At 39.7% G+C, this 144,179-nt stretch overlaps 4 protein-coding genes and 1 long non-coding RNA gene across 5 annotated transcripts; 2 read left to right on the forward strand and 3 right to left on the reverse strand.

Moving 5' to 3' along the window:
- Positions 1–5,012: 5,012 nt before the first annotated feature.
- LOC307269628 (uncharacterized protein) lies at positions 5,013–103,886 on the forward strand (the record flags this gene model as incomplete). Its single annotated transcript, XM_080052625.1, has 6 exons — positions 5,013–5,299; positions 7,871–8,386; positions 88,589–89,107; positions 96,066–96,578; positions 97,176–97,414; positions 103,200–103,886. Exons 1-6 carry the CDS (start codon positions 5,107–5,109, stop codon positions 103,884–103,886), a joined length of 2,667 nt encoding a protein of 888 aa, XP_079908751.1. The 5' UTR covers positions 5,013–5,106.
- LOC307270091 (histone H2B type 2-E-like) lies at positions 20,770–21,147 on the forward strand (the record flags this gene model as incomplete). Its single annotated transcript, XM_080053234.1, has 1 exon — positions 20,770–21,147. One exon carries the CDS (start codon positions 20,770–20,772, stop codon positions 21,145–21,147), a length of 378 nt encoding a protein of 125 aa, XP_079909360.1.
- Positions 48,289–60,972, reverse strand: LOC307270089 (uncharacterized protein). Its single transcript, XM_080053232.1, has 4 exons — positions 60,708–60,972; positions 56,428–56,943; positions 55,539–55,777; positions 48,289–48,969 (listed from the first exon to the last, which is right to left on the reverse strand). The coding sequence occupies exons 1-4, from the start codon at positions 60,898–60,900 to the stop codon at positions 48,451–48,453; spliced, it is 1,467 nt and encodes a 488-aa protein (XP_079909358.1). The 5' UTR covers positions 60,901–60,972; the 3' UTR covers positions 48,289–48,450.
- LOC307270090 (uncharacterized protein) lies at positions 71,726–82,558 on the reverse strand. Its single transcript, XM_080053233.1, has 2 exons — positions 82,514–82,558; positions 71,726–72,608 (listed from the first exon to the last, which is right to left on the reverse strand). The coding sequence occupies exon 2, from the start codon at positions 72,580–72,582 to the stop codon at positions 71,863–71,865; it is 720 nt and encodes a 239-aa protein (XP_079909359.1). The 5' UTR covers positions 72,583–72,608; positions 82,514–82,558; the 3' UTR covers positions 71,726–71,862.
- Positions 103,887–112,937: 9,051 nt separating the features above from the next.
- LOC307270092 lies at positions 112,938–114,301 on the reverse strand. Its single transcript, XR_013845531.1, has 2 exons — positions 114,049–114,301; positions 112,938–113,368 (listed from the first exon to the last, which is right to left on the reverse strand). It is a non-coding gene; the product is annotated as an uncharacterized lncRNA (long non-coding RNA).
- Between the last annotated feature and the right edge of the window lie 29,878 nt (positions 114,302–144,179).

Consider the following 144,179-nt stretch of genomic DNA (forward strand, 5'->3'; position numbering starts at 1 on the left):
CCTGCTACCTGAAACTGAAAACCCAGAGTTTCCACCAACTCAGAGCGAACAAACTCTGGGTTGCCTCAAAACCAGCTACCTGAAACAGGCCCCAGGTATGTTCATTGTGTTCAAGTTTTGCTGACTGTGGGTGGCATTTTGCATCACATGAGCTTCACAATGCATATTGGAGCAGAGATATATGCAAAATGTGTTTTAGCAAGGCAAAATGTGTTTACAGTTTTGAGAAAAAGGGGATGGGTTTTGTGAACAGTGTCTACAGGTGAATTGTGTTTGTGGTTGTGGCAAATGGGGGGTAGTTTTACTAAATGTGTTTAGGCAACTGGTCATTTGGTTTAGAGTACTGGGTTTTGTGTTTTAGCAATAGAGAAAAACTGTAATCAACTGGCAGCAGGGTTGCCTTTATATTACTGTTAAATTAACATTATTTTACTGTCACTACAATTGACAGGATTATACTGTTAATGAAAAAAAGGGATGAACCTGGACTAAATGTGTGTTATGTTGCTGTTTGCACCATGAGCGAAGGGGATGTTATATTTCATTGGGCAGATTACGTTTACTGTGTCCCCTATTATTTTAAATGCTAAACATAGAGAGCAGCTTTTGTTTGTTACTTCAAGACACTTGTTACAATATATGAAGTTCAATGGAATGATTAATTTCTATTGTAAATTGTCTCCTGAGTTGAACTAGGGATCTGGCTTAAGATGTCCACAAAGCGTTTTGTTATAACCAAAAAAATAACAGTTAGTTCACACAGAAATGTTTTATTTAAACAAAATGCATAGTGAGGTAATGGAATGAAACATCCCCTTTACTGAGGGTGCAAATAGCAACATACCAAACGTTTAGTCCACTGCAAGTCATTGTGGGAAAGCGGGGGCCTATCCGAAAAGTCCAATCTCCTAACCTATAAGCCTCCTTTCCTATGCCTTAACCCCTAAACGTCATCGGGGTTAAGGAGAGATGAAACGTGCTTCCTATCGAACATAGGAAAGGACAGCGCTGTTTCAAATGAATTCGACTCCACTTTTCCTAACCGACGTCATTGCGCGACGGCGAGTATTGCTGACGTGAGTCTAGCGTGAAACTACACTATTCTCCGAAAATGGACTACAACAAGCACTCGTTTGATCCATGCGTTCCTTTCATATTGATTTTAATCAGGTTGTCGCCAACAGAGTGAGAATCACTTAAATCGGACTTGGCCAAGGGGAATATATCCCAATTCACATGTGGAATAAAAAGAGGCTACACTTAGCCTATGTTGATGTTGAAATGAACTGCCCCCAGTAACTTCATTAAATGTGAAGTTGGTATTTTATTTTCTTATGGTGTAAATTATGTAATACGAAAATAACTAAATTATGATGTTGGTCTTTTATGAGTTCTTTATTATCTTAATGGGGGAGGGAGAGGGGGGTATTTTGTTTTAGCTGAGTTAAATCTTCCTCTCTTCTCTTCTCCTCTCCTCTCTTCTGTTTTACCTCCCGTTCGTATTCGTGTAGAGTCGGTAAACTCCGGCGGTGGCTTGTTGCTTTACAGTTTTTCACAATTGTTTAAACACATTTTTTGGAACATCAGACACAAGGTGCACAATCTGTAACTAATTTACCAACTGCTTAACCAATTCTGCTGAACTCCAAACACATTTCCTGCCTTAGACTCATATTATCATTTGAAAACACACATTTTTCACAACACTACACACAATTCTCTATACCTTGCACACTCTTCCTGAATTCTCTCTCTTGGTATTCACACAGAACACACTGCCAATCAAATTTCTAAACTCAAAAGGCTTTTGTGCAGTGAGCTATAGAAGGGTCAGAGATGAGCTCCTGTTTGCTGTGATTTACAGTAGACTGCACATTTTGGTGCAAATACAGATTTTGCCGAATACTGTAAACACTAAAAGTGACCGCTATGACCACAACCTCTAACTTTTGTAACTATGCCCTAAACCAAAGCACCAACCCTACAAACACAATATATGCTTTGCACTGTGTTTGAAATTCTCCAACACATTTCTTGAAAAAAAATTAAACTAATTGAATACCAATCAGTCTAAACCTTAGCACTACAAATAGACCCCAGGTGAGCTCAGCTCCTTTCTGAAACAGTAAGAGTCAGGGGAAGAGGAGGAGAGAGAGCGACAGGAGTACGAGGTCAAAGAAGGCAACAGACAGAGACACACACAACAGGAACACTATAGTGGACTATGTTATAGATCATGGCCTATCAATGAGGGAGCCTGGACAGAGAGTGCAGCCCAACCTGAGTCGCTCCATAATTAGGAGATTTAGTCTGGATATCAGGTGATCATTTCCCTGTTGCTTCTCAAAAGATGACATTGAGTGTGATGTTGATGAGGCGATGTGGCCAGACGCAACCAGGAGGCGGTATCCATAAAAGGATTCATAATCCAACCACCCAGCGCTGTTTTTTTTTTTACCATTGTTCCCTAATTTTACTGTATTTTTTTCTTAGTTTATACTGACACACTGAATTGCTTGAACTGCAGTCCTACCTATTCATTGTGTTTGTTTGAAATGGCAAAATAAACTATTCTGCTACATGTGTGTTAGCATTTGGCAAAAAACGTAAAGTATTTGTTGTTACTGTAGGTGAAAGTATATGAACATGCAAAGGCATAATTCTACTGACAAAGCATTCATATAGTGGTTTGCATTTATACTATAGTGTTTTCCATTCTGCACACCAGTGTTCAATGAGTGCTAGAAATGTCTAGTCATATGATGTATGTGTTTGTCATTTGAAAAGAAAACACCATTTAGTGAAGAGTTAACATTGTTTTGAGGGTAAAGTGTGCTTTTGCAAGAGAAGTGAAGGATTTTGCATTTTGTGTTTGAGTTTTGAAATTTGTGTTTAGGGTTTTGAAAAAGTGAGGTAGTCTATCAGGAAATGTGTTTAAGCAATTGTGAAAAACTGTAAATATTGCCGCCGTAAAGGATTATGGGATACCACTATCTCCTTTCCTTTCGCATAAGTTGGTCAGGAGTAACCTATGCTAAAGGAGGGTTAAAGGATGAATCGAGGCTCCTTTCCTATGCCTTTCCTAAGCATTTTGGGAATTCGGATCACCTATCTGCCGAGTACTTCCGGTTCATCTCGATAGGAAAGGAAATTTCCTATGCAAAAAAAAGTTTTCGGATAGGCCCCGGGTGTCTCTACAATACACTTTGTTGTGCTTACTTGATTTATCTAAGGCAATCCGTTTCCTTCATTCTACTGAGTAAACATAACTTCAGTTAAGGAAGACTAACTTGGTTTAATTATGTTAACTGCACTTTCTATTTCCAAGTATATATAACTCAACTTTAAGTAAACATAACCAGAGGATATAAAGTAAACAACACTTATTAGTTAAGATGTGGATGGATGAGGATTAATGAAGAAAATTGTATAAGCTTCACATGTGCAGGGAGCTCATGTCAAGTTGTCCCTTCCAAGTTTGATGGTAAATTAACAGCAAAGTTCAGTATTTTTGAAAAACATTACCGTTCCGTAACATAACAGCAAAGGACTGTAATTTAACAGACTGCCTTTTATTTTAACAGTTAAATGCTGTTTTTATAAATAACAGGTTAATGCTGTTGAAATCTTGCTGTAAATTTACAGCAATTGTTTACAGTGCAGCCAAGCACCAATGAATATCTCCTCACAATCTGACCTGTCTGTAATGTGTGTGCGCGCTGAACAAAACAAAAGTGTGAATACACAGTTTAGGCTCTGTTAACTGGTAGGTAAACAAAGGGAATGTGTGCTCACAGTACGAACAGGTAGCAGATTTTGTGGAGATATTCACTGATTTTGCCAAAAAGTGATTTGTCAAAAAACATTCTCCAGAATGTCCTATGTTTTTAATGGCCACTTCAAATCAAATGGAGCATTGTGGCCACCTACTGTATCCTTATTTTACTTATATTTCTGAGATGTTTCCAGTGTTTTTTAGAAAGAAGATCATGATGTATCTTAACACTATCTTTCCAGAGTTATTTGCAAACACTGTTTTAATGTCCAAGACAGTGTTCTATTCCTTCACGTTCCAGTCCATTCCTCTATGGTCCCTTCTCACCTTAGTCTGTGCTTATCTGTAACACATCAGGTGCTGGTGTGAAGCATACAATTGATTTGGTTCCTATACCTAATGTCAAGACAATATGAATATACTTTTTTTTTTTTTTTTTTTAACCTTTATTTATCCAGGTATATCCCATTGAGTCCGAAGACTCTTTTGCAAGGGAGACCTGTTCCCATTTACACTACTTATAACTTATTGGGATGCGTCACCCCAGGGGGGCTCCGCAGTAAGCTAGTTGTACAAATCAGTTACATTTTGCAGTTAGAAGGGTTTATTAGTATTTTCAAGTTTCAATTTATTTTAATGTCAGTAAACATGTTCATGTGTTGTATGTAATGTCATTGTATGGTTTGTCTAAATGGTTTGAAAAAATATAATAAAATATTCTAAAAATAGGCCTATATGTATCTAAAATAAATATCTAATATTTTATAATTTATTTTAAAATAAATTAAGCAAAGAAAAAATAGTTGGTTCCTTCTGTACATTTACTCTGTTTTATTCCCCGCTAAACGCTCAGTTATGCTCCCATTGAGTGCGTAAATAGAGACATATGATTTCAACGTTTTATTTTGTCACTGCCCTCATACTTCCATGCGTCCTTTATGTTGGAATGGACATTAAGCAAATTAACCACTAGTCGGCAGCAGCGCCGCTCAGAGTCAATAGTTACTCAAAGAGGAAGACAAGAGTCAAAGAGTAAATGAACTGGAAGAAACCTTTTATAATAGGTCCATGGAAGAAACAGCTTTAGCATAAGTCATAAGATGACTGGAAATGAAAAGGAAATGGTGCTTCATTGTGGACATCCTCGACTTTCTTTTTGAAGGTTATTCGCCCTGTTGCCCCGGAACCGGATGTCCCCCTCTTTGTATTCGGTTCGTAAGCAAAACCAAAACAGCACAGTCCAGTTGTTTTGTTGAGAGAGGAGATTTGATACTGATAAAGAGTTTGTGACGGAGTTTGTGGAGACAGAGTCGTCGTGACTGTGGCGAAACATGTCTAAAGCGGATATGGTGAGAGCGTTGGTGAAGCAGCGACTGAATGCGGCCGCTGAAGAGATATTTGGGCTGTTTGAAAGAACCATAGCAGAGCACGAGGAGGAACGTTGTCGTTTAAAGGAGGAGAACAAGCGACAACAAAAACTACTGGACGCTGTTTGGAAGCCTGAAGTCCGGTTATACTTAGCAGGTATGTTCCACATTACAAGTTAATCAGGGAAATCACTGGCTCAAAAACATGAACCACAGTGAGCGTGAAGTGAAAAGGCTAACAGATGCTAAACTATGCTAACTGATGCTAAACATGTAGCCCTCCTATATTCTATTGGTAAATGGAAAACGGGCCACCGTCGTTTTAGCTACTAGATTTTATTTGATATTATTGGATACTTTTTTGAACTTTAATACTTGAGATAGATTGAAGGGCGAACCTCATTTGCAATGACGTCAAGTCAATCAAATGCAAAGCAAAAACAACAATACACACAAACAATGCAACTGCATCAAATACACAACAACTGATAAAGAGACAAAACAATTTAGACAGTGATGTAGAATGACTGCAATTAAAATGAAATGAGTGAAAGTACAATATAGCCTCATTAAAACAGTTACAGGTAGAGTTAGGCAGATTTAAGATAATATGTCTATATGTGTTAAAGGATATGAAGGTATTTCTTTTCATTTGTTGCTGTAAGTTGTTCCAGGAGTCGGGGGCACTAAAGCGAAAAGCTGACTTTCCAAGCTCAGACCGGGCTTGTTGTGAGACAAGAGCATGTCAGTGGAGCGGATCTGATAAAGCCCATCTGAAAATTGCAGCATTACAGTCAAACAAAGTGGTAGCTTCCAGGTCAGGGCTTTATACTGTATATAAAATATGCCAATGTGCGTCACGTCTCTCTTTAAAAGAGGACCACCCACCCTTTCCATATAAAACCCAATGGTGTGTGTCATATTAAGCATCTCCTGTGATGAATACACTCACTGACTGACTGCAGTTGTCCTCTTCACTTACCCCGGAATTCCACTGGCTGCGGGTGCAGTGTCCAACGGTTTTGCTCCGTGCGCTCACGTCCGGCAATACCCACCGGCTCCGTTTTCAAAGCAGGCACGGCCAGCTCCGCTGAACAGCTGGAGTCGCGAGACCGAGGAGTTCCCGTGGTAATAAAAGTGACGGGCGATCGCTCTTGATAATATGATTCTCCTATATGGTATTTACACAACAACGAACGCACGGAAGGTTATTGTTCCCATCCGAACGAGTAAAAGAACAGTGGACATGCTTGTATGTGTCTCTGTTTTGAGAATGTCACCTGCAGTGAACACCGAGTGTCTTATTTTGAAAATTAACCGGAGGTTTTATTGTTTTGTCGGCGCTTGTGTTCCTGTCTATCTCGATGTGTTCGGTGCTAAATTGATGTGGTGAGCTCAGGCATGCGGCAGGAATAGAAGCAGTGTGTATTTCACCGGACAGCTGGAGCAGCAGCGGAGCAGAGAGACGGTGCAGCGGCCGTGGTGGAAACTCACCCACTGACTGCTCTTAATTGTATTACTGTTTCTGCCGTGCTGGAGCGGAGAAGGACCGGAGACGCAGCCGGTGGAATTCGGCCTGTAACTCAGTGACTTTATGACAACCAAACTTCACTTCACATACATAGCATTGCATGCAAGCTTAAAGAGATCCTACATGTTTTAAACAATGAAAGGTTTAAGATTGCTCTGCATTATTCATCAAATCAAATTTTGTACTTAAAGCTTTGTAATGGTATTTTCAAATATGTAATCTGACTAGGGATAAACACTTTTTGGATGAAATTACAGAATATGGCCGCCTTTTCTTTTTTTTCTTTTGCTTTAGCCAGACAATAATCAAACTACATGTTAAAGGGCACTAGAATACAGGAAATCACATCTAGGCTGGATTCAAACGTGCAGACTTCAGTGGACCTGCGGATTACACAGCTTTTGCGACCGTATCAGGGAAAGTCCACAATTCCTCAGGGTTTGTGTCCAAAACAAGCGTTAATCTAGTTCACTTCGGACTTCCACTTAGTCCACTGTCTTCATCATTTATTTAATCACAATGTATTGCAGTTAAGACGAGATGTATTATCAAATAAACTAAAGCAAAGAAATGACTAAAGTAGGGTATGAGTATTATATTCTAATGTAAAGGAAAATATTAGGCTATATCATTATTGAATAACATAACTATGTAGATCTTAATGCATACTTGTAGTCTAATAAACTTCCAAGATTTAGTATTGTATTTGTTAGATTTCAGATCAAACAAATACAATTTGAAATCTGATCAATGAATTTGAGTATTAGATTATATCAACATAAATTAATACGTTTATTATAACCATATCACACCAACATTAAAGGAACACTACAAATTCTCAATCAGTTTTTTATTTGGGACCTTTTGAATTTCCCGAAGGACCCACTCAAATCACCAACCATCCATCCACCCACCAACCCTAGCTCCCTATCTATTCATTTTCCTCTATCTGCTTTTGTCCTCCTCCAAACTACCGTCATTATATCAGCCTTTAAAAGTCAACTATGGCCCACCTCTAATCTCGCACGTCTTGTCTACAGCAAATGTTATGGAAATATGAATCTTTTCATTTACCAGCAGACAGATGACGGCACTTTGGATTTGTAGCTGCTGTTTCTTGCATCAGAGTCTCAATGTTAAGTTTGTCTTCAACATAAACTCATGTGGATTTCCTTGTGTTTCACCTTTTCCCTGCAGACGTCCAGCAGCTGGTGGTGGTTAAAGAAGAGGTTCCCCCTGAGCAGCAGGAGTGGAGCCCCAGTCTGGACCAGGAGGAGCCACCACCAGAGCCCCCACACATTAAAGAGGAACAGGAGGAAGTGTGGAGCAGTCAGGAGGGAGAGCAGCTTCAAGATATCATCAAGTTCCCTTTCACTCCTGTAACTGTGAAGAGTGAAGATTGTGAAGAGACTGAAGACGGTGGAGAAAAGCCCTTGAAATACCACCGGATTTCTGGATGTCAGCTCAACAAAACACTTGAGGTTGTTGGTCCTTGGTCCTCACAGCTTCATCAAAGGCTAACTGAACAGATGGAAACAGCAGCTGATGGAGAGGACAGTGGAGGACCAGAACCAGCCAGGAACTCCCATCCAGATCCACATTCACAACCTGAGACTGAAGACCAGCCTGAAGACTCCTCTAAGTCTGAAGACAGGGGTGATGAGTCTGAGGAGACCAGAGAGCTTCAGTTGGGTTTAAAGAGTGATATAAAAGGTAATACTGGAGAGAAAGTACACAGCTGCTCTGAGTGTGAGAAACAGTTAAATATGAAAGAGACACTTGCCAGAACACATAGTCATCCGCACTGGAAAAAAAACTCAAAAGCTGCGATGTTTGTGAGCAAAGATTCACTTGGTAAGATCAACTCAGAAGACACAAGACACAGTGTGTTGGCCTTCAGTGCTCTCAGCTTCATAATAACCGAACTGAACATATGGAAACAGCAGCTGATGGAGCGTAGGAAAATATTTAGTGTTAATGTGAATCTGAATAGACCAATTCAAATTCACACAGATAAAACATTCAGCTGCTGAATTTGTGGTATAAGTTTTAAAGAGAGGGTAGAGTTGCTAATGTTTTGGTGGGAGGGAGTTCCAGAGCCTAGGAGCTGCCCTGGAGAAGGCTCTATCCCCAAAGCTGTGGAGGTTTGATTTATGTGTAGAGAGGAGACCGGCTGATGCAGATCTGAGGGGTCTTAGGGGTTGGTAGGGTGAGAGGAGGTCAGTGAGATATGGCGGGGCCAGATGGTGGAGGGATTTTGAAGTTGAGGACCAGGGGCCTCATTTATAACGGTGTGCGTAGAAACCATCCTAAAACATTGCGTCCGCAGAAAGCCAAAAATGTGCTGCGCAAAAAAAAATTCAGATTTATAAAACTGTGCGGCGCACAGTTTCACGCAAACTTCCCTTTATAAATACCCACCTGCGGTGAATTGTGCGCAGACGATCTCCACCCCGTGTCCTCCCACTTCACCTCCCAATTTCATCCCACATTCTACCATACATGGCGAATGCTAAATAGCTCCTGAATATGATGACGCACTTAATAAGCACGGAATTTTGACTGACATGAGGAAAAAGGGGAGGCAATCGGCCGCAAAGAAAGCGACTGTGAAGGAAGAAAGCCCGTGACGTGCATGTGCTGCAGAAACTGACACACACACACACACACGCACACACCCGCGCGCTTATCACATATCATGATTGGCACAGTCGTTGTAGTCTTTGTAAAGCAGTTTCGCCCAACTTTGTACTGTATGCAATATCACGTATTAGCGTAGGCCTACCTGTAGTACTATATATAGTTTAATCTTCCGGAGGGGGAATTGTTATGGGAAAGAGATGCGTGTAATGATTTGCTAAATTCATAACATGATTTTATCTAACGAAATATACAATTTAATTAATATCTGTTGGCTTAACTTTGTACAAAACTACTTTTTACTCACCTCTTAAAATTTGCTCTCCCGCTGGGCACTCACAGAAACACCTCCCGACGTATAGGATATTATTATAGAGTAGCGCTAAAAGATTCAATTTATAAAATAACCAAAACATGTAGACCTAGGCTACTTGATAAGTAATTCAACCTACATCACAACTGCATGCCATAGACTACAGTAGCCATATATTCGCAACTATAGGTAAGCTTATACATTTTATTGACTAAATATATTGGGTGCCAAGCATCATTTGTCCGTGTTTTTCTGATGACTGAGCTTTATTTCGTGGTGTTGCCATTGAGTGTCGCTGATTCCCCGAGTCAGGAAAACCTTGCGGTAGCTCTACGCATGGTCGAAAGTTGGCGTAGGAATACGCACACTTCTCCGCAAATAATGTTTTTATAAATGGGTCAATGACGTGACGCCCATTTTTTTGTGTCCTTAAAGCTACTACGAGTAAGTCGGCACGTTGGCGACACCTTTGAACAAAAGCGGTAGTATTATTACGACGCCAGCTGTCGTGAAGCTGTTTTGTAGCTCGTGCAGGCGTGCAAGATTCAAATAATCAGGAAGCAATATGGTGCGTGTCCGTGTGTTGAAAGTGTGAGGGCACCGGACTCTTTTCGGCTCCGTGAGTCTATGGGTGACACAGCATCAACTAATGCCAGTAAGTGCTAAACACACCTGATTGCAATGAGTTGATGCATTGTCACCTCTCACAGAGCTGAACGAGTCCCCGTGTCCTCACACAAAGCGAATGAACGAGAGGTGGCAGTTAGTATGGATCACGATGAGGTAATGTGTTTATGTTGTAAATAATGACTATTTCCGATGAATAATGGTCATCTCATGATGCTGGTGAGGCAAAGTAAACTTTGTTTTAGTAGGCTACCGCTCATTCATTTAGGAGTAAACACTGCAGTCTAGTTTCGCTGCGTGAAATTGTGTATACGTTGCTTGGCAACGCCCTCCCGCCCGACTATCACTCTCCCTTTTAGCTTTTCTTCATTGCATTTTCTTTTTTTTCTTTGATGGTTCAGCCCCGTTATCAGTCATTATGATGACAAATAACTGTCTCAAACAAGGCTCCCACTGCCCTTCCCTCACCTGGAGGGGTAGGCTTCTCAAATCGCGTTGCTGCTCCACACTGAAATCTGCGACCAATACGGATATCTGACCATAGAGCATGCACGAGCGAACCGGAAATCGGACTGGGTGTGCGACCAGACCAAAAGCAGTAATACAAACTATATAAAAACGTCTTTCTTTGCACTGATGGTCTCGTTTGCTGTTAAAGGTAATTTATGATTATCAGAGGAAACATGAGGCTGTTTAAAAGATATTTAAATGTTACTCGTAGCCGCTTTAAGCTGCAAACACACCGCACTGGCCACCTGTGGCGGTTGGCCGCGTGAACGCAAGTTGCTCGCCGCTTGATCATATTGGGCCATATATTCCTGACGCCGACGCCGTTTCTGAGATCAGACCCGTCACACTTACGGTGCAACAACAACAACAACATGGTCCAGCTGTGCCAAAAAATACAGATGTAGGTTCACTGTATAACCAGTGGCAGTCATGTCACAAATAGCATTAAAACAGCATGAAGACGCACCCCGATCACAAAAACACACACATTAACAGCAATTCAGCAACATACTAAACACATTAACAACAGTGTGTGCTCAGCGGCAAAAATAAAGGCAGACATCAGCCTATCAGCCACATGCCGTGGAAACGGCCGTCTCTGGACGCCGATTCTTAGGTGGACGAGCGGCCACGGGCTAGTGCATTGACTTTGTATGTAATCTCGCCGCGCGGCCAGTGTGGTGTGTTCGCAGCTTTATATTTACAGTCAAAGCTAAACGGCTGGGTAATGTAGCAGTATTAATATAAAGTAATATGCTCCTACCGATGCAAATTAAATGGCCCAATTTCCGAAAGAAAACAATACATTAACGAGGCAGGGTCTTTACACACAGCAATGCAATACGACAGATTGAGGGGAAACGGGAGGTACAGACATTTAAGAGGGTACAGACAAGGCAATGTGCAGGTAATTTCCACTGGAAACCTGAATAAGAATGACAATGAATACAAAAATAACTAAGATAGAACTTACGAATACAAAGTTTAAATGAAAGTGCATTTAAAACTCTGCTACACATATGCTTTGAACACAGCTTTTAATGTGTGTGTCTGTTGTTTCTTTGACAGGAGAGCTGCTTGCTGTGGACTCCCTCCTGAGTCAGACTGGAGCCCTGATGATGGACCCTGACACTGAGGAGACAGAGGACATGATGGAGGAAGAAGCTTGTTCCACTCTAGCAGGTCTCCTCCATGACCCACATTCCTCTGCCTCCTCCCAGCCTGCTGCGTCCTCCTCTCACCCTCCTGCCTCCATACCACCACCAGATGTCTCCTCACCACCACAGACACCTGCTGATGACTCTGGGGTACGTAGAAAATGTGTAATAATGCATAAATACAGTAATACAATAAGTGTCTGTGCTGTCCCCACTTCACTGCTCTTACATGTTGCTGCTCATCTGGGCTGAGCGGAAAACTCGCCGAAATGTTTTCATTATTATTATTATTATTATTATTATTATTATTATTATTATTATTATTATTATTATTATTATTATTATTAGTGCATTAAGAGCGAGGGAGAGAGAAGAGAAGGGACAGTCCGCGAGTGAACAGTTACACAATCAACTGCGCGGATCACGTGACCTACTTTCATCGCAGTGTCCAGCTGTCGTTAAGTCTTTAACATGTTGCCAACTGCCGAGTTTTTCCGCTATATTTGCCGACTTTCCGCCGTAGCGCTAAGGCTGTTAAAGTCCAGAGAGACACATCTTGGAACTTTAAAAAAAAAACGTGGTCACCAGAGCAGAGTAGTAGCTGCTGTCTACCCTTCATCATCGCTGACAGCACTCACTCACACGGCCAGTCTGATAGCTTCCCCCGCCACCTGCAGCAGCCAGCAGACAGACAGCACCGTGTCCGCTCTGTGCACGTTTTTAAACATGTACATTGTTTTATAGGTCCACATTCAATAGGCCACTGCAGATCTATAAAAAAGCTAATCTTGTTGTTATATGGCAACAAATAAACTTTGTAAAATTAATTTGTAAATAGGCCTATTTAATTTGTAATTTCAGAATAGCATATTGTGCAAATTAGCTGATTATGTCATCTAGCTACTACTAGTTACTTTTGGGCCAATAACAATTTTCCTTACAGAGGAGTCAGCAGAGATAGAGGAGGAACAATAAGAGGGTTCAGATGTAGAAGAGGTTGTGGTGAAAATGGCCTTTTCCTAAAGGAATGTCTGAAGGATTTCACATGGTGATGCCAAATCAAAAACACAGTGAACTGTATCATCTGTTGTCAGTGTGGTCCAAAACATGCTGGAAATACAATATCAGTAGGCCAATATCATATAGTTCAAATTGGGAAAAATGTGAATAGATGCGTTCCAGCTCCATTTAATGTGTCCCCCTAAATGTTCTGCTTGCGCCCCTAAAATGTCGTCTGGAGCCCTGGACTTAATTAACTGATAAATTAAACTTTTGCCGTGGTCGGTCGGCTATGAACCTGGTGCACTTTGAGAGGAAAATTAAGAATTTAAATCTGAGGAATTTTGTGTGAACAACTGTTTCCTGTGTAGTAGGCCTACTCATTTTTGGAATAATTTGGCAACACTGGGTCGGATGAATTAGAAGCTATTGAAGAAAGACATGGATTTTCCATAAAAATATTAATATAAAATAGAATATTATGAAAATAAACATCCACAAAGTTGTGATCTTTCTATCTTATAAATGTAAAGTAATTTATTCTAAATGTTTTTAAATACACTCAATGGCCCTCATTTATCAAACTTGCGTGGAAACTGGTGCAGATTCTGGCGCAAATACCTCCCTACGCCAGGTATCGCGTGGGATTTATCAAACAGTCGTATCTCGCCAATCTCAGCGTACGCCAGGCCATTATTGATAAATGCGGCGGCTGAAAACGATCGTATCACGCCCCTATATTTTCTCAGTTTAGAGGCCTCGCCCAGAGGTTTTACGACATGGATATGCGCATTACGGCACAGAAGAGGAACTTCTCTGAAGTAGAAATTGACAGAATAACAGCGAAAGTAGAAAAAAAAAAGAGTTTCATTTCGGAGCATTACAAGCGGCATCAAAGAACGACAGAAGGCAGCAGTTAGGAAGGAAATAACTGCTGCGGTCAACAGCGTTGGTGTTGACAACAAACGATCTCCAGCTGAGGATTTTGCATTTTAGGTTTACATCAGTAGGCTACTATCGCTCAAATGCTATAAAACAGCATATACAATTATATGTCGCCATTTCTTTACATAGATGAAGAAAAAGTGGTCTGACTCAAAAATCGCCACTAAAAAAAGCATGTTGCTGTTCTGAAATGCAACCAACTGAGGGTGCGGGCATAATATAAGTGGTAGAGGAGAAACCGACGCACCAACTGTCCGGTAATGGTCCCCATAAAATAAATACAGGTCTGCAGAGATTTGAATGATTAGAATGTATTGGCCCTTTTAGATAGCACTACTCAAAAGGGTTGTAAAAACTAAAAATAACACATTTTGCGTTTTACTGTATGACAGCACGAGTGGTCAGCCCGGCGGTCAGCTGCACAAGCCGACCCGGCAACGATCAGCTGTGAGAGCGCCCACTGTCCTGCTCCACCAGCAGATCGGAAAAACGTGCCGGTTAACGGTGGAAATACATTTGACACAATGACACATTAAAAGAGGAACTAACATCTAAAAAGTGCGTCAAATAAATAAAATGTTAAGCTGAATGTTATGCCGTGTATTTTTTAAAGAGATCATAAAGAGCAGTGTTGGCCTACTACATATTTAATACTGTGGCTAACATTTTGAATGAATGCAGCCCCTGTGCCTCAGTGTCCCCCCAGCTGCTCCAGACGGAGACAACTGCCCTTACGCAGTCTCATGCAGCGCTCCTAAGTGGCCGGTGTGCGCACTATTGAATCAGTGCTCCTACTCAGTTGCACACCATAAGCTGCACATTTTTAAGTGATTAATATCTTTATTTCGGTCTGAGCAAACACTGCATTTGTATTATCTTCTAATAATTGTCCAACAAAGTAATCGGCTACCCGGCACAGCCTGCACTGCGAGTCCATGCTGTTTACAAACTTGCGTACACGAGCTGAGAGCTGGCGTGGGATTTGAGCGTATCCTACGCTCACGTCCATATTGATAAATGCCGAGGTTTGCGTGGAAATGTGCGTACACCCACATTTCTGGTCTACGCAAGGTTGATAAATGAGGGCCACTGTCTCAATAGATTAAATCATAGTCTATTTCTGTCATCAGAATACTGAGGAAAGTTTAAAAGAATGAAAAACATGGTTCAGTATTCCTCCTCTCCTCTGTCTGTATCCTGCTATAGGGAGGAGGGGCTGCTAACACTAGTCTCAGTTAGCAGCGCTATACAAGTATGCATTATTTTATGATTGATGGCAAAGACAGACAGCTTGATTTATTTAGCTAGTTAACTGCTGAGCTAGCGTGCTGTTCTTCTCTGGGCCGACATAAGAGATTAAAATATTGCGTGTTCACGTTTAATGCAGGTTGAACAGGTGTAGCCTACTGATTTGACAATATTGGGCTTACAACTTGTGTTTTATTTCACTTACTTGCAGTTACAACAAGCGTATTTCATGTCAACTCTGGCCCTCCCATTATTAGTGTATTTCACCGAAACGCTCGTCCACCGTGAGTGATTCACCGCTGTGTTTGTGCACCGCTGAGACACACACACACACACACACACACACACACACACACACACACACACTCACACCACAGCGTGGAGCAGGCAGATTATTCAGAGACGCGAGGGTGGGGGTCTTCTTAGATCTTGAACTCCCTCAGTTAAACTGACTTTATTGAACAGTATAAGATGAGAATTCAGTTTAACATTTATGCGACAGAGGCAAATGGAAAGAGAAAGAGTAATGTTTGTTTTTCTTGTGGAGTAGAGGTGCAAGAGTAGCCGGCTGGAAATGCCTTCACGCACGGCCGGCGCTAACGGAAAACACTGTGCATCTACTCAGCCTCAGTTCTTCATGTCAGCTCTAGAATATAATCTTTCATCTTGGGAATCAGGAATTTGATCGAGTTTGAAGAAAGTAATTGTATTCTGAATCATTTGGAGCTGTATTCTTGCCCAGCTTGCTCAGTTTGTTCTTCATATATAATCTTCCAGTTAGGGCCTTTTTTCGGGGCGAGAGAGAAAACGCTGTGAGCAGCGGAGGAAAAAGCTGTTTGTCATCTTGTCCTCTGGCACTGTCAGGCAACACTGGTTTCACTGTTTAGGCAAAATAAGTTTCTCTTCCGTCTTCTGGGTTGCCAAGGAGTCCCGATGATCTACTCTCTGATTGGCCCATTGATAAAAACGCAGATGACATCCCGACTCTTTTCTGAAAAGTTGAGCCTTTTTCAACTCTAAACGCTTGAATCGGCAGCACTAAAAGGGTGAAACGCTCGGGAAGAGGACGCTGGGCACTGCAGCTTTTTTCCGAGACGCTCGCCTCTCATTGGGAATCAATGACGCTTGTGTGCGAAAAAGGCGGTAGGTGGACCCCGGCCCTTAAAGTATAAGTTGTGGACATTACATTTATATCTTTATAAAGGCAGTAAACTACTAGGTAAAGTGTGTTTAACATCTTTAAAGGTTCACCTAGACTCAACTAACAAATTAACTGACTCCTGGGGTCTACTCTACAGGCCACTAAATGATATGTGTAACCGGTTAGTAAATCCTAACTCTATAGGAAAAATCAAAAAACGTTTTTCATCTTTTAGGTTTTGAAAATGACTTCAATGTGTTCTGGAAATTGTTGTCTTTTATTATCATGTAATAATTTCTTATGGAGAGATGAATCAAAATATTGTTTGAGAGGTAATGAAGGAGGGTTAGCTCAATAAGGGTTAAACAGCATCTAAGAATAGTATGTCGATTAGAATACGGGGAATGAGGAATGAGTCACCAGTTTCTAGAACAACAGTCAAATAAAAACACTATAAGGCTCAGGCCTCACATAATTCTATGAATCTTGATTCTTGAATAAAGAAATAACCAGAGGCTAGATAACACTGTACACTTGGGTTACTTAATAAATAACTCAAACTGAGCTATGCATTCATAATATACAGAAACAAATATCCTAGAGTCACATACAGAATATTCCACTCAGACAAAATAAACAAACTCCTGGTGACTGTGTATAAGAGCAGATCACACATAAAGGCAAAGCGCAATTGGGCCGCCTGCAGGTCAGAACGGCTACACTGCATGTGAAGGACATTCCCCTTTCACATGGAAAGCTATCTATTAACTACCATAGCAACCTAAACAGCGCTGCTTTAACTTAGATTAGAACCAAGGAAATTCAACATCAAATTGGCACATACAAATGTGTGACAAAACTCACAATAAAGAAAACAAAGCAGAAGGCACTTTATCAAACTTAATACCCGGAGTATTATACACAGTAAACAGACGGATAAAGATGAGCCGCCTGCTGGTGCACACTGACATGAAGCTCTCACTCAGACACACACAGCAGAAACTAAACTTAACTCACATGCTCTATGAAACATCAGGAACGGCTCTTAAAGCGACAGGCACCCATAAAAAGTCAAAGCCTGTTATACAACATTGATACTACTCTGTTATTGATATAAATCTATATAAATAGGCAACATTGTCTCTTCCTTTCAAGTGTCCCTTCTGTGTGATTACTGGCCCCACCCTAATGTGTGTGACCTGTGTCTCCAATGTATTTGAGTATTAAAGTCCTTGTCTTCTTTTCATTTGTTGTAAAATCCTAACGATTCCCATCCCTACTGCCGACCCTGACTGCACATCTCTGCCTCACTCATACTCTGTCTTTGTATTTCTGTCTGTTTGTCACTACAGAAACAAAAAGGAACAAAGAAACCTAAACCTCACCGCTGTCAACAGTGTAAGAAGGAGTTCGCGTCGAGGTCGGTCTTAATGATCCATCAGAGAATCCACACCGGAGAGAAGCCGTTCAGCTGTGACCAATGTGGCAAAACATTCACTACATCAGGACACCTTAAAGTTCACCAACGTATTCACACTGGTGAGAAGCCGTACAGTTGTGACCAATGTGGGGGAACATTCACTCGCTCAGGAAACCTCAAAAGCCACCAACGTATTCACACTGGAGAGAAGCCGTTCAGCTGTGAGGACTGTGGCCAGAGTTTCAACCACCTAGGTAATTACAATAATCACAGAAACATCCACACAAAGGAAAAAATCTTCCCTTGTCAGCATTGTGGGAAAGTCTTCAGTTCCTCCAGCTCACAGTTGCATCATGAGCTAATCCACACTGGAGTCAAACCACACCAATGTCAACACTGTGACAAACGGTTCTACTCACTGTTTAACCTCTCAGTGCATGAGCGACTCCACACAGGACACAAACCGTACTGTTGCGTCAAATGTATGAAAAGCTTCACCCACAACTCCACCCTGAAGAAACACAAGTGTGTTTAACCCATTGATGACTATGGCAATCTAGGATGCATGTCCTTAATGCCTGAGGGTTTTCTGAAAAAATAGTACGAATTGTCAAGTCTACCAAAACCTTAATATCTAAGCCTGTGTAGCACATAGAAACATGAAATAAAATACATTTAAAAGTTAAGGTTCACTGGTTTTATTTAAACATGCTCCCTTAGCGCTTACACACCAACAAATTTTTCTAAAAATCGTCAAAATTAGATGGGGGAGAAAAAAAAGAATAAATAATATAAAATATTTAGTGTGATTTTCGTCAGTAGCCTATAGTGGACCTTGATTCTGCGCACCAAACGCCACTAACTGTTCTGTAATACACTATCGCTGACACAGCCGGCTTATTTTTTTTTATTATTTATTTTTATTTTTATTTTTTTTGATTGATTTGATTTTCGGCAAACCACACAACTTTTGGGTGGTCACGTGGTCTTAAAAAAATCAACAAAACCCACCTCATGTGTATTTGAACCAATGACAGTGCATTCTATGCTGCGCATGCCATGAAAATTAGATAAAGTAACAATGCTGCACGATGCAGCATCAGGCAGGAGAGGCAATGTGGCATCACGCAGCAGCCGTCATCAATGGGTTAAACCTGGACCGATCAGACCATGATGTGTGAACTCCTCTGTGCATTTAATTTGATTTAAGAACTCACTGAAGGAACACAGGATCACATCTGATTCATGAATTTCCGCCATTTTGCGAATTTTAACTGTATATTGTTCAGAATCATGGCAGTCCAAAATCACGGCCTACATTTAAGGGTTATACACTAATATAAACATACCTGTGAATATTATATTATATTCCATTTCTATCAAGTATGTCCTGAAAATGACAATACATTCTACACACTGCTCCTTGAAAAGGCAAAATAAAAGATTGGAAAAGATCCCCATTTGAAAAAAGAACCAAACCAATTGAAATATTCCAAATGCAATGAACAATATTTGTATTTGTTTCCATAAATGTCTGATGCATTGAATGTAACACATGAAAACAGCTAAGATATGTATGCTGTAAACTTTTTGTTTAAATATGAATCATTTTCTGCATTTTATTTCTTGTGTCAGGCTTTAAAGGGTTAAATCTACTTAACAGATTCAAAATGACTTGCAGCAGCACCAATTGAAAACTCAAATTAAACTGTAGCAACAATTTCTTTCAATAATTTACAAATATCACTCATTGTAAGGTCACAGAGATCAGCATGGTTTGATATGATTTATGTGACACTATTATTTTTTTGTCTTCATAGTTGTTTATTTTTAATCAGCTGAAATAAAATAATTACAACAAAAGACATTTGAAGTAGATGTTTAAGCTTGTTTTCATGGACCCAAAGTAACTGATGTTTTTATCTAGTTTGGTTTTTGAAAAATGATTCTTTAATCACATTTAGAATGAAACTGAAGCAAACTCTGTATTCTTATATAATCATCTTTCTCTACTTATTTTTTTGACTTTTTAATGTTTGCCTTTTAATATATCGTGAAAGTTGTGTATCTTTCCAATGTTAACATATCTCTTCTTGCATTAATCACTTTTATAATGTTCAAAACAATTTTTTTCATTATTTTGAATCAATGTAAAGTTTTGATGTTGTATTTAATAATCGGTTTGTTCATTCTCATTAGAAACTGGTTTATTTAGATATTTTTATAATCACTCTCACTCTCTTGTTAATGAACAGATTACACATTGCTCCTTCACCGCTGAAAGTTTTGAGCTGTTTTGGCATTTTATTAAAGATTTTACTGAATAAATAAAGTACATTTCAGCTAAAGGACAGACACGTCCGTATTTCATATGCATTTTATTATCAGAGTTAAACATCAGCAAAAAATAATGTACTTTTTCTGTTTGTCATGTAATAAAAACATATAGGGGATAGAACAGCCCTAACCCTTGCAATGTATAGGGATAAAACATCTAAGAATTATATGGAGAGTAACCCCATTTTTAAGAGTTAATCTGATCCCATCAGATAACTATGGAGAAACTGGGGCAATGGGATGGTTAGGAGTTTGAAAACAAAATGTGTTTCTTATTGAGTTGGTTTTTGCACTGTTCATTCTTTATTTGACAAATAGAGACAGAGATGATATGGGGTGGAGAAGGGTTCACATGCAGAGAACCACCCGGGCTAACCCTTTGATTCTGTATAGTTTCCTGTTAAGCCTTCATTTGTGACGAAGGCTGTGTTCCAAACGGCCTAATAAAGTTCTCCCTCCTACATACTCAACATGTATATACTACATACTGTCTACTTAACGATCGATTGTGTATGCAAGGTTCATTGGACCGTTTACCCTTTACACACAACCAATTCAAATATATAAATTAATTATTAATCTTTAACATGTGCTCATAGGGACACGTACATTGTGTCTGTGCATGCTCAGTCTAGAGCACCAAAACAGCCAATCCTGTGCGAGGGATGACACATTCTAATTTACATCAGGCAGGATACAAAACCAGCCTCGCAACTACACTTCAACATTCTATTCAGTTGACCCTTCACTGATACGAACATGCCTGGAGCAGAGACCGTCAAAGCGCCCAAGAAGGGCTCCAAGAAAGCTGTGTCTAAAGCCGTCTCCAAGACCGGGAAGAAAAGGAGCAAGTCCAGGAAAGAGAGCTACGCCATCTACGTGTACAAAGTCCTGAAGCAGGTCCACCCTGACACCGGCATCTCCTCCAAGGCCATGGGCATTATGAACTCCTTTGTGAGCGACATCTTTGAGCGCCTCGCCGGTGAGGCTTCCCGCCTCGCTCACTACAACAAGCGCCGCACCATCACCTCCAGGGAGATCCAGACCGCCGTCCGCCTCCTGCTGCCCGGTGAGCTGGCCAAGCACGCCGTGTCTGAGGGAACCAAGGCTGTCACCAAGTACACCAGCTCCAAGTAAAACACCCCGACGCTATCCAGCGACACAAAGGCTCTTTTAAGAGCCACCCACATCATCAAAGAGTTGAAAATAAATTAGGAATTGGAAAAATTAGGAATTGGAAAATGAAAGAAATAGTCTTGTTAGAAGGCTATGACAGTTTTTCACTAGTTTAACAAAGTCATTTTCAGGACCATCCATATGTATATTTTTTTCATAATAGATTGATTCAATATACTGAACTTTGACCCCAGCACTTAACAACCCTTCCATTTTCTTATACAGTAAAATGCACAACATGTAAAGCAATCATGATTTCAACAATAGTAAAGTGAGACTGAACATGGAGTTGCTAAACTTGATGGGATGCATTGTGGTGGATGAGAGCTTAATATTTGTGTAGGGCAGAAAAAAGAGGATTATGTTTACAGGTAAGATTTATAAATAAATAAAAAATTACCCTTTTTATATCCAGTGTGGTTCTTTATAGAGCAGTTTTGAAGTGTTCTCATTGATAAGCTGCCCTTAATTAAAATATAATTCACACATTCATCATGTGATACAAGTATATGGTCATTAATGTAACTTAACATAGGCTACTGCCCACACTGTCACATATCTCTATTTCATAACATAAGTTTGATCTTGATGCACATCATCACTCTGTACAACTGTACAGCTCCCCCACAGTAAATGGACAATTGCATTTATTTTTATAATGTATTTATGTTATATGTATAATCTTTAAGATGCCTTTTCTCCATATTAACTTTTATGACATAGGCCTACTGTATGTGACACACAACCACTGCACTATTCTGGTAAACTATTTTTCTATATTATTACACTTTTCCTACAACAAGTATTTGAATGGATTCCATAGAATAGAAAACATGACTTGAATAGAGTTTTATTATCCGGTAAAAATGCTGTTACATTTGTTAAAGACAGGAAACCTACAGATACACTGAAGCTGATTACAGTGATATATTAATTATCACCGTGTGTAGCAGAAAACCAACATTTATTGTTATCTACTATTATAGCAGAAAATAGCTGGGACAGATGTGTTGAAGAGACATGTTCTCTGCAGTTGCTCTGTGCATTACTTAGTATTTAGAATTTATCTAATGTAAATATTGTTTAGGTTATGTTTATCTTATTCTACTCTATATTTTTTATTTTTTTTTAATTGTTCCTATTGCACCCTGGGCCAGTGATAAACGCCATTTGGATTCTGATGTCTTGCATATATCAGAACTGACAATAAAATACTTTGACTTTGACTTGACTTGACAGGCTATATGGGCACCATTTTGCATATTTGAAAAAGTCATGCAATCTTCAAACTGCCTATATGAATCAGCGACCAAGTCTCCAAAATATCATCTTTAATCCCCAACATATTCAAGAGACTAGACTAGAAATGGTAAAAGTTAAACTAGGCTAAATAGGCATATCAGCCATTATGTAAGCTATATATTAGAAACTATTTGTCTATACACCTATTAACTTATTTTATTCTGCGGTTTACTTTGCAGCACTGTTCCTTTTGTTGCCTTAGCAACCTACAATTTCAAAATGTGGGACGAACAAAGAAATATCTGATCAATTAACAAGGAGCCAATCACCTACACTCATTGCAACAGGGGGCGGGGTTTAGCGAAGTGGCCCCGAGACTTACTTCGAGATCTCGCAGATCATTGTGACCGTCTCGTGCTTGAGAGCAGCAGCCACAGAGGAGAGCTGCTGGATCTCTGAGAGCAGCAATGGAGGACAACCAGGACCCGGACCACCGGAGCAAAAACGTCCCCACGAGACAAACAGCAGGCTCGAGCGACGCTCAGGTCAGTGCTCATTACGTCACACTACAGACACGAGGGACACTGGGTTAGCAACGGACCGCATGTGGACTTTGGTAGCGTGGAGTTAGCGGTTAGCAGTTAGCTGTAGCTACCAGACACACAACTATCGATCGGGTTTTACATTACACTCTTATGTAACCCAAATGTCCCGCTGCCTCTCTATAAACCGCTGGGACTCTGCGTTGTGTTTAATTGATGTGATGGGTAGAGAAGGACCACAGGACAAAGAAGTTCTTGATTGTGGAAGCGACTGGCAATTTATTCCCCAACAGTGGCAATCTTCATAAGCTTGTATTCAGGACACAGTAAACAATGAAAACAGTTAAAATTAGTGGTGGGCCGTTATCGGCGTTAACGTGCTGCGTTAACGCAAAACTCTTATCGGCGATAAAAAAAAATATCGCCGTTAATCTCTTATTCCACCTCCTGTTCGGCTCAGGGGAGATGGTTCCCTCCAGGGCCGATGGCTGTTCGCCGTCAGGGTGAACCCCCTTCCGTGTGTTCTCTGGTCGGGTAATAATAGCCGGGGGCCGTTGTTGACACTTGAGGAGCCTTTATTGCAGGAGCGAAGCTTCTCTCAGACACCCGCCGCTCTCTCTCTCCATCACTTGCCCACGACACACACCACCTGGCTGCAGGATCGCTAATGTAACACTCAGCGCCAAACCCCCTTCACAAATCTGTCTATTCAATGTTTACTTATGAATGTATCCATGTACGTAACTCTGACATGTACATAACTTAATTTATTGTTAATAATATGGTCTGTTTATAAATTCGGCATATGATTAAAGCATCTAAACACCCGTAATCATGTTAAACGTTTACTGTTTTTAAGTTATTAAAAACTCGCTCCCGCAGATACACAGCAGAGGGAGGTCTTATATTCAGCCATTGCTAAAGGGAGTGCTGTATTATGGAACGGCCGCTGTGGTACGAAATTCCAGTCTCAACAATGTTTCCTACACGAAATTATAACTCTAGCGTCTACAGCCCGTTGTTTTCATGTAGTGTAACTTGTGTAATGTGTTACATTATTCAGCTGTTGCCGTGATGTCGGCTAACGCTGATGATAATGATAACTAGCTCTCCGTCGCACAATAGACTGTAGGTTGGTGTTGCAGCCAGCTGTTAGGTGAAGCGCTGTCCCACAGGTAAAAGCCATGGACCTATAAAGCCTGTCCAATATTCACTCTAGTCCAGCTTCTTGAAAAGTTTATAAGGACTTTATTATTTATGTAAAAATTATATTTAATGTTTCACTTGAAGCACAAAAGTAATGGCTTTATTTTCTGTTATAGCCTATAGCCTACCCAACAAATTAGTTTTTTCGTTTTTTTTAAGCACAAAAAACAGTGCAATGTTGTGATTTTTAGCCTTATATCCGATTAAATTGTTAGAATATTATTTGTTCGCAATAATTAGACACTCGTTCTGATGACGAAATGAAAGCCACCTGGCTTGAGAAACACGTTCTCAAAGACTTACTTTGAGTCATTATTTAGGAGCACACACATATTATGAATGAATTCAAATGAGCCATTTTAATCTAGATTAATTCCAAAATTAATCTAGATTAATCTAGATTAAAAAAATTAATCTATGCCCACCTCTAGTTAAAATATACTCTTTTCAACTGCTCAAATAAACTGACAAATAAAATACTCTTGCTACAGTAAAAATAAACCATAATCTATATAATTAAATAAATATCCTCTTTAGTAAAAAATATATTCTTGTGCAAATAAAATAAAAGTATGAAAATACTAAATTAAGCAGTACACATCCTTACAGCACTGTTTTACAGTGTAAGTCAATGATCGCCATGCTAGCCAACATTATTTATCGAAATTCTCATATAAAACTAGCCTGGTGCTACCAGACCATCGTACTTAATTTCATTTGTACAGAAGGTCTGGCAGTGCTGTAATTGGCAAACGTTCACTCACTTGGAGGCGGGTGTCTGTTAAAGTTTAAAACTATTGGATCTGCCCAGTGCCACTCTGGATTAGCCAACCAATCGCATAACGTTTGGTCGTCACGTGTGTCATGAGCCGGCTTCTGGCAACTGAAACTGGAGCGCGATTTCGACGTCATCGTTCTCAGCCACTCGCTCGCTCTCTTCGCTGATTGGACACACAGAAATTTGTTCGAGCAGAATCCCACTAATACGCCCCGTCACTAGACTGACTACTGAAGGGAAAATGAAATTTGGCCGGAAGTAGGTAGGCGGGCGCAGCCAGGCTAATATAAAAGTAAAACGCCAACTCACACATCCCAGATAACACTCAACAGGTTAAATAAACATTTTATGTATCATGAACTAAACAAACCGACCGGATGGGTAGTTTAAACATGGATATTAACAAGATTGTGCAAGACATGTGAACACCGCTCACCTTGTATTCAGGACACAGTAAACAATGAAACAAGATGGCGCCCGCGCACGCAACAAGCTTTAACTACGTTGGCTCATAAGGGGCATACCATACAAATTGCGGTAAGACAGCGCCACACAGTGGCCTTTCTAGGTAACAACCTTACACTTACATAAACTTCTATAAACAGAGAAATAGTTCAGTTGTGACGTGGAGATTAGGAAGACGAATTCACTCGTGCAACATGTTTATTAGTTGAGGTTTGTCTATTGGCCACATGGACAGACTGAGCATGAACACGAGTCCAGCCCAGATTGTGGGACAGACAAAGAGCACAGGACTCCTTCATATTCTCTGCTGGAAGTCTCCAACTTTACACAACATGTTGACCAGAAAAGTCAAGTCAAATCTCCTGGCGTCATGGCTCGCTCTTGTTCTCTGTGTTGTTTGTTTGGAGGGGGAGGGGTGTGGTTAACCTGCGACGTCTCTTTGTTCTCCTCCAGTGAATAAAAAGAGACCCCGCCATTTTGGGCAAGCGACAATTCACTAGTACACAATACAATGCATAGTGAATACTGTATGTGACTTTAATCTCAGAATAATAGACAATTTTATTTCAATTTAAATGTCTTACATTAATGTGAACCTTAAAAAAATACTCTTTGGGAAGTCACAGTTCACTAGTAAACAATACAAAAGCTATGGATTGATTAGTTTTTTCTCAACACAAAATATTGGGCTTCGTTAAAGGTGGAATGAGCAATTCTGGGGAATACTTCCCATTTTATGTCAAAATCATTGATTTTCCCTTCATAATTCACTCCTTGTCCGTACTGTGTGCATGGTAAAAGAAAAATCTACTGTGTATATATACAGCCTAAGCTATATCATTTAGTCTCACTCATGCGTGTGGGAACACAGTTTAGCTGGAATGAGTGAGGGCCGTGTAAGTTGCATTCCTTCCAAAGAAAATGGATTTCATTAAAGCTCCCATATTATACACTTTTCGGTTCTATTATGCACCATATTATATGGTCTTAGTGGTCCCTAATACGTTTTTCTTTAATTGTTTGCTACAATCTTTGAGCTCCCCCCGCCCCCTGTCCGGAAGCGAAGCCAGATACGCCTCGCCCTCTGTCTGTCAGGGCCATGGACCAATAAGAAATAGGGGTGTGGGCTGCACAGTGGAAGCTTCTGGCTTTCCAGTTTGTGAGGTCAGAAAAGGGGAGAATTCTGACTGGAGTATATTGGGTGGGGGAGGGGTGGTGGTTTCAGAAAGGGGGAGAGTGAGAAAAGGAGAGTGTTATTTTTTTAAATATTTTGGCAGTCTCTAGGCACACCGTGGACCCATGGATATGTTAGAACACATTTAAAAAGTGCATTTAGCATAATATGTGACCTTTAAAAGATGCTGTTTGAACATAAAATATGCTTTTGTATTCAAATAAAAAAGGACAGTCCTTGACGGGACAGGGTGTTGAGGTGAAGCAGGTTTTGGTCTGACCTTCCCATTGGGGGAAGGGAAGAAGAGCTGTATGCATCTTTAACAATCATGTAATGATTTCTTATTGAAAGGTGTATCAAAGTGAATACTAATACTTCTTTATTGTTGATATGTATCTATATTTATCTACAATTGTCACAACATTTCAAGCTCCCTGTTTTCTGGTGTCTTCTTTTCATGTTTCCCTGTTTCCTATTTTATTTTGGTAAACATTGTCTCTTCCTGTCAAGTGTCCCTTCTGTGTGATTACTGGCCCCACCCTAATGTGTGTGACCTGTGTCTCCAATGTCTTTGAGTATTAAAGTCCTTGTCTTCTTTTCATTTGTTGTAAAATCCTAACGATTCCCATCCCTGCTGCTGACCCTGACTGTACATCTCTGCCTCACTCATACTCTGTCTTTGTATTTCTGTCTGTCTGTCTGTCGCTACAGAAACAAAAAGGAACAAAGAAACCTAAACCTCACCGCTGTCAACAGTGTAAGAAAGATTTCAGGTCGAGGTCGGTCTTAATGATTCATCAGAGAATCCACACCGGAGAGAAGCCGTTCAGCTGTGACCAATGTGGCAAAACATTCACTACATCAGGTCACCTTAAAAGCCACCAACGTATTCACACTGGAGAGAATCCGTACAGCTGTGACCAATGTGGTAAAACATTCACTCACTCAGGACACCTCAAAAGCCACCAACGTATTCACACTGGAGAGAAGCCGTTCAGCTGTGAGGACTGTGGCCAGAGTTTCACCCACAGTAGTTCTTACAATAGACACAGAAACATCCACACAAAGGAAAAAATCTACCCTTGTCAGCATTGTGCGAAAGTCTTCAGTTCCTACGACTCATACTGGCAACATGAGCGTATCCACACTGGAGTCAAACCACACCAATGTCAACACTGTGACAAACGGTTCCCCTCATCGACTCACCTCTCAGTGCATGAGCGAATCCACACAGGACACAAACCGTACTGTTGCGTCAAATGTATGAAAGGCTTCACTGCAAACTCCACCCTGAAGAAACACAAGTGTGTTTAAACCTGGACCGATCAGACCATGATGTGTGAACTCCTCTGTGCATTTCATTTGATTTAAGAACTCACTGAAGGAACACAGGATCACATCTGATTCATGAATTTCTGACATTTTGTGAATTTTAACTGTATTTTTTTCAGAATCACGGCAGTCCAAAATCACGGCCTACATTTAGGGGTTATACACTAATATAAACATACCTGTGATTATACCATAGTCCAGTGCTTCTCAAATGGTGGGCAACTCACGGCGCCCCCCTGGGGGGGCGCCGTGAGTTGTCAGGGGGTACGCGGGCTGCATTGATTTCCAACTGACAAAAAAAATGTTTTTTTTTTTTTTTTTTTTTTTTTTTTTTTTTGTGTGCGCGCTAGCAAGCGCTATGTGTGCTTGTGTATGGTCATAGCCGCGCGAAAGGCCGCGATTTGCAGTAAATAAATGTCCACGTGTCTCTGTAGGTTATTTTTTTTTAAATCAAGCAAGTAGACTAATAATAACGTTAATGAATTATTGGTTATCGCATCACAGAAGGCCTATTGGCCTATAATAATAAAAAAACACCACCTTAACTATGTTTACAGTTTAAAAATGTTTTGAATGAAATGCAAACCTCAGTGAATCATTTGCTCTTGTTTCTCTGTCCTGAGATTCACACAGACTGAGCAGTCTTGTTTAAATGTTACAAATTTAGCTAATAAACTGAACTTTGAATGTTTTTGCTGCAGAAGTTATCTCAGCTAATTTTTGTTATCTAATTTGATAATAAGGTGATCGTATGCAGAATGCTTGAGCCAGAAACTCATACAGTGGTTTTGTACAGATAAATAAATAAATATTGGCAGGTTCTCAATAGTATTTCAATTTAGGGGGGGCGCGAAAAAATTTCTGTCCCCTAGGGGGGGCATGACAGAAAATAATTGAGAAGCACTGCCATAGTCTGTGTGAATACTCTATTCTGATTGGCTGGAGAACATTCCATAGGTGTGGATTAACCCCTGATTTATGGACACCTAGATGGAACTGTTTACATTCTGTCCACTTTAATGCGTCACCGGCTCGCCGCTGATTAAACTGTGTTGATAAGGGATTTATAAAGCCTAAAATATCCTGCCGTGCAATAGCCTCTGGACACCACAGGATGGCGCTCGTAACACGAGCTGTAATAACGATAGTAGTAAAATAAAGTGGCTATACTTAATGTCCTCTGGCTAAACGTCAATCGAGATCTTGTTAAAAAGTTGAGTAAGACCTGTTTAATTTGAAAAAAGTTTGTAACTGAGTTTACATGTAGCCACCAAAGCCCGGCTTCACTGTCTATCTGGACACAGGCTACTGCTGTCAGTCACTGCCTCACGTAACTTCAGGCTGTAGCCCATAATACACATGTTCGCCAGTCATATTCTCCGTGAAATGCCTTATTCTTTTGGGGTGGAAATGCTTTGTTAGCTCGGTGGAGCTGTTGTTAAACATGTTGGGTGATTACATTTACTTTTTGTACAGCGTGCGCAATGTTTTTTTACTTTGAATCTTCTTGCTAGCATAACAGTAGCTCTGTAGCTAACAGCTGCCGCAGTCTACCGTTGCTCGTATCCTTGGTCCGACTTCCCAGTACAATTTGAACGCACCGTTAAAGCCAAATTCTACTGCACTACTTTTTCATTACATAAGAACCTTATGGGTTTGAAATGGGTATTCCAGTTATTATACGAGGTCTCAGGTGTTGCTATGGAAACAAGTTGTTATTGGTTCGAAACAAATCTAGTTTGATTGCAAAAAGGCATGAAAATATAACTGATTGGTCTAATTCTTCTTTTTATTAGTAGGTGACTATGGTATAAGCGGGTTAATGCCCTTCGAGGTGTCCATGTATCATGGATTAATGGAGGCGAGAACTGTCCGACGCGCAGTCAAGTCGGGCATTAACCCTTACATATTATATTCCGTCCTGAAAATGACAATACATTATACACACTGCTCCTTGAAAAGGCGAAATAAAAGATTGGAAAATATCCCCATTTGAAAAAAATAACCAAACCAATTGAAATATTCCAAATGCAATGAACAATATATGTATTTGTTTCCATAAATGTCTGATGCATTTAATGTAAAAGCTAAGATATGTATGATGTAAACTTTTTGTTTTGTTTAAATATGAATAATTTTCTGCCTTTTATTACATGTGTTGTGGTTTAAAGGGTTAAATCTTGTGTTCACACAGAGGTGAGAACTTAACAGATTCAAAATGACTTGCAGCAACACTAATTGAAAACTCAAATTAAACTGTAGCATCAGTTCTTTCAATAATTTACAAATGACGCTCTTAGTAAGGTCACAGAGATCAGCATGGTTTGATATGATTTAAATTACACTTTTATTATTCTTGTCATAGTTGTTTATTTTGAATAATCTGAAATAAAATATTTACCAAAAAGAAGACTTTTGAAGTAGATGTTCTAGCTTTTTCTCATGGACCCAAAGTAACTGATGTTTTGGTTTTTGAAAAATTATTCTTTAATCACATTTAGAATGACCCTGAAGCAAACTCTGTATTCTTATATAGGGGAGAACGGGGTAAGTAGGCACACTTTTTACTCTAGTGAGAATTGCTCATCACCAAAACATCTGTCAATAGCCATTCCTACATTAAATTGAAGCTTAAGGTGTTGGCTAGAAATGTGTGTCTCTCTTTTTTTCCAACTTATTGTAAGGAAGAAGTAATTTACCATCAAAGACATTCTGACACATTGTGACAACCAACCCCATCAAGGGGTCGGTTGTCACACACCATGGGGTTGTTTGTCACAATGTAATCTTAATGGGAAAAATCTTAAAAAGAAGGCAAGGAGGCAGAACCAAATTTGAATGTTTAATTGCATTGTCAAGTTGACAAATAGGCCTACATAACGTTCTACAGCCTTGGCAGCTGGTCTAGTTTGGGATGCACTGGGTTGTTTTGATTTTGTTGCCCTTTTTTCTTTTGCTTGCTAGCTGCCTTTTCCTGCTCTATTCTTTCCTTCTCTGGGGTGTCAGTGAGGATACAGCTTGACAATTTCTTTCGTTATTGGGTTCCTTTTCTGGCTGCAGCCTTGAGATAACATGTGACAACCAACCCCCCAAAAAATTTGACGACCAACCCCAACTTGAATTTCTTGCTAGCATCAAGGCCAACAACCATCTGACAACTAATTAGCTTGCTAACCACAATCTAAACTATAGTTTACCCTTCACACTTTCTGAGGGTAACAAGTGTTTTGTTATAAACCCATTGTGTAAAAGCCTAGAAGAAAAATACTGAGAAGCAAAATATTTTGAATTTGACATGAAAAACACAAAACATCCTCTCACCTGAAATGCAGCAGTCTAACTCCAAGGAAGTCTATGTATGTGACCTCTGATCCCAATTCTGGACCTTTTTTATATCAACATTTCAGAGCTAGCGCGCTCTGGTGGCGAGATATAACGAATGTGACATCCAACCCATGTGACAAATTACCCCGTTCTCCCCTAATCATCTCCCTCTACTTATTTTTTTTTTTTACTTTTTAATGTTTGCCTTTTAATATATCGTAAAAGTTGTATCTAATGTTCAAAACCATTTATTTGATTTGTCATTATTTTTAATCAATTTGAAGTTTTGATGTTGTATTTAATAATGTGTTTGTTCATTCTCATTAGAAACTGGTTTATTTAGATATTTTTATAATCACTCTCACTCTCTTGTTAACCAACAGGTTACACATTGTTGCTTCATCTTTATCGGAGGGATGTTTTGAATGTTTGAATTTAACATTATTTCATCTTATTTCCAAATCCTCTCACTGCTGAAGGTTTTGATCTGTTTTGGCATTTTATTAAAGATTGGACTGAATACATAAAATACATTTCAGCTTTGTTTCTGTAGAACAGATAAAACACACAGACATGTGTATTTCACATGCATTTTATTAGTAAGGCATCAGCAAACAATAATGTACTTTTTCTGTTTGTCATGTAATAAAAAATGTAGGGGATAGAATAACCCTAACCCTTTCAATGTATTGGGATAAACCATCTGAGAAATATATGGAGAGTAACCCAATTTTAAGAGTTAATCTGATCCCATCAGATAACTATGGAGAAACTGGGGCGTTGGGATGGTTAGGAGTTTGAATACAAATCTAATCTCTAAGAGGATAAATACAGTAGATGGGCAGCAGACACAGGCATGTACAGTATGTATAAGTGTGCAAAATCTTGCCCATGGATAACAATGAGAGGGCTAAAGGCAAATGAGGGTAAACTGGAAGACTCTCATAGTATGTTTGTGGGTTTATTTTGTTTAATATATTTCTGTTTGTCTATTCATTTGCTCTACTTGCTTTCTATGTTGATGGAAACAGAAGAAATAAATAAAAAATATCAGTGACGTTTAGTTCATCTTTCAGAAAAATACATTCAACGTAGTTTGTTAGATTTTAAGCTGCCACCACTTTTATTAACCCGGTCTGGTCTGGTATCAGAGGCAAGAGAAATTCACAGCACAACTTGAGGTGAGGACACAATAATATAAACTTTATTGACACAATTAATTAATTAAAACTATGACTAGAAACCTTGGAATAAAAAGGTCAAGCTGAGTTAAACACGACAACACTACAACCCTCAGAACACAGCAAGTGAATAGGATCAAAATTAACAGACATTTTAAACACTGCAATCAAAGCAGAGCACAATCATGGAACACAGTGACTGTATAAACGTGTATCAATTAGTACCACCTCACACTGTAGGTGGGTCAAAACCACTTCAAACACTAGGGGGTGGCAGAGGGCTGCCCTAGCCACAGAGTCACTTTCTGACAATGAGGCGCAGCAAACCTGTGTAGCCCTGGTTAAAATGAATTAAGATATCAAGCTATTTAATAGTTAAGTAGTTAGAAATTAATTAAATATGAATCATATATATACAATACAAATATATAAATATGGTTAAAATATAAAAAGGAATGTATTAAATATTTAGAAATTAAAATTAATATAATTTACTGTTTAAAAGCTGGTAGGTTGGAGTTCATGTAAATGGATATGACTGATAGGCTGTGTTGCCCTACAGACTGCAGTACATGAGCCAGTACGAGTAGGCCCTAATAGACCTTGCTGGGAAAGTGGGAAATCAAAAATGGAATGTTTTGCTTGGACAGCAGGTAAAATGGCTGAAGAGATGGGATTAAATGTAAGGAAATACAGTGTGGCAGTACCCTTCCCAGTAACACCAGTATGGATGTTTCCCCCTTTGTCCTTAGATTTATACAGTATACTGAAAAGTGTTGCTGTTACAAATGCAAAGTGACTTCTGAATCTCTCCTGTTACTATATAATATGTACAATGCAAAAAATAAAGACTTTGAAAATGAGTCATGCTCAAAAAGGTTTGTAAGAGATATTCAAAACTAAGGGGAACACATTGATCTCTGACGGTTATTACAGAAGGATTTGTTCAGATGTTAATTGTCTGATTTATTTCTATATGTATCTTTATGTTCTTCTTAAACACATGATACAATGCATTTTAAAGACGTGTAGGTTACATAGTATTTTATGACTAGGGGGGGGGGGGGATCCTTTTACATACCATCTATGGGGAAAACATGAGGGTTGGATTATAATTCAGAGAAAGACAGACATTTGTAGTTTTTATGTCATTGAAAAAGGTGATGACAAATAAACATGTTTAATTTACACTGGATATTTTGAACCCACAGTTTACAATTTGGGTCATGGTATTTTATTGAAGAAGTTCAAAGCGCATGTACGGCTTTAAATCCTCCCTGATAAAGTCTGATAAAATAAAGAATAATTTAAACAGGTAAGATTTATAAATAAATAAAACATTGACCCTTTTTATAACCAGTGTGGTTCTTTATAGAGCAGTGTTGAAGTGTTCTCATTGATAAGCTGCCCTTAATTAAAATATAATTCACACATTCATCATGTGATACAAGTATATGGTCATTAATGTAACTTAACATGGCTACTGCCCACACTGTCACATATCTCTATTTCATAACATATGTTTGATCTTGATGCACATGATCACTCTGTACAAATCTACAGCTCCCCTAGCCTGGTCCAACCAGACCATCGTACTTCATTTTATTTTTTACAGAAGGTCTGGAACTGCTGTAATTGGCAAACGTTCACTCACTTGGAGGCTTGTGTCTGTTGAAGTTTAAAACTATTGGATCTGCCCAGTGCCACTCTGGATTAGCCAACAAGCATAACGTTTGGTCGTCACGTGTGTCATGAGCCGGCTTCTGACGGTGCATTCCAGTTGGACAGGGAACTCGGAAATTTCCGACTTCACTACATATTGTAGTCTATGGATCTACCGGTACCTGGCAACGGTAACTTGTTAGAGCCTAACGTTTAGTTATTTGGACGAGAAAGGTTGTCGGCGTCCATACTTTCGCGAGCAGATGTACTGGAACACAGACAGGTCGGAACTCGGAACTACCAAGTCGGAAATCTCGTTCTTCCGAGTATAAAGGAACGCAGCATTCAATTGGAACTGGAGCGCGACTTTGACGTCATCGTTCTCAGCCACTCGCTCTGTTCGCTGATTGGACGGCTGTAGATTAGCCGGAGAAAACTGAGAAATGCACTGCACACCCAGACTGACTACTGAGGGGAAAATGAAATTTGACCGGAAGTAGGTAGGCGGGCGGAGCCAGGCTACAGCTCCCCCACAGTAAATGGACAATTGCATTTATTTTTATAATTTATTTACGTTATATGTATAATCTTTAAGATGCTCTTTCTCCATATTAACTTAGACATAGGCCTGCTGTATGTGACACACAACCACTGCACTATTCTGGTAAACAAATTTTCTATATTATTACACTTTTCCTATAACAAGTATTGGAATGGATTCCATAGGATAGAAAACGAATGAAGCCAGCTGGGACATATGTGTTGAAGAGACATGTTCTCCACAGTTGCTCTGTGCAATTAGAATGTATCTAATATAAATATTGTTTAGGTTGTGTTTATCTTATTCTACTCAATATTTTTTATTTTTTTACCGTTCCTTTTGCACCCTGGGCCAGTGATGAACACCATTTTGCATATTTGAAAAAGTCATGCAATCTTCAAACTGCCTATATGATGCAGCGACCAAGTCTCCAAAATGTCATCTTTAATCCCCAACATATTCAAGAGACTAGGTTATTAGAAATGTAAAAGTTAAACTAGGCTAAATAGGCATATCAGCCATTATATAAGCTAAAAACTATTTGTCTATACACCTATTAACTTATTTTATTCTGCGGTTTACTTTGCAGCACTGTTCCTTTTGTTGCCATAGCAACCTACATTTTCAAAATGTGGGACGAACCAAGAAATATCTTATCTATTAACAAGGAGCCAATCACCTACACTCATTGCAACAGGGGGCGGGGTTTAGCGAAGTGGCCGCGAGACTTACTTCGAGATCTCGCAGCTCATTGTGACCGTCTTGTGCTTGAGAGCAGCAGCCACAGAGGAGAGCTGCTGGATCTCAGAGAGCAGCAATGGAGGGCAACCAGGACCCGGAGCACCGACGTCCCCACGAGACAGACAGCAGGCTCGCGCGACGCTCAGGTTAGTGCTCATGACGTCACACTACAGACACGAGGGACACTGGGTCAGCACCGGACCGCATGTGGACTTTGGTAGCGTGGAGATAGCGGTTAGCAGTTAGCTGTAGCTACCAGACACACAACTATCGATCGGGTTTTACATTACACTCTTACATAAACTTCTATATACAGAGAAAGAGTTCAGTTGTGACGTGGAGATTAGGAAGACGAATTCACTCGTGCAACATTTAGTTGAGGTCTGTTTATTGGCCACGTGGACAGAATGAGCATGGACATTAGTCCAGCTCAGCTTGTGGGACAGACAGAGAGCACAGGACTCCTTCATACTCTCTGCTGGAAGTCTCTAACTTTACACAACATGTTGACCAGAAAAGTCAAGTCAAATCTCCTGGTGTCATGGCTCACTATGTTGTGTTGTTTGTTTGGAGGGGGAGGGGTGTGGTTAACCTGCGACGTCTCTTTGTTCTCCTCCTGTGAATAAAAAGAGGCCCCGCCATCTTCGGCAAGCGACAATTCAGACGTACACAATACAATGCATAGTGATTACTGTATGTGACTTAAATCTCAGAGATGATAATATCCAATTTTTTTCATTGACATTTCTGACATTAATGTTAACCTAAAGTGAACAATCTTGGGGAAGTCACAGTTCACTAGTTAACAATACAAACCCTTTGGATAGATTTGTTTTTTCTCAACACAATATTTGGGTTCACTTAAAGGTTGAATGAGCGTTTCAGTAGAGTGCTGTCACTTTGTCAAAATCAGTGATTTTTCTCCTTATTATTCGCTCCTTGTCCGTACTTACTGCACGCTAAAAGAAAAATCCAGTGTGTGCAAAGCCTAAGCTATATAGTTTGGACTCACTCATGCACAAAGGAACACAGTTTAGCTGGAATGGGTGGGGGCTGCGTAAGTTGCAGTTCTTCCAAACAAAGTGCTACATTTGCAGTGGGAACATAAAATATGCCCCTTTATCAGAATAACAAAGGGCAGTCCTTGCCAGGACAGGGTGTTGAGGTGAAGCAGGTTTTGGTCTGACCTTCCTAGAGGGAGAAGGGAAGAAAAGCTGTATGCATCCTTAACATTACAGTGTTTTCTGCTAGTGTCTCCAATGTCCAGCTGGGTGAAAATAGTAGTCGTCGGGATCAGTTTTAGTTTGTTTTATTTTGGTAAACTGTCTTTTAATATCATGTCATAATTTATTATGGATTAAAGAATCAAAATGACTATTGATACTGTTATTGATATATCTCTATATCTATTGTACATTTTTAAGACTTGTCAAGCTCCCTGTCTTTTCATGTTTCCCTGTTTCCTGTTTTATTTTGGTAAACATTGTCTCTTCCTGTCAAGTGTCCCTTCTGTGTGATTACTGGTCCCACCCTAATGTGTGTGACTTGTGTCTCCAATGCATTTGAGTATTAAAGTCCTTGTCTTCTTTTCTTTTGTTGTAAAATCCTAACGATTCCCATCTCTACTGCTGACCCTGACTGCACATCTCTGCCTCACTCATACTCTGTCTTTGTATTTATGTCTGTCTGTCGCTACAGAAACAAAAAGGAACAAAGAAACCTAAACCTCACCGCTGTCAACAGTGTAAGAAAGAGTTAATGTCAAGGAGGAACCTAACGATTCATCAGAGAATCCACACCGGAGAGAAGCCATACAGCTGTGACCAGTGTGGGAAGTATTTCACTCAATCATCTATCCTGCGAAAACACAGCCTTATTCACTCCGGAGTGAAGCCATACAGCTGTGACCAATGTGGCGAAACATTCACTCAAGCAGGAAACCTCAAACGCCACCAACATATTCACACTGGAGATAAGCCGTTCATCTGTGACCAATGTGGCGAAACATTCACCACATCAGGAAACCTCAAAGTCCACCAACGTATTCACACTGGAGAGAAGCCGTACAGCTGTGAGGACTGTGGCCAGAGATTCACCCAACTAGGTTCTTACAATGATCACAGAAACATCCACACAAAGGAAAAAATCTACCCTTGTCAGCATTGTGTGAAAGTCTTCAGTTCCTCTAGGTCACAGGGGCGACATGAGCGTATCCACACTGGAGTCAAACCACACCAATGTCAACACTGTGACAAACGGTTCTGCTCATCTTCTAACCTCTCACAGCATGAGCGAATCCACACAGGACACAAACCGTACTGTTGCATCAAATGTATGAAAAGCTTCACCCAAAACTCCACCCTGAAGAAACACAAGTGTGTTTAAACCTGGACCGATCAGACCATGATGTGTGAACTCCTCTGTGCATTTCATTTGATTTAAGAACTCTCTGAAGAAAAACAGTGTCACACCTGATTTATGAATTTCCGCCATTTCGTGAATTTTAACTGTATTTTGTTCAGAATCATGACAAAATGGAGGCCTCCATGTAGGGGTGTCCCGCTCATATAGAGATATAAAAGGCTCATTCTCAGTAAATAAAATAAAAAAACTACTTATATTTCCAAGCGGTTATACACTAATTAAAACATATGTGTGAATGTTGTATTCTACCAAGTCTGTCCTGAAATATGACAATACATTTTACACAGTGCTCCTTTGAAAAGGCGATATAACAGTTGGGAAAAAGGTTCCCATTTGAAAAAAAGAACCAAACCAATTGACATGTTACAAATGCAATGCACAATATTTGTATTTGTTTCCATATATGTCATTGAACAAATACATGAACAAATCTAAGATGTATTTGATGGAAACTTTTAGTTTTGTTCAAAATATGAATCATTTTCTGCCTTTGATTTCATGTGTCAGGTTTTAAAGGGTTAAATCTTGTGTTAGCACAGAGGTGAGAACTCGACTTAAAGGGGTAGTTCAGGATTTTGGACATAGGGCCTGATTCCCAAGTTAGCCTTGGTGTTCTTTATCAGTGGAGACAGTTTTCAACACATTTCATTCAGTCCTTCTAGTTGCAGAGTTTGCTCATGCTAGGCTAGCGCACGGCATTGGGCAAATGAGTGGACATTTTAATATACAAAAAATTGGGCACATAGCATGTCATTTTGAATGTAAAAATTTATGAAATTCAGTCGTTATTTGTTCATGCTACACCACTACACCACGGATCACCCAAATTCATGAGTTTTTAGCAAATATGTAATACAAACTTTGGATTTTTCCTGAATGTCTTTGACCCAGTTTCTCAATTATATTCCAAAAATTAGTATGAGACAGAGACACATTTCTCCACATTTGATCAATTGTCTATATTAACTACTCTGTGTGAAATGAATTGTACTGGTGTATTGAGAGTAAACATGACACAAAGATCATAACTCTGGTTTCAGTCTCTTTCTCTCTTTCACATGATTTAACAGTGACAGGAAGCAGCCAGCAGGTGGCAGCACATCACCAGAGCAGAAAGATACAGAAGGCATTGGGTATGACTAGACTAGAGTAAAGAGGGTCCGGCCAGTAAGCATGAGGTCTGTGGTTTGATCCCCAATACCAGATAGAAGGGTGTAAGTAGTAAAACTAGAGGTGGCTGGTATCTATGGTGTACTTGATTCAGATTGATTTTATTTGTCATTACGTTACAGAACAACGAAATGTTATTTCAGTTCACACCAAGCCAGGAAACATGGAAAGACAGTGACAATAACATGGGTGGACAGGAGAGAGTGTAACTGTAGAGTCGTCTAGCGTGGGCCGCGCCCCTATTTATCATAGAAGGAAAAGGAGAACAACATGCATGTCAAATACATGTATGTTTTATCTGTTCTACAGAAACAAAGCTGAAATGTGTTTGATTTATTCAGTCCAATCTTTAATACAATGCAAAAACAGCTCAACTTTCAGCAGTGACAGGATATGGAAATAAGATGAAATAATGTTGAATTCAAACATTCAAAAAAATCACTCCAATAAAGATGAAGCAACAATGTGTAACCTGTTGGTTAACAAGAGAGTGAGAGTGATTATAAAATATCTAAATAAACCACTTTCTAATGAGAATGAACAAACAAATTATTACAACATCAAAACTTTAAAATTATTCAAAATAATGAAAAATCAAATAAATGGTTTTGAACATTAAAAAAGTGATTATTGTAAGAAGAGATTTGTTAATATTGGAAAGATACACAACCTGTACAATATATTGAAAGGCAAACATTAAAAAGTCAAAATAAGTAGAGAAAGATGATTATATAAGAATACAGTGTTGGCTTCAGGGTCATTCTAAATGTGATTAAAGAATAACTTTCCAAAAACCAAACAAGAAAAAAACATCATTTACTTTGGGTCCATGAGAAAAGGTAGAACATCTAATTCAAAAGTATTTTTTTGTAATTATTTTATTTCAGCTGATTCAAAATAAACAACTATGACAAGAATAATAATAACAATAGTGCCACTTAAATCATATCAAACCATGCTGATCTCTGTAACCTTACTAAGAGAGATATTTGTAAATTATTGAAAGAATTGATGCTACAGTTTAATTTGAGTTTTCAGTTGGTGTTGCTGCAAGTCATTTTGAATCTGTTAAGTCGAGTTCTCACCTCTGTGTTAACACAATATTTAACCCTTTAAACCACAACACATGAAATCAAAGGCAGAAAATGATTCATATTTTGAACAAAACTAAAAGTTTCCATCAAATACATCTTAGATTTGTTCATGTATTCGTTCAATGCATCAGACATATATGGAAACAAATACAAATATTGTGCATTGTATTTGTAACATTTCAATTGGTTTGGTTCTTTTTTTCAAATGGGAACCTTTTTCACAACTGTTATATCGCCTTTTCAAAGGCGTAGAATGTATTGTCATATTTCAGGACAGACTTGGTAGAATATAACATTCACACATGTTTTAATTAGTGTATAACCGCTTGGAAATATAAGTAGTTTTTTTATTTTATTTACTGAGAATGAGCCTTTTATATCTCTATATGAGCGGGACACCCCTACATGGAGGCCTCCATTTTGTCATGATTCTGAACAAAATACAGTTAAAATTCACGAAATGGTGGAAATTCATAAATCAGGTGTGACACTGTTTTTCTTCAGAGAGTTCTTAAATCAAATGAAATGCACAGAGGAGTTCACACATCATGGTCTGATTGGTTCAGGTTTAAACACACTTGTGTTTCTTCAGGGAGGAGTTATGGGTGAAGCTTTTCATACATTTGATGCAACAGTACGGTTTGCGTCCTGTGTGGATTCGCTCATGCACTGAGAGATGAGTCGATGAGGGGAACCGTTTGTCACAGTGTTGACATTGGTGTGGTTTGACTCCAGTGTGGATTCGCTCATGTCGCCAGTATGAGCCGTAGGAACTGAAGACTTTCCCACAATGCTGACAAGGGTAGATTTTTTCCTTTGTGTGGATGTTTCTGTGTTTATTGTAAGTACTACTGTGGGTGAAACTCTGGCCACAGTCCTCACAGCTGAACGGCTTCTCTCCAGTGTGAATACGTTGGTGGTCTTTGAGGGATTCTGCTCGAGTGAATGTTTCGCCACACTGGTCACAGCTGTACGACTTCTCTCCAGTGTGAATACGTTGGTGGCGTTTGAGGGTTCCTGCTTGAGTGAACATTTCACCACATTGGTCACAGCTGTAAGGCTTCTCTCCGGTGTGAATACGTTGGTGGCTTTTAAGGTGACCTGATGTAGTGAATGTTTTGTCACATAGGTCACAGCTGAACGGCTTCTCTCCGGTGTGGATTCTCTGATGAATCGTTAGGTATGACCTCAACCTGAACTCTTTCTTACACTGTTGACAGCGGTGAGGCTTAGGTTTCTTTGTTCCTTTTTGTTTCTGTAGCGACAGACAGACAGAAATACAAAGACAGAGTATGAGTGAGGCAGAGATGTGCAGTCAGGGTCGGCAGTAGAGATGGGAATCGTTAGGATTTTACAACAAATGAAAAGAAGACAAGGACTTTAATACTCAAAGACATTGGAGACACAGGTCACACACACATTAGGGTGGGGCCAGTAATCACACAGAAGGGACACTTGACAGGAAGAGACAATGTTTACCAAAATAAAATAGGAAACAGGGAAACATGAAAAGAAGACACCAGAAAACAGGGAGCTTGAAATGTTGTGACAATTGTAGATATATATAGATATATATCAACAATAAAGAAGTATTAGTATTCACTTTGATACACCTTTCAATAAGAAATCATGACATGATTGTTAAAGATGCATACAGCTCTTCTTCCCTCCCCCCTATGGGAAGGTCAGACCAAAACCTGCTTCACCTCAACACCCTGTCCCGGCAAGGACTGTTCTTTTTTCATTCAGGGCTGTACGCTTATTTTTTATGTGGTAGCACTGGTTCTAGCAAGCAAAAAAATCAGTAGCACAAAAATAAATTCAGTAGCACACAAAGTATGATCGAAAACTTGCATAACCTTAACCCATGCATTTCGCTCTAATTACCTTTTAGCCTGTCATCTTGGTCCCATTTGAAATTCTCAATTAATATCATATCCTAGTGTTTGCAGTAATAATTGTAGAAAAATTAATATGGGTGCACTGATTGCAATTTAGACAAAAAAATCTAACTGATTCAGAATTATTTCTCCCCATAAAATTAATATCTATATATTTTCTGTATATATACATATCATTATTATATTCATAATAATATTTTTTTTTGTTAAATGTCCTTCTGTTAATTAAAACCAAACTTTAAAACATTAAACATAGCCTATTAAATAAATAAGTAGGCCTATACATATTGGTAAAATTTGGAATAAGTTAAATAGGCTGTTGTGAATGTGTTGGGAGTAATTCTTCAATGGCTTATCAGGTATTTCAAACTTTGTTTACATAGACTACTGTTGACTGCTCTCTGCAGCTGATGCAGTTGGTTTTCAAGCTAGCGCACTGCAGGTCTGTGAAGCGCTAACTTCTTGTTCTTACCGGCTTCAAAATAAAAGTCAACTCACGTTTGGCTAGTAACAGGCTTTTAATGTGAAGGCGGCGGCGCACAGGAAATGTTCTATTTGCACACGCGCTATCTTAACTGAGTGTTGTTTCCTTCCGGTTATTACCGTTGGTGAAGTGTATTAATCGCCGCACAAGCACAGGTCCCGAGCACACATCTTTCACCAGCCAAAGTGGAGGGTGGACTCAATAACTTACTTGGCTAAGACTACATTTACCCGAATTTGGAGAGTGTTAATGTAGAGCACTCTAAGCAGTAGGGCTGGGTATCGTCATGGACTTCGCGATACGATACGTATCACGATACACTGGTCACGATACGATATATCACGATATATTGCGTATCTTGATATATCACGATATATTGCGATATTCCATAAACAAGTTGCCTTGTCAAACATAACAGCACAATATATTGATAATTGCACAGACAAATGAAGTCAATACTATTTCATTCACAACTTCCTTTACTATTTTCTTCCTTTTTTTTGGTTTTGGCATATGATCAAACACTGCTGCAGCTGCCATAACATCAAAATAACAAATCCAATTCACTCTTGTACTAACTGTACAGGACACACTGAAAATTAAAACACATCAGTGTGCTTTTGTGGCACAGTGAATCTTAAGTGTTCTTATAAACAAAACTGATTTAACTTCAATAGTCAGTATCCTATAGACTCAGGCCTGACAGCAGACATGGGTTTGAATCTGACCCGTGGTTGTTCTCTGCATTTCATTCCCTCTCTGCCCCATTTCATATCTGTATCTCTGCACTGTCAATAAAGCCTTGAAAAGCAAAAGCAAAAAAAAAATAATAATAATAAAAAATAATAATAAAACAATATCGATTTTTGGTTATAAAAATCGATACCGATATCGCGAAACTAAGTATCGCGATATATCGATATTTCGACACAGCCCTACTAAGCAGTGTTGTGCAGCACTCCTCTGTGTCTCAGACGGACAGCATCTGCTCATTAGCAAGCTGTCGCACTCGTGCGAGTGGAATTGTATTCATCATCGCACGTGATCAATTTCAGTAGCAAATGCGATCAAAACTGTCGCACTGTACAGCCCTGTTATTTGAATAATAAAAAAAGCAGATTTTATGTTCAAACAGCATCTTTTAATGAAATCCATTTTCTTTGGAAGGAACGCAACTTACACAGCCCTCACTCATTCCAGCTAAACTGTGTTCCCACACGCATGAGTGAGACCAAATGATATAGCTTAGGCTGTATATATACAGTGAATTTTTCTTTTACCATGCCCACAGTACGGACAAGGAGGGAATTATGAAGGGAAAATCAATGATTTTGACAAAATGGGAAGCATTCCTCAGAATTGCTCATTCCACCTGTAACGAAGCCCAATATTTTGTGTTGAGAAAAAACTAATCAATCCATAGCTTTTGTATTGTTTACTAGTGAACTGTGACTTCCCAAAGAGTATTTTTTTAAGGTTCACATTAATGTAAGAAATTGAAATTGAAATAAAATTGTCTATTATTCTGAGATTAAAGTCACATACAGTATTCACTATGCATTGTATTGTGTACTAGTGAATTGTCGCTTGCCCAAAATGGCGGGGTCTCTTTTTATTCACTGGAGGAGAACAAAGAGACGTTGCGGGTTAACCACACCCCTCCCCCTCCAAACAAACAACACGGAGAACAAGAGCGAGCCATGACGCCAGGAGATTTGACTTTTCTGGTCAACATATTTTGTAAAGTTAGAGACTTCCAGCAGAGAGTATGAAGGAGTCCTGTGCTCTATGTCTGTCCCACAATCTGAGCTGGACTCATGTTCATGCTCATTCTGTCCACGTGGCCAATAAACAAACCTCAACTAAGAATCAACGTGTTGCACGAGGGAATTTAATAGTGTGATGTTATGAGCACATACCTGAGCGTCGCTCGAGCCTGCTGTTTGTCTCGTGGGGACGTCGGTGCTCCGGTGGTCCGGGTCCTGGTTGTCCTCCATTGCTGCTCTCTGAGATCCAGCAGCTCTCCTCTGTGGCTGCTGCTCTCAAGCACGAGACGGTCACAATGAGCTGCGAGATCTCGATGTAAGTCTCGCGGGCACTTCGCTAAACCCCGCCCCCTGTTGCTATGAGTGTAGGTGATTGGCTCCTTGTTAATAGATCAGATATTTCTTTGTTAAGTAGTTCAGGCAACAAAAGCAACAGTGACGCTAAGTAAACAGTAGAATAAAACAAGGTAATACTCATATAGTAAAATACTTTTTTTTTTAAAGTAAACAACTGTATAAAAATAAATCAGGTAAAAAAGATAAGTGAAAAAAGTGAAGCAGTGGTTGGTCTGATATAATAGATCATATTAAAACAATAAGCACAGTGATATTGTACAATAAGTTTAACAGTAATAACAGAGTGGCTGAGAGTTGGAGAAAGGTGTGAGGGAAGGGGGTGGGTGCAGGTGATGACAGGGCCGTATCCAGAGAGTGAAGACAATGGGGACTGGACAGGGGGAAGGGTGGAAGAATGATCAAATCTATTGAAGAAACATTTCAGGTCGTTGACCCACTTTAGGACCCCCATGGGCTGGGAGTCAGGCTTCATGTAGCTGTATTTCCTGACCCAAAGGCCCTCTGTTTGTCCTAAAGAAGAGCCTTCATGTCAGCAGTAGTCCAGGGTTTGCAGCAATGAACATATCATCCTTACAGTATCATTTAAACCAAAGGGTATGTTTAGAACAAAAGACTTGGAAGAATGAGAGCATAATATGGCCAAAAACGTATTGGATTTCCATGAAGTTTCATCTAATTTGCACTTAAAGTAGCCAATAATATGGTGAAAATATCAACCTATATAACCTCACTATTGTCAAGTTATTATTAAATTAATATCACCATGGATAATTTTTAACTCCAAATATTGAACTGATATGAACAGTTTATTGTTGGCATGTTACCAAAGTATTACTGTACTATGAGCAAATGTGTTATACTCGTCTCAGTCAGAAGAGATGAATGCAACATGGAGAGGCTCCAACAAACTCAATGTGTTCAACATATTTGAAACAACAGCCCCTACTCATTCACCACTTCTATTGTCTTCCCCCAATCACCAGCTACTCCACTGCCCCCCATCCTCCTGTGATGACCCTACTCAACCCTCCTCTGGTTCCCAGTCTAACTTCCCTCTCCACCCCTCCCCCTCTGCTAAACCTCTGCACTGTTCTTCACAGCTGACCAAGGAATAACACTGATTATTTCATAGTCTTGTTGTTTCCAGTGCTTACATCGTTGCACATTGTGGAATCATTTTTATATCAATTTACTTCTTATTCTTATATAACTATTGTTCAATTTTCATTGTTAGGCTACACCATTGTGGCATAAAGCAATGTTATTTTACACTTACACACTTTATTAGTATTTCTATTCTTATTTGGAGCAACTGTCAATGTACCCATTTCAGTGAGCACTATATACCATTAAAGGTAACTGAGTAGAGAGGCTGCTACGTTGTTAAAATGTGACACAAACAATAGAAGTTGCTAAAGGCCATAACACAGCACAGCAGCCCCGGCAAAACCCTGACAGCCTTAAAGCCTTACAGACTGAAGCTGGCTTCATCTGTAGTGTTTGAGTGAGAGAGGCTGTTATGGTTGAATACATAAATATAAATAAAATACCTTTCTTTCACACTTCAAGCATGAACAAATAACCCACATACTATTTACATACTTGAAGCGCATCGAAGCATTTTTGACTATATCAGTCCATTTTGGTCAAATAGTTCAAGTGAGTGTCCATGTCTCAACAAATGTAATGTTAGATTTAATTGTATAGTATCAATAACCATCATTCATTTAGTTAACAAAACATAGAATTATTTACATGTTCACTTATTTCACAGAAATATTTCCCAGGCTTTTATCAAATCAAATGAATCTAAATTTATCCTGAATAACCTTCATTGGACTCACAGTAAATCTGGTGTTAGTAGCAGGAGGTTAAAAGACTGATCACAGGAAGTGACATCACACTGACAAGTGAAACACAAAGAGCTAAAACAACAGGGACACTCACTAAGAAACTTTTATTGATTCATTGATTGATTTACAGTCAAACTGAAGTCTTTACAGTCTGTGAAGCAAATACATGAAATCAATATAAACAGTGAAATTGTATTCTTTATGACTTTGAAACACATGGAACCATGTGGTGAGAGAGGCTGCCTTGGTTAAACTAATTAAATCAAAATAAAATACCTTTCTTTCACACATTAAGCATGGACATATAACATATGGGATAGGCTAGCCAATAGTGAGTGTGTTTTAGCAGGTGTTTAGGCATGAAAGGCAGTTGCTAAATTTATCATGGAGGATCACAGCACTTTGTTCAATTGAGAGCACTGTAATAATAAATGGTGCCAAAAAGAAGTAAAAACATGTTTCTGCTCCTGAGTTTAATGCATTAAATGTACGTTGTATTGTCACCACTTCCTATAACTATACACATCATTATCAATAAGGAATGAGCTTTATTATTGTTTGTTTTTGTCAGTCAGACGCAAGTTTAAAAATGTCTAAAGCCTGAAAAGCTTCCTCTCTTGATAGATTATTAAAAACAACGGATCATAACAGCGGTGTGACACACAAAAAGATCCATTCATATTTCAATGAACAAATCTTTTTGTCTATGAACTGAAAGTGAGCAGGAGGACACACAATCACGTCAGGAATAACGGATTATATTGTATAGTTTACAAGCTTCAGTATGTAGAAATGAACATTCAATGCACGAGCAACAGATCTGGTTGACATTCCTGCTGTCAGCATGCCAATTGCACGCTCCCTCAATGCTTGTGGCATCTGTGGCATTTTGCTGTGAGACAAAACTGCACATTTCAGAGTGGCCTTTTATTGTGGAGTCTAAGGCACACCTGTGCACTAATCATGATTTCAGATCAGCATCTTGATGTGGCACACCTGTGAGGTGGGATGGATTATCTCAGCAAAGCAGAAGTGCTCACTATCACACATTTAGACAGATTTGTGAACAATGTTTGAGAGAAATGGTAATATTGTGTATCTGGAATGAATTTTAGATCTTTAAGTCCATCTCATGAAAAATGGGAGCAAAAACGAAAGTGTTGCGTTTATATTTTTGTTTAGTGTATTACAATATAGTGTTGGCTTCAGGGTCATTCTAAATGTGAGTTAAGAATAATTGTTTTCAAAAATCAAACTAGAAAAAAATGTCCGTTACTTTGGGTCCATGAGAAAAGAACATATAATTTCAAAAGTATTTTTTTGTAATTATTTTATTTCGGCTGATTCAAAATAAACAACTATGAAGACAAGAATAATAATATTGTCACTTAAATCAAACCACGCTGATCTCTGTGACCTTACGAAGAGCGGTATTTGTAAATTATTTAAAGAAATTGACACAAGATTTAACCCTTTAAAGCCTGACACATGAAATCAAAGGCAGAAAATGATTCATATTTAGAAAAAAAATCATACACGTCTTAGATTTTTTCATGTATTACATTCAATGCATCAGACATTTAAGAAAACAGAAAACAAAAAACAAATAGTGTTCATTGCATTTGGAACATTTCAAATGATTTTTTCTTGTTCAAATGGGAACAGGAACTTTTTCCACCCTTTTGTTTCGCCTTTTAAAAGGGGCGGTGTGTAGAAATAATTTTTCAGAACACACTTATAAATGGAATATAATATTCATACGTACGTTTTAAATAGTTTGAAAATAGAAGGTGTTTTTTTCTTTTATTTCCTTAGAATGAGCCTTTTATATCTACATAGGAGCAGGTCACCACTTCACAGAGGCCGCCAATTGTGTGCTACCATGATTCTGAACAAAATACAGTTCAAATTCACAAAATAGGTCAGAAAGTCATACATCAAATGTGACACTGTGTTTCTTCAGTGAGTTCTTAAATCAAATGAAATGCACAGAGGAGTTCACACATCATGGTCTGATCGGTCCAGGTTTAAACACACTTGTGTTTCTTCAGGGTGGAGTTTGTAGTGAAGCTTTTCATACATTTGACGCAACCGTACGGTTTGTGTCCTGTGTGGATTTGCTCATGCCGTGAGAGGTTTCCCGAGTCAGTGAATGTTTTGTCACATTGGTCACAGCTGAATGGCTTCTCTCCGGTGTGAATACGTTGGTGGGTTTTAAGGGTTCCTGAGTGAGTGAATGTTTTGTCACATTGGTCACAGCTGAATGGCTTCTCTCCGGTGTGAATACGTTGGTGGCGTTTAAGGTGTCCTGCTTGAGTGAACGTTTCACCACATTGGTCACAGCTGAACGGCTTCTCTCCAGTGTGAATACGTTGGTGGACTTTGAGGTCTCCTGAGTGAGTGAATGTTTTACCACACTGGTCACAGCTGTACGGCTTCTCTCCAGTGTGGATTCTCTGATGAATCGTTAGGGTTGACCTCCACCTGAACTCCTTCTTACACTGTTGACAGCGGTGAGGTTTAGGTTTCTTTGTTCCTTTTTGTTTCTGTAGTGACAAACAGACAGAAATACAAAGACAGAATGAGTGAGGCAGAGATGTGCAGTCAGGGTCAGCAGTAGGGATGGGAATCGTTAGGATTTTACAACAAATGAAAAGAAGACAAGGACTTTAATACTCAAATGCATTGGAGACACAAGTCACAAACATTAGGATGGGGCCAGTAATCACACAGAAGGGACACTTGAAAGGAAGAGACAATGTTGCCTATATATAGATTTATATCAATAACAGAGTAGTATCAATGTTGTATAACAGGCTTTTACTTTTTATGGGTGCCTGTCGCTTTAAGAGCCGTTGCTGATGTTTCATAGAGCATGTGAGTTAAGTTTAGTTTCTGCTGTGTGTGTCTGAGTGAGAGCTTCATGTCAGTGTGCACCAGCAGGCGGCTCATCTTTATCTGTCGGTTTACTGTGTATAATACTCCGGGTATTAAGTTCTTGATAAAGTGCCTGCTGCTTTGTTTTCTTTACTGTGAGTTTTGTCACGCATTTGTATGTGCCAATTTGATGTTGAATTTCCTTGGTTCTAATCTAAGTTCAAGCAGCGCTGTTTAGGTTGCTATGGTAGTTACAGTCATATGAAAAAGTTTGGGAACCCCTCTCAGCCGGCATTATAATTGACTCTGCTTTCACAAAAAAAAATATAAAAGTGGTATGTCTTTAATTTACCAGGAACAGCTAAGTACTGGGATGTTTTCCAAACAAAGATTTTTTGAAAAGCAGTATTTGGTTGTATGAAATAAAATAAAATGTGAAAAACTGGCTGTGCAAAAATATGGGTACCCTTGTGGTTTTGTTGATTTTAATGCCTGTAACAGCATGTAAAACTGATGAATTTAAACACAAAGTTGGTTGCATTATGTTGTTAAGCCTTGAACCTCATAGAAATGTCTGTTTAATCATGAGAAAATGTATTTTAGGTGCCTAAATGCAAGTTGCACTTCTCTTTGACTCTCTGCTGAAGTGAGACAGAATGGGATCATCAAAACAGCTCAAAAAAATCTGAAAAACAAAGATTGTTCATTGTCATGGTTTAGGGGAAGGCTACAAGAAGCTTTCCCAAAGGTTTCAATTGTCAATTTCGACTGTAGGGAACGTTGTCAGGAAATGGAAGGACACAGGCACAGTGGCAGTTAAACCCAGGCATGGCAGACCAAGAAAAAAACAGGAGCGGCATAGGTGGAGGATTGTGAGAATGGTTGCACACAACCCACAGATCACATCCAAAGACCTGCAAGAACATCTGGCTGCAGATTGTGTATCTGTACATCGTTCAACAATTCAGCGCAATTTGCACCAAAACATCTGCTTTTTATAAAGACCAAATAACTTAATTTTTGTCTCATCAGTCCAAAGCATTTTCTTCCAATATGAATCTGGCTTGTCTAAATGAGCTTTTGCATACTCCATGCAACTGTATCTGTGGCGTGGGCGCAGAAAGGGCTTCCTTCTCATCACCTGGCCATACAGATGTTTTGGTGCAAATTGCACTGATTTGTTGAACCATGTACAGATACACAATCTGCAGCCAGATGTTCTTGCAGGTCTTTGGAGGTGATCTTTGGGTTGTGTGCAACCATTCTCACAATCCGCCGCATATGCCGCTCTTGTACTTTTCTTGGTCTGCTAGACCTGGGTTTAACTGCAACTGTGCCTGTGTCCTTCCATTCCCTGACAACGTTCCTTACAGTAGAAATTGACAATTGAAACCTTTTGGAAAGCTTCTTGTAGCCTTCCCCTAAACCATGATAATGAATAATCTTTGTTTTTAAGATCTTTTGGGAGCAGTTTTGATGATCCCATTCTGTCTCACTTCAGCAGAGAGTCAAAGAGAAGTGCAACTTGCATTTAGGCACCTAAAATACATTTTCTCATGATTAAACAGACATTTCTATGAGGTTCAAGGCTTAACAACATAATGCAACCAACTTTGTGTTTAAATTCATCAGTTTTACATGCTGTTACAGGCATTAAAATCAACAAAACCACAAGGGTACCCATATTTTTGCACAGCCAGTTTTTCACATTTTATTTTATTTCATACAACCAAATACTGCTTTTCAAAAAATCTATGTTTGGAAAATATCCCAGTACTTAGCTGTTCCTGGTAAATTAAAGACATACCACTTTTATATTTTTTTTTGTGAAAGCAGAGTCAATTATAATGCCGGCTGAGAGGGGTTCCCAAACTTTTTCATATGATTGTAATTGATAGCTTTCCATGTGAAAGGGGAATGTCCTTCACATGCAGTGTAGCCGTTCTAACCTGCAGGCGGCCCAATTGCGCTTTGCCTTTATGTGTGATCTGCTCTTATACACAGTCACCAGGAGTTTGTTTATTTTGTCTGAGTGGAATATTCTGTATGTGACTCTAGGATATTTGTTTCTGTATATTATGAATGCATAGCTCAGTTTGAGTTATTTATTAAGTGACGCAAGTGTACAGTGTTATCTAGCCTCTAGTTATTTCTTTATTCAAGATTCATAGAATTATGTGAGGCCTGAGCCTTATAGTGTTTTTATTTGACTGTTGTTCTATAAACTGGTGACTCATTCCTCATTCCCCGTATTCTAATCGACATACCATTCTTAGATGCTGTTTAACCCTTATTGAGCTAACCCTCCTTCATTACCTCTCAAACAATATTTTGATTCCTCTCTCCATAAGAAATGATTACATGATAATAAAAGACAACAATTTCCAGAACACATTGAAGTCATTTTCAAAACCTAAAAGATGAAAAACGTTTTTTGATTTTTCCTATAGAGTTAGGATTTACTAACCGGTTACACATATCATTTAGTGGCCTGTAGAGTAGACCCCAGGATTCAGTTAATTTGTTAGTTGAGTCTAGGTGAACCTTTAAAGATGTTAAACACACTTTACCTAGTAGTTTACTGCCTTTATAAAGTAAATGTAATGTCCACAACTTATACTTTAAGGGCCAGGGTCCACCTAACGCCTTTTTCGCACACAAGCGTCATTGATTCCCAATGAGAGGCGAGCGTCTCGGAAAAAAGCTGCAGTGCCCAGCGTCCTTTTCCCGAGCGTTTCACCCTTTTTGTGATGCAGCTTCAAGCGTTTCGAGTTGAAAAAGGCTCAACTTTTCAGAAAAGAGTCGGGGATGTCATCTGCGTTTTTATCAACGGGCCAATCAGAGAGTAGATCATCGGGACTCCTTGGCAACCCAGAAGATGGAAGAGAAACTTATTTTGCCTAAACAGTGAAACCAGTGTTTCCTACAGTGCCAGAGGACAAGATGACAAACAGCTTTCTCCTCCGCTGCTCACAGCGTTTTCTCTCTCGCCCCGAAAAAAGGCCCTAACTGAAAGATTATATATGAAGAACAAACTGAGCAAGCTGGGCAAGAATACAGCTCCAAATGATTCAGAATACAATTACTTTCTTCAAACTCGATCAAATTCCTGAGATTCCCAAGATGAAAGATTATATTCTAGAGCTGACATGAAGAACTGAGGCTGAGTAGTAGGGCTGGCACGAATTATTCAAATACTCGTTGGGAAAATTAGTATTCAGAGCTTAAATTAGTATTCGGAGCTTCTTTTTTTTTTTTCAATTTTTTTTTTGCAAGAGCTAGTACTGCAATATAATGTCATCAAATTATTTTATATTTGGATATAAAAGTTAGTAATATTGTAGTAGTATTGCTCATTTAGGAGGATATTACATCACTAAGTGTCATAGCGCATCCATTACTTCACCTCCGAGCGCGTAAATCTTCAACAAAATATGCAGATACTGTCAAAATCGGTTCCAGGGAGTATATAGGGATTATTAACGTTTTTTTTTTTTTTTTTTTTTTTTTTAATTAAAAAAAATAAAAAATAAATTTAATGTTGTTTTCGATGGTGTGTTTTTCTGGAACGAATATTCGAATATTCGCTCGGTAAAACCAACGAATATTCGAAGCCTGAAAAATGGCATTCGGCCAGCCCTACTGAGTAGGTGCACAGTGTTTTCCGTTAGCGCCGGCCGTGCGTGAAAGCATTTCCAGCCGGCTACTCTTGCACCTCTACTCCACAAGATAAACAAACATTACTCTTTCTCTTTCCATTTGCCTCTGTCGCATGAATGTTAAACTGAATTCTCATCTTATACTGTTCAATAAAGTCAGTTTAACTGAGGGAGTTCAAGATCTAAGAAGACCCCCACCCTCGCGTCTCTGAATAATCTGCCTGCTCCACACTGTGGTGTGAGTGTGAGTGTGTATGTGTGTGTGTGTGTGTGTGTGTGTCAGCGGTGCACAAACACAAGCATGCACTCGCGGTGCATCACTCACGGTGGACGAGCGTTTTGGTGAAATACGCTAATAATGTGAGGGCCAGAGTTGACGTGAATTACGCTCGTTGTAACTGCAAGTAAGTGAAATAAAACATAAGTTGTAAGCCCAATATCGTCAAATCAGTAGGTTACACCTGTTCAACCTGCATTAAACGTGAACACGCAATATTTTAATCTCTTATGTCGGCCCAGAGATGAACAGCACGCTAGCTCAGCAGTTAACTAGCTAAACAACTGCTGACTGAGACCAGTGTTAGCAGCTCCTCCTCCCTATAGCAGGATACAGACAGAGGAGAGGAGGAATACTGAACCATGTTTTTCATTCTTTTCAACTTTCCTCAGTATTCTGATGACAGGTATAGACTATGATTTAATCTATTGAGATATTGAGTGTATTTAAAAACGTTTAGAAAAAAATATTTTACATTCATAATAAAGAAAGATCACAACTTTGTGGATGTTTATTTGCATAATATTCTATTTTATATTAATATTTTTATGGAAAATCCATGTCTTTCTTCAATAGCTTCTATTTCACCCGACCCAGTGTCTCCAAATTATTCCAAAAATTAGTAGGCCTACTACACAGGAAAAAGTTGTTCACACAAAATTCTTCAGATTTAAACTCTTAATTTTCCTCTCAAAGTGCACCAGGTTCATAGCCGAACGACCACGGCAAAAGTTTGATATACCAGTTGATTAACAGGGCTCCAGACTAACCTTTTTTACTAGGAGCATGGGCGCCCCCAACTCAAAAATGTTAGGGGTGCAAGCAGAACATTTAGGGGAACACATTAAATGGAGCTGGAACGCATCTATTCTAATTTTTCCCAATTTGAACTATATGAGGCCTACTGATATTGTATTTCCAGCATGTTTTGGACCACACTGACAACAGATGATACAGTTAAAAAATTATAAATCCTTCAGACATTCCTTTAGTAAAAGGCCATTTTCACCATAACCTCTTCTACATCTGAGCCCTCTTATTGTTCCTCCTCTATCTCTGCTGACTCCTCTGCAGGGAAAATTGTTATTGGCCCAAAAGTAACTAGTAGTAGCTAGATGACATAATCAGCTAATTTGCATAATATGCTATTCTGAAAGAGGCAAATTGAACAGAAAATGCTGACCAGGTAGTTTACAAATTAACTAGGCATATTTACATATTTACAAATTCACTTTACAAACTTTCTTTGTTGCCATATAACAACAAGATTAGCTTTGTTATAGATATGCAGTGGCCTATTGAATGTGGACCTATAAAACAATGTACATGTTTAAAAACGTGCACAGAGCGGACACGGTGCTGTCTGTCTGCTGGCTGCTGCAGGTGGCGGGGGAAGCTATCAGACTGGCCGTGTGAGTGAGTGCTGTCAGCGATGATGAAGGGTAGACAGCAGCTACTACTCTGCTCTGGTGACCACGTTTTTTTTAAGTTGCAAGATCTGTCTCTGGACTTTAACAGCCTTAGCGCTACGGCGGAAAGTCGGAAAATAAAGCGGAAAACCTCGGCAGTTGGCAACATGTTAAAGACTTAACGACAGCTGGACACTGCGATGAAAGTAGGTCACGTGATCCGCGCAGTTGATTGTGTAACTGTTCACTCGCGGACTGTCCCTTCTCTTCTCTCTCCCTCGCTCTTAATGCACTAATAATAATGATAATGAGAACATTTCGGCGAGTTTACCGCTCAGCCCACAGCATTAAGACAACAGAGATGAGCAGCAACATGTAAGAGCAGTTAAAGGCCTACTTCACCGGTTTGAATATGAAGGTGTATTGAATTCTGAGATCCTATGTAGTATAAATGTGCAAAACAAATTTAAATTGGTTCATCCTAGCCTGAGAAAAGGCAGAAAGAGTGTTTTTTTAACCCTATATTAATCTTACTGTGACATCACAGTAAGATAAATATAGGGTTAAAAAAGAACCTTACTTTGTAAATATTACTGTGATTTCTCCTACTGTGACATCACAGTAATATTTACAAAGTAATTTATTTTTAACTCTATATTTATCTTACTGTGATGTCACAGTAAGATTAATATAGGGTTAAAAAAAACACTCTTTCTGCCTTTTCTCAGGCTAGGATGAACCGATTTTTTTTTTTTTGCACATTTATACTACATAGGATCTCAGAATTCAATACACCTTCATATTCCCACCGGTGAAGTAGGCCTTTAAGTAGGGACAGAACAGACATTTATTGTATTACTGTATTCATGCATTATTACACATTTTATACGTACCCCAGAGTCATCAGCAGGTGTCTGTGGTGGTGAGGAGACATCTGGTGGTGGTATGGAGGCAGCAGGCTGGGAGGAGGACGCAGCAGGCTGGGAGGAGGCAGAGGAATGTGGCTCATGGAGGAGACCTGCTAGAGTGGAACCAGCTTCTTCCTCCATCATGTCCTCTGTCTCCTCAGTGTCAGGGTCCATCATCAGGGCTCCAGTCTGACTCAGGAGGAAGTCCACAGCAAGCAGCTCTCCTGTCAAAGAAACAACAGACACACACATTAATAGCTGTGTTCAAAGCATATGTGTAGCAGAGTTAAAAATGCACTTTAATATAAATTTTGTATTCGTAAGTTATATCTTAGTTATTTTTGTATTCATTGTCATTCTTATTCAGGTTTCCAGTGGAAATGACCTGCACATCGCCTTGTCTGTACCCTCTTAAATGTATGTACCTCCCGTTTCCCCTCAATCTGTCGTATTGCATTGCTGTGTGTAAAGACCCTTCCTCATTAATGTATTGTTTTCTTTAGGAAATTGGGCCATTTATGTTGCATCTTTAGGTGCATATTACTTTATATTAATACCGCTACATTACCCAGCTGTTTTGTTTTGACTGTAAAAATAAGTTTTGTAGACTGTACACTAAATCTTTTCCTACACTCCATCAGCTGCTGTTTCCATATGTTCAGTTTGGTTATTATGAAGCTGAGAGCACTGAAGGCCAACACACTGTGTCTTGTGTCTTCTGAGTTGATCTTACCAAGTGAATCCTTGCTCACAAACATTGCAGCTTTTGAGTTTTTTTTCCAGTGTGGATGACTATGGGTTCTGTCAAATGTCCCTTTCATATTTAATTGTTTCTCACACTCAGAGCAGCTGTGTACTTTCTCTCCAGTATTACCTTTTATATCACTCTTTAAACCCAACTGAAGCTCTCTGGTTTCCTCAGACTCATCACCCCTGTCTTCAGACTTAGAGGAGTCTTCAGGCTGGTCTTCAGTCTCAGGTTGTGAATGTGGATCTGGATGGGAGTTCCTGGCTGGTTCTGGTCCTCCACTGTCCTCTCCATCAGCTGCTGTTTCCATCTGTTCAGTTAGTCTTTGATGAAGCTGTGAGGACCAAGAACCAACAACCTCATGTGTTTTGATGAGCTGACATCCAGAAATCCAGTGGTATTTCAAGGGCTTTTCTCCACCGTCTTCAGTCTCTTCACAATCTTCACTCTTCACAGTTACAGGAGTGAAGGGGAACTTGATGATATCTTGAAGCTGCTCTCCCTCCTGACTGCTCCACACTTCCTCCTGTTCCTCTTTAATGTGCGGAGGCTCTGGTGGTGGCTCCTCCTGGTCCAGACTGGGACTCCACTCCTGCTGCTCAGGGGGAACCTCTTCTTTAACCACCACCAGCTGCTGGACGTCTGCAGGGAAAGGTGAAACACAAGGAAAACCACATGAGTTTATGTTGAAGACAAATTTAACATGGAGACTCTGATGCAAGAAACAGCAGCTAAAAATCCAAAGTGCCGTCATCTGTCTGCTGGTAAATGAAAAGATTCATATTTCCATAACATTTGCTGTAGACAAGACGTGCGAGATTAGAGGTGGGCCATAGTTGACTTTTAAAGGCTGATATAATGACGGTAGTTTGGAGGAGGACAAAAGCAGATAGAGGAAAATGGAATGATAGGGAGCTAGGGTTGGTGGGTGGATGGATGGTTGGTGATTTGAGTGGGTCCTTCGGGAAATTCAAAAGGTCCCAAATAAAAAACTGATTGAGAATTTGTAGTGTTCCTTTAAAGCTCCCATATTATACACTTTTCGGTTCTATTATACACCATATTATATTAGTGGTCCCTAATACGTTTTTCTTTAATTGTTTGCTGAAAAAAACTTTCAGATAATTTACTGTACTATGCTGATGTTCAGCTAATCTCACAATGGCCTATTTTTTAAAAAGAGCTGCAGCTCCCCTCGTAAATATACAATCTTTGAGCTCCCCCCGCCCCCTGTCCGGAAGCGAAGCCAGATACGCCTCGCCCTCTGTCTGTCAGGGCCGTGGACCAATAAGAAATAGGGGTGTGGGCTGCACAGTGGAAGCTTCTGGCTTTCCAGTTTGTGAGGTCAGAAACGAGGAGAATTCTGACTGGAGTATATTGGGGGGAGGGGTGGGGGTTTCAGAAAGGGGGAGAGTGAGAAAAGGAGAGATTGTTATTTTTCTTAATATTTTGGCAGTCTCTAGGCACACCGTGGACCCATGGATATGTTAGAACACATTTAAAAAGTGCATTTAGCATAATATGTGACCTTTAATGTTGGTGTGATATGGTTATAATAAACATATTAATTTATGTTGATATAATCTAATACTCAAATTCATTTATCAGATTTCAAATTGTATTTGTTTGATCTGAAATCTAACAAATACAATTCTAAATCTTGGAAGTTTATTAGACTACAAGTATGCATTAACATCTACATAGTTATGTTATTCAATGTACATTTATAATGATGTAGCCTATAGCTTTGTTTGTATTTTCCTTTACATTAGAATATTATACTCATACCCTACTTTTAGTCATTTCTTTGCTTTAGTTTATTTGATAATACATCTCGTCCTAACTGCAATACATTGTGATTAAATAAATGATGAAGACAGTGGACTAAGTGGAAGTCCGCAGTGAACTAGATTAACGCTTGTTTTGGACGCAAACCCTGAAGAATTGTGGACTTTCCCTGATACGGTCGCAAAAGCTGTGTAATCCGCAGGTCCATTGAAGTCTGCACGTTTGAATCCAGCCTGGATGTGATTTCCTGTATTCTAGTGCCCTTTAACATGTAGTTTGATTATTGTCTGGCTAAAGCAAAATTAAAAATTAAAAGGACGGCCATATTCTGTAATTTCATCCAAAAAGTGTTTATCCCCAGTCAGATCACATATTTGAAAACACTATTACAAAGCTTTAACTACAGAAATTGATTTGATGAATAATTCAGAGCAATCTTTAACCTTTCATTGTTAAAAAATCTCTTTAAATGTTCAGTAAGCAGAATGGTCAGTTTAGCTAACTTCCTGTCACTGACTGCAGTTAGCAGTCCCCTCCCTCGTCCCCACGTCACCACATTAATGCACTGCGGTCTTCCAGCAGCGAGTTATCTAGCATCATCTCATATAAGTAAGTGTGATAAAACATGATAAAAACCATCAAAACAGACATTGGGAAGGATTTTTACCTGCTCTGCCATTGTAGGCGCATACACATTCACCGATCTGTAGCTCTGCGCGTACGTTTTTTCTTGTTATACCGTGTCACGGTATTGAGGCGAGCGTGCATGGTAAATGCGCTCCGTCATTGTGGAGAGTCTGTTAAGCAACGTTGTCATAAACGTAGCACTCAATCTAACACTGTATGGGTCACACCAACATTGGAAACCAAACAATAACACATTGACACAACATCGTATCACTGAAACATGACTTCTAACTTTAAACTGAACAGTCACGTCTCACGTGGGCCGTTGTTTACACTACACAGACCAGCACGTGCAGCTTCACAACATTGAGTCACGCAGCAGCAAAGAAGAAGAGAGAGAAAGAGAAAAGAGAGAGATAGAGAAAAAGATCGGCATAGTAGACTGAAGAGAAAGTTGCTCGCGGGTGAGTTATATCATTATGAATCCAGGCGAACGTGAGGAAATGAGATACAAAAAAAAAAAATCCACCGTTAAATCCCAGTTAAAGTCGACAAACTTCGGTGAAAGGCATATGAAGGAAATAAGTCCAAAGATCCTTTATATGTTCATCACAGCTTCACGTGAACTAGCATAGGAACTCAGCTATACGAGCTATACCGGTGTTGCGCCGAAAGCTGTGACCTGCCAGAATGTGTGATATTCTGGCAGGTCACAGCTTTCGGCGCAACACCGGTATAGCTCGTATAGCTGAGTTCCACCGGCATGTTGCGCAATACTATGGAATCCCTACTATGTCAAACTTAGGTGACACTACTGTCAAGCATAGGTGACGTTGCGAAAGTGTGAGGAAGGGAGGAGGGAGAGGAGTGCACTGCAAAAACATTGATTTTGAGACTGCAGTTTTAATTAATAACAAAAAAAAAAATCATAATTTAATATTTTACTGAGTTCATTGTGCCTGTCATAATGTAGGCCTATTAAGGTTAAAGCATGGCTTGCAAAAATAGTGTTGAATAAAATAGAGTTGATAAGCAAATAAGACATGGGAAAATTATCACACTATTGTTAAATTATTTTATTTTATGCATACTTTTACAGTTACAGACAAGTGCCTAAAGTTTAGATTTAAAATTCCTATTTAATTTAAAAAATATAGGTGTAGGCCTAATGCTTCTTTAAAAAAATAGTAGAGAAGCAGTGTCTTTGTTTTGGTGATAAGTTGTTTAAATCTCTCAGAAATCTCTTCATAATAAGATATAAACATTTTAATTATTCGTTTGTATTTTATTTAAATCAGCGGTACAACATTTCATTTGAGGGGGTAGAAATGAATTCCGTGCTTAATATCGTATCGTGATATCAATCGCAATATCGTATCGTACTCAAAATTTCATATCGTTACATCCCTACTCACAACAAGCCCGGTCTGAGCTTGGAAAGTCAGCTTTTCGCTTTAGTGCCCCTGACTCCTGGAACAACTTACAGCAACAATTTAAGATAAATACCTTCATATCCTTTAACACATATAGACATATTATCTTAAATCTGCCAAACTCTACCTGTAACTGTTTTAATGAGGCTATGTTGTACTTTCACTCATTTCATTTTAATTGCAGCCATTCTACATCACTGTCTAAATTGTTTTGTCTCTTTATCAGTTGTGTATTTGATGTATTTGCATTGTTTGTGTATGTATTGTTGTTTTTGCTTTGCATTTGATTGACTTGACGTCATTGCAAATGAGGGTCATCCCTCAATCTATCTCAAGTATATATTAAAGTTAAAAAAAAGTATCCAATAATATCAAATAAAATCTAGTAGCTAAAACGACGGTGGCCCGTTTTCCATTTACCAATAGACTACAGGAGGGCTACATGTTTAGCATTAGTTAGCATAGTTTAGCATCAGTTAGCCTTTTCACTTCACGCTCACTGTAGCTCATATGTGTTAGCCAGTGTTTTCCCTGATTAACTTGTAATGTGGAACATACCTGCTAAGTATAACTGGACTTCAGGCTTCCAAACAGCGTCCAGTAGCTTTTGTTGTTGCTCGTTCTCCTTCTTTAAACGACAAAGTTCCTCCTCGTGCTCTGCTATGGTTCTTTCAAACAGCCCAAATATCTCTTCAGCGACCGCATTCAGTCGCTGCTTCACCAACGCTCTCACCATATCCGCTTTAGACATGTTTCGCCACAGTCACGACGACTCTGTCTCCACAAACTCCGTCTCAAACTCTTTATCAGTATCAAATCTCCTCTCTCAACAAAACAACCGGACTGTGCTGTTTTGGTTTTGCTTACGACCCGAATACAAAGAGGGGGACATCCGGTTCCGGGGCAACAGAGCGAATAACCTTCAAAAAGAAAGTCGAGGATGTCCACAATGAAGCACAATTTCCTTTTCATGTCCAGTCATCTTATGACTTATGCTAAAGCTGTTTCTTCCATGGACCTATTATAAAAGGTTTCTTCCAGTTCATTCACTCTTTGACTCTTGTCTTCCTCTTTGAGTAACTATTGACTCTGAGCGGCGCTGCTGCCCACTAGTGGTTCATTTGCTTAATGTCCATTCCAACATAGAGGACGCATGGAAGTATGAGGGCAGTGACAAAATAAAACGTTGAAATCATATGTCTCTATTTACGCACTCAATGGGAGCATAACTGAGCGTTTAGCGGGGAATAAAACAGAGTAAATGTACAGAAGGAACCAATTATTTTTTTCTTTGCTTAATTTATTTTAAAATAAATTATAAAATATTAGATATTTATTTTAGATACATATAGGCCTATTTTTAGAATATTTTATTATATTTTTTCAAACCATTTAGACAAACCATACAATGGCATTACATACAACACAAGAACAATTAATTAATTTTCCTCTCATAGTGCACCAGATTGATGAATTTACCTTTTGAAAGGTAAAAAAAAAATATTCCAGGGGGGTATTATATGAACACACCCATTTTGATTGATAATATGTCATTCATAAATTTGTTTTAACACATATTTGAATAAAAAGTAGGATAATAATTTATTCTTCAATAGCTTTGATGTTATGTGACCCAGTGTCTCCAAATTATTCCAGATAATAGTACACAGTCACACAACTCTTAATTTTCCTCCAAAAGTGCACCAGATTGATGCATTCTGGGTTAAAAGGTACCAAATTTTCAATTACATATTAATAAGCAGGCATGCTTATGTATGACTGGATTTATAGCTTTTGATACTTTGCGGCAAAAATGGCTCTCCTGCTGACTTTGTCCTGTCAGTGCGGCTCTCCTGAAAAAAATAGTGAATACCACTGCTATAGACTATACACAGTGCATGGGCAACTGAGGGCAGCCCCATTTTCAAATATTTTTAAATAAACTCAATACACACTGTGCATGCCATGGACTTGAACGTGACGTGATCAGTTAATCTCGGATTACCTCCCAGATGAACTGATTCAATTATTAAGCTATTAACTATCTACCATTGTTATAAATCCTTAACAAACTGCTAACAAACACTTAACAAATCATTAATAATCATTAAATAAGAGTTTACTAATGATTTATTAACAAGTTACAACGGATAGTTATTATAAAGTGTTACCGTAGGATATTCATATTGTCTTGACATTAGGTATAGGAACCAAATCAATTGTATGCTTCACACCAGCACCTGATGTGTTACAGATAAGCACAGACTAAGGTGAGAAGGGACCATAGAGGAATGGACTGGAACGTGAAGGAATAGAACACTGTCTTGGACATTAAAACAGTGTTTGCAAATAACTCTGGAAAGATAGTGTTAAGATACATCATGATCTTATTTCTACAAAACACTGGAAACATCTCACAAATATAAGTAAAATAAGGATACAGTAGGTGGCCACAATGCTCCATTTGATTTGAAGTGGCCATTAAAAACATAGGACATTCTGGAGAATCTTTTTTGACAAATCACTTGGGGTGCAGATAGGAACGTGATGTTAATGATTTATAAAGGTATGATGAGAGCAGTATTCAATATGGGTGTCTTGCATAAGGAGGAGCAGCTAAATCCACGCTTTGTAAGTTAGATGCTGTTCAGGCTACGGCTTTGAGGGTATGTCCCGGGGCATTCTGCTGGTGAAAAACAGTGATGGAAAGAGTCAACTCAGGGGATATACGCAGGGGATAGGAGACTGCTGTTTGTGGGGCTGGGCAAGCTGGGAATTGAAATAGTTTTCTCCAAAAACTCTTATGGGTGACGGGCCTTATCCTAAAGAGAGAGCAGTGGAAATAATCCTTGTACCTATAGTAGGAGAATATAGGTACAGGTGGAGCATTATAGTGTAGCTGACCAAAAAGGAAAGAGTGAGGATAGAATTCTCCTGACAGTGATATGGACAACCCATAGATAAAAAAAATAAGTGATGAGGGGTTTAAAGTGCTAATCAAGCTGAAGGGAGGGGCTGGGCTATCTGCTGCTAGTCCCAGGGCTGGACTGGGACAAAAAATCGTCCCTGGCATTTTTGGCCATGGCAGCCCATCATGATTATTTATACGATATGCGGAGGCAGGAGCGTTGCACCAAATTCTGGGCCCCTATACAGGAAGTCCTGATGGGCCCTCTGAGAGGCGGTCTTACAACACAAACATGTAAAAGCTATGTTTGTCTATAGTCCAAAACGTATGAGTGACTAGTCCCTCTCTGAGCCAGATAACAACACAATGTTTCTATTGATGAATGACCAAATCATTACGCGTACTTGAACACAACCCCTGGTCTAATGACTCTTAGTAAACATGCACACGCACAGTGTTTCTCACAGGAATTTGGGAGACTGTGTCGTGGACCCTGGACCTTCTAGGGAGGTCCGGGGGAATGCTCCCCCGGAAGATTTTTTTTTAAATGTTAAAGTAAAATTCATCAATCTGGTGCACTTTGAGGAGAAAACTAAGGCTAAATCAACTATTTCCTATGTAAGCTATTTAGTACTATTTTCTGGAATAATTTATAGACACAGAATGACCAAAAAGCAGAAAGAAGAAATGTACATGTTTAAAAAATCCAGTCAGCTTCGGGATTTTTTTTACCTTCGTTTGTATTTTTTAATGGCCCAATATAGGCCCCTGATCTTCGTAGCCCTGAACAATGTTAATTAAAAAATAACAAATTTACTGACGAATGAAAGGCCCCTGATATCTGTTTTTTTTTCTCCCCTAAATAACATTTGTCGGGCCTTCAAAGATCAGGGGCCTATATTGAGCCAGTAAAAAAAAAAAAATTATTAAAAAATAACGTTTTTACTTTTTGAGTGCAGCCCCTCTGCCTTGGGCCCCCCAAGCCTATCCGCCGTCCGACGGCCCTGAACGTAACTGACCATCGTCAGATGCTCATAATTACCGAGTAGAAGTTGAATTCGTGATAATACAATTCAATGCAGCCTCTGAATGGGCGGCCCTCTGCTGTGTGTGTGTTTGGGCCAGGCCCAGCCTAGAACCACTCATAATGAGTAATGGCCTGGGACAAAGTTTTATTTAACTTTTAGGTGAAGTTGACAGCCTGCACGCACATTTATATGTCCACGGCACTCCCGAGAGGGAAGGTACCTCGGCCCTCGGCTGTGTGACTTGGCCGGGCCGGGCCGAGTCACACAGCCGAGGGTCCATAAAAAAAAAAAAAAAAAAAAAAAAAAAAAAGATTTTTAATTTTTTTTTTTTTTTTGGACCCGGTCTGGCCCAAAATGCCTGCCGGCCCACCGGGACGATGCCCAGTATGCCAGATGGCCAGTCCACCCCTGGCTAGTCCCCTTAAATTGACCAATTAAAAAGAGTGATTTGATGATGTAATGCATGCCTCTGGTTTGCAAAATGGAGTGACATCTGTAATATGCAAGTCAGCAATACAAAAATCCAAGGTGCTCAAGATAAAAATAAAAAAAAACAATGTGCTGGGTAAGGAAGTGGGGGTGTTCAAACAATGCAAATTAATATGTTTACTTGCTGTTTACTTTTTACTCTTAGACTTGTTATGTTTGTTTTATGTGTTCCAACACTTCCGATATTAAGTATTGTTTTATTACAGGTTTACTGATGCTTTATTAGATGGAATTATTTGAAATAAAAAACATTTTGCCCAATTGTCATTTTATAAGATTATATTGGCTAAGATTATACTCATTCTGATTCTGATTTCTGATTCTGATTCTGATTCTGATTATACATGATTAGCCAGCTTCAAAACAAATGGGTGTTTCAATTGCAGGCCATGGTAGCCTTCTGTCTCGAATGTATCCTACATGGGTACAGTTCAAACAAAACTAATCCTTACATTTATGAGCTTATTTTTGGAAAATATAAACTAGGCTACTTATGGATATACATATACTTGATTGATAATTGGGCAGCAGCAGGCTAATAGCAAAGGAAATATGACGTGGAAAAAAAGCACTTCTTTTCAGTTAGTTGTTTTTGTGTAGTAGCCTAATCGCCAGCAAAACGCCAAAGTCTAGTCTAGTCTACCTAATAAAAGAAGAGTCTTTTATTTTGAAACAGTATCCCAAGTGCTCTTGTTGTATTTCCTCTGAAAATACGAGCAGCGCATGGACATATGGGAGAACCAGAGAGCAGTACAATTTAGAATGGATCAATTAAACGTAGTTCCTACAGTACCGATGCACTGTAAACAATTGCAAATTACAGTCCTTTGCTGTTATGTTACGGAACAGTAATGTTTTTCAAAAATACTGAACTTTGCTGTTAATTTACCATCAAACTTGGAAGGGACAACTTGACATGAGCTGTCTGCACATGTGAATCTTAAACAATTTTCTTCATTAATCCTCATCCATCCACATCTTAACTAATAAGTGTTGTTTACTTTATATCCTCTGGTTAAATTTACTTAAAGTTGAGTTATATTTACTTGGAAATGGAAAGTGCAGTTAACATAATTAAACCAAGTTAGTCTGAAGTTATGTTTACTCAGTAGAATGAAGGAAACGGATTGCCTTAGATAAATCAAGTAAGCACAACAAAGTGTATTGTAGAGATGCCCCCTTTCCCACAATGACTTGCACTGGACTAAACGTTTGGTATGTTGCTATTTGTACCCTCAGTAAAGGGGGTGTTTCATTCCATTACCTCACTATGCATTTTGTTTAAATAAAACATTTCTGTGTGAACTAACCGTTATTTTTTTGGTTATAACAAAACGCTTTGTGGACATTAAGCCAGATCCCTAGTTCAACTCAGGAGACAATTTACAATAGAGGTGAATCATTCCATTGAACTTGATATATTGTAACAAGTGTCTTGAAGTAACAAACAAAAGCTGCTCTCTATGTTTAGCATTTAAAAAAATAGGGGACACAGTAAACGTAATCTGCCCAATGAAATATAACATCCCCTTCGCTCACGGTGCAAACAGCAACATAACAAACATTTAGTCCAGGTTCATCCCTTTTTTTCATTAACAGTATAATCCTGTCAATTTTAGTGACAGTAAAATATTGTTAATTTAACATTATTATAAAGGCAACCCTGCTGCCAGTTGATTAATGTTTTTTTACAGGGACATTTCTAACAGTGTACCTACACTGTCCCCTATTTATTAAAATGCTAAACATAGAAACTTCTGTTTGTGACTTCAAGTAACAAACATAAGCTGCTGTTTGTTACTTGAGAAATGAATCATTCCTTATGGAATGATTCATTTCTCTTGTAATTTGTCTCCTGAGTTGAACTAGGGATCTGGTTTAAGATGTCCACAAAGCGTTTTGTTATAATAAAAAAAAAAACAGTTTGTTCACACAGAAATGTTTTATTTAAACAAAATGCATAGTGAGGTAATGGAATGAAACATCCCCTTCACTGAGGTTGCAAATAGCAACATAAAAAACGTTTAGTCCAGTGCAAGTCATTGTGGGAAAGGGGGCATCTCTAGAATACACTTTGTTGTGCTTACTTGATTAAAGCTGCGAACACACCGCATTGGCCGCGCGGCGAGATTACATACAAAGTCAATGTACTAGCGCGTGGCCGCGCGTCCACCCAATAATCGGCGTCCAGCGGCCGGCGCTTGCGCGGCCGCGCCTCATGAGCTGTGCCATCGAAGGAGCGTGAATCGAAGGCTTATGCGGCAAACACGGCGCCGCGCCTCCACAGCCAATCAGCGTTGAGATTGCCCGGTGGTCTGCAAGACGAGGTGGGCGTGTGGAGTGAGGACATTGGGCTTCCAATACATTCTACAAATATGTGTATTTTGCATCTGTTTAGCTGTTGGTTGTACTTTAGCCAAGGTAGCGCCGGTTAGCATAGTGACGGCAGTGTCCGTGTGGAATTCCATATCGTAGGCTACAGCGAAGCACCGGTGTTGTCCTCCGTCAGCCGGCACACTTTCACTTTCAGGTAGGCTGATGTCTGCCTTTATTTGTGCTGCTGATCACACTGCTGTTGTTAATGTGTTTAGTATGTTGCTGAATTGCTGTTAATGTGTGTGTATTTGCGATCAGGGTGCGTGTTCAGGCTGTTTTAATGATATTTGTGACAAGACTGCCGCTTACACAGTGAACCTACATCTGTATTTTTTGGCACAGCTGGACCATGTTATTGTTGTTGTTGCACCGTAAGTGTGACGGGTCTGATCTCGGCGTCGGCGTCAGGAATATATGGCCCAATATGATCAAGCGGCGAGCCTCCTGCGGTCACGCGGCCAACCGCCGCCTACGATGAGGCGGCGGTTGGCCGCGGCTGCGGTTAATATGGCCCAATATGACCAAGCAGCGAGCCTCCTGCGTTCACGCGGCCAACCGCCGCAGGGGGCCAGTGCGGTGTGTTCCCGGCTTTATCGAAGGCAATCCGTTTCCTTAATTCTACTGAGTAACACAACTCTTCAGTTAAGTAAGACTAACTTGGTTTAATTATGTTAACTGCACTTTCCATTTCCATGTATATATAACTCAAGTAAACTTAACCAGAGGATATAAAGTAAACAACACTTATTAGTTAAGATGTGGATGGATGAGGATTAATGAAGAAAATTGTATAAGCTTCACATGTGCAGGCAGCTCATGTCAAGTTGTCCCTTCAAAGTTTGATGGTAAGTTAACAGGAAATTTCAGTATTTTTGAAAAACATTACTGTTCCGTAAAATAACAGCAAAGGACTGTAATTTAACAGACTGCCTTTTATATTAACAGTTAAATGCTGTTTTTATAAATAACAGGTTAATGCTGTTGAAATCCTGCTGTAAATGTACAGCAATTGTTTACAGTGAAGCTGTGTACAAATATACAAAAATATATATAAATATGTAGCAAATACAGTCATATGAAAAAGTTTGGGAACCCCTCTCAGCCGGCATTATAATTGACTCTGCTTTCACAAAAAAAATTAAAAAGTGGTATGTCTTTAATTTACCAGGAACAGTTAAGTACTGGGATGTTTTCCAAACAAAGATTTTTTGAAAAGCAGTATTTGGTTGTATGAAATAAAATAAAATGTGAAAAACTGGCTGTGCAAAAATATGGGTACCCTTGTGGTTTTGTTGATTTTAATGCCTGTAACAGCATGTAAAACTGATGACTTTAAACACAAAGTTGGTTGGATTATGTTGTTAAGCCTTGAACCTCATAGAAATGTCTGTTTAATCATGAGAAAATGTATTTTAGGTGCCTAAATGCAAGTTGCACTTCTCGTTGACTCTCTGCTGAAGTGAGACAGAATGGGATCATCAAAACAGCTCCCAAAAGATCTGAAAAACAAAGATTGTTCATTGTCATGGTTTAGGGGAAGGCTACAAGAAGCTTTCCCAAAGGTTTCAATTGTCAATTTCGACTGTAGGGAACGTTGTCAGGAAATGGAAGGACACAGGCATAGTGGCAGTTAAACCCAGGCATGGCAAACCAAGAAAAAAACAGGAGCGGCATAGGTGGAGGATTGTGAGAATGGTTGCACACAACCCACAGAACATCTCCAAAGACCTGCAAGAACATCTGGCTGCAGATTGTGTATCTGTACATCGTTCAACAATTCAGCGCAATTTGCACCAAAACATCTGCTTTTTATAAAGACCAAATAACTTAATTTTTGTCTCATCAGTCCAAAGCATTTTATTCCAATATGAAGCTGGCTTGTCTAAATGAGCTTTTGCATATTCCATGCAACTGTATCTGTGGCGTGGGCGCAGAAAGGGCTTCCTTCTCATCACCCGGCCATACAGATGTTTTGGTGCAAATTGCACTGAATTGTAGAACCATGTACAGATACACAATCTGCAGCCAGATGTTCTTGCAGGTCTTTGGAGGTGATCTTTGGGTTGTGTGCAACCATTCTCACAATCCGCCGCATATGCCGCTCTTGTACTTTTCTTGGTCTGCTAGACCTGGGTTTAACTGCAACTGTGCCTGTGTCCTTCCATTCCCTGACAACGTTCCTTACAGTAGAAATTGACAATTGAAACCTTTGGGAAAGCTTCTTGTAGCCTTCCCCTAAACCATGACAATGAATAATCTTTGTTTTTAAGATCTTTTGGGAGCTGTTTTGATGATCGCATTCTGTCTCACTTCTGCAGAGAGCCAAAGAGAAGTGGAACTTGCATTTAGGCACCTAAAATACCTTTTATCATGATTAAACATACCTTTATATGAGGTTCAAGGCTTTACAACATAATCCAACCAATTTTGTGTTTAAAGTCCTCAGTTTTACATGCTGTTACATGCATTACAATCAGCAAGACCACAAGGGTTCCCATATTTTTGCACAGCCAGTTTTTCACATTTTATTTTATTTCATAAAACTAAATACTGCTTTTCAAAAAATCTTTGTTTGGAAAACATCCCAGTACTTAGCTGTTCCTGGTAAATGAAAGACATACCACTTTTATCTTTTTTGTGTGAAAGCAGAGTCAATTATAATGCCGGCTGAGAGGGGTTCCCAAACTTTTTCATATGATTGTATGTAGCCTACAGTGTATGTTTATAAATGGAGAACTGACTCTTAAAAGGTGTAAGTGTATATATATATTCAAGCTATATATACTGTATACAGTGGTGGCCAAAATTAAAAGAGCACCGAGGGGTGTTGTTTTTGTTGAATTGGCCATAAAAATACCCATAAAATATCTACAAAGTCATCATTATGCTCTATAACCCATGGAATATAGCCATCATAATGACATTTAGGTCATTTTCCTTACAAATGAAAAAGCTAGGCATATTACACTCATGCAGTGTAAAGTAGGCCTACACTTTAGACCCCCATGATGCCACCAATTCACGCCTGAACTGAAAGGGGAGATGTAGAAGAAATATACTTTCAGACACACAGGTGAAGTGACTTATGGTGCAACAGTGTCTTCAGGAACTGCATTGGAAGAAGAAGGACTTGTAGAATAGCAGCAAAGAAACCATTACTGAAAGAGAAAGAGTGTTATGCCTGCTATTTGCAAAAGAACACAACACATGTACAAAGGAAGATTGCTATAAAGTGTTGTGGACTGATGAGTCATAGTTTGAGAAGTTTGGCAACAGACGAAGAGTGTATGTTAGACAGAGGGAGAGGGAGAGATATAAAAATGAGTGTCTCTTGCCAACAGTCAAACAGGGAGGGGGTAGTATTATGGTGTGGGGTAGCATTTCAGCCTCAGTCGTGACTAAGTGAACATTGATAGCATCATGGATTAGAAAGTATACCACAACATTCTGGTGAGGCACAGAGTATCATCTGGGAGTAGTCATATTGAGCCAGGATTTATTTTTTCAAGGGGACAATGACCCTTAACATCTTTCCAACTATTGTCGGAAATACCTGAGACAGAAGGAATCTGCTGGAACATAGAAAATGATGGACTGACCCCCTCAAAGTCCGGACCTCGACCCCATGGAGATCATTTGGAGCGAGTTGGAAAAATAAAACTGATCTATTATACATTTAAAGGAAAGCCTTTGGCTTGACTTGCAGAAGGCATGGGATAACTTTAGTGTTGAAGCTATATGAAGGAAATATGCCAGAGAGATGTGCTGCTGTGATTGCTGCTAAAGGTGGACATACCAAATATTAAAGTGGATAAAAAAAATAGTAGGACTCACTTCATCTGATATTTGTTGTAGTTAGAGCAACCATCTGCATATTTCATGAACATTATGAAATTAAATCATGTTTTGGAGGCAAAAAAAAAGGTAAATATGGGGCGCCCTTAGCTCAGTTGGTAGGGCGTCCCCCCCATGGGCCTCGGCCAGCAGCGGACCCGGGTTCGATTCCAGCCCGCGGTCGTTCTCTGCATGGCACTCCCCTCTCTGCCCCATTTCAACTCTGTCCCTACACTGTCAATAAAGCATAAAAATGCCAAAAAAAATATCTTAAAAAAAAAAGAAAGGTAAATATTTTTTTAATCTGTCGGGTGTTCTAATTATTTTGGCCACCACTGTATACACAATATATACTCAAATGAGATTGAAACTATTGAAAGGATGCTCTTGATAAACTAAACTATACATTATAGCAATTAGTCTTTTAATTCATACATTATTGATTCACTATATAATGTAATGGAATTATTACACTATAAGCTCCATAATGGTAGAAGTTGTTCAATTAAAAAGCTATAACTTTATTGGCTCAGCATTTGGTTATATTATTGACCTGTTATTACTTTTTGGGATTTATTATTACAAACGATTATACACTCCTTATTAAACTCCAACTATTTTTTAGGTTTATGCTCGAAAATGACATACCCAAAATAAATAGAGTATATCTCTGCATCTACAAGGTCTATTTGAATCATTTTAAAAAGGGAACACTTGTTAAATGTGTTCAGATGTGTAATTATCAGTATTTATGTCACTGGCTCAGAGTAGGCGGACTCTCCAAAATGGTGATTTTGGCACCCTCTGTGCAATTTGAAGTTTTTGATGTACTGAACTATATATTTCACTTTTATGTCATTATTGGTGATGATCACATATATTTTCAGCAGTTTTATTTTTTTGTATTTTTTTAATTTTTGGAAAAATCAACCAAACCTGTATACATTTTTCAAAGAAAACCATAAAAAGCCACTGAAGTTTGAATCAAAATGAATCAACAATAAGAAAAACAAACTGTAAAATGTAAAAAAAAAAAAAATCACACACAACTATTGACACTGACTGTAAAGTTCCTCTCCTACTGGTCATCGTGCCAGAGCAGGAAACAGTTCTTTTTTGCAGTGAGACACAGTGGGACCTGACATTTCCTGCAATACACGGCAGTCTTCACCCTCGGGATCCCAGCGTTGAGGCACCTCCTGCAATGTTTGCGAATCCGCGAGTCATCACTTCCATAGTAAATGGGCATGCATGTGGTGGTGGTGGTGGTAAAGGCAGGCGGTGGAGTAGCAGCCGAGCCTTCAGCAAACCCCAACATCTCTTTGGGCAGCTGCCCTCTCAATGTCTTTTGGCTGTGGGGCTTTGTCTGGGTGGGGTTCCGCAGAGCTTTGGATTTATCTCCGGTATTACGTCCCTTATCCCTTTTAGAAACTCTATTTCTCAGAGACATTAAACATGACACATGAGGTTCTCTGGTCTCTTTAGAATCATCATCAGCAGCACTGTCTTCTGTCTCAGAGGAGTCTTCAGGCTGCTCTTCAGTCTCCGGAGGTAAATGTGGAACTGGATGGGAGACGTTCCTATCTGGTTCCATGTGTTCAGTTTGTCTTTGATGAAGCTGTGAGGACTGAGGTTTCTCTTCATCCGTGTCACTCTTCACAGGGACAGGAGTGATATGTTGAAGCTGCTCTCCCTCCTGACTGCTCCACACTTCCTCCTGTTCCTCTTTAATGTGTGGGGGCTCTGGTGGTGGCTCCAGACTGGGGCTCCACTCCTGCTGCTCTTCTTTACCAACCATCACTTTCCGGACGTCTGAAGGTAAAACTGAAACAGACAAAACAGCCAATGAGTGGAGTTTTCATCATTTGAACATTGATGGAGCTTAGCAAGCTTAGCTACACGCTAGCTAATAATAAAACGGCTAACATTAATGTGGGAGCTAGGCAGCAAACATTATCAGTCCTGCCCGCATGTAACAGTAATAGACTAGTGTTCATTTATCAGGACAGCCATAGACTGTACTTAAAGAGGATGACAATTATTTTAGTATGAAAAGAGTTATGTTTCTTATTCTATGATTTTATTAGCACATTGCAAATAACTTAAAGTTACATACCGCCACCTACTAAACAACAGTGTGAAGCGCATAAAATGAACAGGGCTGTAGATGAATCTTGTATGCAGTCTATGCTGAACACACATGCTTGGAAATTGCAAAGAAAATTCAGGGCAGTGAAGCCACCTAAATAGTCATACACCTTTGTGTAGCTGAACACAGACAATCCTTCACTGATCAAACAAATTGGTCTTAGTAGTTCACGCTTGACTACAATCAGTGTTTCCCCTACCATTGTACAGGCCTGGCGGGGCCACCAGGCCAACGGGACCCCCCCCCCCCCAGGCCAACAGCAGCCTAACTTAAAAAAATAAAATATAAAATATTGTCAATTTTTCATTTATTCCGTAATAATCATTTGCGAGTCTGCGCGGCACTGTCGGCCTACCCCTCGTGTGCGCCTGTCTTTACAACCTCTCGTTTGATCGTCCCATCAGCTGATCTGTGTGTCTGCGTGTGTATGTGTGTCTGCGCGCGGCGCGATGCGCGTGTGTATTCGGTGCGGGTGCGCACTTGTTAAAACACGGAAGCCAATGAGCAGAAGCATGACTAGCAAGCAAACGTTGAACTAGTGGCGAAAATAAAACCAGCGCCTGCTCTATGCAGATATTAAGGACTCAGTAACAGGGACGTTGAACAGGAAAAAGTGCTGCGCAAAGTTTAGAAAGTTAAAATCGCTACGTCGCCGTGGCAACACAACCAATCTGTATCAACATTAGAGACAGCGCAGAAAAAAACGGCATGCACTCGTTTCAGTAAGTTTACAGAAGTGCCACACTGCTACTGCCTTTGGCATTCTCAGAAGAGCATTCATTTATTTTCAAGGGACATATTAATTTATTTATTGTTTTAACTGTTAAGTTATCTTGAAAACAGCAGGCTATTGTAGGCCTACAAGCTTTATATTTTTGTATTTTCAATGCTACTTTATTTGTATGTTTTAAATTGAGGAATAGGCTAGATGAAATATAATGGTCGGAATAGGGAATTTGCCTTATGTATCACACATGTTGATAGGCTAATCATGATGTGTAGCCTATGTTAATTCATTTATTTTCAACAAGGCTATTTGCATTAAAAAAATAATAAAGACATTTTTTTCAATAGGGTAGCTTCAAGGTGAGGTGATTCAGATTATTCCAGAAATGAGTCTAAACAGGACCTGTCTATATTAGATCTTAGTGTTTAGTGTTTTTTTATTGAAATCCACATGTTTTTCTTCAATAGTTTACATTTGTGTCTCCAAATTATTAGGCAAGGCAAGGCAAGTTTATTTATATAGCACAATTCAGACACAAGGCCACTCAAAGTGCTTTACAGGGGCACGATTATAATACATAAAACACATTATAAAACATTTAAACGCGAATAAAAGAAGCAAATAAAATAAAAATTGCAGGTTAAAATGGAGACACATTATAAAACATTTAAAAGCTAATAAAAGAAGCAAATAAAATAAAAATTGCAGGTTAAAATGGAAACAAAAAAGTCTTCAGACTCGATTTAAAAGAACTGAGAGTTGCAGCAGACCTCAAGTTTTCTGGGAGTTTGTTCCAGATTTTTGGTGCATAATAACTAAAAGCTGCTTCTCCTCGTTTAGTCCTAACTCTAGGGACTGTAAGTAGACCTGTCCCAGACGACCTAAGGGCTCTGGACGGTTCGTAACGTATCAGCATATCAGTAATGTATTTTGGCCCTAAACCATTTAGTGCTTTATAAACCAACATCAGTATTTTGAAATAAATTCTTTGAGTGACAGGAAGCCAGTGTAAAGACCTCAGAGCTGGGGTAATGTGATCCACTTTTTTGGTCCTAGTGAGGACTATTACAGAAAATAGTTATAGGCAGGGCATATGTTGTTTACAGAGCACAGAATTGATCAGATTTCGCCTCTCAAAGTGCACCAGATTGATGCATTTAACTTTAAAAGGATAAGGTTTCTTCTGCAGGGGGATGCCCCCAGACCCCCCTAGAAGGTCCATTCTCACCCAGCAGGATCTAAAAATCCTGTGAGAAACACCACATGTACAAACGTACTGAATGTGAAAGCATAACCCTATGCCAGGGGTCGGCAACCCGCGGCTCTGGAGCCGCATGCGGCTCTTTGGCGCTGCCCTGGTGGCTCCCTGGAGCTTTTTCAAAAATGTTTGAAAATGGAAAAAGATGGGAGAGGGAAATATAATTTTTGTTTTAATATGGTTTCTGTAGGAGGACAAACATGACAAACATTCTTAACGTTTTCCAATGCTGTAAAAATGTGTAGAATAAATATTAAATATCAACATTTCTGTCACCCTAGATTTGCGTCATAGCCTGCGACACACGTTTCTATCAGCAGGGCGGGATACCAGGCAGGTGGCTGTCGTAAACAAATCGGCGGCTGTGTGATGGGCCATGGATCCCAAAGGGAAAAAGAGAAGAATAACAGAGGAGAACAGAGGTTTCAACGTTTCTTGGACCGAATCATTTGCATTCATTGGTAATGCGGAAGGATTGCCTGAATGTTTGCTCTGTAGCGAGAAGTTGTCAAATAACAAAAAGAGTAATGTGGAAAGACATTTCCAGGGAAGGCATGCTACATTTGCAGCCGAGTACCCAGTTGGGAGTGAGAGAAAAAGTGCGATTGCATTACTTCTGGAGAAATTAGAGGAGCGCAAAAATAGATTTAAGAAGTGGATTGCATCTCCAAACTCCACTACTGCTGCAAGTTTTGTTGCAACCCGGGAGATAATAAAGCGTGGAAAACCGTTCACAGATGGTGACTACATGAAGGAGTCGTTCATCAACATATCAGAACACCTATTTGCAGATTTCAAAAACAAAACCGAGATAATACAGAAAATCAAAGACATGCCTCTCTCCGATAAGACAGTGAAGGAAAGGGCCATTAAAATGGCAGGCAACATCAACGATCAGCAAATCAAGGACATTAATTCAGCGCCAGCATACTCAATTGCCTGTGATGAGTCCTGTGATGTGATCGATATTGAACAGACTGCGCTTTTATGCAGGTATGTGAACTCCGATGGGCCGCAAGAAGAAATGATCCAATTAATACCACTGAAAGGCCAAACACGGGGGGGAGGACATATGTGAGGCTGTGCTGAAGTGTTTAAATGACAATGGAATAAACAGCAACCACCTGATTTCAGTGGCTACAGATGGGGCTCCCAGCATGAGAGGATCAAAAAGGGGGTTTGTGACTTTGCTACAGAAAGCATTGGATCGAAATCTGCTTGCATTCCACTGCATCTTGCATCAAGAGGCACTGTGTGCACAAACATTCCCATCGGAGTGTATGGCGGTGATGAACCTTGTCATCGAGATGGTGAACAAGATAATTGCAAACGCACTGAACCACCGTCAGTTCCGTGCATTGCTTGATGAAGTTGACAGCGAATATTCCGATCTCCTGCTACACAACAAAGTCCGATGGCTGTCCAGGGGTGAGGTTTTGCGTCGCTTTGTTGCTTGTTTAGAACACGTGAAAACATTCCTGAAAAGCAAAGACCTGAACTACCCGCAACTGGAAGATACCGAGTGGCTCGAAAAACTGCACTTTATGGTGGATATGACAAGCCACCTAAACAAGCTGAATAAAAGTATCCAGGGGCGGGGAAACACTGCACTGCAAATGCTGGAAGCTGTTCTGTCATTCGAGCGCAAGCTGACTGTCTTTGCCAGGGATGTACAGCGAGGCACGCTCTCCCACTTCCCCTCCCTGAGAGAATTCAAAGAAGCCCATCACGATCACACACTCAACGGTGATTATTTACAAGGTGCGATCGTTGATATGCAGACTGCATTTGGGAGCAGATTTTGCGAGTTCCGAAAGGAAAAAATGACACTGTCTTTCCCTGTCACACCCCTGGAGATTGACCCATCCTTGTTGAGCACATTCCCAGGAGTAAATCAGGCTGACCTTGAAATGGAAATGGCTGATATAGCCGACAAAGATTTATGGGTGTCCAAATTCAAACATCTGACAGCCGAGCTTGAAGACGTCACTCGCCAGAAAGCCCAGCTTGCCCAAAGCCACAAATGGAGCGAAATGGAAAGCCTCCCAACACCCGAGAAACTTGTCTATGACACATGGAATGCTCTTCCTGACAGTTACAGGAACATGAAGTTATATGCATTTGGAGTATTATCCATCTTTGGATCAACATACCTGTGCGAGCAGATCTTCTCAAACATGAACTACATCAAATCAAAATATCGCACCCGCCTCACAGATGACAGCTTGCAGTCCTGCGTCAAGATTAAAGTTACATCTTACATGCCCGATGTTGAGAAGCTGACGGGTGATGTCCGAAAACAGAAGTCACATTAAACGGGTAAGAACACAATCCTGTCATAGGCACATATTTAGTAACAAAGTGGCTTTTTTTTATAAAGTGATTTCTGATTTTTGTCAGTGTATATTTGGAATGACACTTAGGGACATTATTGTGTTTTGTTGCTCAGGTCCGAGGATATAGCTGCGTTGGTTGCGTGTCAAAAGTGAAGAGGATGCTGCTGCGTTTTACCCTTGCACTGACTTGCTTGGCATTTGCACAGAAATCAAACTAAACTGTCTTAATTTGATTTTATATACTTTACCTTTTCAAAAGGCTGCTGTTTTATTTTTATAAATGCAGGCTGCGTTTTATTACACTCCGTTTGTTGCCCAGATAAGGGGAACGTTATGCACGTTCCATTTTGTTGTTGTTGTTTTCGAATCCTCAAAATAAAAACGACATAAAAAATCTGATTTCTTTATTGCATTTCTTTAATTTCATCAAAGCAATGAAACATAATTCATTAATATTGTAATGAAGTTAAACTTGAGGCGGCATCGTACAACAGAGTAGTCACGTGGTGCGTCATTCTCTAGGATGCGCTGCGGGGAAAAAAACATTTAATTGTGAAGGCTCATAATGTATTTGTAGCCAACTTAGTCATTTTGATAGTAGGCTAATATAGCTAATATAGATACATACAGCATGTGTTGCCTTCATTATAAGGCTTATGTAAGGCTTTTAATTTTTTGCGGCTCCAGACATATTTGTTTTTTGGGTCCAATATGGCTCTTTCAACATTTTGGGTTGCCGACCCCTGCCCTATGCCCTCATTTTTAACGGGCTATCAAAAGAGGCTTTTGGTCAATTTCTTCTAGAAATGTGGTACGCACATACTCTTTATCAGCTCTTACCACCGGGCCTAAAAAAAATTCTAGGGGAAACACTGACAATAATATGATAGATAGATTAACCAAAACATTTTTAAACAGTGAATCTTAGTCCAGCATATGTCTGCTAGTTAATCTTCATAATTTAGCTCACACTGTCGGTTATGGTTTACTGACACTGAAGCCTGTTTTAATATCCCCATGTCCACCGCAGGAACAGTGATGCAAACAGACGTTAACCCTCCTATTGTACTGGGGTCAATTTGACCCCACAAGACATTTCTTTTTCCGTGAAAATATGTTTTTCATTCAACAAATGGTCTAAAAATTATAGGGGTTGTTCCATACTATGCTTTTGATGATTAATATTTTGAAGTGTTTTGATCAAATTATGGGTGTTTTATTTAATTTAATAACACCTGTTGTCCAGCACACAATGGTGTAATGGGGCAAAATGTCACACTATACTGCTTCTAACAGTGGAAATACCCCCCCCCCCCTTCTTCTAACGGTACCCACACACACACACATACAAACACACGCACACACACACTTCACCAGCACCCACACACACCCACCCACAAACATGCACATACATGAGCACACACCCACGAGCGCGCACACACACACAGACACAAACCTGTGCCTTTGATGTGTGGGGTCAAGCAATGGTTAAGAAAACAAAACACATGAACAGATCGTTTCTCGCAGACTCTGCACCATTTCAAACCTTAGTCTGAGACAGGCAGCATGATCAGTAGGCAGCAGGCTTTACCTTAGAGGCTTGTGAGCTCATTTTGAACCAAGTTCAACAAAATGCAATGAAGTGAATCTGCAAAGATCACTCCATAACTACCGGCCTCGCATGCAACTGAGGGACAAATCGAGGGTGACTCACGTCAAAAAATTTCATTTTTGAAAAGTTGTACGTGTTGTAATGTTGTGTTGTAACGATTATTATGTCAGGTAATGAGTTAGCATAAAGTTGAGTAAAAAAATGAGGTTAGTGATTGTTTATGCTTTTTGGCTTAGAAACAGTCAAACCAGGCGAGAACTGACCCTGCCTGGTTTGACTGTCTAAATCAGGGGTGTCAAACTGTTACTCATTTTCGCAAAGGGCCGAATTGCGACATGATAATCACACTAAGGGCCAGACATGTCGCTTACTGACATGCCTTCTTTTTAATCCAAAAATCAAACAACATATCTAGGTATATAACCAGCGTACATACAGGGGCATAGGCTAGGTTTTGTTTACATATTTTGGGGGACAAATTATAGGTGGGGTATATGGGGGTGCTCCCCCAGAAATGTTTGTGTGTCTAACACTTAATTTCCTGTATTCTGATGGATTTTTCTGTTTCGGTTTTCTGCGTCAATTTATTGTGGAAATGTCTTTATTTTTGTAAAGGAAAAGACAACATTCAGGTTCCTGTTGAAACAATTATAAGGAATATAATGCAGTAAGAATCTCAGGCATTCTGGATTGAGCCACAATATTTATTCTCCTGGATTTTTCAAAACTTTCTGCACATTCAAAACATATCACGTTTTTTTTTTTTTTTTCATAGGAATCATGACGCAGCACCAGTGTTAACTATTTATGACACTTTAGATTGGTAATGAAATGCAAAGCCACCATTGGAAACGAAAGGGATGGGCTATCAGCGGCTATCTAACATTAGCTAGTGAGGCTAACTTGAGGCAAAAGTTAGAAACCAGATAATGTTAGCATTCATCCTTAGAAACTTGACACAATCAATCATCAATATTAGCATGCTATTTATTCATGGCTTAAAATCCTGAGCTGTGGAACTTTCAGCAGACATTCCTAGTGGTAAGCTATGCGAGTGTCCTAACGGTTGGGAGCGTGTGCGACGTGCGGATATGGCACAGGCTCCCCATGAGAAGAGACAAAATTAGATTAGAAATAAGATTAAATATTGAAACGGGCCAGATTTGGCCCGCGGGCCAGAGTTTGACACCCCTGGTCTAAATAAAAAAAATGCATACTTTTATATAAACAAGGTCTGTTGGCCCTAAATTCAAAAACTAAGGGCAGGGTTCGACATAACGTATAGCCCGATGGCCTGGGGCCTTTCATTAAAATATATTTTTTAATGAAAGGCCAGTGGACAACCGATGCGTGGGCGTTTTGACAGGCGGAGCAACAAGCGGGTGCACTCTCGCTCCGTTGGCAGAGCTGCCTACCGTCCGCCTGTGAGTCGACAAATCAATCGACTTGACACAGCAGAGGTTGAGGTGCAGAAAATGATAACTGCGCTTTTCCTTTATCTGCCGCCGTAATGTTACAGTATTTGCATCCAAGCCCCAATGGTAACACAAATGAGAGGCGTTATTTAAACGCTGTGAATGCGTCTCCGGTGATTGTGTCGGTTGTAGACAGAAACGAACGGAGGGACTCCGCTCACTGTACAGTTCCTATAGTCGCGCAGTTTGGCACTGTGTTTTCAGGCTCGAGACCATGCTCGAGACATTCAATCAAATCGCGGAAGTCTTTCCCATTGAAATCGCTAACGGGGAGAATATCCCCGGTTATTATTTTAGCCACAAACCACAGTTCATCTGCGCGGCGGCTCACTCGCTGGCGAGATCACACGGTGAAACGCTGCTGTGATCGGACGAAGGCATTGTGTGTTTCTAAGGTGATTTAACGGCATAGTCTTAGACGAGCGTTTAACTTATGCTGCATATTTTGCACTGCATTGTTTTTTATCAATAGTTTGAAAAAATGGTCCCACACCGGACTCTTATGTGAAGCTGACACTTCATGGAGAAGTGACACTCCTGCAGCGCGCCCACGACCAGATGAATGAAATCTCCCATTAAAAAAACGGCATAACCCCCTGATTTTCGGATTTCTATTCTATTTTTAAAGTCAACTTGAGCGCAAGTGGAAAACCGGTCATTCAGTCGACACATTCACATCCCTAATGCATATAGAGAAAGTAATAAAAACAGCCTACCACACCACAAAGACTGATCAGACCTTCATCTCTTATTTTTTTTTATGTTTGAACATGACTTCTGCAGGTGAACTATTCATTAAACTGCCCAAATTCAAGAATAAAAACAACCATCAAACTACTGGACTTTAAAATACTGGCCCACTCTTTCAACATGCTTTCAGTTGTAGGCTTCTAATTCAATATGTTTGCCTGGTTTTATATTATGTGTATGAGCAATATCAACATTTCATGTAATTAACTAAAAGAAAAATAACCAAATCTAAAGGGAATATCTATACTGTTACAGTATAGATATTCCCTTTAGATCTGGTTATTTTTCTTTATTTTTCTAATACAGGTATTATAATTATTGACACTAAATTATGAATTACTGACACCAGCGGGCCAGTAGGAAAAAAAAGTTATGTTGAACCCTGAAGGGAAATATTTGTGGTAATGGGTTGGACTCAAGTCAGACTAAAGGTGTAACACAAAATTAATTGATTATTTATACTTTATAGGCTTTAAAAAACAGCCGAACCATTTTGACCCCAGAGGATCAAGGGTGTTTGTATTTGCTCCTATTAAAAAAAATTAAGTGATTCAAAAACTGTTTATTCACCAAACTTTGACATAAGCCAATATATTATAAGTCATATAGTCAAAATCAAGTTAGGGATTTTTAAAAAATTTTAAATCGAAAAAATTGTATATTTTTATGTAAACAAGGTCCGTTGGCCTGGAATTCAAAAACTAAGGGAAATATTTGTGATAATGGGTTGGACTCAAGTCAGACTAAAGGTGTAACACAAAATTAATTGACAATTTATACTTAAGACTTAAAACACCAAACCGTTTGGGGTCAAAATGACCCCAGAGGACCATGGGTGTCAGGCAGTCATTACGAGGGGAAATGTTTGGACCTGAACATGGACATATTTGATTTCCACTCACGCACAAAAGACAAAATAAAAGACAAACTCAGAACACACAGATAAGAACCTTGGCGACACGGTTTAGTGATTACGTATGAAAGAGCAGGAGCCTTTAGTAAAAGTTCACTCCAGATATGGGCGGTGTAGCTCTGAGACTCTGCTGTGTGTTAGGCAAGCTGAGGCTAATACTGTAGGCTACATGTCCTGCTGGAAGTTTGAAAGAAGAAAGCAAAATAACGACCACCATCTTGTGATAAAAATCGACCTGTACAACAGTACCTGTACCAGGGGCGAGTTGACGGTACAATGTAGCGGGAAAGGGCTATAACAGTAACAGTAAACGCGGGAGTCAGCGCCATGTTTGTTTCTTTTCAGCTACATTTTAGTGAAAGTAAGACAAACTCCGCTCATTTCACACATCGACCTTAAACTAAAACTATCTCTCAACAATCGTTAACAAACTACAACAATCGTTAACAAACTACAACAATCGTTAACAAACTACAACAATCTCGGTGAGGTTTAGCAACATTACCAACCTGATAGATAAAGATGAGACGGCGAAGAGGCTTGTGTTGTCTGCTGAATCTTCCAATGTTGTGAGAAAATACCACGCATGCGCAGCTCCTGATCAGATTCTTCTTCTTCTCCTTCTTGTGTATAGTTTTTGGCGGTTGGCAAACAATTTAAAGATGCATTACCGCCATCTATTGGTATGGCGTGTGAAATAAATAACAACCTCGCTTCAAAAAAATTTAAAAAAAATAAAAAATTTAATAATTCAAATAATTTATAACCTATATTTTCAAAAACAAATTAGTTGCCCTCATAAAATTAAATAGAATTTGATGACACGTATTGGAATTCTTTTGTAAAATGTCTATTAAATCAAAACTTACTTTTTCTTTTCTTCTGTCTTCCTCACATCTCTCACACTGCATTATAACATGTTCTACGGTCTCTTCTTGCCCACATTCACATCTGCCTGTTTCATGTTTTCCTATTAAAAACAGTGTACTGTTCAGCCCTGTGTGCCCAAATCTCAGTCTTGATAGAACCGACTCCTCTCTTCTGCTCTTACCTCCACATCTCATTTATCCCACTTTCCTTTGCACTCTGTAGAACCATCTTCCTTTCCGCTCTTCCTCCCACTGCTTTAGCCATCTCCTATTCAGTATTTGCTTGATAATGCCTTTATTTTCAGTTTTACCTATATTTATACTTATATCAATTATGCTGTTTTTTGTAACATCTTTTGCAAGCTTATCTGCCATTTCATTTCCTCTTATCCCAATGTGTGCTGGAACCCATAAAAATAACTATAAGCCCCATCATTTGTATACGGTATAATGTTTGTTGAACCTCAATCAAAATATCTGGTCTGCTTTCGGAACGGTTGTACTGGCGAACACACCGCACTGACCCCCTGCGGCGGTTGGACGCGTGAACCCAAGTTGCTTGCCGCTTGATCATATTGGGCCATATATTCCTGACGCCGACGCCGTTTCTGAGATCAGACCCATCACACTTACGGTGCAACAACAACAACAACATGGTCCAGCTGTGCCAAAAAATACGGATGTATGTACACTGTGTAACCAGCGGCAGTCATGTCACAAATAGCATTAAAACAGCATGAAGACGCACCCCGATCGCAAATACACACACATTAACAGCAATTCAGCAACATACCAAACACAATAACAACAGCAGTGTGTGCTCAGCGGCAAAAATAAAGGCAGACATCAGCCTACCTGAGATGAAAGTGTGCCGGGTCTGGCGGAGGACAACACCGGTGCTTCGCTGTAGGCTACTATATTGGAATTCCACACAGACACTGCCGTCAAGTTTGGGTTCATATTATCCTCCGGAACAGCACACAGCTGGGTGAGTTTCACTATGCTAACTACATAGTCATAGGCGCTACCTTGGCTAAAGTACAACCAACAGCTAAACAGATGCAAAATACACATATTTGCAGAATGTATTGGAAGCACAATGTCCTCACTCCACACGCCCACCTCGTCTGGGCAATCTCAACGCTGATTGGCTATCGCGGCGTGGCGACGGCATATGTTGGCCGCGCCGCAAATGGTAGCGCCTTCGTTTCACGCGCTTCGATGAGGAGCGGCCACGCGCCATGGAAACGCCCGCTTCTGGACGCCGATTCTTGGGTGGACGCGCGGCCACGCGGCCACGCGGCCACGCGCTAGTACATTGACTTTGTATGTAAGAAAAAGAAAAAAAAGAAAGAAAAAAAAGAAAGAAAAAACAGAAAAAGCCTCAACTCCAAGTCCTAACAAAACATGTCAAATAAAACATGTCTTTCTGTTATATTTTCTACATTCCAGGAAAACATGCTTCACTGTTTCAGCAATCCCACACTGACATAAACCCGACACATGTTTTCGAATAATTAATAAAAAGTGATTTAGCCCACAGTGACCCAGCCTTAATCTATACAGTTTTACTGAGTCCCTACGGGACTGAAATGTGCAGGTACATATTTTCCTAACTTGAGGTTGTAAAGAGAAATAGTGTCTACCCCTGTTTTCTTTTTCCCACCCACTCTGCCATTCCTTCATTACTTCCTCTTTAATTCTCTCTCTCAACTCCACTCTCCCCTTTGATATATAAACATCTACTTCTCTACTCAAACTCTGTTTCGCAATCTGATCCACCTGCTCATTCCCCCCAACCCCAGCATGTCCATGAACCCAGCAAAAGGATTTTAGATCTAAACCCAATTCTAAATACCACAATTAAAATGTCACTAATATCCGGTCGAGCCTTAGATTTCCCCCCTCTTAAGGCTTCCAGAGCAGCTGCAGAGTCAGAACAGATGATAAACTCTCTAGGTTTGGTTTCCTCAATCCACCATAGAGCCCATAGGATTGTCATTAACTCAGATGTGAAAACAGGCTGCTCCACATACATCCCAAACCCAGCTCTCCCACTAACTGGAAATCTAGATCCATATGTAAAAATAATCAAAGTTTTGTCACTAATTGAATTAAGATGTTCTGCTATTTTTGGAGTTACCAGCTTCTTAACTTTTTCCTGTAGAAAACCAAGATCAATACTCAGCTCGGGCAGCACCTAATATGGCATAGCTTGTATGTTCCGCTACACTGTTCCATACCCAGCCTCCCAACCCACTGATTTATACTTACTAAAAAAAATGTTTATACTTATTGCCTTAGTCAGACTCTTGCAACAGGCTCCGTGCTGGAAAAGTTTCATGACACCCCTTTAGTTTTACCCAGTACTGAAGCCCTGACTTAATGCGCCTTTACCATAAGGGCATTTCTCCCATTTCAATAAGCAGGGCAGGGTCTGGGGACGTTCTAAAGGCCCCACAGCAAAGCCTCAAAGCCCTGCAGCACATCTAGCCTTGCCAGAACAGATTTAGACGCAGAGCCATACACACAACACCCATATTCAAGATCTAATCATGGCCTGGGTAATTAGAAGCATTGTCTCCCAGTCAGACCCCCACTCACACCCAGCTAGACTTCTGATAACATTCACAACTTGTTCAAACTTCCACAACATTTTACTGACATGCGCAGCCCAAGTCATCCGCTCTTCAAACCAAACGGCCAAACAATTTGAAGCTTTTACTTTCTCCAGTGGAGATACATACATATATACAAACCAATATAAGGCAACTTCCTTTAAAAGCCAAATACAATATACTGAGACTTAGAGGCAGATATGTTGATGCCCCATGTGTTCCTCCATTCCTCTACTGACACTAATGCTCTTTGAATCTGCTTTAAAATAAACTCAACATTGCGCCCTCTGTTCCAGATAGCCCCATTATCGGCAAACAAAGACAACCCAAATCCCCTCTCAACGTTGCAGAAAATATCATTAATCATTATATTGAATAAAACTGGATTAATAACATTGTGCTTCACTGTGGACATCCTCGACTTTCTTTTTGAAGGTCATTTGCTCTGTTGCCCCGGAACCGGATGTCCCCCTCTTTGTATTCGGGTCGTAAGCAAAACCAAAACGGCACAGTCCAGTTGTTTTGTTGAGAGAGGAGATTTGATACTGATAAAGAGTTTGTGACGGAGTTTGTGGAGACAGAGTCGTCGTGACTGTGGGGAAACATGTCTAAAGCGGATATGGTGAGAGCCTTGGTGAAGCAGCGACTGAATGCGGCCGCTGAAGAGATATTTGGGCTGTTTGAAAGAACCATAGCAGAGCACGAGGAGGAACGTTGTCGTTTAAAGAAGGAGAACGAGCGACAACAAAAACTACTGGACGCTGTTTGGAAGCCTGAAGTCCGGTTATTCTTAGCAGGTATGTTCCACATTACAAGTTAATCAGGGAAAACACTGGCTCAAAAACATGAACCACAGTGAGCGTGAAGTGAAAAGGCTAACTGATGCTAAACTATGCTAACTAATGCTAAACATGTAGCCCTCCTGTAGTCTATTGGTAAATGGAAAACGGGCCACCGTCGTTTTAGCTACTAGATTGTATTTGATATTATTAGATACTTTTTTAAACTTTAATATATACTTTAGATAGATTGAGGGATGACCCTCATTTGCAATGACGTCAAGTCAATCAAATGCAAAGCAAAAACAACAATACATACACAAACAATGTAACTGCATCAAATACACAACTGATAAAGAAACAAAACAATTTAGACAGTGATGTAGAATAGCTGCAATTAAAATGAAATGAGTGAAAGTACAATAAAGCCTCATTAAAACAGTTACAGGTAGAGTTTGGCAGATTTAAGATAATATGTCTAAATTTGTTAAAGGATATGAAGGTATTTATCTTAAATTGTTGCTGTAAGTTGTTCCAGGAGTCAGGGGCACTAAAGCGAAAAGCTGACTTTCCAAGCTCAGACCGGGCTTGTTGTGAGACATGAGCATGTCAGTGGAGCGGATCTGATAAAGCCCATCTGAAATTTGCTGCATTACAGTCAAACAATGTGGTAGCTTCCCGGTCAGGGCTTTGTACAATTTGCCAATGTGCGTCACGTCTCTCTTTAAGAGAGGACCACCCAACCTTCACATACATTGCATTGCATGCAAGCTTAAAGGTGAAGTAAGTGATTTATTTATTTTAATATACGTTTTAAATCGCTCTTTATTCATACAGTGATCACTTACATAGTGTGCGCGTTTCATAAAGCCGATCTCTCAGTCACCCGCTCTGCATGTAATCGGCAAATAAACTTTTCGGGGATCCCGAAACTGATATCCAATCAGAAGAGAGAATGCTACAAACCGGCACCCGTCTCACTGCCGGTGCACGCGCAGAGCTACAGATCGGTGAATGTGTATGCGCCTACAATGGCGGAGCAGGTAAAAATCCTTCCCAATGTCTGTTTTGATGGTTTTTATCATGTTTTATCACACTTATGAGATGATGCTAAATAACTCGCTGCTGGAAGACCGCAGTGCATTAATGTGGTGACGTGGGGACGAGGGAGGGGACCGCTAACTGCAGTCAGTGACAGGAAGTTAGCCAAACTGACCATTCCGCTTACTGAACCTTTAAAGAGATTTTTAACAATGAAAGGTTAAAGATTGCTCTGAATTATTCATCAAATCAATTTCTGTAGTTAAAGCTTTGTAATAGTGTTTTCAAATATGTGATCTGACTGGGTTAAACACTTTTTGGATGAAATTACAGAATATGGCCGACCTTTTAATTTTTTCTTTTGCTTTAGCCAGACAATAATCCAACTACATGTTAAAGGGCACTAGAATACAGGAAATCACATCTAGGCTGGATTCAAACGTGCAGACTTCAGTGGACCTGCGGATTACACAGCTTTTGCGACCGTATCAGGGAAAGTCCACAATTCCTCAGGGTTTGTGTCCAAAACAAGCGTTAATCTAGTTCACTGCGGACTTCCACTTAGTCCACTGTCTTCATCATTTATTTAATCACAATGCATTGCAGTTAAGACGAGATGTATTATCAAATAAACTAAAGCAAATAAATGACTAAAGTAGGGTATGAGTATTATGTTCTAATGTAAATGAAAATACAAACAATGCTATTAGGCTATATCATTATAAATGTACATTGAATAACATAACTATGTAGATCTTAATAAACTTCCAAGATTTCAAATTGTATTTGTTAGATTTAAGATCAAACAAATACAATTTGAAATCTGATCAATTCATTTGAGTATTAGATTATATCAACATAAATTAATACGTTTATTATAACCATATCACACCAACATTAAAGGAACACTACAAATTCTCAATCAGATTTTTATTTGGGACCTTTTGAATTTCCCGAAGGACCCACTCAAATCACCAACCATCCATCCACCCACCAACCCTAGCTCCCTATCTATTCATTTTCCTCTATCTGCTTTTGTCCTCCTCCAAACTACCGTCATTATATCAGCCTTCAAAAGTCAACTATGGCCCACCTCTAATCTCGCACGTCTTGTCTACAGCAAATGTTATGGAAATATGAATCTTTTTATTTACCAGCAGACAGATGACGGCACTTTGGATTTTTAGCTGCTGTTTCTTGCATCAGAGTCTCCATGTTAAGTTTGTCTTCAACATAAACTCATGTGGTTTTCCTTGTGTTTGACCTTTTCCCTGCAGACGTCCAGCAGCAGCTGGTGGTGGTTAAAGAAGAGGTTCCCCCTGAGCAGCAGGAGTGGAGCCCCAGTCTGGACCAGGAGGAGCCACCACCAGAGCCCCCACACATTAAAGAGGAACAGGAGGAAGTGTGGAGCAGTCAGGAGGGAGAGCAGCTTCAAGATATCATCAAGTTCCCCTTCACTCCTGTAACTGTGAAGAGTGAAGATTGTGAAGAGACTGAAGACGGTGGAGAAAAGCCCTTGAAATACCACTGGATTTCTGGATGTCAGCTCAACAAAACACTTGAGGTTGTTGGTCCTTGGTCCTCACAGCTTCATCAAAGACTAACTGAACAGATGGAAACAGCAGCTGATGGAGAGGACATTGGAGGACCAGAACCAGCCAGGAACTCCCATCCAGATCCACATTCACAACCTGAGACTGAAGACCAGCCTGAAGACTCCTCTGAGTCTGAAGACAGGGGTGATGAGTCTGAGGAGACCAGAGAGCTTCAGTTGGGTTTAAAGAGTGATATAAAAGGTAATACTGGAGAGAAAGTACACAGCTGCTCTGAGTGTGAGAAACAATTAAATATGAAAGGGACATTTGACAGAACACATAGTCATCCTCACTGGAAAAAAACTCAAAAGCTGCGATGTTTGTGAGCAAAGATTCACTTGGTAAGATCAACTCAGAAGACACAAGACACAGTGTGTTGGCCTTCAGTGCTCTCAGCTTCATAATAACCAAACTGAACATATGGAAACAGCAGCTGATGGAGCGTAGGAAAAGATTTAGTGTACAGTCTACAAAACTTATATTTACAGTCAAAACAAAACGGCTGGGTAATGTAGCGGTATTAATATATAGTAATATGCACCAAAAGATGCAATATAAATGGCCCAATTTCCTAAAGAAAACAATACATTAACGAGGAAGGGTCTTTACACACAGCAATGCAATACTACAGATTGAGGGGAAACGGAAACCTTTATTAGGTACACCTGTTCAATTGCTTATAAAAACAAAAAGCTAGTCTTACAATCACATGGCCGCAACTCAATGCATTTAGGCATGTAGATGTGGTCAAGATAACATGCTGAAGTTAAAAACGAGCATCAGAAAGGGGATTTAAGTGACTTTTAACGTGGCATGGTTGATGGTGAAAGGCAGGATGGATCCATGCTTTCATGTTTACATCAAATTCTGACCCTACCATCAGACTTTCACAACTGAAATTGAGACTCATCAGATCAGGCAAAACTTTTCCAATCTTCTATTGCAGGGCTCAACAATAAGGATTGCCCGACGTCCCGGGGCAAGTAAAACGCCACGTCGGGCCAGTAACTATGACAACCCACTTGCCCGAACGGGCAAGAAGTTTTTCCGAAATTATTGAAAAAAATTATAATAATATTTTTATGTTTTATAGTGGCAAATAAAATTCATCTATCTACGGTCTTTTTTCATATAGAACTGGTGCTCATTATTAAATAAACACTTAGGCCTATATGTTACTTATCTAATTTTATGTGCGAGTAGTTGTGTCTGCTGCGTTGCATCTCTCTCCTCTGCTCCGTTTAGTGAAGGGGGGCGGGGCTCCACCGCCGAAACACACACACACACACACACACACACACGTAGATCTCGGCAAAAAACTGGTGCGCGTCTCACACACGCACACACAGTCAGAGAGATAGGAAAGAGAACTACACGCGTTACGTTGGTGTGACAGAAAGTACAAAAGCCAACGACTAGGCCTAAATAAGTAGATCCCAGCCGTCTGAAAAGCAGCAAAAATATCCGCGTTTTTTAAATGCATCCAAAGTGAATCTAGTCGTAGCGAGGATGCTAACGTTAGCTCTGCTGCTAGTAGCCTACCAGTTAATATGCAGCTCAACACAAACATCAGCAACAGTTAGCAGAGGAACATCTTTACAGCCTGCATGTACATCTTCATAAATGGACTAGAGGTGTCACTTCACAGTGGAAGCTTGAAACTAGGCTACTGGAAAAGTGTTCAAAACAGCCTGTCCTTAGCCAAAAGTTGAGATTTTGAATAATAAAAAATAAACGTTTAAAACAGATTGTTGTAGGCCTAAAAAAATGTCAGAAAAATTGCTGTTGTAAAAAGAATAAAGTACAAGAAAAAAACATTGGTGTGACCAATGTTTTTTTTGCATAAAACTTGTCTCATTTGCAGTTATTGTCGGTTTAGAAACTAAAAAATTACAAATGTTCCAACTCAAATAATATTTGAATAATAGCCTCCACTTTCAGTATGATCCTTAACTCATCTATAACACTGTCCATGATGTGTTTATACATTGTAAATAAAGATTTTACATAGGGGCCAGTAAAAATTTACTTCGGGCAAGTAGAATTCAGACAAAAAACCTTAGCGTTGAGCCCTGTATTGTCTAATTTTGGAGAGCATGTGTGAATTGTAGCCTCAGTTTCCTCTTTTTAGCTGACAGGAGTGGCACCCTGTGGGGTCTTCTGCTGCCGTTGCCCGTCTGCTTCAAGATTGGTCGTGTTTTGCATTTAGAGATGGTATTCTGCATACCCTGGTTGTATCAAGTGGTTATTTGAATTACCTTTCTATCATCTTGAACCAGCATGCCCATCCTCCTCTGACCTCTGACATCAACAAGGCATTTCTGTCCACACAAATGCCGCTCAATGGATATTTTTTCTTTTTTAGGCCATTCTCTGTAAACCCTAGAGATGGTTGTGCGTGAAAATCCCAGTAGATCAGCAGTTTCTGAAATACTCAGACCAGCCCTTCTAGCACCATCAACATTGCCATGTTCGAAGTTACTTAAACCCACTTTCTTCCCCATTCTGATGCTCGGTTTTAACTTCAACAAGTTGTCCCGTCCAGGTCTACATGCCTAAATGCATTGAGTTGCTGCCATTTGATTGGCTGATAAGATATGTGTTAACAAGAAAATGAACCGCTATACCTAATAAAGTGGCCTTTGAGTGTATATAACATGAGCATGTCAGTGGAGCGGATCTGATAAAGCCCATCTGAAATTTTGCAGCATTTTAGTCAAACAATGTGGTAGCTTCCCGGTCAGGGCTTTATATTGTATAACGTATGCAAATGTGTGTCACGTCTTTCTTTAAGAGAGGACCACCCAACTTTTCCATATAAAACCCAATGGTGTGTGTCATAAGCATCTCCTGTGATGAATACACTCACTGACTGACTGCAGTTGTCCTCTTCACTTACTGTAACTCAGTGACTTTATGACAACCAAACTTCACTTCACATACATAGCATTGCATGCAGGCTTAAAGGGGACATATTATGAAAAACCAAACATTGCCGGTGTTTGGGCACACTTTTTAGGTTATTGGGGTCCCTACCAGCACACACACGCTTCAAAAAAACCAATATGTCAGTTTCTTCTGGGATGCTTATTTAAAAAAAGGGGGGATTTGAAGGTCTGTTCCAAAAAACACAGGCTGATGACGAAATTGGTCGGTTTTCATTAACATAAATACTCCCACGGGAAAGCTCGCCAGAAACTCAGTAGTTGATTGGCAAATCAAGACGCCCCCGTTCGTAACCACACACACCTGGAACTGCACCTGCTAATGCAACAACAGAGTAGAAGCAAGCTGCAGTGTTAGCTCATCCTCAAGCTACCATCATCCCAGCCTCGAAGCAGACCGGGGCTGAATGGATTTACTTAATTTTGTGTTAGGCTATGCCCAGCAAAGGTTGGCAATCTAGTGTGATCTGCCGTTATACTGGAGTGTGGAGGAGATTGTGCCTGGAAGACTGAGAGACACCTAGCCTGGTGCTACCAGACCATCGCACTTCATTTCATTTGTACAGAAGGTCTGGCAGTGCTGTAATTGGCAAACGTTCACTCATGGAGGCGGGTGTCTGTTAAAGTTTAAAACTATTGGATCTGCCAGGGCCACTCTGGATTAGCCAACCAATCGCATAACCTTTGGTCGTCACGTGTGTCATGAGCCGGCTTCTGGCAACTGAAACTGGAGCGCGACTTCGACGTCATCGTTCTCAGCCACTCGCTCTGTTCGCTGATTGGACCGGCTGTCGAATCTCCGGCAAAACTGGGAAATGGGCTGTACACCCAGACTGACAACTGAAGGGAAAATAAAATTTGGCCGGAAGTAGGCGGGCGGGCGGAGTCAGGCTAAGAGACACCATCTCTCCTCTAGAAATGTAAGTAGTCCTATTTAAAAAAATAAATAAAAATCTGTCCGTTTATGAGTTCAATGTGTGTAATGTGCTTTGATTTATCCCTCCTATAATAACCAACGCCGACTGAAACGAGATAATGCCGCTGGATTAAGTAGTTAGCATTAGCGATTGCGTCCGCTAGCTTAACCGTTAGCTTTATGCTAACGTTTAGATCTGTGAGTCTGTCCATGACAGCCCCTGTGTGAAAAACAGACGGGGAAACTGTACGGTGTGTTGGAAACTGAAGAGTATTTGTTTGTTGTTGACAGTGTGTAGTTATGCAAGCAGTCGTGGTACATGCAGCAGTAGGCCTATTACATCTCCAGTGTTTATGTACACTATAATAGACAGGAATAGCCTACTGTAAGTTGCCTCTACTGCTGTTTGTTTCCTGTCCATTATATTTCAAAAAGCACACAGTATCACTCAGAACTCGTTGCTTCTTGAGCAAGGGCTATACTGAATGTATTAGTAGCCTATCTTATTTAATAATCGAAGAAAAAATATATTTTCATTAGTTTGTAGCTTTGCCATAACTACAGATGTATGATGTATATTTCAGCTAGGCTACATGATATAACATTGAATGTGTCATGTTTTACAGATATGAGTGACCTGACGGACCACACTATCTGTTCCATCAGAGGAGACTGTTCACTGGGTGGGACAGGTGGTCTTTTTCAGGGCCCACCTGCAACAACTGGACAGTTACATACAAGTTATGGCTTTGCTTCTGTTTGATATGTACACTTTATATTTCCATTTCACTGGCTATGAATAAACTGCTTTATTTTTAAGTATGGTTTTGGTCTTTTTAAAATGTAATGATACTGTTTTATAAGAAATCTTCAGAGAGATAAAGGTTTGAATTAAAAAAAACGTATAAGTCAATGCATGTAGATCGGTCAGAAAACTAGTCCAACATCCTGACTATGAAAATGTGAGTTTCAAGTAATCCTTTACTACACGAAGCAAACAGTGACAGTTAGCAACACAACACATTTTTTAACAGTAAAACTTTATTATAAATGAGTGATCACAATACAAATGATACATTATCTATTAGATATTGAAAGGGTGTAAGATAATTTGCAGCTCTGACTAATTATTTCTATACTTTTTTTCTTTTACAAAAGATAATGCCTTTCCAGTGAGTCTTGACATGATACATTCCTTTCCTGCTTTTTCACTCCACTGGGTTGTAGAGACATACATAAAACGTTGTATGTTACAAGTTAGAAGTTGTTTGCATAAATACTTAGCTCATATTCTGTTATTGACTGTGACATATTTAAACTGTATTTACCTGAGGATAATGTCAGGGAAACCAGAAATCTTGATGCAATTTTCACAGTTTTCAGCTCAGACTCCTGCCTGACCAGGTTCAGTTGTAAAGCTTTTGGTTTTAGAAGTGGTAAGTGTGCTGACATTTGCTGTAGAAATGAAGCTAAACAGGGGTTGCGTTCCGAATCGCATACTTTCTACTATATAGTATGTAGAAAAAAGATTTAGGATGTCCCGATTCGTGTGGCCAGATTTAGGATGGTTAGAAGTACCCGGATGTCCTACTTCATGCGGCCAAGATTGTTAGTGTTGAAAACTGCATCCTATTTGGGCGATTCTGACCCACAATCCAGTGCGCACGTGAAGTGACGTCACATCGACGAAGCCTCCATATGAAAACAAACGGGGATGCGCCGGATATAAAAGCAAGAGGCAAGATCAAGGCGCAATGTTATGATGAAATAAGAGAGTAAATTATGTCCCAATAGTTTGCCTACTGCATCCTAACTAGATTATTTTTATCTTCGGATGTAGTATGTAGAATAGAAAAAAGAAAGAGTATGCGATTCGGAATGCAACCATGGTAACATCGATCTCCATGCTGCATTGGCCAAAAGTAAACAAAACTGACAGCTGGGCGTGTGCCATGCCCATATAGGTTGGTATAGAGTAAATGAGCAGGGCGGTGCATGCACGCCCATGTAGATCTGACCAGTCAGAGCAGACTAGAATTTTTGCGAAGGGGGGTAGATGTCAAAATCAACCTTTTGAGATGGAGAGCAGAAGAGGCTGGAAAAGGCGATGAAGAAATGGGAAATGGTAGAAAACAAATGGGTTTTTTGAAGAATAAACCATTAAAACCTTTTCTAGTAGACCTCGGAAATATACATTTAAACCCGAGTTTTTGCATAATATGTCCCCTTTAAAGAGATCCTAAATTCTTTAAACAATGAAAGGTTAAAGATTGCTCTGAATTATTCATCAAATCAAATGTTGTACTTAAAGCTTTGTAATAGTATTTTCAAATATGTGATCTGACTAGGGATAAACACTTTTTGGATGAAATTACAGAATATGGCCGCCCTTTTAATTTTTTCTTTTGCTTTAGCCAAACAATAATCAAACTACATATTAAAGGGCACTAGAATACAGGAAATCACATCTAGGCTGAATCCACAGTTTAGAATTACACAGCTTTTGCGTGTGTGTCCCCGGGAAAGTCTGCGAGTCCTCAGGGTTTGTGTCCAAAACAACCGTTAATCTAGTTCACTGCAGACTTCCACTGAGTCCACTGAGGGGGTAGACTTCTCCGGACTTCATCGTCTTCATCATTTATTTAATCACAATGCATTGCAGTTAAGATGAGATGTGTTATCAAAAAAACTAAAGCAAAGAAATTACTAAAAGTAGTAGTAAAAATGCTATTAGGCTATATAATTCTGTACATTGAATAATTGAACTTTGTAGATTCGAATGCATTCTTGTAGTCTAATAAACTATTCGGATTTAGAATTGTATTTTTTTATTTCGGATCAAACAAATACAATTTTAAATCTGATACATTTATTTGAGTATTAGATTATATCATCATCAATGAATAAATGTTAATTATAACCATATCACACCAACATTAAAGGAACACTACAATTTCTACATCTGTTTTTTAATTTGGGACCTTTTGAATTTCCCACAGACCCACTCAAATCACCATCCATCCATCCACCCAAAAACCCTAACTTTCTTCTTTTTTCCTCCTCCAAACTACCGTCATTATATCAGTCTTAAAAAGAATCAACTATTGCCCACCCCTAATCTCTTGTACGTCTTGTCTACTGCACATTTTTTAGAAATATTAATATTTTCATTTACCAGCAGACAGATGACGGCACTTTGGATTTGTAGATGCTGTTTCTTGCATCAGAGTCTCCATGTTAAGTTTGTCTTCAACATAAACTCATGTGGATTTCCTTGTGTTTGACCTTTTCCCTGCAGACGTCCAGCAGCAGCTGGTGGTGGTTAAAGAAGAGGTTCCCCCTGAGCAGCAGGAGTGGAGCCCCAGTCTGGACCAGGAGGAGCCACCACCAGAGCCCCCACACATTAAAGAGGAACAGGAGGAAGTGTGGAGCAGTCAGGAGGCAGAGCAGCTTCAAGATATCATCAAGTTCCCCTTCACTCCTGTAACTGTGAAGAGTGAAGATTGTGAAGAGACTGAAGACGGTGGAGAAAAGCCCTTGAAATACCACTGGACTTGTCAGCTCAACAAAACACATGAGGTTGTTGGTCCTTGGTCCTCACACCTTCATCAAAGACTAACTGAACAGATGGAAACAGCAGCTGATGGAGAGGACAGTGGAGGACCAGAACCAGCTAGGAACTCCCATCCAGATCCACATTCACAACCTGAGACTGAAGACCAGCCTGAAGACTCCTCTAAGTCTGAAGACAGGGGTGATGAGTCTGAGGAGACCAGAGAGCTTCAGTTGGGTTCAAAGAGTGATATAAAAGGTAATACTGGAGAGAAAGTACACAGCTGCTCTGAGTGTGAGAAACGGTTAAATATGAAAGGGACATTTGACAGAACACATAGTCATCCGCACTGGAAAAAAAACTCAAAAGCTGTGACGTTTGTGAGCAAAGATTCACTTGGTAAGATCAGTGCTCTCAGCTTCATAATAACCGAACTGAACATATGGAAACAGCAGCTGATGTAGTGTACAGTCTACAAAACTTATATTTACAGTCAAAACAAAACGGCTGGGTAATGTAGCGGTATTAATATAAACAAATATGCACCTAAAGATGCAACATAAATGGCCCAATTTCCTAAAGAAAACAATACATTAACGAGAAAGGGTCTTTAGACACAGCAATGCAATACGACAGATTGAGGGGAAATGGGAGGTACGGACATTTAAGAGGGTACAGACAAGGCGATGTGCAGGTCATTTCCACTGGAAACCTGAATAAGAATGACAATGAATACAAAAATAACTAAGATAGAACTTACGAATACAAAGTTTAAATGAAAGTGCATTTTTAACTCTGCTACACATATGCTTTGAACACAGCTTTTAATGTGTGTGTCTGTTGTTTCTTTGACAGGAGAGCTGCTTGCTGCGGACTCCCTCCTGAGTCAGACTGGAGCCCTAATGATGGACCCTGACACTGAGGAGACAGAGGACATGATGGAGGAAGAAGCTGGTTCCACTCTAGCAGGTCTCCTCCATGAGCCACATTCCTCTGCCTCCTCCCAGCCTGCTGCATCCTCCTCCCAGCCTGCTGCCTCCATACTACCACCAGATGTCTCCTCACCACCACAGACACCTGCTGATGACTCTGGGGTACGTAGAAAATGTGTGATAATGCATAAATACAGTAATACAATAAGTGTCTGTGCTGTCCCCACTTAACTGCTCTTACATGTTGCTGCTCATCTGGGCTGAGCGGAAAACTCGCCGAAATGTTTTCATTATTATTATCATTATTATTAGTGCATTAAGAGCGAGGGAGAGAGAAGAGAAGGGACAGTCCGCGAGTGAACAGTTACACAATCAACTGCGCGGATCACGTGACCTACTTTCATCGCAGTGTCCAGCTGTCGTCAAGTCTTTAACATGTTGCCAACTGCCGAGTTTTTCCGCTTTATTTGCCGACTTTCCGCCGTAGCGCTAACGCGCCCCACACACATCCTGCGTCTACCTCTGGAGCGCGTCGCGTTACCTTACTGCTGCCTCTCTCGGACTTTTCTCGGACACACATGCAACGTCTCAGCAGCTGCTGCTGCTGCAGCGCTGCTTCTAAAAGCCCTATCTTTCCACATAGAGTTTTCATAGATAATTCCCATTAAAAATGAAGTTCTTTCATGTCATCTATGATGCATATGATTTATATTGAGTCTGCAGTAATCCGTGCGCCCCATTGCCATTTTTCTTCTTTTCTTTTGCCATATTTTCGCTTGTTGGAAGTTTTATTTTGAAGGGGACACACCAGGAAATGGTGAAACTACAGCGAAAGCTGCCAGTATGAAGTCAATATGACTCTCAGCAGAGTATTTCAAAAATCACTTTACTGATTTATACGGGAGAGAGAGAGGGGGGTGTGGTCGGGGAAGAAGAAGGCCGTAGACACAGATAGAGCAACGGAAAACTGTTGCGCTCATCATGATCTTTTTTATTTCTTCACTATATTGGATCTCTATATGTGTCATTTATCCAAAAATGAAATGCCAGAACTAATTGAAAATTAGGTTTTAAATCCCTCGGATTTTGATTGCACAATTAAATCGTGAAATAAAGGGATTATTCGCGTATACGACTAAGGGATGTTTTATTTTGAAATAAACACACCGGGTAAACGTGTAACTAGAGTGAATGCTGCTGGTATGACTGTCAGCAGAGTATTTCTCTATCAGTTAAAGCACAGAGACGCGAGAGAGACGCGCTGCTCTCAGAAAAAAATAGGCGAGCCTCCTGAGGTGAAGGGGAGCGTCGCTGCAGACGTGCCTCCGACACGCCTCAGCAGTGCGTCTGAGGTTGGATGTGTGCTCGCTCTACGTTGATTTCACAGTCTGTGACAAAAAGTCAGACGCAGACGCGAGGTAGACGCGCAGTAGAGGTAGGATGTGTGTGGGGGCCGTAAGGCTGTTAAAGTCCAGAGAGACACATCTTGCGACTTAAAAAAAAAACGCGCCCACCAGAGCAGAGTAGCAACGGCTGTATACCCCTCATCGCTGACAGCACTCACTCACACGGCCAGTCTGATAGCTTCCCCCGCCACCTGCAGCAGCCAGCAGACAGACAGCACCGTGTCTGCTCTGTGCACGTTTTTAAACATGTACATTTTTTTATAGGTCCACATTCAATAGGCCACTGCATATCTATAACAAAGTTAATCTTGTTGTTATATGGCAACAAAGAAAGTTTGTAAAGTGAATTTGTAAATATGTAAATAGGCCTAGTTAATTTGTAAACTACCTGGTCAGCATTTTCTATTCATTTTGCCTCTTTCAGAATACCATGTTATGCAAATTAGCTGATTATGTCATCTTGCTACTACTAGTTACTTTTGGGCCAATAACAATTTTCCTTACAGAGGAGTCAGCAGAGATAGAGGAACAATAAGAGGGCTCGGATGTAGAAGAGGTTGTGGTGAAAATGGCCTTTTCCTAAAGGAATGTCTGAAGGATTTCACATGGTGATGCCAAATCAAAAACACAATGAACTGTATCATCTGTTGTCAGTGTGGTCCAAAACATGCTGGAAATACAATATCAGTAGGCCTCATATAGTTCAAATTGGGAAAAATGTGAATAGATGCTTTCCAGCTCCATTCAATGTGTCCCCCTAAATGTTCTGCTTGCGCCCCTAAAATGTTGTCTGGAGCCCTGGACTTAATTAACTGATAAATTAAACTTTTGCCGTGGTCGTTCGGCTATGAACCTGGTGCACTTTGAGAGGAAAATTAAGAATTTAAATCTGGGGAATTTTGTGTGAACAACTGTTTCCTGTGTAGTAGGCCTACTAATTTTTGGAATAATTTGGCAATGTTACTGTAACATCCACCTGCTACTGTAACATCCACCTGCCTATGGACAACAGATGGAAATTAGCCCCTGGGCTACAATCTGGCACATTTACATGTTGGAATGACTATGTTTATCAATGTGCATTGTCCTGAAATATTTAAATAAAAAATAAAATAAATAAAATAACACTGGGTCGGATGAATTAGAAGCTATTGAAGAAAGACATGGATTTTCCATAAAAATATTAATATAAAATAGAATATTATGAAAATAAACATCCACAAAGTTGTGATCTTTCTATCTTATAAATGTAAAGTAATTTATTCTAAATGTTTTTAAATACACTCAATGTCTCAATAGATTAAATCAGTCTATTTCTGTCATCAGAATACTGAGGAAAGTTTAAAAGAATGAAAAACATGGTTCAGTATTCCTCCTCTCCTCTGTCTGTATCCAGCTATAGGGAGGAGGGGCTGCTAACACTAGTCTCAGTTAGCAGCGCTATACAAGTATGCATTATTTTATGATTCATGGCAAAGACAGACAGCTTGATTTATTTAGCTAGTTAACTGCTGAGCTAGCGTGCTGTTCTTCTCTGGGCCGACATAAGAGATTAAAATATTGCGTGTTCACGTTTAATGCAGGTTGAACAGGTGTAGCCTACTGATTTGACAATATTGGGCTTACAACTTACGTTTTATTTCACTTACTTGCAGTTACAACGAGCGTATTTCATGTCAACTCTGGTCCTCACGTTTTTAGCGTATTTCACCGAAACGCTCGTCCACTGTAAGTGATGCACCACGAGTGCATGCTTGTGTTTGTGCACCGCTGACACACACACACACACACACACACACACACACACACACACACACACACACACACACACATTCACACCACAGCGTGGAGCAGGCAGATTATTCAGTGATGCGAGGGTGGGGGTCTTCTTAGATCTTGAACTCCCTCAGTTAAACTGACTTTATTGAACAGTATAGATGAGAATTCAGTTTAACATTTATGCGACAGAGGCAAATGGAAAGAGAAAGAGTAATGTTTGTTTTTCTTGTGGAGTAGAGGTGCAAGAGTAGCCGGCTGGAAATGCTTTCATGGCCGGCGGCCGGCGCTTACGGAAAACACTGTGCACCTACTCAGCCTCAGTTCTTCATGTCAGGTCTAGAATATAATCTTTCATTTTAGGAATCTCATGAATTTGATCGAGTTTGAAGAAAGTAATTGTATTCTGAATCATTTGGAGCTGTATTCTTGCCCAGCTCGCTCAGTTTGTTCTTCATATATAATCTTTCAGTTAGGGCCTGTGTCTACTTTGCGGTTTTTTAGGGGCGAGAGAGAAAACGCTGTGAGCAGCGGAGGAAAAAGCTGTTTGTCATCTTGTCCACTGGCACTGTCAGGCAACACTGGTTTCACTGTTTAGGCAAAATAAGTTTTTCTTCCATCTTCTGGGTTGCCAAGGAGTCCCGATGATCTACTCTCTGATTGGCCCGCTGATAAAAACGCAGATGACATCCCGACTCTTTTCTGAAAAGTTGAGCCTTTTTCAACTCTAAACGCTTGAAGCGGCAGCACTAAAAGGGTGAAACACTCGGGAAAAGGACGCTGGGCACTGCAGCTTTTTCCCGAGACGCTCGCCTCTCATTGGGAATCAATGACGCTTGTGCGCGAAAAAAGCGTTAGGTGGACCCCGGCCCTTAAAGTATAAGTTGTGGACATTACATTTACTTTATAGAGGCAGTAAACTACTAGGTAAAGTGTGTTTAACATCTTTAAAGGTTCACCCAGACTCAACTAACAAATTAACTGACTCCTGGGGTCTACTCTACAGGCCACTAAATGATATGTGTAACCGATTAGTAAATCCTAACTCTAGAGGAAAAATCAAAAAAAGTTTTTCATCTTTTAGGTTTTGAAAATGACTTCAATGTGTTCTGGAAATTGTTGTCTTTTATTATCATGTAATAATTTCTTATGGAGAAAGGAATCAAAATATTGTTCGAGAGGTAATGAAGGAGGGTTAGCTCAATAAGGGTTAAACAGCATCTAAGAATGGTATGTCGACGCAGAAGATTAAATTATTTATCTTTTTGGCGTCGCCGCGATACCCAATCAGCGTTGAGATTGCCCGGTGGTCTGCAAGACGAGGTGGGCGTGTGGAGTGAGGACATTGGGCTTCCAATACATTCTGCAAATATGTGTATTTTGCATCTGTTTAGCTGTTGGTTGTACTTTAGCCAAGGTAGCGCCAGTTAGCATAGTGAAACTCTCCCAGCTGTGAGCTGTTCCTGAGAATAATATGAACCCAAACTTGACGGCAGTGTCCGTGTGGAATTCCAATATAGTACAGCGAAGCACCGGTGTTGTCCTCCGTCAGACCCGGCGCACTTTAACTTTCAGGTAGGCTGATGTCTGCCTTTAATTTTGCAGCTGAGCACACACTGCTGTTGTTATTGTGTTTGGTATGTTGCTGAATTGCTGTTAATGTGTGTGTATTTGCGATCGGGGTGCGTCTTCAAGCTGTTTTAATGTTATTTGTGACATGACTGCCGCTGGTTACACAGTGAACCTACATCTGTATTTTTTGGCACAGCTGGACCATGTTGTTGTTGTTGCACCATAAGTGTGACGGGTCTGATCTCGGCGTCGGCGTCAGGAATATATGGCCCAATATGACCAAGCGGCGAGCCTCCTGCGTTCACACGGCCAACCGCCGCAGGGGGCCAGTGTGGTGTGTTCCCAGCATCAGGCCTCACATAATTCTATGAATCTTGAATAAAGAAAACACTTGGGTTACTTAATAAATAACTCAAACTGAGCTATGCATTCATAATATACAGAAACAAATATCCTAGAGTCACATACAGAATATTCCACTCAGACAAAATAAACAAACTCCTGGTGACTGTGTATAAGAGCAGATCACACATAAAGGCAAAGCGCAATTGGGCCGCCTGCAGGTCAGAACGGCTACACTGCATGTGAAGGACATTCCCCTTTCACATGGAAAGCTATCAATTAACTACCATAGCAACCTAAACAGCGCTGCTTTAACTTAGATTAGAACCAAGGAAATTCAACATCAAATTGGCACATACAAATGCGTGACAAAACTCACAGTAAAGAAAACAAAGCAGCAGGCACTTTATCAAGAACTTAATACCCGGAGTATTATACACAGGAAACAGACAGATAAAGATGAGCCGCCTGCTGGTGCACACTGACATGAAGCTCTCACTCAGACACACACAGCTGAAACTAAACTTAACTCACATGCTCTATGGAACATCAGCAACGGCACCCATAAAAAGTCAAAGCCTGTTATACAACATTGATACTACTCTGTTATTGATATAAATCTATATTTATAGGCAACATTGTCTTTTCCTTTCAAGTGTCCCTTCTGTGTGATTACTGGCCCCATCCTAATGTGTGTGACTTGTGTCTCCAATGCATTTGAGTATTAAAGTCCTTGTCTTCTTTTCATTTGTTGTAAAATCCTAACGATTCCCATCCCTACTGCTGACCCTGACTGCACATCTCTGCCTCACTCATTCTGTCTTTGTATTTCTGTCTGTTTGTCGCTACAGAAACAAAAAGGAACAAATAAACCTAAACCTCACCGCTGTCAACAGTGTAAGAAGGAGTTCAGGTCGAGGAGGAACCTAACAAATCATCAGAGAAGCCACACTGGAGAGAGGCCGTTCAGCTGTGACCAGTGTGGTAAAACATTCACTCAATCAGGATCCCTCAAAATCCACCAACGTATTCACACTGGTGAGAAGCCGTACAGTTGTGACCAATGTGGGGGAACATTCACTCACTCAGTATCCCTCAAAGTCCACCAACGTATTCACACTGGAGAGAAGTCGTACAGCTGTGACCAGTGTGGTAAAACATTCACTCGCTCAGGAGACCTCAAACGCCACCAACATATTCACACCGGAGAGAAGCCGTTCAGCTGTGAGGATTGTGGCCAGAGATTCACCCAGCTAGGTTCTTACAATAATCACAGAAACATCCACACAAAGGAAAAAATCTACTCTTGTCAGCATTGTGGGAAAGTCTTCAGTTTCTCCGGCTCATGCTGGGCTCATGAGCGTATCCACACTGGAGTCAAACCACACCAATGTCAACACTGTGACAAACGGTTCTACTCATCGTCTCACCTCTCACGGCATGAGCAAATCCACACAGGACACAAACCGTACGGTTGCGTCAAATGTATGAAAAGCTTCACTACAAACTCCACCCTGAAGAAACACAAGTGTGTTTAAACCTGGACCGATCAGACCATGATGTGTGAACTCCTCTGTGCATTTCATTTGATTTAAGAACTCACTGAAGAAACACAGGATCATATCTGATTTATGAATTTCTGCCATTTTGTGAATTTTAACTGTATTTTGTTCAGAATCATGGCAGTCCAAAATCACGGCCTACATTTAGGGGTTATACACTAATATAAACATACCTGTGAATATTATATTCCATTTCTACCAAGTCTGTCCTGAAAATGACAATCCATTCTACACACTGCTCCTTGAAAAGGCGAAATAAAAGATTGGAAAAAGATCCCCATTTCAAAAAAAGAACCAAACCAATTGAAATATTCCAAATGCAATGAACAATATATGTATTTGTTTCTATAAATGTCTGATGCATTTAATGTAAAAGCTAAGATATGTATGATGTAAACTTTTTGTTTTGGTTAAATATGAATCATTTTCTGCCTTTTATTACATGTGTTGTGGTTTAAAGGGTTAAATCTTGTGTTCACAGAGGTGAGAACTTAACAGATTCAAAATGACTTGCAGCAACACCAATTGAAAACTCAAATTAAACTGTAGCATCAATTCTTTCAATAATTTACAAATGACGCTCTTAGTAAGGTCACAGAGATCAGCGTGGTTTGATATGATTTAAATTACACTTTTATTATTCTTGTCATAGTTGTTTATTTTGAATAATCTGAAATAAAATATTTACCAAAAAGAAGACTTTTGAAGTAGATGTTCTAGCTTTTTCTCATGGACCCAAAGTAACTGATGTTTTGGTTTTTGAAAAATTATTCTTTAATCACATTTAGAATGACCCTGAAGCTAACTCTGTATTCTTATATAATCATCTTTCTCTACTTATTTTTTTTTTTACTTTTTAATGTTTGCCTTTTAATATATCTAATGTTCAAAACCATTTATTTGATTTTTCATTATTTTTAATCAATTTGAAGTTTTGATGTTGTATTTAATAATTTGTTTGTTCATTCTCATTAGAAACTGGTTTATTTAGATATTTCTATAATCACTCTCACTCTCTTGTTAACCAACAGGTTACACATTGTTGCTTCATCTTTATCGGAGGGATGTTTTGAATGTTTGAATTTAACATTATTTCATCTTATTTCCAAATCCTCTCACTGCTGAAGGTTTTGATCTGTTTTGGCATTTTATTAAAGATTGGACTGAATAAATAAAATACATTTCAGCTTTGTTTCTGTAGAACAGATAAAACACACAGACATGTGTATTTCACATGCATTTTATTAGTAAGGCATCAGCAAACAATAATGTACTTTTTCTGTTTGTCATGTAATAAAAAATATAGGGGATAGAATAACCCTAACCCTTTCAATGTATTGGGATAAACCATCTGAGAAATATATGGAGAGTAACCCAATTTTAAGAGTTAATCTGATCCCATCAGATAACTATGGAGAAACTGGGGCGTTGGGATGGTTAGGAGTTTGAATACAAATTTAATCTTTAAGAGGATAAATACAGTAGATGGGCAGCAGACACAGGCATGTACAGTATGTATAAGTGTGCAAAATCTTGCCCATGGATAACAATGAGAGGGCTAAAGGCAAATGAGGGTAAACTGGAAGACTCTCATAGTATGTTTGTGGGTTTATTTTGTTTAATATATTTCTGTTTGTCTATTCATTTGCTCTACTTGCTTTCTATGTTGATGGAAACAGAAGAAATAAATAAAAAATATCAGTGACGTTTAGTTCATCTTTCAGAAAAATACATTCAACGTAGTTTGTTAGATTTTAAGCTGCCACCACTTTTATTAACCCGGTCTGGTCTGGTATCAGAGGCAAGAGAAATTCACAGCACAACTTGAGGTGAGGACACAATAATATAAACTTTATTGACACAATTAATTAATTAAAACTATGACTAGAAACCTTGGAATAAAAAGGTCAAGCTGAGTTAAACACGACAACATTACAACCCTCAGAACACAGCAAGTGAATAGGATCAAAATGAACAGACATTTTAAACACTGCAATCAAAGCAGAGCACAATCATGGAACACAGTGACTGTATAAACGTGTATCAATTAGTACCACCTCACACTGTAGGTGGGTCAAAACCACTTCAAACACTAGGGGGTGGCAGAGGGCTGCCCTAGCCACAGAGTCACTTTCTGACAATGAGGCGCAGCAAACCTGTGTAGCCCTGGTTAAAATGAATTAAGATATCAAGCTATTTAATAGTTAAGTAGTTAGAAATTAATTAAATATGAATCATATATATACAATACAAATATATAAATATGGTTAAAATATAAAAAGGAATGTATTAAATATTTAGAAATTAAAATTAATATAATTTACTGTTTAAAAGCTGGTAGGTTGGAGTTCATGTAAATGGATATGACTGATAGGCTGTGTTGCCCTACAGACTGCAGTACATGAGCCAGTACGAGTAGGCCCTAATAGACCTTGCTGGGAAAGTGGGAAATCAAAAATGGAATGTTTTGCTTGAACAGCAGGTAAAATGGCTGAAGAGATGGGATTACATGTAAGGAAATACAGTGTGGCAGTACCCTTCCCAGTAACACCAGTATGGATGTTTCCCCCTTTGTCCTTAGATTTATACAGTATACTGAAAAGTGTTGCTGTTACAAATGCAAAGTGACTTCTGAATCTCTCCTGTTACTATATAATATGTACAATGCAAAAAATAAAGACTTTGAAAATGAGTCATGCTCAAAAAGGTTTGTAAGAGATATTCAAAACTAAGGGGAACACATTGATCTCTGACGGTTATTACAGAAGGATTTGTTCAGATGTTAATTGTCTGATTTATTTCTATATGTATCTTTATGTTCTTCTTAAACACATGATACAATGCATTTTAAAGACGTGTAGGTTACATAGTATTTTATGACTAGGGGGGGGGAATCCTTTTACATACCATCTATGGGGAAAACATGAGGGTTGGATTATAATTCAGAGAAAGACAGACATTTGTAGTTTTTATGTCATTGAAAAAGGTGATGACAAATAAACATGTTTAATTTACACTGGATATTTTGAACCCACAGTTTACAATTTGGGTCATGGTATTTTATTGAAGAAGTTCAAAGCGCATGTACGGCTTTAAATCCTCCCTGATAAAGTCTGATAAAATAAAGAATAATTTAAACAGGTAAGATTTATAAATAAATAAAACATTGACCCTTTTTATAACCAGTGTGGTTCTTTATAGAGCAGTGTTGAAGTGTTCTCATTGATAAGCTGCCCTTAATTAAAATATAATTCACACATTCATCATGTGATACAAGTATATGGTCATTAATGTAACTTAACATGGCTACTGCCCACACTGTCACATATCTCTATTTCATAACATATGTTTGATCTTGATGCACATGATCACTCTGTACAACTGTACAGCTCCCCTAGCCTGGTCCAACCAGACCATCGTACTTCATTTTATTTTTTACAGAAGGTCTGGAACTGCTGTAATTGGCAAACGTTCACTCACTTGGAGGCTTGTGTCTGTTGAAGTTTAAAACTATTGGATCTGCCCAGTGCCACTCTGGATTAGCCAACAAGCATAACGTTTGGTCGTCACGTGTGTCATGAGCCGGCTTCTGACGGTGCATTCCAGTTGGACAGGGAACTCGGAAATTTCCGACTTCACTACATATTGTAGTCTATGGATCTACCGGTACCTGGCAACGGTAACTTGTTAGAGCCTAACGTTTAGTTATTTGGACGAGAAAGGTTGTCGGCGTCCATACTTTCGCGAGCAGATGTACTGGAACACAGACAGGTCGGAACTCGGAACTACCAAGTCGGAAATCTCGTTCTTCCGAGTATAAAGGAACGCAGCATTCAATTGGAACTGGAGCGCGACTTTGACGTCATCGTTCTCAGCCACTCGCTCTGTTCGCTGATTGGACGGCTGTAGATTAGCCGGAGAAAACTGAGAAATGCACTGCACACCCAGACTGACTACTGAAGGGAAAATGAAATTTGACCGGAAGTAGGTAGGCGGGCGGAGCCAGGCTACAGCTCCCCCACAGTAAATGGACAATTGCATTTATTTTTATAATTTATTTACGTTATATGTATAATCTTTAAGATGCTCTTTCTCCATATTAACTTTTATGACATAGGCCTGCTGTATGTGACACACAACCACTGCACTATTCTGGTAAACAAATTTTCTATATTATTACACTTTTCCTATAACAAGTATTGGAATGGATTCCATAGGATAGAAAACTAATGAAGCCAGCTGGGACATATGTGTTGAAGAGACATGTTCTCCACAGTTGCTCTGTGCAATTAGAATGTATCTAATATAAATATTGTTTAGGTTGTGTTTATCTTATTCTACTCAATATTTTTAATTTTTTTTACCGTTCCTTTTGCACCCTGGGCCAGTGATGAACACCATTTTGCATATTTGAAAAAGTCATGCAATCTTCAAACTGCCTATATGATGCAGCGACCAAGTCTCCAAAATGTCATCTTTAATCCCCAACATATTCAAGAGACTAGGTTATTAGAAATGTAAAAGTTAAACTAGGCTAAATAGGCATATCAGCCATTATATAAGCTATTAAAAACTATTTGTCTATACACCTATTAACTTATTTTATTCTGCGGTTTACTTTGCAGCACTGTTCCTTTTGTTGCCATAGCAACCTACATTTTCAAAATGTGGGACGAACCAAGAAATATCTTATCTATTAACAAGGAGCCAATCACCTACACTCATTGCAACAGGGGGCGGGGTTTAGCGAAGTGGCCGCGAGACTTACTTCGAGATCTCGCAGTTCATTGTGACCGTCTTGTGCTTGAGAGCAGCAGCCACAGAGGAGAGCTGCTGGATCTCAGAGAGCAGCAATGGAGGGCAACCAGGACCCGGAGCACCGACGTCCCCACGAGACAGACAGCAGGCTCGCGCGACGCTCAGGTTAGTGCTCATGACGTCACACTACAGACACGAGGGACACTGGGTCAGCACCGGACCGCATGTGGACTTTGGTAGCGTGGAGATAGCGGTTAGCAGTTAGCTGTAGCTACCAGACACACAACTATCGATCGGGTTTTACATTACACTCTTACATAAACTTCTATATACAGAGAAAGAGTTCAGTTGTGACGTGGAGATTAGGAAGACGAATTCACTCGTGCAACATTTAGTTGAGGTCTGTTTATTGGCCACGTGGACAGAATGAGCATGGACATTAGTCCAGCTCAGCTTGTGGGACAGACAGAGAGCACAGGACTCCTTCATACTCTCTGCTGGAAGTCTCTAACTTTACACAACATGTTGACCAGAAAAGTCAAGTCAAATCTCCTGGTGTCATGGCTCACTATGTTGTGTTGTTTGTTTGGAGGGGGAGGGGTGTGGTTAACCTGCGACGTCTCTTTGTTCTCCTCCTGTGAATAAAAAGAGGCCCCGCCATCTTCGGCAAGCGACAATTCAGACGTACACAATACAATGCATAGTGATTACTGTATGTGACTTAAATCTCAGAGATGATAATATCCAATTTTTTTCATTGACATTTCTGACATTAATGTTAACCTAAAGTGAACAATCTTGGGGAAGTCACAGTTCACTAGTTAACAATACAAACCCTTTGGATAGATTTGTTTTTTCTCAACACAATATTTGGGTTCACTTAAAGGTTGAATGAGCGTTTCAGTAGAGTGCTGTCACTTTGTCAAAATCAGTGATTTTTCTCCTTATTATTCGCTCCTTGTCCGTACTGACTGCACGCTAAAAGAAAAATCCAGTGTGTGCAAAGCCTAAGCTATATAGTTTGGACTCACTCATGCACAAAGGAACACAGTTTAGCTGGAATGGGTGGGGGCTGCGTAAGTTGCAGTTCTTCCAAACAAAGTGCTACATTTGCAGTGGGAACATAAAATATGCCCCTTTATCAGAATAACAAAGGGCAGTCCTTGCCAGGACAGGGTGTTGAGGTGAAGCAGGTTTTGGTCTGACCTTCCTAGAGGGAGAAGGGAAGAAAAGCTGTATGCATCCTTAACATTACAGTGTTTTCTGCTAGTGTCTCCAATGTCCAGCTGGGTGAAAATAGTAGTCGTTGGGATCTGTTTTAGTTTGTTTTATTTTGGTAAACTGTCTTTTAATATCATGTCATAATTTATTATGGATTAAAGAATCAAAATGACTATTGATACTGTTATTGATATATCTCTATATCTATTGTACATTTTTAAGACTTGTCAAGCTCCCTGTCTTTTCATGTTTCCCTGTTTCCTGTTTTATTTTGGTAAACATTGTCTCTTCCTGTCAAGTGTCCCTTCTGTGTGATTACTGGTCCCACCCTAATGTGTGTGACTTGTGTCTCCAATGCATTTGAGTATTAAAGTCCTTGTCTTCTTTTCTTTTGTTGTAAAATCCTAACGATTCCCATCTCTACTGCTGACCCTGACTGCACATCTCTGCCTCACTCATACTCTGTCTTTGTATTTATGTCTGTCTGTCGCTACAGAAACAAAAAGGAACAAAGAAACCTAAACCTCACCGCTGTCAACAGTGTAAGAAAGAGTTAATGTCAAGGAGGAACCTAACGATTCATCAGAGAATCCACACCGGAGAGAAGCCATACAGCTGTGACCAGTGTGGGAAGTATTTCACTCAATCATCTATCCTGCGAAAACACAGCCTTATTCACTCCGGAGTGAAGCCATACAGCTGTGACCAATGTGGCGAAACATTCACTCAAGCAGGAAACCTCAAACGCCACCAACATATTCACACTGGAGATAAGCCGTTCATCTGTGACCAATGTGGCGAAACATTCACCACATCAGGAAACCTCAAAGTCCACCAACGTATTCACACTGGAGAGAAGCCGTACAGCTGTGAGGACTGTGGCCAGAGATTCACCCAACTAGGTTCTTACAATGATCACAGAAACATCCACACAAAGGAAAAAATCTACCCTTGTCAGCATTGTGTGAAAGTCTTCAGTTCCTCTAGGTCACAGGGGCGACATGAGCGTATCCACACTGGAGTCAAACCACACCAATGTCAACACTGTGACAAACGGTTCTGCTCATCTTCTAACCTCTCACAGCATGAGCGAATCCACACAGGACACAAACCGTACTGTTGCATCAAATGTATGAAAAGCTTCACCCAAAACTCCACCCTGAAGAAACACAAGTGTGTTTAAACCTGGACCGATCAGACCATGATGTGTGAACTCCTCTGTGCATTTCATTTGATTTAAGAACTCTCTGAAGAAAAACAGTGTCACACCTGATTTATGAATTTCCGCCATTTCGTGAATTTTAACTGTATTTTGTTCAGAATCATGACAAAATGGAGGCCTCCATGTAGGGGTGTCCCGCTCATATAGAGATATAAAAGGCTCATTCTCAGTAAATAAAATAAAAAAACTACTTATATTTCCAAGCGGTTATACACTAATTAAAACATATGTGTGAATGTTGTATTCTACCAAGTCTGTCCTGAAATATGACAATACATTTTACACAGTGCTCCTTTGAAAAGGCGATATAACAGTTGGGAAAAAGGTTCCCATTTGAAAAAAAGAACCAAACCAATTGACATGTTACAAATGCAATGCACAATATTTGTATTTGTTTCCATATATGTCATTGAACAAATACATGAACAAATCTAAGATGTATTTGATGGAAACTTTTAGTTTTGTTCAAAATATGAATCATTTTCTGCCTTTGATTTCATGTGTCAGGCTTTAAAGGGTTAAATCTTGTGTTAGCACAGAGGTGAGAACTCGACTTAAAGGGAAAATTCGCCGATTTTCAACCTTAACTCATCTACCATAATATCCTTTGGGTTGCATTATATCCCCGTGTATTTTTTCCACATCGTCCGTTTCGCGGGGGCCGAGCTTCAAAAATCCATTCACCGGTGACGTTTCTGTGACGTTTCCGTGTCAAGGAAGAGCTCGTGCAGACTACAGACTCTTGGAGCCGAGCTCACCATGGAGCTCACCAACCCCCCTCTCTGTGAATCCAGGGGGCGGGCTCTAAAAGCACGTGCGAACCAAAACAAACCGTCTGTCCATGGCCATGGTCCGTGACAGTTTACTTGTATCATTTCCTGCATTGAAAATTGCATCTTTTCACACGGGCACAGACGATATGGATGAGGATACTTTAAAAAGTGTGTTGGCTGACTGGAATGAACCAGCAGGGTATTTAGTTGGGCCAGAGAAGCCTACACTGCTGAAGAAATTCAGCGAGGAAATACAGTATGCAGAGAGGCCGAGGCTGCAGCTGTTTCAGCCTTGGTTAGGGTTAGCCTTGTAAGACAATACAACTGGACCACCATTAGAAACCGAGAGACATTTTCAATATCCCAAAAATAATTTGGAAAATACAACAAATACCAGCAAGACCGGGAGGGCAGATGATCATTGAGTGAGTAACATTATTTTTTTCTAGCATGTTGTAACGTTATCTTTGTCACATTGTGTTGTCTGAGCCATTGCACTGATGTTGCACTTAGTCTATAGCACTTTTCAGAAGAACCCTTTACAACAGGTCAAATAAAATGACCAGTCTTTTGTTCTTACATTGGCTGCTATTGTTACATTATAGCTTTGTGGAGAGTAACCACTTGTTTTGTGTTTTAATTTCTTTAGACATAATCGACTTGTCACACGTCGGTTCTTGATTGAGTGGGTGCTCCAAAGGGGAGATACTTGGCAAGGGGACCGCATCGTCTTACCTGATTGTGTCATACAGCGCATCAGAGCCAAATATCCATCTCCAAATGGTCACTACAGGCGACAGGCTGAAGAAGACGCTACGTAGAAGCTACGGATGAGCTATGATCAAATATTTTGACCTGTAAATACTGCTGCTAACTATGGACACTGATTGAGATTTAATCATGTGAAAATGTGTCAATTCTCCTTGACTGTATTTACAAATAAAAATAATTTTGTATAAACATGATTGTTTTTTGTCATTGCATAGGTAACCATTTTAATACATAGGTTTGACTTATCAACTAAAAGTGAAATAGTTTCAGAGAATCAAACACTTTATAAGGCATAGATAGAGTTTAATATAACAAGCAAGTAAAACAGTGTGCATTATTCTACACACAACTGTAAAGTATGTACATATACAAATGTAAAAAAGAAAAATAACATTTTCAAAAGCTTTGAGTTTCCAGTGTGTTGGGAAAAACAATTGTAGCATAATGCTTCCTTCGTCAAGTTACTGTTGAAATATTGAGTGATGTTTAGCAGCAGCTTCTTCTGTAGTTGGTTTTGGACATGTTGTGAGGGAGGGCAGGCTGAGGGAGCTGTAGTGATGATGTCAGCACTTTGCAGGCAGCAGTCCCTTCTTCATGTGATGACGAGTTCTACGAGGGATGCTCTGAAGTGGTGCGTGTGTGCGGGATGTAAACAGTCTTCACAACAGAGTGCGTGGTCCTCGGACAATACACCATCTTCCTTTGGACCTCACCTGAAATGACAAATTATGATTGTATCACAAGGCCAGCACTGAAGAGATGACAAAAGAAAAATCAATTTGTTATACTGTAAAGATAATGTTGCTGTTGCAATAAATATATAAAACAGACAAACCACTATGTAACCATAGATAGGTCAGTCAGTTAGTGCACTAACACAATAGTAGTCTTTTGTCTAAGAAGACATCATGTTTATATTAGCAGCCAAGCATACTGTATGCCAGGGTGTGGCTATGCATTTGCATTAGGAAGAGCCAAGACGACACAAGACTAGGGACATCAGTGCTAATCACCCAGCCATCACCATCAGCATAGCAATTGTTTATGGTTTTGGAAAGCTGATCATTTTAACGACATCGCTAATAACCATGCACATGGAAAACAAACACACAGTCACACACAAACAGTCTTGCAAATGCAACTAAATCTTCCTCAAGGATACACAGAGGGGCCTACTGCCCCCCTCACGAGTTCACTTCTAACTTTAGCTTAGCGGCTAAGGTAACTTGGCTACAGCTACAACCGGTAGACTAATTCCTCCTTGCCCCATCTATCAGCCTTACACCGGGACACAATATTCAACAGCGGTGTGGGCAGCACAGTTATTAATGTAGGGGAAACACTGATACTAACTACAGTAGGCTACTATGCAATTTAGCTCACGTTAGCTTACCTTTATTCGGATTCTTTTTCCCGGGGCTGGGGCTATGCATCACGCCGGTGAATAGGCAACAGGTAGGGCCTAGTATCTTCAGCTTACGCTTACTCCTGCTTCTTTTCTGTTTCCTAAAGTTGGCGCATCTAGGCACATTATAGGACGGCATGTTTTCTTTGTGGTAGTAGTCCAACAGTGAAATAATACGAAGCGCGCTATTACTGTACTGCTTACACGGGTCAGGTCCGTGCTGTGTTTATGTCACCATGGTAACGCGAGCAGCTCGGAATCTGGGCAGGCTGCAGAGCGTACCCCCCCCCCGCGCAATGCATCCTGGGGCCTGTAGGAACTGTAAAAACGGCTACGTCAGCCCCGCGTCATCAGTTTAAATCCGAAATCATTGTGCTCTCTGCCAATTCGGATCAATTTTTGGGGGGCTTTTTTCAATAGACTACTAATATACTCGGCCCTGATATACCATTCACATGAAAATGGGCGAATTTTCCCTTTAAAGGGGTAGTTCAGGATTTTGGACATAGGGCCTGATTCCCAAGTTAGCCTTGGTGTTCTTTATCAGTGGAGACAGTTTTCAACACATTTCATTCAGTCCTTCTAGTTGCAGAGTTTGCTCATGCTAGGCTAGCGCACGGCATTGGGCAAATGAGTGGACATTTTAATATACAAAAAATTGGGCACATAGCATGTCATTTTGAATGTAAAAATTTATGAAATTCAGTCGTTATTTGTTCATGCTACACCACTACACCACGGATCACCCAAATTCATGAGTTTTTAGCAAATATGTAATACAAACTTTGGATTTTTCCTGAATGTCTTTGACCCAGTTTCTCAATTATATTCCAAAAATTAGTATGAGACAGAGACACATTTCTCCACATTTGATCAATTGTCTATATTAACTACTCTGTGTGAAATGAATTGTACTGGTGTATTGAGAGTAAACATGACACAAAGATCATAACTCTGGTTTCAGTCTCTTTCTCTCTTTCACATGATTTAACAGTGACAGGAAGCAGCCAGCAGGTGGCAGCACATCACCAGAGCAGAAAGATACAGAAGGCATTGGGTATGACTAGACTAGAGTAAAGAGGGTCCGGCCAGTAAGCATGAGGTCTGTGGTTTGATCCCCAATACCAGATAGAAGGGTGTAAGTAGTAAAACTAGAGGTGGCTGGTATCTATGGTGTACTTGATTCAGATTGATTTTATTTGTCATTACGTTACAGAACAACGAAATGTTATTTCAGTTCACACCAAGCCAGGAAACATGGAAAGACAGTGACAATAACATGGGTGGACAGGAGAGAGTGTAACTGTAGAGTCGTCTAGCGTGGGCCGCGCCCCTATTTATCATAGAAGGAAAAGGAGAACAACATGCATGTCAAATACATGTATGTTTTATCTGTTCTACAGAAACAAAGCTGAAATGTGTTTGATTTATTCAGTCCAATCTTTAATACAATGCAAAAACAGCTCAAAACCTTCAGCAGTGACAGGATATGGAAATAAGATGAAATAATGTTGAATTCAAACATTCAAAAAAATCACTCCAATAAAGATGAAGCAACAATGTGTAACCTGTTGGTTAACAAGAGAGTGAGAGTGATTATAAAATATCTAAATAAACCACTTTCTAATGAGAATAAACAAACATTATTACGACACCAAAAACTTTAAAATTATTCAAAATAATGAAAAATCAAATAAATGGTTTTGAACATTAAAACAGTGATTATTGTAAGAGATTTCTTAATATTGGAAAGATACACAACCTGTACAATATATTGAAAGGCAAACATTAAAAAGTCAAAATTAGTAGAGAAAGATGATTATATAAGAATCTTCAGGGTCATTCTAAATGTGATTAAAGAATAACTTTTCAACATCATTTACTTTGGGTCCATGAGAAAAAGCTAGAACATCTACTTCAAAAGTCTTTTTTTGTAAATATTTTATTTCAGATGATTCAAAATACACAACTATGACAAGAATAATAAAAGTGTAATTTAAATCATATCAAATCATGCTGATCTCTGTAACCTTACTAAGAGCAACATTTGTAAATTATTGAAAGAATTGATGCTACAGTTTAATTTGAGTTTTCAATTGGTGTTGCTGCAAGTCATTTTGAATCTGTTAAGTTCTCACCTCTGTGGTAACGCATGATTTAACCCTTTAAACCACACCACATGAAATAAAAGGCAGCAAATGATTCATATTTAAACAAAACAAAAAGTTTACATCATACATATCTTAGCTTTTTTCATGTGTTCAATGCATCAGACAATGGAAACAAATACAAATATTGTTCATTGCATTTGGAATAATTTCAATTGGTTTGGTTCTTTTTTTCAAATGGGGATCTTTTCCAATCTTTTATTTCGCCTTTTCAAGGAGCAGTGTGTAGAATGGATTGTCATTTTCAGGACAGACTTGGTAGAAATGGAATATAATATTCACAGGTATGTTTATATTAGTGTATAACCCCTAAATGTAGGCCGTGATTTTGGACTGCCATGATTCTGAACAAAATACAGTTAAAATTCACAAAATGTCAGAAATTCATGAATCAGATGTGATCCTGTGTTCCTTCAGTGAGTTCTTAAATCAAATGAAATGCACAGAGGAGTTCACACATCATGGTCTGATCGGTCCAGGTTTAAACACACTTGTGTTTCTTCAGGGTGGAGTTTGCAGTGAAGCTTTTCATACATTTGTCGCAACAGTAGGGTTTGACTCCAGTGTGGATTTGCTCATGCTTTGAGAGGTTAGACGATGAGTAGAACCGTTTGTCACAGTGTTGACATTGGTGTGGTTTGACTCCAGTGTGGATACGCTCATGCACTGAGAGGTTAGACGATGTGTAGAACCGTTTGTCACAGTGTTGACATGGGTGTGGTTTGACTCCAGTGTGGGTACGCTCATGTTTCCACTGTGAGCTGGAGGAACTGAAGACTTTCACACAATGCTGACAAGGGTAGATTTTTTCCTTTGTGTGGATGTTTCGGTGATTATTGTAAGAACTACTGTGGGTGAAACTCTGGCCACAGTCCTCACAGCTGAACAGCTTCTCTCCAGTGTGAATACGTTGGTGGACTTTGAGGTTTCCTGCTCGAGTGAATGTTTCGCCACACTGGTCACAGCTGTACGGCTTCTCTCCAGTGTGAATACGTTGGTGGCTTTTGAGGTTTCCTGCTTGAGTGAATGTTTCGCCACACTGGTCACAGCTGTACGGCTTCTCTCCAGTGTGAATACGTTGGTGAACTTTGAGGTTTCCTGCTCGAGTGAATGTTTCGCCACATTGGTCACAGCTGTACGGCTTATCTCCAGTGTGAATACGTTGGTGGCGTTTAAGGTGATCTGATCTAGTGAATGTTTTCCCACATTGGTCACAGCTGTACAGCTTCTCCCCGGTGTGGATTCTCTGATGAATCATTAAGACCGACCTCGACCTGAACTCCTTCTTACACTGTTGACAGCGGTGAGGTTTAGGTTTCTTTGTTCCTTTTTGTTTCTGTAGTGACAAACAGACAGAAATACAAAGACAGAGTAAGAGTGAGGCAGAGATGTGCAGTCAGGGTCAGCAGTAGAGATTTTACAACAAATGAAAAGAACACAAATACTTTAATACTCAAATACATTGGAGACACAGGTCACACACATTAGGGTGGGGCCAGTAATCACACAGAAGGACACTTCACAGGGAGAGACACTGTTTACCAAACTAAAACAGGGAAATATGAAAAGATAACACCAGAAAACGGGAGCTTGACGAGTCTTCACAATTGCCATTGAAAGGTCTGTCTCAAGCACAATGTTATCGGATCCAAATATGGTAATTTCCTTTGTATCAGTAACCAATCGTGAAAGTGTGAGAAGGGATTTAATTCTAGGAACGCAACTTCATTGGCTAGTGAACACTGACGATGTGATTCTCTATAAGGCATCACGTGACATGCTCTAGGCTTGCCGCCTGTAGTTCGAAAATCGCAAAGTAAAGTGGGAAAAACACAGAAAAATGCAAAGCCAACACAAAAAAAAATTAATCAATTGGCTAAGGACATAACACGATCGCCCTTTGAAGGGAAGAAGTGATAGAGACGTGTTAATGACGCCGATCACGTCAGAGAGACACAGACTGTCAGCGCATCAGAGGAGAGATGGTGGGGAGAGAGAGCGTCTGTACCAACTGCCGAGCCGGTTGACAGGCCAGCCACAGTGGCTAATAATAAAAGTATCCTGTTTGAATTAGCTTATGGATGTAAATGTTTGCTGTGCTATAGTTTATATATGTTAAGCAGTGGTAGGCCTTTATGGCATTGAGGGGTGTAATAAATAAATGATTGTAGCTATAAACAGTGATTCACAGCCATAAACAGTCATTTTCTCAATGTGCATTTTTCAATACTCTGAACAAAATATCTCAACTAAACTTCCCATAATCATTCATATCACTATTTTAAAGATTTTCACACAAGGATATGTTAATATATTGCTAAATGTCTGATTAATGATACATTTCCCTCCTAAAAACAAGCAGCAAATGCATTTCTAAGAGATGTGCATAGCATTTTTTGATTTATTAAATTAACAAAGTATGTCTAAAATCTGTTGTGTAAAATCTTTAGCAACTGTTGTGGTAAAAATAAAATAACAATTTTAACTTTGGCTTTATCCAACATCTAGATGTTTTGTTTTTTACACATAGTTGGTTTCATATTACCAAATTTGCATGTTTACTAAAAAAGAAAAAAAGTAATACAAAAAAAGGTGTTTTAATGTCGGTAATCAACTGGCAAAGTTTCATGATGATATATAAGTTCAAATGTTACCCTATTCGGCTGCAGTGTCGCCCTAAAGTCTCATATTAACTATGTACTAGTGAATTGTCGCTTGCCCAAGATGGCGGGGCCTCTTTTTATTCACAGGAGGAGAACAAAGAGACGTCGCAGGTTAACCACACCCCTCCCCCTCCAAACAAACAACAGAGATTTGAGAAGTTTCTGGTCAACATGTTGTGTAAAGTTAGAGACTTCCAGCAGAGAGTATGAAGGAGTCCTGACTCCTGTGCTCTCTGTCTGTCCTACAATCTGGGCTGGACTCATGTTCATGCTCATTCTGTCCATGTGGCAAATACACAAACCTCAACTAAGAATCAATCAACGTGTTGCACGAGTGAATTGATCTTCCTAATCTCCACGTCACAAATCTTTCTCATAGAAGTTTATGTAAGAGTGTAATGTAAAACCCGATCGATAGTTGTGTGTCTGGTAGCTACAGCTAACTGCTAACCGCTAACTCCACGCTACCAAAGTCCACATGCGGTCCGTTGCTAACCCAGTGTCCCTCGTGTCTGTAGTGTGACGTCATGAGCACATACCTGAGCGTCGCTCGAGCCTGCTGTTTGTCTCATGGGGACGTCGGTGCTCCGGTGGTCCGGGTCCTGGTTGTCCTCCTCCTCCATTGCTGCTCTCTGAGATCCAGCAGCTCTCCTCTGTGGCTGCTGCTCTCAAGCACGAGACGGTCACAATGAACTGCGAGATCTCGAAGTAAGTCTCGCGGGCACTTCGCTAAACCCCGCCCCCTGTTGCTATGAGTGTAGGTGATTGGCTCCTTGTTAATAGATCAGATATTTCTTTGTTAAGTAGTTCAGGCAACAAAAGCAACAGTGACGCTAAGTAAACAGTAGAATAAAACAAGGTAATACTCATATAGTAAAATACTAAGCAGTGGATGGTCTGATATAACAGATCATATTAAAACAATAAGCACAGTGATATTGTACAAGAAGTTTAACAGTAATAACAGAGTGGCTGAGAGTTGGAGAAAGGTGTGAGGGAAGGGGGTGGGTGCAGGTGAGGACAGGGCCGTATCCAGAGAGTGAAGACAATGGGGACTGGACAGGGGGAAGGGTGGAAGAATTATCAAATCTATTGAAGAAACAGTTCAGGTCGTTGACCCACTTTAGGATCCCCATGGACTGGGAGTCAGGCTTCATGTAGCTGTATTTCCTGACCTAAAGGCCCTCTGTTTGTCCTAAAGAAGAGCCTTCATGTCAGCAGTAGTCCAGGGTTTGCAGAAAATAACATATCATTCTAACAGTATCATTAAAACCAAAGGGTATTTTTAGATCACAGACTTGGAAGAATGTCTGCATAATATAAAAATATCAACCTATAACCTCCTTATCATCAAATTATTATTACATTAATATCAACATGGATCATTTCTAACTCCAAATATTGCACTGATATAACCAGTTTATTGCTGGCATGTTACCAAAGTATTACTCTACTATGTGCAAATGTTTTAGACTTGTCTCAGTCAGAAGAGATGAATGCAACATGGAGAGGGGCCAACAAACTCAATGTGTTCTTCAACAGATTTGAAACAACAGCCCCTACTCATTCATCACTTGACTCTTCTATTGTCTTCCCCCAATCACCAGCTACTCCACTGCCCCCCATCCTCCTGTGATGGCCCTACTCAACCCTCCTCTGGTTCCCAGTCTAAGGGCCCACTCACACTAGTGCCGTTGGCCTGTTCCGTAAAATAATGTTAATTTAACAGTAATATAATGGCAACCCTGCTGCCAGTTGATTAATGTTTTATTACATGGAAATTTCTAACAGTGCAGTGCTTACATTGTTGCATATTGTGCAATCATTTTTACAGTATGTTAATTTACTTCTTATTCTTATATGACTATTGTTAGAGAGGCTGCTATGGTTAAACAAATTAAATAAAATGCCTTTCTTTCACACTTATGAACAAATAACCCACATACTATTTACATACTTTAACAGCATCAAAGCATTTTTGACTATAGGGGAAGGTGGGGTGATTTGTGCAACTTTTTACTCAAAGTGATTTTAAAGTGAGGCCTTGACAGTTATGTCTCCAACTCAAATATGTACATATATTTCAGGATGTTGTGCATCCCTGGCAATAAAAACTTTGGATCTGGAATAAACTGTTTAAGAAATATAGCTTTCGGAAAAAAAGTTGTCTTGTCATTGTGTCACAATGACAAAGTCACCATCATCATCTTTCTGGCCATCTGAACTCTCATCAGTGGTGTCGTTAAGTGGAATTGAGATGTCACTCTCTTCTGAGCTACTGTAGACAATCACTTTCTTTTGGTGACCAGCGTATACAGCCATGCCACTGGCACAACTCTCAGAAATGTACTTTGCACTAGTTGCTCCGTGCTTGTGGAACCAACTGCCACCTGACAAATGTGATTCCCCCTACATTTCTGCCTTTAAATCAAGGCTCAAAACCCATATGTACACCATGGTGTTTCCTCCCCATTAACCTCTGCACTACTTACTTACCTCTGCACTACTATCTGTGTTTATGTGGATGTATGGGCTTTACGTCTTTTATTTTGGTTATTGTTATTTTACCTTCATTGTTTACCTACTGAATGCACTATGTACAGCACTTTGGACAGTGCAAACTGTCATAAATGTGCTTTTATAAATACATTTTACTTACTTACTTACTTATAACTCACCCAGGCCCTTGCGCACAAATCACCCCATCCCCAGAATTTTGGATAATAGGCATGATGCAGCAATTTAGGGTTGACATTGTGCTAACTATATAGACTCAAAGTGTAGCATACCAAAGCACTAAAACATGTGTCAAATGTTTTCAAACGTGTCTATAATTGTTCAGACACAATAATCAAAAAACCTTGATCATGGAAATTTTACTTTGAAAGGCAAAACACAGTTTTTTGAGCTTAAATGTGCTTATATCTTATTCCTTGTGTCTCCCTTCTTTACAGGATGAGTCAAATGGATGGCTCTTCTTAAATATGTGGTCACATTTCCAATTTCTTCCACGGTTTTCTAGAAACAAGGGGTTTTGCAACTTCCAAAATGCACAAATCACCCCACCTTCCCCTATCAGTCCATTTTTGTCAAACCGTTCAAGTGAGTGTCCATGTCTCAACAAATTTAATGATAGGTTTACTTATATAGTATCAATAACCATCATTCATTTAGTTAACAAAACATAGAAATATTTACATTTTCACTTATTTCACTAAATTATTTTCCCAGGCTCTTAATAAAATAAAATAAATCTAAAGTTATTCTGAATTACCTTAATTCGATGCACAGTAAATCTAGTGTTAGTAGCAGGAGGTTAAAAGACTGATCACAGGAAGTGACATCACACTGACAAGAGAAACACAAAGAGCTAAAACAACATAGACACTCACTAAGAAGCTTTTATTGATTCATTGATTGATTTACAGTCAAACTGAAGTCTTTTCAAACTTTGTTTGAAACATATTGAAATAATCAGTGATAAAGAAATAGAACACAAATAAAACTCATTAGTCAAAACAGTAGAGTATCAGTTTGAGCTTTGGTCTGTTTTTAAATCAACTCTATAGAAATGTGTCACTCTGTTCTATGTTTTTAAGGTTTGACAATACGATAATAGAAAGAGACACAAACACACCAAACATTTTCTCACACTACTTTAATGAAAATCAATGAGTCTTAGCAAAAAGGCAGATTTTAGCAAAACATGTTCAACCTCACAAAGCCCAGTGTGATGGTTACTGGTTTTATCATACACAAATAAAACAGAGTTGGAAAAAAGGCACATAGGAAATATACATCCATCAATTAGCATGCAGGCTGCTCAGCTAAAGGTAAAATACACACACAACACACATAGATAGCTTGGCTCATGGAAATGATCAAAGTGATGCAGCGCGAATGCATTTATGGGATTTAAGGGTTGTCTGATAAGCGAAAATTTTCCCACATTGTTCACACCAGAACGGTTTCTCTCCAGTGTGAACACGAAGGTGAACAGTTAAAGTACTTGGCCTACTGAAAGCTTTTCCACATTGGTCGCAGCTGTATGGTTTCTCTCCAGTGTGAACTCTCTGATGAATTTTTAAATGACAAGGTGTTATGAAAGTTTTCCCACATTTGTCACAGCTGTATGGTCTCTCACCAGTGTGAATACGGCGGTGGGAAGCCAAGTTACATGACTGAGTGAAAGTTGCACCACATTGGTCACAGCTGTATGGCTTCTCTCCAGTGTGAACTCTGTGATGAACCTTCAAGTCTCCAGATCTTGTGAATGATTTGTCACAGAGTTGACAGTGGTGACGTTTGACTTCATTTCTTTCTCTCTGTTTCTACAGCAACAGACAGACACAGAGAAAGAGAAACAGAGAGACAGTTAGTGAGATGTTACAGTGAAGACAGCTATACCACAGACTAACCAAGGAGCTACACTGGGATCCTCCGTATCACATCAGTTGTGTGTTTAGAGCAATATTGAATGATTTGTTCAGTGCAGGCAAAGATATTTCCCCCCTGCAACGTGCAAATACAACCACGTATCTAGTACTTACTTACTTAATGTAACGTCATACACACAATTGATCAGGTAATCTGATTGAACACAGAGAGTCTGTGAATCTTCTAATGTAGCCCTAAACTCAGGTGGAGTCTCAGCAGTGTCCACATATTTTCTAAAAACAACCAATCATATCCCCGGAAAGTCAGCAAAGTGGTCGTCAGACATGTTCCTGACACCATATCTCTGGGGGAGGCCAGACTACATTATTTAAAAACTTGAGCACTTTCATGTTAAATGTTAAACCCTACTTCCTTCAACTAAAGCTGGTCACTTTTGAAAACAGAATGTATTTAATCATGCAATGGAAACCTACTCCAACATAAACTTCCTACCCTAACAAAATCATCTCCTTTGATGTTAAGAGCCTATTTAGTTGATCTTTTGTTTTCTTTGCAACATTAAGCACTTTCTATTTTCACTCTCATCTTTTTATAATTACTGTCAAGTTTCTATTTATTTTAATGTAAAGCACTTTCATGTATTTTCAATATTGTAAAGCACTTTGAGCTGCATTTTGGGTTATGAAAGGTGCTAAACAAATAAAGTGTATTATTACTAGTGGAATACAACCATGTCACCATGGCAACAACTGTGCCTACCTCCATCCTGTGTGAGCTGTTCAACCAGAAAGAAAAGGACCCTGGACTGGCTGCATGCTAATGTTAAGGATGCATACAGCCCTTCTTCCATTCCCCCTCTGGGAAAGTCAGACCAAAACCTGCTTCACCTCAACACCCTGTCCTGGCAATGACTGTCCTTTGTTATTCTACTAAAAAGGCATATGGTTAAGAGGAGATCGAATCATATTTTAACACAGCAAATTTGAAGAAAATAAATTTTGTTTGAAAGAAATGCAATATACACAGCCCCCATCCATTCCAGCTAAACTGTGTTCCTTTGCGCATGAGTGAGTCCAAACCATATTGCTAAGGCTGTGATTATACACTGGATTTTTCTTTTAGCGTTCACACAGTTCTAACAGGGAGCGAATTATGAGGAGAAAATCACTGATTTTGACAAAAAGTGACCAGTCTTCTACAAAATAGCTCATTCCACCTTTAAGCGAACCCCAATATTTTGTGTTGAGAAAAAACACATCTATCCATAACAGTTTTAAACGTGATTATGCATGACATATAGCCTATGTGATAAGGGCATATAGTTGTTACTATACCCAGTCCATTTTACCTGCTAAAAAAAACTTTTTATTTTACTGAAATCACTTTTAATCCCCGGTAGCAGGATTGGAAATAATATTAATTTAAAAAGGAATCTAGTTGTAGTCTTGCAATATGAGACCCCCTGTCTTTTCAAAATCTCATGCTGTGTCTGAAATCGCACACTTAGGTAAGTGCACTTACATTGAGTGCACTTTATTATCCCTACAGTACACTTACTTATAGATGCAGTGCTCTCATTTCTACAGTGTACTGTCTAAACTGCCGTCGCGCACCTACCGGAAATGACTTTGCATTTTGACGGTTCTTCTTCGGTGGTATTTTTTTCTGCTTGCGTTACCGATAGCCAAAACAGGCACATTAGTCGCGGAAAAACTAAAACAATGTGTAATTTAACTTTTGTAGAGCGTGTCCGTCTCCACGGTTGCTTCAGGCTCCTCTATTTTGATTAGAATATCCCGTCCTCTCCGTTACGTAGGCAAGATGGCGGCCGTTGAGTGTGGAAAGTGTCCATCGCTCCACACTCAAGTTTTAGACCGTTTTAAGTGCACGACAGAGGAACTTACAGTGCACTGCATTTTGGCACACTCTCCGGTTTTGCGCAAAGTGCACTCAAAAAAGTAAGTATAAGTACAGAAGTGCGCAATTTCAGACACAGCATCAGTCTGTGACTGAGAACTAATGACTAATTGTCTTCAGGTGTAAGTTGATTGTCTTTAGATGTTAGAGGGTGTCAGTTTTCAGTCTTTTCAAAGTCTTTCAAAAGTCCTCTAGTTTAAGCCCAGCATAAGAATCAACGGGTTGACCGAGTGATTCAATCTTTCTCATCTCCACGTCACAACTATCTCCCTTTACTGTCTTTAATATAAAACACGAACGATGGTTCAAGATGTGTTATCACAGATTTCTCTGGATATTATAGCTAACGGCTAACTTCATGCTACAAAAAGTCCACATAAAAGACAAAAGTGTCCATCCTGTCTGTCGTGTGACGTTATGGGCACTGACCTGAGCGTCTCGCAAGCCTACACTGTAAGAAATTTCCCTGGAAAAAAACATTAATCAACTGGCAGCAGGGTTGCCATTTTAATACTGTTAAATTTATATTATTTTACTGTCACTAAAATTGACAGGATTATACTGTTAATGAAAAAAAGGGATGAACCTGGACTAAATGTTTGTTATGTTGCTGTTTGCACCGTGAGCGAAGGGGATGTTGTATTTCATTGGGCAGATGTGTTTCATTCCATATGTAAGTTTACTATGTCCCCTATTTGTTCAAATGCTAAACACCGAGAGCAGCTTCTGTTTGTTACTTCAACACACTTGTCACAATATATCAAGTTCAATGGAATGATTAATTTCTATTGTAAATTGTCTCCTGAGTTGAACTAGGGATCTTGCTTAAGATTTCCACAAACCGTTTGTTATAACCAAAAATAACGGTTAGTTCACACAGAAATGTTTTATTTAAACAAAATGCATAGTGAGGTAATGGAGTGAAACATCCTCTTTACTGAGGGTGCAAATAGCAACATACCAAACGTTTAGTCCAGTGCAAGTCATTGTGGGAAAGCGGGCATCTCTACAATACACTTTGTTGTGCTTACTTGATTTATCGAAGGCAATCCGTTTCCTTAATTCTACTGAGTAACACAACTCTTCAGTTAAGTAAGACTAACTTGGTTTAATTATGTTAACTGCACTTTCCATTTCCAAGTACATATAACTCAACTTTAAGTAAACTTAACCAGACGGTATAAAGTAAACAACACTTATTAGTTAAGATGTGTGGATGGATGAGGATTAATGAAGAAAATTGTATAAGCTTCACATGTGCAGGCAGCTCATGGCAAGTTGTCCCTTCCAAGTTTGATGGTAAATTAACAGCAAAGTTCAGTATTTTTGAAAAACATTACCGTTCCGTAACATAACAGCAAAGGACTGTCATTTAACAGACTGCCTTTTATATTAACAGTTAAATGCTGTTTTTATAAATAACATGTTAATGCTGTTGAAATACTGCTGTAAATTTACAGCAATTGTTTGCAGTGTATTTTTACTTTAAATGTCTGTAATATAAAACACGATCAATGGTTCATGATGGTTTATCAGATCTGTCTCTGGTTGCTAAAGCTAACTGCTAACTCTAGCACTGACCTGAGCGTCGCTCGAGCCTGCTGTTCGTCCCGTGGGGACGTCGGTGCTCCGGTGGTCCGGGTCCTGGTTGTCCTCCTCCATTGCTGCTTTATGAGATCCAGCAGCTCTCCTCTGTGGCTGCTGCTCTCAAGCACGAGACGGTCACAATGAGCTGCGAGATCTCGAAGTAAGTCTTGCGGTCACTTCGCTAAACCCCGCCTCCCTGTTGCCATGACTGCTGATGATTGGCTCCTTGTTAAATGATCAGATATTTCTTGGTTTGTCCCACATTTGGAAAATGTCCATTGCCAAGGCAACAAAGGGAACAGTGCCGCAGAGTATAGTGCAGAAAAGGGAAAAAAGTTAAGACGTGTATAGTCAAATATTTAAAAAAGAGAGGGGAAAAAGGAAACAAATGTATTAGAATGAGTCAGGTAAAAATATATCAGTGAACAAAATAAAAAGTGAAGCAGCTGATGGTCTGATATAATAAATAATTATTAAAACAATAAGCACCATGATATTGTACATGAAGTTTAACAGCAATAACAGAGTGGCTGAGAGTTGGAGAAAGGTGTGAGGGAAGGGGGTGGGTGGAGGTGAGGACAGGGCCGTATCCAGAGAGTGAAGACAATGGGGACTGGACAGGGGGAAGGGTGGAAGACTGATCAAATCTATTGAAGAAACAGTTCAGGTCGTTGACCCACTTTATGATCCCCATGGGCTGGGAGTCAGGCTTCATGTAGCTGTATTTCCTGACCTAAAGGCCCTCTGTTTGTCCTAAAGAAGAGCCTTCATGTCAGCAGTAGTCCAGGGTTTGTAGCAATGAACATATCATCCTTACAGTATCATTAAAACCAAAGGGCATGTTTAGAACAAAAGACTTGGAAGAATGTGAGCATAATATGGCCAAACACGTGTTGGATTTCCATGAAGTTTCATGTAATTTGCATTTAAAGTAGCCAGTAATTTGGTGAAAATATCAACCTATATAACCTCACTATTGTCAAGTTATTATTAAATTAATATCACCATGGATAATTTCTAACTCAAAATACTGCACTGATATAACCAGTTTATTGTTGGCATGTTACCAAAGTATTACTGTACTATGAGCAAATGTGTTATACTCGTCTCAGTCAGAAGAGATGAATGCAACATGGAGAGGGGCCAACAAACTCAATGTGTTCAACATATTTGAAACAACAGCCCCTACTCATTCACCACTTCTATTGTCTTCCCCCAATCACCAGCTACTCCACTGCCCCCCATCCTCCTGTGATGGCCCTACTCAACCCTCCTCTGGTTCCCAGTCTAACTTCCCTCTCCACGCCTCCTCCTCTGCTAAAACTCTGCAGTGTTCTTTACAGCTGACCAATTTCAAACCTAGTTGGCCTGCCAACATTCACACACACCAACCCATATCTGTCCATGAAATCCTCCACTGTGCTCCCATTAGTATCTTTCATGAGGCTCCTTGCATTCCATTGCAAAATGTAAAACATCGACAGATTAAGTACCATCATATTCAGTCATGTCCTCTTTTCCATTTCCCCCACTTCTGCCTGGCCCCCTCCTTTCTCTCTCCCTCCCTCTCTCCTGCACCTCAAGATTCTGCCTCATTAATGCCCTCTCAGTGATGTCAGGGCTAATGTATACCTTAACACATCCACCCACAGGAACAAAGCACTCAATTGGCCTGTTAAGTAGATGCCTGACTTTCATGGCCCTAGCTTTCCGACTCTCTGTTTTAAAGAAAACATTGACTTTGTATGTAATCTCGCCGCGCGGCCAGTGCGGTGTGTTCCCGGCTTAAAGAGGGGCCGGCCAGTAAGCATGAGGTCTCTAGTTTGATCCCCAATACCAGACAGAAGGGTGTAAGTAGTAAAACTAGAGGTGGCTGGTATCTATGGTGTACTTGATTCAGATTGATTTTATTTGTCATTGCGTTACAGAACAACAAAATGTTATTTCAGTTCACACCCCGCCAGGAAACATGGAAAGACAGTGACAACAACATGGGTGGACAGGAGAGAGTGTAACTGTAGAGTCGTCTAGCGTGGGCTGCGCTGATGCCTTTGTAACTCTGATAATAAAATGCATGTCAAATACATGTATGTTTTATCTGTTCTACAGAAACAAAGCTGAAATGTATTTTATTTATTCAGTCCAATCTTTAATAAAATGCAAAAACAGCTCAAAACTTTCAGCAGTGAGAGGATATGGAAACAAGATGAAATAATGTTGAATTCAAACATTCAAAAAAATCACTCCAATAAAGATGAAGCAACAATGTGTAACCTGTTGGTTAACAAGAGAGTGAGAGTGATTATAAAAATATCTAAATAAACCAGTTTCTAATGAGAATAAACAAACATTATTACGACACCAAAAACTTTAAAATTATTCAAAATAATGAAAAATCAAATAAATGGTTTTGAACATTAAAACAGTGATTATTGTAAGAGGAAATGTGTTAATATTGGAAAGATACACAACCTGTACAATATATTGAAAGGCAAACATTAAAAAGTCAAAATAAGTAGAGAAAGATGATTATATAAGAATACAGTGTTGGCTTCAGGGTCATTCTAAATGTGATTAAAGAATAATTTTTCAAAAACAAAACAAGAAAAAAACATCATTTACTTTGGGTCCATGAGAAAAAGCTAGAACATCTACTTCAAAAGTATTTTTTTGTAAATATTTTATTTCAGATGATTCAAAATAAACAACTATGACAAGAATAATAATAACAATAGTGCCACTTAAATCATATCAAACCATGCTGATCTCTGTAACCTTACTAAGAGAGATATTTGTAAATTATTGAAAGAATTGATGCTACAGTTTAATTTGAGTTTTCAGTTGGTGTTGCTGCAAGTCATTTTGAATCTGTTAAGTCGAGTTCTCACCTCTGTGTTAACACAATATTTAACCCTTTAAACCACAACACATGAAATCAAAGGCAGAAAATGATTCATATTTTGAACAAAACTAAAAGTTTCCATCAAATACATCTTAGATTTGTTCATGTATTCGTTCAATGCATCAGACATATATGGAAACAAATACAAATATTGTGCATTGTATTTGTAACATTTCAATTGGTTTGGTTCTTTTTTTCAAATGGGAACCTTTTTCACAACTGTTATATCGCCTTTTCAAAGGCGTAGAATGTATTGTCATATTTCAGGACAGACTTGGTAGAATATAACATTCACACATGTTTTAATTAGTGTATAACCGCTTGGAAATATAAGTAGTTTTTTTATTTTATTTACTGAGAATGAGCCTTTTATATCTCTATATGAGCGGGACACCCCTACATGGAGGCCTCCATTTTGTCATGATTCTGAACAAAATACAGTTAAAATTCACGAAATGGTGGAAATTCATAAATCAGGTGTGACACTGGAGTTCTTAAATCAAATGAAATGCACAGAGGAGTTCACACATCATGGTCTGATTGGTTCAGGTTTAAACACACTTGTGTTTCTTCAGGGAGGAGTTATGGGTGAAGCTTTTCATACATTTGATACAACAGTACGGTTTGCGTCCTGTGTGGATTCGCTCATGCACTGAGAGGTGAGTCGATGAGGGGAACCGTTTGTCACAGTGTTGACATTGGTGTGGTTTGACTCCAGTGTGGATTCGCTCATGTCGCCAGTATGAGCCGTAGGAACTGAAGACTTTCCCACAATGCTGACAAGGGTAGATTTTTTCCTTTGTGTGGATGTTTCTGTGTTTATTGTAAGTACTACTGTGGGTGAAACTCTGGCCACAGTCCTCACAGCTGAACGGCTTCTCTCCAGTGTGAATACGTTGGTGGTCTTTGAGGGATTCTGCTCGAGTGAATGTTTCGCCACACTGGTCACAGCTGTACGACTTCTCTCCAGTGTGAATACGTTGGTGGCGTTTGAGGGTTCCTGCTTGAGTGAACGTTTCACCACATTGGTCACAGCTGTAAGGCTTCTCTCCGGTGTGAATACGTTGGTGGCTTTTAAGGTGACCTGATGTAGTGAATGTTTTGTCACATAGGTCACAGCTGAACGGCTTCTCTCCGGTGTGGATTCTCTGATGAATCGTTAGGTATGACCTCAACCTGAACTCTTTCTTACACTGTTGACAGCGGTGAGGCTTAGGTTTCTTTGTTCCTTTTTGTTTCTGTAGCGACAGACAGACAGAAATACAAAGACAGAGTATGAGTGAGGCAGAGATGTGCAGTCAGGGTCGGCAGTAGAGATGGGAATCGTTAGGATTTTACAACAAATGAAAAGAAGACAAGGACTTTAATACTCAAAGACATTGGAGACACAGGTCACACACACATTAGGGTGGGGCCAGTAATCACACAGAAGGGACACTTGACAGGAAGAGACAATGTTTACCAAAATAAAATAGGAAACAGGGAAACATGAAAAGAAGACACCAGAAAACAGGGAGCTTGAAATGTTGTGACAATTGTAGATATATATAGATATATATCAACAATAAAGAAGTATTAGTATTCACTTTGATACACCTTTCAATAAGAAATCATGACATGATTGTTAAAGATGCATACAGCTCTTCTTCCCTCCCCCCTATGGGAAGGTCAGACCAAAACCTGCTTCACCTCAACACCCTGTCCCGGCAAGGACTGTTCTTTTTTCATTCAGGGCTGTACGCTTATTTTTTATGTGGTAGCACTGGTTCTAGCAAGCAAAAAAATCAGTAGCACAAAAATAAATTCAGTAGCACACAAAGTATGATCGAAAACTTGCATAACGTTAACCCATGCATTTCGCTCTAATTACCTTTTAGCCTGTCATCTTGGTCCCATTTGAAATTCTCAATTAATATCATATCCTAGTGTTTGCAGTAATAATTGTAGAAAAATTAATATGGGTGCACTGATTGCAATTTAGACAAAAAAATCTAACTGATTCAGAATTATTTCTCCCCATAAAATTAATATCTATATATTTTCTGTATATATACATATCATTATTATATTCATAATAATATTTTTTTTTGTTAAATGTCCTTCTGTTAATTAAAACCAAACTTTAAAACATTAAACATAGCCTATTAAATAAATAAGTAGGCCTATACATATTGGTAAAATTTGGAATAAGTTAAATAGGCTGTTGTGAATGTGTTGGGAGTAGTTCTTCAGTGGCTTATCAGTTATTTCAAACTTTGTTTACATAGACTACTGTTGACTGCTCTCTGCAGCTGAAGCAGTTGGTTTTCAAGCTAGCGCACTGCAGGTCTGTGAAGCGCTAACTTCTTGTTCTTACCGGCTTCAAAATAAAAGTCAACTCACGTTTGGCTAGTAACAGGCTTTTAATGTGAAGGCGGCGGCGCACAGGAAATGTTCTATTTGCACACGCGCTATCTTAACTGAGTGTTGTCTCCTTCCGGTTATTACCGTTGGTGAAGTGTATTAATCGCCGCACAAGCACAGGTCCCGAGCACACATCTTTCACCAGCCAAAGTGGAGGGTGGACTCAATAACTTACTGGGCTAAGACTACATTTACCCGAATTTGGAGAGTGTTAATGTAGAGCACTCTAAGCAGTAGGGCTGGGTATCGTCATGGACTTCGCGATACGATACGTATCACGATACACTGGTCACGATACGATATATCACGATATATTGCGTATCTTGATATATCACGATATATTGCGATATTCCATAAACAAGTTGCCTTGTCAAACATAACAGCACAATATATTGATAATTGCACAGACAAATGAAGTCAATACTATTTCATTCACAACTTCCTTTACTATTTTCTTCCTTTTTTTTGGTTTTGGCATATGATCAAACACTGCTGCAGCTGCCATAACATCAAAATAACAAATCCAATTCACTCTTGTACTAACTGTACAGGACACACTGAAAATTAAAACACATCAGTGTGCTTTTGTGGCACAGTGAATCTTAAGTGTTCTTATAAACAAAACTGATTTAACTTCAATAGTCAGTATCCTATAGACTCAGGCCTGACAGCAGACATGGGTTTGAATCTGACCCGTGGTTGTTCTCTGCATTTCATTCCCTCTCTGCCCCATTTCATATCTGTATCTCTGCACTGTCAATAAAGCCTTGAAAAGCAAAAGCAAAAAAAAAATAATAATAATAAAAAATAATAATAAAACAATATCGATTTTTGGTTATAAAAATCGATACCAATATCGCGAAACTAAGTATCGCGATATATCGATATTTCGACACAGCCCTACTAAGCAGTGTTGTGCAGCACTCCTCTGTGTCTCAGACGGACAGCATCTGCTCATTAGCAAGCTGTCGCACTCGTGCGAGTGGAATTGTATTCATCATCGCACGTGATCAATTTCAGTAGCAAATGCGATCAAAACTGTCGCACTGTACAGCCCTGTTATTTGAATAAAAAAAAGCAGATTTTATGTTCAAACAGCATCTTTTAATGAAATCCATTTTCTTTGGAAGGAATGCAACTTACACAGCCCTCACTCATTCCAGCTAAACTGTGTTCCCACACGCATGAGTGAGACTAAATGATATAGCTTAGGCTGTATATATACAGTGAATTTTTCTTTTACCATGCCCACAGTACGGACAAGGAGGGAATTATGAAGAGAAAATCAATGATTTTGACAAAATGGGAAGCATTCCTCAGAATTGCTCATTCCACCTGTAACGAAGCCCAATATTTTGTGTTGAGAAAAAACGAATCAATCCATAGCTTTTGTATTGTTTACTAGTGAACTGTGACTTCCCAAAGAGTATTTTTTTAAGGTTCACATTAATGTAAGAAATTGAAATTGAAATAAAATTGTCTATTATTCTGAGATTAAAGTCACATACAGTATTCACTATGCATTGTATTGTGTACTAGTGAATTGACGCTTGCCCAAAATGGCGGGGTCTCTTTTTATTCACTGGAGGAGAACAAAGAGACGTTGCGGGTTAACCACAGCCCTCCCCCTCCAAACAAACAACACAGAGAACAAGAGCGAGCCATGACGCCAGGAGATTTGACTTTACTTTTCTGGTCAACATGTTGTGTAAAGTTGGAGACTTCCAGCAGAGAGTATGAAGGAGTCCTGTGCTCTCTGTCTGTCCCACAATCTGGGCTGGACTCGTGTTCATGCTCATTCTGTCCACGTGGCCAATAAACAAACCTCAACTAAGAATCAACGTGTTGCACGAGGGAATTTAATAGTGTGATGTCATGAGCACATACCTGAGCGTCGCTCGAGCCTGCTGTTTGTCTCGTGGGGACGTTTTTGCTCCGGTGCTCCGGGTACTGGTTGTCCTCCTCCATTGCTGCTTTATGAGATCCAGCAGCTCTCCTCTGTGGCTGCTGCTCTCAAGCACGAGACGGTCACAATGAGCTGCGAGATCTCGAAGTAAGTCTCGCGGCCACTTCGCTAAACCCCGCCCCCTGTTGCTATGACTGTATATGATTGGGTCCTAGTTAATAGATCATATATTTCTTTGTTCATCCTGCATTTTGAAAATGTACATTTCTAAGGCAACTTTAGAACCAGTGCTGCAAAGTAAAGCAGAGAAAAGTGAAACAAAGTTAATTTGTTATAGTTAGTTATTATTTCAAATATTTAAATAAAGGAAACAAATGTCTACAAATAAGTCAGGTAAATAGGATAACATAAAAAGTGAAGCAACGGATGGTCTGATGTACTAGATAATTATTAAAACAATAAACACAGTGATATTGTACAAGAAGTTTAACAGTAATAACAGAGTTGGAGAAAGGTGTGAGAGAAGGGGGTGGGTTGAGGTGATGACAGGGCCGTATCCAGAGAGTGAAGACAATGGGGACTGGACAGGGGGAAGGGTGGAAGACTGATTAAATCTATTGAAGAAACATTTCAGGTCGTTGACCCACTTTAGGATCCCCATGGGCTGGGAGTCAGGCTTCATGTAGCTGTATTTCCTGACCTAAAGGCCCTCTGTTTGTCCTGAAGAAGAGCCTTCATGTCAGCAGTAGTCCAGGGTTTGCAGCAATTAACATATCATTCTTACAGTATCATTAAAACCAAAGGGTATGTTTAGAACAAAAGACTTGGAAGAATGTGAGCATAATATGGCCAAAAACGTATTGGATTTCCATGAAGTTTCATCTAATTTGCACTTAAAGTAGCCAATAATATGGTGAAAATATCAACCTATATAACCTCACTATTGTCAAGTTATTATTAAATTAATATCACCATGGATAATTTTTAACTCCAAATATCGAACTGATATGAACAGTTTATTGTTAGCATGTTACCAAAGTATTACTCTACTATGAGCAAATGTTTTAGACTTGTTTCAGTCAGAAGAGATGAATGCAACATGGAGAGGGGCCAACAAACTCAATGTGTTCAACATATTTGAAACAACAGCCCCTACTCATTCACCACTTCTATTGTCTTCCCCCAATCACCAGCTACTCCACTGCCCCCCATCCTCCTGTGATGACCCTACTCAACCCTCCTCTGGTTCCCAGTCTAACTTCCCTCTCCACCCCTCCCCCTCTGCTAAAACTCTGCAGTGTTCTTTACAGCTGACCAATTTCAAACCTAGTTGGCCTGCCAACATTCACACACACCAACCCATATCTGTCCATGAAATCCTCCACTGTGCTCCCATTAGTATCTTTCATGAGGCTCCTTGCATTCCATTGCAAAATGTAAAACATCGACAGATTAAGTACCATCATATTCAGTCATGTCCATTTCCCCCTCTTTTCCATTTCCCCCACTTCTGCCTGGCCCCCTCCTTTCTCTCTCCCTCCCTCTCTCCTGCACCTCAAGATTCTGCCTCATGAATGTGTGCAACTCCTCTGGGCCCATTTCAATTAAGGCCCTCTCAGTGATGTCAGGGCTAATGTATCCCTTAACACATCCACCCACAGGAACAAAGCACTCAATTGGCCTGTTAAGTAGATGCCTGACTTTCATGGCCCTAGCTTTCCGACTCTCTGTTTTAAAGAAAACATTGACTTTGTATGTAATCTCGCCACGCGGCCAGTGCGGTGTGTTCCCGGCTTAAAGAGGGGCCGGCCAGTAAGCATGAGGTCTCTAGTTTGATCCCCAATACCAGACAGAAGGGTGTAAGTAGTAAAACTAGAGGTGGCTGGTATCTACGGTGTACTTGATTCAGATTGATTTTATTTGTCATTGCGTTACAGAACAACGAAATGTTATTTCAGTTCACACCCCGCCAGGAAACATGGAAAGACAGTGACAACAACATGGGTGGACAGGAGAGAGTGTAACTGTAGAGTCGTCTAGCGTGGGCCGCGCTGATGCCTTTGTAACTCTGATAATAAAATGCATGTCAAATACATGTATGTTTTATCTGTTCTACAGAAACAAAGCTGAAATGTGTTTGATTTATTCAGTCCAATCTTTAATAAAATGCAAAAACAGCTCAAAACCTTCAGCAGTGAGAGGATATGGAAACAAGATGAAATAATGTTGAATTCAAACATTCAAAAAAATCACTCCAATAAAGATGAAGCAACAATGTGTAACCTGTTGGTTAACAAGAGAGTGAGAGTGATTATAAAAATATCTAAATAAACCACTTTCTAATGAGAATGAACAAACAAATTATTAAATACAACATCAAAACTTTAAATTGATTAAAAATAATGACAAATCAAATAAATGGTTTTGAACATTAGATACAACTTTTACGATATATTAAAAGGCAAACATTAAAAAGTAAAAAAAAAAATAAGTAGAGAAAGATGATTATATAAGAATACAGAGTTAGCTTCAGGGTCATTCTAAATGTGATTAAAGAATAACTTTTCAAAAACCAAAACATCAGTTACTTTGGGTCCATGAGAAAAAGCTAGAACATCTACTTCAAAAGTCTTTTTTTGTAAATATTTAATTTCAGATTATTCAAAATAAAAAAACTATGACAAGAATAATAAAAGTGTAATTTAAAGGGGACATATTATGAAAAACCAAACATTGCCGGTGCTTGTGCACACTTTGTAGGTTATTGGGGTCCCTACCAGCACACACAAGCTTATAAAAGACAACTATGTCAGTTTCTTCAGGGATGCTTATTTCGAAAAAGGGGGGATTTGAAGGTTTCTTCCAAAAAACACCGACTGATGAAGAAATCGGTCGGTTTTCATTATCATAAATACGCCCACGGGAAAGCTCATCAGAAACTTGGTAGTTGATTGGCAAATCAATACGCCCCGTTGGTAACCACACACACCTGGAACTGCACCTGCTAATGCAACAACAGAGCAGAAGCAAGCTGCAGTGTTAGCTCATCCTCAAGCTACCATCACCATAGATATAGAACCATCACACCCCAGCCTCGAAGCAGACCGGGGCTGAATGGATTTACTTCATTTGTTGTTAGGCTATGCCCAGCAAAGGTTGGCAATCTAGTGTGATCTGCCATTATACTGGAGTGTGGAGGAGATTGTGCCTGGAAGACTGAGAGACACCATCTCTCCTCTGGAAATGTAAGTAGCCTAGTCCTATTTAAAAACAAATCTGTCCGTTTATGAGTTCAATGTGTGTAATGTGCTTTAATTTATCCCTCCTAAAATAACCAACGCCAAACGAGATAATGCCGCTATTTCTTGTGTAGGCGCTTATTGTGAAAAGGTGGAACACGGAAGTGTTGTTGTAATGTGGTTGTTTTGACTTATGTTGGGAGCGCTTCAATAAAGTGGCTCGTTCCGTTCCGTGAATGGAGTTTTCCGAGTCCTTATTCCTATAATACTGAAGTATAGGGACAGCCAAAACGCTTGGTTACAGTAGTATATAGCTAGAGTTAGCGTCCGCTAGCTTAACCGTTAGCTTTATGCTAACGTTTAGATCTGTGAGTCTGTCCATGACAGCTCCTGTGTGAAAAACAGACTGTGAAACTATGGTGTGTTGGAAACTGAATAGTATTTATTTGTTGTTGACAGTGTGTAGTTATGCAAGCAGTCGTGGTACATGCAGCAGTAGGCCTATTACATCTCCAGTATAATGTACAATATAATAGACAGGAATACTGTAAATTGCTGCTCTTTGTTTCCTGTCCATTATATTTCAAAAAGCACACAGTAGCCTATCACTCAGAACTCGTTGCTTCTTAAGCAAGGGCTATACTGAATTTATTAGTAGCCAATCTTATTTAATAATGGAAGAAAAAATATATTTTCATTAGTTTATAGCTTTCCCATAACTACAGATGTATGATGTATATTTCAGCTAGTCTACATGATATAACATTGAATGTGCCATGTTTTACAGATGTGAGTGACCTGACGGACCACACTATTCGTTCCTTCAGAGGAGGATGTGTTAACTAGGTGGGACAGGTGGTCTTCTTCGGGGCCCACCAGCAACAACTGGACAGTTATACAAGTTATGGCTTTGCTTCTGTTTTCTGTCACTGGCTATGAATAAACTGCTTTATTTTTAAGTATGGTTTTGGTCTTTTTAAAATGTAATGATGCTGTTTTATAAGAAATCTTCAGAGAGATAAAGGGTTGAATTAAAAAAAACGTAGGCTATAAGTCAATGCATGTAAATCGGTCAGAAAACTAGTCCAACATTCTGACTATGAAAATGTGAGTTTCAAGTAATCCTTTACTACACGAAGCAAACAGTGACAGCTAGCGACACAATACATTTTTTAACAGTAAAACTTTATTATAAATCAGTGATCACAATACAAATGATATTGAAAGTGTAGCTCCCAAGTAGTTTCACGCGAGGCAGAGGTCTTTTGTTAAAAACAGGGTTTTTATTTCCACGTCGAATCTATGGAAGTAAATGAGTGTCATCGGATTTTGAAAATAAAAAGCCATTGAATTTTAAGCACTGAATATTTATGCATTGAAATAACGTATCTGAATTTTTTGCAGCATTGAAATAATGTATCTGAATTTTTTGCCTCTGAATTTAACTCATTACATTTTAAACAACTAATTTTCACCTTTATTTTATAATGTTCTCAAATTCAAAATCAAATATTCAACGTTAAAAAATTCAACGTGCCAAATTCAACTGCAAAATCCCATGTATGAAATTCAGAGTAAAACTTTGGGGACCCAAGGAAGAGCAATCGATCATAGATGCTAGATCGCGTTCAACAAAGAGAGCAAGTGGGAATATTAGCTTGTTGCCTTGGATACCCCTGACTGATGCAGGAAGGCAAATCAGGTTTTAGCCATGTCAAACGGCAACACAAGTAACAATGGTGCTTGGGTGAGTACAAACATGTTTCTATATAGGGAAGAATATAATGGCTAGCATATATATAGAAACATGTTTGTACTCACCCAAGCACCATCGTTACTTGCGTTGCCGTTTGACATGGCTAAAACCTGATTTGCCTTCCTGCATCAGTCAGGGGTATCCAAGGCAACAAGCTAATATTCCCACTTGCTCTCTTTGTTGAACGCGATCTAGCATCTATGATCGATTGCTCTTCCTTGGGTCCCCAAAATTTTACTCTGAATGTCATACATGGGATTTTGCAGTTGAATTTCGCACGTTGAATTTTTTAACGTTGAATATTTGATTTTGAATTTGAGAACATTATAAAATAAAGGTGAAAATTAGTTGTTTAAAATGTAATGAGTTAAATTCAGAGGCAAACCATTCAGATACGTTATTTCAATGCATAAATATTCAGTGCTTACAATTCAATGGCTTTTTATTTTCAAAATCCGATGACACTCATTTACTTCCATACGAATCAACCCGTGAGAACTGGGTTTTAAAAGAGAAAAAGAAATCAAATAAACAAATACAATTTACAATGGCAAATGTGCGGTATACATTCTTCAATCAAATAGATAAATGGTAAACAAACCTCGTCCACTGCTATACTACTTAGGGAGGGAGTCTTGATTCTTGTCCTTTTAATGCGTTCTTCTTCCTTGTGCTTTTAGCTTTATTTTAACTTGTAACATATAAAAACGGGTGCTGCTTCGTTCATATTGTTTGGCAATGTCCGTCACCTAAAGTGCAGTATCGGAACATATGCCAGCGGCAATTAGTTCCGCCCCAATAGCATTGTCACAGGTAGGAACAAAAAATCGGAGTTTACTAATTAAAACAAACTGCCAATGTGCGGCAGTTACACTCCCACCAATCACCTGTGATTACTTAAACGTCCGAAGGACATATACTTCACATAAACCATCAATTAAAGTGCCATCTAATTTTAGGTAACTAATGAACAGAGTGAGCTTAGCACCCCGAGGTCTTCAGTCTGCTTCCAACAGTGTGACTGTCTTATGAATGGGTCTTTCGAGGTGAACCGGCTTGGAGGTGCGCCTTCCCATTCCATCCAGAGTTGAGTCACCAATGAGCAGCTTGAGCTTCCTTACTCTCTCATCCTTCCCAGGATAAACTTCGATGATCTTAGCTAACTTCCACTGGTGTTTCCTCCTCGTCAATGCCCTCCGACTTACTTGTCGTAGTGATTCCTTCGACCATATGCTCTTCACGAGAACTGTCTCTTTTCTTCTTTGCTTTCTTTCTGTTGGATGTCAGCTCTGAGTATCCTGTATCTTCTCCCACCTTTCGCTCAATTTTTTCTTCACTGTACAACGTCCTTTTCCTTTTGGGCGTGTCACTTGAGGTGGTTTGGAGGGACACAGCAGGCATTTCTGGGCTCTCGGCCAATGTTGACTTGTTCTTTCTTTTCAGCTTCCTTTCTAGGCATCCAAGACGGCGGACAGCACATCTCTTGGTTTCTGGTAAGTTAGATCTGTCTTTCTTGAACGTTAGTGGCATTTCAGAGTGATCATCTTCCTCGAGTCCGATGCCTTTTCCCTTCCTTGAGAGGAGTGGGATATCTTCTTGAGACATGTTGCCGTCCTCTGAAGCTCCTTTAACAAGGTCAGGATCCGGCACCTTGATGACTGCAGGTGAGACTTCTTCCTTGATCTGTGTTCTACAGACATGGTGCACTTCACTTGTGAGGTTTAGGGACGATGGATTACCTGGTATCACTTGCTTCACGATGACCTGGTGACTCACTCCAATTGCTTCTCCATTATCTAGACATTGGTTGCCGAAGCCAACTACACTCCAGCCCAAGTCTGGTCTCAGTGCAAAGGGCTGATTTTCTTCACCAGGAACAACATGTCTTGGGACGAGAGCTTGAGGACAGTTGTAGCCAATTAGCAAGCCGACGTCGCAGCTTTGGTGCTGAGCAATCTTATCTGCAATGTGTTCGAGATGTGGCCATGCTTTTGCCGTCTCTGGTGAGGGAATATGATCTCTGTTTGCAGTTATGAATTCTCTTGTATAGGTCACTGGCAGGGGAATTATCTTGTTGGAATACATTCCTCTTACTTGCAGGCCAGTCAGTTTCCTACAGGACACAACAGTGTTTCTTGAAGCCATTGTTGAGAGTTTTAGTTGAACTGGTTCGCTCTTCGTGCCTAGAGCCTTTGCCGTGTCTTCCAGGAGAAAGGTTGTGTCACTCTGTGTATCTAGAAGTGCATACACCAGAACTTCACGATGAGGCTCACTTGTGGCGGACACCCACACTGGGATGATGGTGGACGTATGAGTGTCTTTGACATGCTGGATTACTCTGTTGGATGTAGCCTCATGTGAGGGTCTTGTTGCCATATCTTGAGAGTGTTCAGTATAGTCACAGTCTCTTACTCCTTCAGGCCTTGTTAACATCCTTCCTTCCTGGGTGCGATCATCGTGGAGGCAAGTTGGGTGCCTTTTCTTACAGGTTTTGCAGGTCATTCTGTTTTCGCAGTCCTTTGAGCGGTGGCCAGACTTCAGACAGCCATAGCACAACCTCTTTTCTTGCACAAACTTGACACGGTCGGAGACGGTTTCATCCATGAATTTATAACAATTGTGAAGACTGTGACCTGCCGTCTCACAGAACACACAGTTTGTGACCGTTTCGTCCGAGTTTGTTGCAAAAACATTTGCGCTAGGACTTCTGTTCCTTGGAACCTTGCTCTTCTCATTTTCAACTGGTTTTAGAGCGTTGAGGGATGATATCGGGTTGCATGCAATTTTTGCTTCACGTGTGATGTACTTGACGAATTGGCTGAAGCTTGGGAACCTCCGATTTTGTTCTTCCTCTTCCATGACTTTCCTATTCCATCTTGAGGTCAGCCAGTCTGGAAGTTTAGCAAGCATCTTCTGATTCTCGTTGCAGTCATTGAGTATCTCAAGACTCTGAATCTGAGACATGGCGGCCTCACAGCTGCGGAGGAAGTCAGCAAATTCTTGAAGTTCAAAGCTACCTTTTGAGCTGATCTTGGGCCATGAATCTAGCTTGTCTCTGAAGGCTTTGGCGATGAGGAATGGATTGCCATATCTCTCTTCTAAGATGGTCCATGCTGCATGATAGGCGGACTCTGTGCCTAGAATGAAGTAACTCTCTATGGCCTTTTTTGCAACTCCACCCACATACCTTCGCAGGTAATATATCTTCTCATCACCCGGTATGGTTTTCCGGTCAATCAGTGTCTTAAATGAAACCTTCCAATCGTTGAATCTAAGTGGATCGCCGTTGAATGTTGATGGTTCAGGTATAGGAAGACGACTCGCACTGATGGAGTCTGCGAACACTTTCATGAGGGCGGCTGTGGTACCTTCTTGGTTCAGACGTGGCATAGCTTGTGGCTGAGGGTGGGACTTTGACAGGTTAATTTCCTGTTTGACCTCCTTCTTTTCCTCCTTCAACGAGACATGTTGATGGAGCAGCGCGTCGATTTCTTCATCCGAGCCTTCATTCTGATCATATACTTGCAGTCGTGCCTTGGCAGCCTTTAGCTTCATTATTGTATCCATTCGCTCTATTTGCCTGCGCTTGGCCTCTAGAACCTTCTTCCTCTCTGATTCTCCAGCTTCAAGTTTTTCAAGTTCTTCGATATGTTGTTCTTTTTCGAGCAGAACTTGCAGTTCGGCTTCATTGGCAGCAGCTTCAGCAGCAGCGTGTTGCCTCTGTGAAGAAGACTGACTTGAACATCTGGACATGTTTTTTGAGCTGCATTGAGAGCTTTTAGCAGAGAACTTGCTGCGGTGAGATTTAATGCTTATTATATCTGCGGCTGCAGATTTGCTCACAGATCCTCTTTCTTTAACAGCTTGTTCTTCATCCACTTGACATTCACCCTTTTCAGTTCTTAGATAACCTATTGCGGTTTCGATTATCTTCTTTGTTACTGCTTCACAGGTGTCTACTCTGCGACGTGTGTCTTGGTCTGGAATGTTGATGTGTCTTAACTCTTCATAAACATCATTTAGATTATTTGAAGCATTGCTGACCTTATTGATGTGTTCATGCTGCAGATCGTTTGAGCATTGACCACTCAACGTACCTTTGGCGTCCTTAATGATAGTCTTCCACTTCTCGTAGCTCAGGCTGAATCGATGTACAACCTTTCTTACTTGCTCATTGTGCAGTGCTTGGCCCTTTTCCGTCAATTTACGAACTCTTTGGCCTCTTTGTGGCTCTTGTGAGCTAGTGGGGTTATCAGCTTTGGTGCCTTCGGTAGTTTGTGGTTGTGCTTCTGTGCGGTGCTGCTTCATGTCATCATCACTGACACCTTCTTCATCAATCTCAGGGGCTAGCTCAAACTCTGACATTTTAGTAGGTTATTTTAGTTTGGTTTAAATCCAATATTATCTTTAGCTTAGTAGTAAAGTTGGGTTCAGGGTAGCTTACAATATTTTTGAGGTATTTGTTTACAGCTATAACTTATATCACTCAAAGTGAAAATAAACACAAATATATATTGCCTCTTGCAAAGGTAAGCTACAGACACCTTAACCACTTGCTAAGTAACAGCAATACACCTTTCAATTCACAGTAATACAGTTCTCTTAATTTAGTGTTATTGGTTGAACAGAATTTTTACAGTATAACCACCAATATACACAATCTCAATATCAACCATAGATAGTATAACAAATATAGATATCAACACAATGCGAGTATAAATGCACTTCAATTAAGTCAGCTTGTTGTATGAAAAAATAAAGTTTCAGTCTCTTGTGCAAAGCACTTGAGTGCACACTAGTTGCAGCAAAGCTCACGCTAAGTGCACCTTAACCGTCCGGTGGGCTTGCTCTTCTTGCGTTGCTGCGTTGACGGTGGTAGAAGATACACATGCGGCACGGAGGTGGCCGCTGCCGTCTGGTTGCGTCTTCCTCAGCTACTCATGCAGAGCAGTTGAGTTCTCACTGTAGCTCCCAAGTAGTTTCACGCGAGGCAGAGGTCTTTTGTTAAAAACAGGGTTTTTATTTCCACGTCGAATCAACCCGTGAGAACTGGGTTTTAAAAGAGAAAAAGAAATCAAATAAACAAATACAATTTACAATGGCAAATGTGCGGTATACATTCTTCAATCAAATAGATAAATGGTAAACAAACCTCGTCCACTGCTATACTACTTAGGGAG

The sequence above is a fragment of the Ammodytes marinus genome (genome assembly GCF_949987685.1).
Source record: "Ammodytes marinus genome assembly, chromosome: 24".
Lineage (NCBI taxonomy): Eukaryota > Metazoa > Chordata > Actinopteri > Uranoscopiformes > Ammodytidae > Ammodytes > Ammodytes marinus.

Coding starts and splice junctions, on each gene's coding strand:
- LOC307270089 (XM_080053232.1), bottom strand. CDS start 60,900: ATGTCTAAAGCGGATATGGTGAGAGCGTTGGTGAAGCAGCGACTGAAT. Junction 56,944..60,707: donor AGTCCAGTTATACTTAGCAG/GTATGTTCCACA, acceptor CTTTCCCTGCAG/ACGTCCAGCAGCTGGTGGTG. Junction 48,970..55,538: donor CACCTGCTGATGACTCTGGG/GTACGTATAAAA, acceptor TTGTCACTACAG/AAACAAAAAGGAACAAAGAA.
- LOC307270090 (XM_080053233.1), bottom strand. CDS start 72,582: ATGGTTGGTAAAGAAGAGCAGCAGGAGTGGAGCCCCAGTCTGGAGCCA.